The following is a 144,179-nucleotide window of genomic DNA, read 5'->3' as shown; positions in this document are numbered from 1 at the left end:
ATAAAAAATCCGTGTGATTTGAATACGAAACTTTCACTTTATTACTATAGCTAGCTCTGCTTGTTTTCCTACAGTAAACAAACCGCGTGCACGTGGTAGACCTTCGTTAAATATCTAAACAATAGACATGATTAAATAATTACACCACCATCTCGGGTACATTTACTGTGTACCTATAGCCTTCACATCTGTATACATGCCCCAGGACATGGCATGCGACAACTATGGTACAGGTACGTGTGTATTTCACGGTCGGTTGATCAGACCTCAATGCAATCTATCGGTTTCGCTCAGGTAAGACCGGTTTTCAGAAGTGTATTTAAGTTACATTTGACTATTCCGATCTCAAAATCGGTCCGGTATTCGGAATTGGGAGGGATCGGTTTTGGGAAGTTTTATATACTATTAATAAAGAGGAATTCATTCCGTACATGACATCCATGTTCGGTTTCTAGAGGTGATCGGTTTTGAGAAGGTTCGGTTTTTAGGAAGTTCCACTGTATTGTTAGTGAACAGACTCCAATATTACTGTGATAATATTGTTAGTGAACAGATTCTAATATTACTGTGATAATATTGTTAGTGAACTGACTCTAATATTACAGTGATAATATTGTTAGTGAACAGACTCCTTTATTATTGTGATAATATTGTTAGTGAACAGACTCTAATATTACTGTGATAATATTGTTAGTGAACAGACTCCTTTATTATTGTGATAATATTGTTAGTGAACAGACTCTTGTATTATTGTGATAATATTGTTAGTGAACAGACTCTTATATTATTGTGATAATATTGTTAGTGAACAGACTCTTATATTATTGTGATAATATTGTTAGTGAACAGATTCTAATATTACTGTGATAATATTGTTAGTGAACAGACTCTAATATTACTGTGATAATATTGTTAGTGAACAGACTCTAATATTACTGTGATAATATTGTTAGTGAACAGACTCTTATATTATTGTGATAATATTGTTAGTGAAAAGACTCTTATATTATTGTGATAATATTGTTAGTGAACAGACACTTATATTATTGTGATAATATTGTTCGTGAACAGACTCTTATATTATTGTGATAATATTGTTAGTGAACAGAACAGACTCCTTTATTATTGTGATAATATTGTTAGTGAACAGAACAGACTCCTTTATTATTGTGATAATATTGTTAGTGAACAGAACAGACTCCTTTATTATTGTGATAATATTGTTAGTGAACAGACTCCTTTATTACTGTGATAATATTGTTAGTGAACAGACTCTTGTATTATTGTGATAATATTGTTAGTGAACAGACTCTTGTATTATTGTGATAATATTGTTAGTGAATAGACTCTAATATTACTGTGATAATATTGTTAGTGAACAGACTCCTTTATTATTGTGATAATATTGTTAGTGAACAGACTCTTGTATTATTGTGATAATATTGTTAGTGAACAGACTCTAATATTACTGTGATAATATTGTTAGTGAACAGACTCTTATATTATTGTGATAATATTTTTCGTGAACAGACTCCTTTATTACTGTGATAATATTGTTCGTGAACAGACTCCTTTATTATTGTGATAATATTGTTAGTGAACAGACTCTTATATTATTGTGATAATATTGTTAGTGAACAGACTCTTATATTATTGTGATAATATTGTTAGTGAATAGACTCTAATATTACTGTGATAATATTGTTAGTGAACAGACTCTTGTATTATTGTTATAATATTGTTAGTGAACAGACTCTTGTATTATTGTGATAATATTGTTAGTGAACAGACTCCTTTATTATTGTGATAATATTGTTAGTGAACAGACTCTTGTATTATTGTGATAATATTGATAGTGAACAGACTCTTGTATTAATGTGATAATATTGTTAGTGAACAGACTCTTATATCATTTTGAAGGTTGTTAGTTCAAGGTCTTGCTATTTTTAGAAAATTCAGTGCCAGCCTAAACATACTTATGACAACCACATTTATTGCTAGGAATACAAGCAGAACAGTGATTCCATATCAGTATTGATGATGTTAGATAATGTTGTAGAGACAGATGATTAAATTGATGCTTTAGCTTGAGTTTGACATAGCTGACCTTGAGTGTGACACAGCTGACCTTGAGTGTGATATAGCTGACCTTGAGTGTGAAAAAGCTGACCTTGAGTGTGACATATCTGACCTTGAGTGTGACAAGCTGACCTTGAGTGTGACATAGCTGACCTTGAGTGTGACACAGCTGACCTTGAGTGTGACATAGCTGACCTTGAGTGTGACATAGCTGACCTTGAGTGTGGCATTTCTGACCTTGAGTGTGACATAGCTGACCTTGAGTGTGACACAGCTGACCTTGAGTGTGATATAGCTGACCTTGAGTGTGAAACAGCTGACCTTGAGTGTGACATATCTGACCTTGAGTGTGACACATCTGACCTTGAGTGTGACATAGCTGACCTTGAGTGTGACACAGCTGACCTTGAGTGTGACATACTGACCTTGAGTGTGACACAGCTGACCTTGAGTGTGACATAGCTGACCTTGAGTGTGAAACAGCTGACTTTGAGTGTGACACATCTGACCTTGAGTGTGACACAGCTGACCTTGAGTGTGACATAGCTGACCTTGAGTGTGACACAGCTGACCTTGAGTGTGACATAGCTGACCTTGAGTGTGACATAGCTGACCTTGAGTGTGACACAGCTGACCTTGAGTGTGACATAGCTGACCTTGAGTGTGACACAGCTGACCTTAGTGTGACACAGCTGACCTTGAGCGTGACACAGCTGACCTTGAGCGTGACAAAGCTGACCTTGAGAGTGACACAGCTGACCTTGAGTGTGACATAGCTGACCTTGAGTGTGACACAGCTGACCTTGAGTGTGACATAGCTGACCATGAGTGTGACACAGCTGACCTTGAGTGTGACACAGCTGATTTTGAGTGTAAAACAGCTGACCTTGAGAGTGACACAGCTGACCTTGAGTGTGACATAGCTGACCTTGAGTGTGACACAGCTGACCTTGAGTGTGACACAGCTGACCATGGACACAGCTGACGCCTGGGATTTAACACTATGTGATGGACATCAGTTTTCTAGTTGCCAAGTAGATATGGAAATATCACATACAATAATATTCAATTATATAAGAAGCTTTTTGTTTGATGATATTTTCCCTGGGTAACGAAGCCTGCCAACCAGCCCATGGCAAGGTCCCCTTTGTCAGTTGCTCAGGGCAAGGTTATGTAATGAGAAAACATAATCTGGTTGGGAAAGCTACATTGTATGTTCATGAAGTGGCATCTATTGGGAACCATTTGTAAGATGGATGACACATCAACACATGTGGATGGTATTGTGAGCCCAAATAATTTTACATCAACAAGTGAACTATCGGACAACCTTGAGTGGTCAGTCTCCGAAAAAACATTGGATAATTCGATTTTATCACCAGGGTCCAGTATTGGAGGAGATGAAACACCTGTCATATCATTTCAGATGGGAAACATTTCATCATTTGTGCTCTCAAGTCCTGATTTACCATTTCAGATGGAAGCTATTATAAAGAAAATGCAGGAAGATGAGAAAGGTTTCCCAAGTAAGAACAAGAAGAACACTGCCTCGCACTCTGGAGTGGATAAGAAAATGTTTACAGGTAAGTGTTCTAGTAGTAGAAAGTCTGATACCTTAACCACTCAGCCACTGTGACACAGAGGTGGAGGGCTATAATGATAGAATGTCTGATACCTAAACCACTCAGCCACTGTGACACAGAGGTGGAGGGCTAATGATAGAATGTCTGATACCTTAACCACTCAGCCACTGTGACACAGTGGTGGAGGGCTAGTGGTAGAAAGTCTGATACCTTAACCACTCAGCCACTGTGACACAGAGGTGGAGGGCTAGTGATAGAATGTCTGATACCTTAACCACTCAGCCACTGTGACACAGAGGTGGAGGGCTAGTGATAGAATGTCTGATACCTTAACCACTCAGCCACTGTGACACAGTGGTGGAGGGCTAGTGGTAGAAAGTCTGATACCTTAACCACTCAGCCACTGTGACACAGAGGTGGAGGGCTAGTGGTAAAATGTCTAATACCTTAACCACTCAGCCACTGTGGCACAGAGGTAGAGGGCTAGTGATAGAATGTCTGATACCTTAACCACCCAGCCATTTGACACAGAGGTGGAGGGCTAGTGATAGAATGTCTGATACCTTAACCACTCAGCCACTGTGACACAGAGGTGGAGGCCTAGTGATAGAATGTCTGATACCTTAACCACTCAGCCACTGTGACACAGAGGTGGAGGGCTAGTGGTAGAATGTCTGATACCTTAACCACTCAGCCACTGTGACACGGTGGTGGAGAGCTATTGTGATAGGATGTCTGATACATAAACCACACAGCCACTGTGACACAGTTGTGCAGGCCTAGTGGTAGAATGTCTGATACCTTAACCACTCAGCCACTGTGACACAGAGGTGGAGGGCTATAATGATAGAATGTCTGATACCTTAACCACTCAGCCACTGTGACACAGTGGTGGAGGGCTAGTGGTAGAATGTCTGATACCTTAACCACTCAGCCACTGTGACACAGAGGTGGAGGGCTAGTGATAGAATGTCTGATACCTTAACCACTCAGCCACTGTGACACAGAGGTGGAGGGCTAGTGATAGAATGTCTGATACCTTAACCACTCAGCCACTGTGACACAGTGGTGGAGGGCTAGTGGTAGAAAGTCTGATACCTTAACCACTCAGCCACTGTGACACAGAGGTGGAGGGCTAGTGGTAAAATGTCTAATACCTTAACCACTCAGCCACTGTGGCACAGAGGTAGAGGGCTAGTGATAGAATGTCTGATACCTTAACCACCCAGCCACTCTGACACAGAGGTGGAGGGCTAGTGATAGAATGTCTGATACCTTAACCACTCAGCCACTGTGACACAGAGGTGGAGGCCTAGTGGTAGAATGTCAGACACTTTAACCAACCAGCCAATGTGACCCAGAGGTGGAGGGCTAGTGGTAGAATGTCTGATACCTTAACCACTCAGCCACTGTGACACAGAGGTGGAGGGCTAGTGGTAGAATGTCTGATACCTTAACCACTCAGCCACTGTGGCACAGAGGTAGAGGGCTAGTGATAGAATGTCTGATACCTTAACCACCCAGCCACTGTGACACAGAGGTTGAGGGCTATAGTGATAGAATGTCTGATACCTTAACCACTTAGCCACTGTGACACAGAGGCTATTTTGATAGAATGTCTGATACCTTAACCACTCAGCCACTGTGACATAGAGGTTGAGGGCTATAGTGATAGAATGTCTGATACCTTAACCACTCAGCCACTGTGACACAGAGTTGAAGGGCTAGTGGTAGAATGTCAGAGACCTTAACCACTCAGCCACTGTAACCCAGAGGTGGAAAACTAGTGGTAGGATGTCAGACACCTTACCCACTCAGCCACTATAACCCCAGAGGTGGAGGGCTAGTGGTAGAATGTCTGATACCTTAACCACTCAGCCACTGTGATACAGAGGTGGAGGACTAGAGGAAGAATGTCTGATACCTTAACCACTCAGCCACTGTGACACAGAGGTGGAGGGCTATAATGATAGAATGTCTGATACCTTAACCACTCAGCCACTGTGACACAGTGGTGGAGGGCTAGTGGTAGAAAGTCTGATACCTTAACCACTCAGCCACTGTGACACAGAGGTGGAGGGCTAGTGATAGAATGTCTGATACCTTAACCACTCAGCCACTGTGACACAGAGGTGGAGGGCTAGTGATAGAATGTCTGATACCTTAACCACTCAGCCACTGTGACACAGTGGTGGAGGGCTAGTGGTAGAAAGTCTGATACCTTAACCACTCAGCCACTGTGACACAGAGGTGGAGGGCTAGTGGTAAAATGTCTAATACCTTAACCACTCAGCCACTGTGGCACAGAGGTAGAGGGCTAGTGATAGAATGTCTGATACCTTAACCACCCAGCCACTCTGACACAGAGGTGGAGGGCTAGTGATAGAATGTCTGATACCTTAACCACTCAGCCACTGTGACACAGAGGTGGAGGCCTAGTGGTAGAATGTCAGACACTTTAACCAACCAGCCAATGTGACCCAGAGGTGGAGGGCTAGTGGTAGAATGTCTGATACCTTAACCACTCTGCCACTGTGACACAGAGGTGGAGGGCTAGTGATAGAATGTCTGATACCTTAACCACTCAGCCACTGTGGCACAGAGGTAGAGGGCTAGTGATAGAATGTCTGATACCTTAACCACCCAGCCACTGTGACACAGAGGTTGAGGGCTATAGTGATAGAATGTCTGATACCTTAACCACTTAGCCACTGTGACACAGAGGCTATTTTGATAGAATGTCTGATACCTTAACCACTCAGCCACTGTGACATAGAGGTTGAGGGCTATAGTGATAGAATGTCTGATACCTTAACCACTCAGCCACTGTGACACAGAGTTGAAGGGCTAGTGGTAGAATGTCAGAGACCTTAACCACTCAGCCACTGTAACCCAGAGGTGGAAAACTAGTGGTAGGATGTCAGACACCTTACCCACTCAGCCACTATAACCCAGAGGTGGAGGGCTAGTGGTAGAATGTCTGATACCTTAACCACTCAGCCACTGTGATACAGAGGTGGAGGACTAGAGGAAGAATGTCAGAGACCTTAACCACTCAGCCACTGTAATATAGAGGTGGAGGACTATCGGTAGAATGTCAGACACCTTACCCACTCAGCCACTATAACCCAGAGGTAGAGGGCTAGGTGTAGAATGTCTGATACCTTAACCACTCAGCCACTGTGACACAGAGGTGGAGGGCTAGTGGTAGAATGTCTGATACCTTAACACTCAGTCACTCTGACACAGAGGTGGAGGGCTATAGTGACACTCAGCTACTGTGACACAGAGGTGGAGGGCTAGTGGTAGAATATCTGATACCTTAACCACTCAGTCACTGTGACACAGAGGTGGAGGACTAGTGGTAGAATGTCAGAGACCTTAACCACCCAGCCACTCCTGACACAGAGGTGGAGGGCAAGTGATAGAATGTCTGATACCTTAACCACTCAGCCACTGTGACACAGAGGTGGAGGCCTAGTGATAGAATGTCTGATACCTTAACCACTCAGCCACTGTGACACAGAGGTGGAGGGCTAGTGGTAGAATGTCTGATACCTTAACCACTCAGCCACTGTGACACGGTGGTGGAGAGCTATTGTGATAGGATGTCTGATACATAAACCACTCAGCCACTGTGACACAGTTGTGGAGGGCTAGTGGTAGAATGTCTGATACCTTAACCACTCAGCCACTGTGACACAGAGGTGGAGGGCTAGTGGTAGAATGTCTGATACCTTAACCAATCAGCCACTGTGACACACAGGTGGAGGGCTAGTGGTAGAATGTCTGATACCTTAACCACTCAGCCACTGTGGCACAGAGGTAGAGGGCTAGTGATAGAATGTCTGATACCTTAACCACCCAGCCACTGTGACACAGAGGTTGAGGGCTATAGTGATAGAATGTCTGATACCTTAACCACTTAGCCACTGTGACACAGAGGCTATTTTGATAGAATGTCTGATACCTTAACCACTCAGCCACTGTGACATAGAGGTTGAGGGCTATAGTGATAGAATGTCTGATACCTTAACCACTCAGCCACTGTGACACAGAGGTGAAGGGCTAGTGGTAGAATGTCAGAGACCTTAACCACTCAGCCACTGTAACCCAGAGGTGTAAAAAATAGTGGTAGGATGTCAGACACCTTACCCACTCAGCCACTATAACCCCAGAGGTGGAGGGCTAGTGGTAGAATGTCTGATACCTTAACCACTCAGCCACTGTGATACAGAGGTGGAGGACTAGAGGAAGAATGTCAGAGACCTTAACCACTCAGCCACTGTAACATAGAGGTGGAGGACTATCGGTAGAATGTCAGACACCTTACCCACTCAGCCACTATAACCCAGAGGTAGAGGGCTAGGTGTAGAATGTCTGATACCTTAACCACTCAGCCACTGTGACACAGAGGTGGAGGGCTAGTGGTAAAATGTCTGATACCTTAACACTCAGTCACTCTGACACAGAGGTGGAGGGCTATAGTGACACTCAGCTACTGTGACACAGAGGTGGAGGGCTAGTGGTAGAATATCTGATACCTTAACCACTCAGTCACTGTGACACAGAGGTGGATGACTAGTGGTAGAATATCAGAGACCTTAACCACTCAGCCACTGTAACCCAGAGGTGGAAGACTAGTGGTAAAATGTCTGATACCTTAACCACTCAGCCACTGTGACACGGTGGTGGAGAGCTATTGTGATAGGATGTCTGATACATAAACCACTCAGCCACTGTGACACAGTGGTGGAGGGCTAGTGGTAGAATGTCTGATACCTTAACCACTCAGCCACTGTGACACAGAGGTGGAGGGCTAGTGGTAGAATGTCTGATACCTTAACCAATCAGCCACTGTGACACACAGGTGGAGGGCTAGTGATAGAATGTCTGATACCTTAACCACTCAGCCACTGTGGCACAGAGGTAGAGGGCTAGTGATAGAATGTCTGATACCTTAACCACCCAGCCACTGTGACACAGAGGTTGAGGGCTATAGTGATAGAATGTCTGATACCTTAACCACTCAGCCACTGTGACACATAGGTGAAGGGCTAGTGGTAGAATATCAGAGACCTTAACCACTCAGCCACTGTAACCCAGAGGTGGAAAACTAGTGGTAGGATGTCAGACACCTTACCCACTCAGCCACTATAACCCAGAGGTGGAGGGCTAGTGGTAGAATGTCTGATACCTTAACCACTCAGCCACTGTGACACAGAGGTGGAGGGCTAGTGGTAGAATGTCAGACACCTTAACCACTCAGCCATTGTGATACAGAGGTGGAGGACTAGGGTAGAATGTCAGACCTAACCACTCAGCCATTGTGACCCAGAGGTGGAGGACTATTGGTAGAATGTCAGACACCTTACCCACTCAGCCACTATAACCCAGAGGTAGAGGGCTAGGTGTAGAATGTCTGATACCTTAACCACTCAGCCACTGTGACACAGAGGTGGAGGGCTAGTGGTAAAATGTCTGATACCTTAACACTCAGTCACTGTGACACAGAGGTGGAGGGCTATAGTGACACTCAGCTACTGTGACACAGAGGTGGAGGGCTAGTGGTAGAATATCTGATACCTTAACCACTCAGTCACTGTGACACAGAGGTGGAGGACTAGTGGTAGAATGTCAGAGACCTTAACCACTCAGCCACTGTAACCCAGAGATGGAAGACTAGTGGTAAAATGTCAGACACCTTACCCACTCAGCCACTATAATCCAGAGGTGGAGGGCTAGTGGTAGAATGTCTGATACCTTAACCACTCAGCCACTGTGACACAGAGGTGGAGGGCTAGTGGTAAAATGTCTGATACCTTAACCACTCAGTCACTGTGACACAGAGGTGGAGGGCTAGTGGTAGAATGTCAGAGACCTTAACCACTCAGTCACTGTGACACAGAGGTGGAGGGCTAGTGATAGAATGTCTGATACCTTAATCACTCTGCCACTGTTATACAGAGGTGGAGGGCTAGTGGTAGAATACCTGATACCTTAACCACTCAGTCACTGTGACACAGAGGTGGAAAACTAGTGGTAGAATGTCTGATACCTTAACCACTCAGCCACTGTGACACTGAGGCTATTGTGGTAGAATGTCTGATACCTAAACCACTCAGCCTCTGTGACACAGAGGTGGAGGGCTAGTAGTAGAATGTCTGATACCTAAACCACTCAGCCACTGTGACACAGAGGTGGAAGGCTAGTGATAGAATGTCTGACACCTTAATCACTCAGCAACTGTTACACACAGGTGGAGGATTAGTAATAGAATGTTTGATACCTTAACCACTCAGCCACTGTGACACAGAGGTGGAGGGCTAGTGGTAGAATGTCTGATACCTTAACCACTCAGCCACTGTGACACAGAGGTGGAGGGCTAGTGATAGCTAGTGATAGAATGTCTGATACCTTAACCACTCCGCCACTGTGACACAGAGGTGGAGGGCTATAGTGATAGAATGTCTGATACCTTAACCACTCAGCCACTGTGACACAGAGGTGGAGGGCTAGTGATAGAATGACTGATACCTTAACCACTCAGCCACTGTGACACAGAGGTGGAGGGCTATAGTGATAGAATGTCTGATACCTTAACCACTCAGCCACTGTGACACAGAGGTGGAGAGCTATAGTGATAGAATGTCTGATACCTTAACCACTCAGCCACTGTGACACAGAGGTGGAGGGCTAGTGATAGAATGACTGATACCTTAACCACTCAGCCACTGTGACACAGAGGTGGAGGGCTATTGTGATAGAATGTCAGAGACCTTAACCACTCAGCCACTATGACACAGAGGTGGAGGGCTTGTGATAGAATGGCTGATACCTAAACCATTCAGTTACTGTGACACAGAGGTGGAGGGCTAGTGATAGAATGTCAGAGACCTTAACCACTCAGCCACTGTAACCCAAAGGTGGAGGACAAGTGGTAGAATGTCTGATACCTTAACCACTCAGCCACTATGACACAGAGGTGTAGAGTTAGTGATAAAAGGTTGATATCCATTGGACGGCCGTAACGTATTTATGCCTAATTATTCATTTGCCCCATTTCATGCACCCTCCTGGAGCCTCACTGAGACCCTGGAAAACTAAATACTATTTTTTTTGAAAAGGAGATGTTCATCCCTATATAGCATGTCAATATCGATTTGGTCATTGCATTAGTGACATCACATGTTCACCTTTGAACATGCCCAAATAAGTCAAAAATTGAGGTCTGAAATCGGAATTTTAGTGTGTGCCCAGAAACCTGTCGTTGTGAGCTTAATTATCAAGATACAGACATGCAGATAGTCTTAAAAGATTGAAGAGATATCAAAGTAAGAGAAAATAGAGAGAAAGGGAAGGGGAAAATAGCACCGATTTAAAAAAAACACCACCAAGTCCCACGGGCAGGTTTCTGCCTCCCATGACCCGTGCGTGGTGACCTTTAGGAGACTGGTGACTATATTTGCTTGTTATCATTGTGAAAACGGCATCAAACTGAAATCTAGATTTGTTATAACCTACTATCAAAATTGAGTCAAGTTCAAATCCTGCTGGCCGTCAAAAGGATATACTATTGTTCAGTTTATATCCATTCCCTCATGGTTGTCATCTAAAAGCAGTGGATTACTGAAGGGTATTGTAAAAATTGTTAGTGAAATAATTTGAAATTAAGTTCTTACCTTAGTGATAGCCTAGATATATATAACTGGACCAGTATGCTATCCTGACCATGCAACCTCAAATCTCAGGCCATAATCTGTGTTGCCAAATGACTTTAATTATTGTTGTTGAACTTCCATACAGGTAAGAATGTAAATTAAGTTAGCTTATGCTATGGTGCAACATCCGTCGTCCGTTTGTCGTCCGGCTGTCCAGCGTCAACTTTTCAATTTAAGCAACTTCTTCTCCAAAACTTGGAGACCTACAGTCCTGAAATTTGACTTTTAGCATGCTGGGATGAAGGGCTACCAAGTTTGTTCAAATGAATGACCTTGACAATCATTCAAGGTCACAGGGGCCAAATAGGTGAAATTCTTTAACAGACTTCTTCTAAATAACCAAGAGGCCTAGAGACCTGAAATTGGACCTGTGACATGCTGGGATGAAGGCCTACCAAGTTTGTTCAAATGAATGACCTTGACTTTCATTCAAGGTCACAGGGGTCAAATAGGTTGAAATATCTTGTTAAGACTTCTGCTTCATAACCAAGAGACCTAGAGACCCGATACTTGGCATGTAACATGCTGGGATGAAGCACTACCAAGCTTGTCCAAATGAATGACCTTGACCTTCATTCAAGGTCACAGGGGTCAAAAAGGCTAAAATCTTTAAAGGACTTCTTCTTAATAACCAAGAGGCTTTGGGACCTGATATTTGGCCTGTGACATACTGGGATCAAGGGCGTCCGTCTGTCCTTCAACATTTCCTTTAAATCGTTACTTGTCCTAGAGTTCTGCATGGATTGTAACCAAATTTGGCCAGAAACATCCTTTGGGGAAGGGAACAGAACTTGTATAAATTTTGGCTCTGACCCCCCGGGGCAGGAGGGGCGGGGTCCAATAGGGGAAATAGAGGTAAATCCTATAAATGGCTACTTGTCCTAGAGTTCTGCATGGATTGTAACCAAATTTGGCCAGAAACATCCTTGGGGGAAGGGGAACAGAACTTGTATCAATTTTGGCTCTGACCCCCCGGGGGCAGGAGGGGCGGGGCCCAATAGGGGAAATAGAGGTAAATCCTATAAATCGCTACTTGTCCTAGAGTTCTGCATGGATTGTAACCAAATTTGGCCAGAAACATCCTTGGGGGAAGGGGAACAGAACTTGTATAAATTTTGGCTCTGACCCCCCGGGGGCAGGAGAGGCGGGGCCCAATAGGGGAAACAGAGGTAAATCCTATAAATCGCTACTTGTCCAAGAGTTCTGCATGGATCGTTACCAAATTTGGCCAGAAACATCCTTTGGGGATGGGGAACAGAATTTATATAAATTTTGGCTCAAACCCCTCGGGAGCAGGAGGGGCGGGGCCCAATAAGGGAAATAGAGGTAAATCCCATAAATCGCTACTTGTCCTAGAGATCTGCATAGATTGTACCACCCAAATTTGGCCAGAAACATCCTTGGGGTTAACAGAATTCGTATAAATTTTGGCTTTGACCCCCTGGAGCAGAAAAAGTGGGGCCCAATAGAGGAATTGGAGGTAAATATTCAAATTCTTTCAGAAATGAAACAATGAACTTGTTTTCAGAATATAACTTGGCATTACAAACCAGGTGAGCGATTCAGGCCCTCTGGGCCTCTCGTTTTCCAAATGAATGACCTTGACCTTCATTCAAGGTAACAGGGGTCAAATAGGCTAAAATCTTTAAACAACTTCTCCTTAATAACCAAGAGGGCTAGAGACCTGATATTTGACTTTTAGCATGCTGGGATGAAGGGCTACCAAGTTTGTTCAAATGAATGACCTTGACAATCATTCAAGGTCACAGGGGTCAAAAAGGCTAAAATCTTTAAAGGACTTCTTCTTCATAACCAAAAAGCCTAGGGACCTGATATTGGTCCTGTGGCATGCTGGGATATAGGGCTACCAACTTTGTTCAAATAAATGACCTTGAACTTCATTCAAGGTCACAGGGGTCAAAAAGGCTAAAATCTTTAAAGGACTTCTTCTTAATAACCAAGAGGGCTAGAGACCTGATATTGGGCATGGGGCATGCTTGGATCAAGGACTACCAAGTTTTTTCAAATGAATGACCTTGACCTTCATTGAAGGTCACAGGGGTAAAATAGGCAAAAATCTTTAAATGACTTCTTCTTAATAACCAAACAGCCTAGGGACCTGATATTGGACCTGTGTCATGCTTGGATAGAGGGCTACCAAGTTTGTTCAAATGAATGACCTTGACCTTCATTCAAGGTCAAACGGGTCAAATATGCAAAAATCTTTAAACGACTTCTTCTTAATAACCAAACAGCCTAGGGACCTGATAATGGGCCTGTGACATGCTGGGATAAAGGGCTACTCAGTTTGTTCAAATGAATGACCTTGACAATCATTCAAGGTCACAGGGGCCAAATAGGTGAAATTCTTTAACAGACTACTTCTAAATAACCAAGAGGCCTAGTGACCTGATATTGGGCCTGTGTCATGCTGGGACAGAGTGCCACCAAGTTTGTTCAAATGAATGACCTTGACCTTCATTCAAGGTCAAAGGGGTCAAATATGCAAAAATCTTTAAACGACTTCTTCTTAATAACCAAACAGCCTAGGGATCTGATATTGGGCCTGTGACATGCTGGGATCAAGGGCTACCCAGTTTGTTCAAATGAATGACATTGACTTTCATTCAAGGTCTCAGGGGTCAAATAGGCTGAAATCTTTAAATGACTTCTCCTTAATAACCGAGAGGGCTAGAGACCTGATATTAGGCCTGTGGCATGCTGGGATAGAGGGCTACCAAGTTTCTTCAAATAAATGACCTTGACCTTCATTCAAGGTTACAGGGGTCAAAAAGGCTAAAATCTTTAAACGACTTCTTCTTAATAACCAAGAGACCTAGGGACCTGATATTGGGCTGTGGCATGCTGGGTTCAAAGGCTACCAAGTTTGTTAAAATGAGTGACCTTGACCTTCATTCAAGGTCACATTGGTCAAATAGGTTAAAATCTTTAAATGACTTCTCCTTAATAACCAAAAGGGCTAGAGACCTGATTTTGGTCATGTGACATGCTGGAATAAAGGACTACCAAGTGTCTTCAAATAAATGACCTTGACCTTCATTCAAGGTGACAGGTGTCAAATAGGCTAAAATCTTTAGACGACTTCTTAATAACCAAGAGGCCTAAGGACCTGATATTGGAGCTGTGGCATATTGGGATGAAGTTTGTTCAAATGAATAACCTTGACTTTCATTCAAGGCCACAGGGGTCAAATAGGCCAACATTTTTAAAAGACTTCTTCTTAAAAACCAAAAGGCATAGGGACTTGATATTGGGCCTATGGCATGCTGGGATAGAGGGCTACCCAGTTTGTACGAAAGAATGAGCTTGACCTTCATTCAAGGTAACAGGGGTCTAATAGGCTAAAATCTTTAAACAACTTCTCCTTAATAACCAAGAGGGCTAGAGACCTGATATTTGACCTTTAGCATGCTGGGATGAAGGGCTACCAAGTTTGTTCAAATGAATGACCTTGACAATCATTCAAGGTCACAGGGGTCAAATAGGTTAAAATCTTTAAATGACTTCTCCTTAATAACCAAAAGGGCTAGAGACCTGATTTTGGTCATGTGACATGCTGGAATAAAGGACTACCAAGTGTCTTCAAATAAATGACCTTGACCTTCATTCAAGGTGACAGGTGTCAAATAGGCTAAAATCTTTAGACGACTTCTTAATAACCAAGAGGCCTAAGGACCTGATATTGGAGCTGTGGCACATTGGGATGAAGTTTGTTCAAATGAATAACCTTGACTTTCATTCAAGGCCACAGGGGTCAAATAGGCCAACATTTTTAAAAGACTTCTTCTTAAAAACCAAAAGGCATAGGGACTTGATATTGGCCTATGGCATGCTGGGATAGAGGGCTACCCAGTTTGTTCGAAAGAATGAGCTTGACTTCTTCAAGGTAAAGGGTCTAATAGGCTAAAATCTTTAAACAACTTCTTCTTAGGACCTAGGACCTGATATTGGGCTGTGGCATGCTGGGTTAGAGGGCTACCAAGTTTGTTCAAAATGAATGACCTTGACCTTCATTCAAGGTCACATTGGTCAAATAGGCAAAAATCTTTAAATGACTTCTCTTAATAACCAAAAGGGCTAGAGACCTAGGGACCTGATAAAGGACTACCAGTGTCTTCAAATGTGACATGCTGGGACAGGTGTCAAAGGGCTAAAACTTAGCGTTTATAACCAGAGTTGATATGGAGCTTGCAAATGAAGTTTGACCTTGACTTTCATTCAAGGTCACAGGGGTCAAATAGGCTAAAATCTTTAAAAGACTTCTTCTTAATAACCAAAAGGCCTAGAGACCTGATATTGGGCCTATGTGACCATTTGTTCGAAGAATGGCTTGACCTTCATTCAAGGTAACAGGGTCTAATAGGCTAAATCTTAAACAACTTTTTCTAATCCAAACCTGAACCTGACCTTTGGCCTTCATTCAAGGTTAAAATAGTGGACCTTCATTCAAGGTCACAAATAGGCTAAAATCTTTAAATGACTTCTCCTTAATAACCAAGAGGGCTAGAGACCTGATATTTGACTTTAAGCATGCTGGGATGAAGGGCTACCAAGTTTGTCCAAATGAATGACCTTGATCTTCATTCAAGGTCAATAGGGTTAAAAAAGGCTAAAATCTTTAAACAACTTCTTCATAACCAAACAGCCTAGGGACCTGATATTGGGCCTGTGTCATGCTGGGATAGAGGGCTACCAAGTTTGTTCAAATGAATGACCTTGAACTTTATTCAAGGTCACAGGGGTCAAAAAGGCTAAAATCTTTAAAGGACTTCTTCTTAATAACCAAGAGGCTTTGGGACCTGATATTGGGCCTGTAACATACTGGGATCAAAGGCTACCAAGTTTTTCCTAATGAATGACCTTGACCTTCATTCAAGGTAACGGGTCAAATAGGCTAAAATCTTTAAACAACTTCTCCTTAATATCCAAGAGGGCTAGAGACCTGATATTGGGCATGGGGCATGCTGGGATCAAGGGCTACCAAGTTTTTTCAAATGAATGACCTTGACCTTCATTGAAGGTCACAGGGGTCAAATAGGCAAAATCTTAAAATGACTTCTTCTTAATAACCAAACAGCCTAGAGACCTGATATTGGGCATGGGGCATGCTGGGATCAAGGGCTACCAAGTTTTTTCAAATGAATGACCTTGACCTTCATTGAAGGTCACAGGGGTCAAATAGGCAAAATCTTAAAATGACTTCTTCTTAATAACCAAACAGCCTAGTGACCTGATATTGAGCCTGTGTTATGCTGGGATAGATTGCCACCAAGTTTGTTCAAATGAATGACCTTGACCTTCATTCAAGGTCACAGGGGTCGAATAGGCTGAAATCTTTAAATGACTTCTCCTTAATAACCGAGAGGGCTAGGGACCTGATATTAGGCCTGTAGCATGCTGGGATGAAGGGCTACCAAGTTTGTTCAAATGAATGACCTTGACTTTCATTCAAGGTCACATAGGTCAAATAGGCTAAACATTTTTAACGACTCCTCCTTAATTACCAAGAGGGCAAGAGACCTGATATTGGGCATGTGGCATGCTGGAATAGAGGGCTACCAAGTTTGTTCAAATGAATGACCTTATTCTTCATTCAAGGTCACAGGGGTCAAAAAGGCTAAAATGTTAAAACCACTTCTTCTTAAAAACTAAACAGCCTAGGGACCTGATATTGGGCCTGTGGCATGCTGGGATATAGGGCTACCAAGTTTGTTCAAATGAATGACCTTGAACTTCATTCAAGGTCACAGGGGTCAAAAAGTCTAAAATCTTTAAAGGACATCTTCTTAATAACAAAGAGACTTTGGGATCTGATATTGGGCCTGTGACATACTGGGATAGAGGGCTACCAAGTTTGTTCAAATGAATGACCTTGAACTTTATTCAAGGCCACAGGGGTCAAGAAGGCTAAAATCTTTAAAGGACTTCTTCTTAATAACCAAGAGGGCTAGAGACCTGATATTTGACTTTTAGCATGCTGGGATGAAGGGCTACCAAGTTTGTCCAAATGAATGACCTTGACCTTCATTCAAGGTCACAGGGTTAAAAAAGGCTAAAATCTTTAAACGACTTCTTCATAACCAAACAGCCTAGGGACCTGATATTGGGCCTGTGTCATGCTGGGATAGAGGGCTACCAAGTTTGTTCAAATGAATGACCTTGAACTTTATTCAAGGTGACAGGGGTCAAAAAGGCTAAAATCTTTAAAGGACTTCTTCTTAAAAACCAAAAGGCATAGGGACTTGATATTGGGCCTGTGGCATGCTGGGATCAAGGGCTACCAAGTTTGTTCAAAAGAATGACCTTGACCTTCATTCAAGGTCACAGGGGTCTAATAGGCGAAATTCTTTAAATGACTTCTTTTTAATAACCAAAGAGGCCTCTAATGTGCTTAGGGATGATATAAATCCTTATTTACTCTTTTTGTTAAGTATGAACCATGTATGATTACCAGATTGCAGGTGAGCAATTCAGGCCCATTGGGATCTTGTTATAGAGAAGTAGACTAGTTTTCTGTGGGTTAGACATCATATACAGACTGGTTATAGAGAAGAAGACTAGTTTACTGAGTGGTTAGACACAATATACTGACTGGATATAGAGAAGTAGACTAGTTTACTGAGTGGTTAGACACAATATACTGACTGGATATAGAGAAGTAGACTAGTTTACTGAGTGGTTAGACACAATATACTGACTGGTTATAAAGAAGTAAACTAGTTCACTGAGTGGTTAGACATGATAAACTGATTGGTTATAAAGAAGTAGACTAGTTCACTGAGTGGTTAGACATAATATACTGACTGGTTATAGAGAAGTAGACTAGTTTATTGAGTGGTTAGACATGATAAACTGATTGGTTATAAAGAAGTAGACTAGTTCACTGAGTGGTTAGACATAATAAACTTACTGGTTATAGAGAAGTAGACTAGTTCACTGAGTGGTTAGACATAATAAACTGACTGGTTATAGAGAAGTAGACTAGTTAATTGAGTGGTTAGACATGATAAACTGACTGGTTATAAAGAAATAGACTAGTTCACTGAGTGGTTAGACATAACATACTGAGTGGTTATAAAGAAGAAGACTAGTTCACTGAGTGGTTAGACATAATATACTGACTGGTTATAGAGAAGTAGATTTGTTCACTGAGTGGTTAGACATGATAAACTGACTGGTTGTAGAGAAGTAGACTAGTTGACTGAGTGATTAGACATAATATACTGACTGGTTATAGAGAAGTAGACTAGTTAATTGAGTGGTTAGACATGATAAACTGACTGGTTATAGATAAATGAACTAGTTTACTGAGTGGTTGGACATGATAAACTGACTGGTTATAGAGAAGTAGACTAGTTTACTGAGTGGTTAGACATAATAAAGTGACTGGTTATAGAGAAGTAGATTTGTTCACTGAGTGGTTAGACATGATAAACTGACTGGTTATAGAGAAGTAGACTAGTTTACTGAGTGGTTAGACATTATAAACCGAAGGGCAAGTGAGCTTATGCTTTGGTGCAGCATCCGTCGTCCAGCGTCAACTTTTCCATTTAAACAACTTCTTCTCCAAAACTTGGAGACCTACAGTCCTGAAATTTGACTTTTAGCATGCTGGGATGAAGGGCTACCAAGTTTGTTCAAATGAATGACCTTGACAATCATTCAAGGTCACAGGGGCCAAATAGGTGAAATTATTTAACAGACTTCTTCTAAATAACCAAGAGGCCTAGAGACCTGAAATTAACCTTTGACATGCTGGGATGAAGGGCTACTAAGTTTGTTCAAATGAATGACCTTGCCTTCATTCCAGGTCACAGGAGTCAAATAGGTTGAAATATCTTGTTAAGACCTCTGCTTCATAACCAAGAGGCCTAGAGACCCGATACTTGGCATGTAACATGCTGAGATGAAGGACTACCAAGCTTGTTCAAATGAATGACCTTGACTTTGATTCAAGGTCACAGGGGTCAAATAGGCTAAAATCTTTAAACGACTTCTTTTTGATAACCAAGAGGCCTAGGAACCTGATATTAGGCCTGTGACATACTGGGATAGAAGGCTACCAAGTTTGTTCAAATGAATGCCCTTGACCTTCATTCAAGGGCACAGGGGTCAAAAAGGCTTAAATCTTTAAACGACTTCTTGTTAATAACCAAAGAGCCTAGGGACCTGATATTGGGCCTGTAGCATGCTGGGATCAATGGCTACCAAGTTTTTCCAAATGAATGACCTTGACCTTCATCCAAGATCACAGGGTTAAAAAGGCTAAAATCTTTAAATGACTTCTTCTTAATAACTAAGAGGCCTTGGGACCTGATATTGGGCCTGTGACATGCTGGGATAAAGGGGCTACCCAGTTTGTTCAAATGAATGACCTTGACTTTCATTCAAGGTCACATAGGTCAAATAGGCTAAACATTTTTAACGACTCCTCCTTAATAACCAAGAGGGCTAGAGACCTGATATTGGGCATGTGGCATACTGGAATAGAGGGCTACCAAGTTTTTTCAAATGAATGACCTTGTCAAAGGGGTCAAATATGCAAAAATCTTTAAACGACTTCTTCTTAATAACGAAGAGACCTAGGGACCTGATATTGGGCCTGTGACATGCTGGGATCAAGGACTACCAAGTTTGTTCAAATGAATGACATTGACTTTCATTCAAGGTCACAGGGGTCAAATAGGCTAAAATCTTTAGACGACTTCTTAATATTCAAGAGGCCTAGGGACCTGATATTGGGCCTGTGACATGTTGGGATGAAGTTTGTTCAAATGAATGACCTTGACTTTCATTCAAGGTCACAGGGGTCAAATAGGCCAAAATCTTTAAAGACTTCTTCTTAAAAACCAAAAGGCATAGGGACTTGATATTGGGCCTATGGTATGCTGGGATAAAGGGCTACCAAGTTTGTTCAAAAGAATGACCTTGACCTTCATTCAAGGACACACGGGTCAAATAGGCTAAGTTCTTTAAATGACTTCTTTTTAATAACCAAGAGGCAAAGAGGCCTCTAATGTGCTTAGGGATGATATAAGTTCTTATTTACTCTTTTTGTTAAGTATGAACCATGTATGATTTTCAGATTGCTGGTGAGCAATTCGGGCCCATTGGGCCCTTGTTGTAGAGAAGTAGACTAGTTTACTGAGTGATTAGACATCAAATACTGACTGGTTATAGAGAAGTAGACTAGTTTACTGAGTTGTTAGACACAATATACTGACTGGATATAGATAACTAGACTAGTTTACTGAGTGGTTAGACATAATATACTGACTGATTAATAAGAAGTAGACTAGTTCACTGAGTGGTTAGACATAATATACTGACTGGTTATAGAGAAGTAGACTAGTTTATTGAGTGGTTAGACATGATAAACTGACTGGTTATAAAGAATTAGACTAGTTCATTGAGTGGTTAGACATAATATACTGACTGGTTATAGAGAAATGGACTAGTTTACTGAGTGGTTAGACATGATAAACTGACTGGTTATAAAGAAGTAGACTAGTTCACTGAGTGGTTAGACATAATATACTGACTGGTTATAGAGAAGTAGACTAGTTTACTGAGTGGTTAGATATAATATACTGACTGGTTATAAAGAAGTAGACTAGTTCACTGAGTGGTTAGACATGATAAACTGACTGGTTATAGAGAAGTAGACTAGTTCACTGAGTGGTTAGACATGATAAACTGACTGGTTATAGAGAAGTAGACTAGTTCACTGAGTGATTAGACATGATAAACTGACTGGTTATAGAGAAATGGTTGTAAACTGAGTGGTTATACATACAAAACTTACTCACAGCGTTTAATAAGCCTCTATTGAACTATTGATTAATCTATTTTGATAACTTTGTTGAAAAAAAAACTGGTAAAGGAATATTATTGCACTAACATATTCAATGTATTTCTTAAGATTTGTTTTAAAGTGAATTAAGATATGGAAGTGTTAGTTATGAACCGTAAATCTACACATTTTTGTGGTTATAATATTTTAGCACCTTGACATTTTGCACTGAAACATGATTGCACTTATTCAGTTTCAATATGTTGTTAATATTCAGGCTCTGTTTTTATAATTATACTGATTCTTCAGTCTGCTAATCTGTCAAAATCAATTAGCTGTTACAATTTGGTTGATCTGAAATAAGTGTTGTTAGTGTAGTTCCTAAATTAATGAAATCTTACCAGAGTATATGTTAATACCTAAAGAAGCCTGAGTCTGGATGGGGAATTCTTGCTAAAAATATAACTATTATTTATTTATTGAAAATGTGTTTCTGCACCATAGTTTAATTGTGATAAGTGGATAATGACGTCAGAGATTCTATTGGTGAACGTGGTAACCGGGGACTACCTGCTGACAGAGTTCTGTCAACTAGCATGTATTGGTTGGTGGACAATAAAAGCATTGATCGGCATGTTGAGGGATAGTGGTACTGTAAATAAGAGGGTGTGGAGAGTTTGTAATTGATAACTGTACTCAACACTCCAGTTTACATTCATCAATAAAGCTAATTAATTCAATTGCTTACCACGTTACATCTGATGATTTGATACCTGGGAAGGAGAGGTTGGCCTACTCACACAATCTGTTTGGAGAATGTGGCTATGTGATAGCCCAATGTCATTTATTGAATATTCTCAGAATATACTCTTGGATTTCATCAGTAACTGAAAGTTGGAATGCTTTATATCAGTATGTAAACTGTCACTGCTGTAACCTTGTCACACAAAGGGCCTGAGGGGGATGTAAACTGTCACTGCTGTAACCTTGTCACACAAAGGGTCTGAGGGGGATGTAAACTGTACTGCTCTAACCTTGTCACACAAAGGGCCTGAGGGGGATGTAAACTGTCACTGCTGTAACCTTGTCACACAAAGGACCTGAATGGGATGTAAACTGTCACTGCTGTAACCTTGTCACACAAAGGGCCTGAGTGGGATGTAAACTGTCACTGCTGTAACCTTGTCACACAAAGGGCCTGAATGGGATGTAAACTGTCACTGCTGTAACCTTGTCACACAAAGGGCCTGAGTGTTATGTAAACTGTCACTGCTGTAACCTTGTCACACAAAGGACCTGAATGGGATGTAAACTGTCACTGCTCTAACCTTGTCACACAAAGGACCTGAATGGGATGTAAACTGTCACTGCTCTAACCTTGTCACACAAAGGGCCTGAGGGTTATGTAAACTGTTACTGCTGTAACCTTGTCACACAAAGGGCTTGAGTGTTATGTAAACTGTCACTGCTGTAACCTTGTCACACAAAGGACCTGAATGGGATGTAAACTGTCGCTGCTGTAACCTTGTCACACAAAGGGCCTGAATGGGATGTAAACTGTCACTGCTCTAACCTTGTCACACAAAGGGCTTGAGTGTTATGTAAACTGTCACTGCTGTAACCTTGTCACACAAAGGAACTGAATGGGATATAAACTGTCATTGCTCTAACCTTGTCACACAAAGGGCCTGAATGGGATGTAAACTGTCACTGCTGTAACCTTGTCACACAAAGGGCTTGAGTGTTATGTAAACTGTCACTGCTGTAACCTTGTCACACAAAGGGCCTGAATGGGATGTAAACTGTCACTGCTCTAACATTGTCACACAAAGGGCCTGAATGGGATGTAAACTGTCACTGCTCTAACCTTGTCACACAAAGGGCCTGAACAAAGCTGGGATGTAAACTGTCACTGCTGTAACCTTGTCACACAAAGGCCTGATGGGATGTAAACTGTCACTGCTGTAACCTTGTCACACAAAGGGCCTGATGGGATGTAAACTGTCACTGCTCTAACCTTGTCACACAAAGGGCCTGAGGGGATGTAAACTGTCACTGCTGTAACCTTGTCACACAAAGGCCTGAGTGGGATGTAAACTGTCACTGCTGTAACCTTGTCACACAAAGGGCCTGAGTGGGATGTAAACTGTCACTGCTGTAACCTTGTCACACAAAGGGCCTGAGTGGGATGTAAACTGTCACTGCTGTAACCTTGTCACACAAAGGGCCTGAGGGGGATGTAAACTGTCACTGCTGTAACCTTGTCACACAAAGGGCCTGAGTGGGATGTAAACTGTCACTGCTGTAACCTTGTCACACAAAGGGCCTGAGTGGGATGTAAACTGTCACTGCTGTAACCTTGTCACACAAAGGGCCTGAGTGGGATGTAAACTGTCACTGCTGTAACCTTGTCACACAAAGGGCCTGAGTGGGATGTAAACTGTCACTGCTCTAACCTTGTCACACAAAGGGCCTGAATGGGATGTAAACTGTCACTGCTCTAACCTTGTCACACAAAGGGCCTGAGTGGGATGTAAACTGTCACTGCTGTAACCTTGTCACACAAAGGGCCTGAGTGGGATGTAAACTGTCACTGCTGTAACCTTGTCACACAAAGGGCCTGAGTGGGATGTAAACTGTCACTGCTGTAACCTTGTCACACAAAGGGCCTGAGTGGGATGTAAACTGTCACTGCTCTAACCTTGTCACACAAAGGGCCTGAATGGGATGTAAACTGTCACTGCTGTAACCTTGTCACACAAAGGGCCTGAATGGGATGTAAACTGTCACTGCTGTAACCTTGTCACACAAAGGGCCTGAGTGGGATGTAAACTGTCACTGCTGTAACCTTGTCACACAAAGGGCCTGAATGGGATGTAAACTGTCACTGCTGTAACCTTGTCACACAAAGGGCCTGAGTGGGATGTAAACTGTCACTGCTCTAACCTTGTCACACAAAGGGCCTGAGTGGGATGTAAACTGTCACTGCTGTAACCTTGTCACACAAAGGGCCTGAATGGGATGTAAACTGTCACTGCTCTAACCTTGTCACACAAAGGGCCTGAGTGGGATGTAAACTGTCACTGCTGTAACCTTGTCACACAAAGGGCCTGAGTGGGATGTAAACTGTCACTGCTGTAACCTTGTCACACAAAGGGCCTGAATGGGATGTAAACTGTCACTGCTGTAACCTTGTCACACAAAGGGCCTGAGGGGGATGTAAACTGTCACTGCTGTAACCTTGTCACACAAAGGGCCTGAATGGGATGTAAACTGTCACTGCTGTAACCTTGTCACACAAAGGGCCTGAGTGGGATGTAAACTGTCACTGCTGTAACCTTGTCACACAAAGGGCCTGAGTGGGATGTAAACTGTCACTGCTGTAACCTTGTCACACAAAGGGCCTGAGTGGGATGTAAACTGTCACTGCTGTAACCTTGTCACACAAAGGGCCTGAGTGGGATGTAAACTGTCACTGCTCTAACCTTGTCACACAAAGGGCCTGAGGGGGATGTAAACTGTCACTGCTGTAACCTTGTCACACAAAGGGCCTGAATGGGATGTAAACTGTCACTGCTGTAACCTTGTCACACAAAGGGCCTGAGTGGGATGTAAACTGTCACTGCTGTAACCTTGTCACACAAAGGGCCTGAGTGGGATGTAAACTGTCACTGCTGTAACCTTGTCACACAAAGGGCCTGAGCGGGATGTAAACTGTCACTGCTGTAACCTTGTCACACAAAGGGCCTGAGTGGGATGTAAACTGTCACTGCTGTAACCTTGTCACACAAAGGGCCTGAGTGGGATGTAAACTGTCACTGCTGTAACCTTGTCACACAAAGGGCCTGAGTGGGATGTAAACTGTCACTGCTGTAACCTTGTCACACAAAGGGCCTGAGTGGGATGTAAACTGTCACTGCTGTAACCTTGTCACACAAAGGGCCTGAGTGGGATGTAAACTGTCACTGCTGTAACCTTGTCACACAAAGGGCCTGAGGGGGATGTAAACTGTCACTGCTCTAACCTTGTCACACAAAGGGCCTGAGGGGGATGTAAACTGTCACTGCTGTAACCTTGTCACACAAAGGGCCTGAGGGGGATGTAAACTGTCACTGCTGTAACCTTGTCACACAAAGGGCCTGAGGGGATGTAAACTGTCACTGCTGTAACCTTGTCACACAAAGGGCCTGAGTGGGATGTAAACTGTCACTGCTGTAACCTTGTCACACAAAGGGCCTGAGTGGGATGTAAACTGTCACTGCTGTAACCTTGTCACACAAAGGGCCTGAGTGGGATGTAAACTGTCACTGCTGTAACCTTGTCACACAAAGGGCCTGAGTGGGATGTAAACTGTCACTGCTGTAACCTTGTCACACAAAGGGGCTGATGGGATGTAAACTGTCACTGCTGTAACCTTGTTACACAAAGGGCCTGAGTGGGATGTAAACTGTCACTGCTGTAACCTTGTCACACAAAGGGCCTGAGTGGGATGTAAACTGTCACTGCTCTAACCTTGTCACACAAAGGGCCTGAGTGGGATGTAAACTGTCACTGCTGTAACCTTGTCACACAAAGGGCCTGAGTGGGATGTAAACTGTCACTGCTGTAACCTTGTCACACAAAGGGCCTGAGTGGGATGTAAACTGTCACTGCTGTAACCTTGTCACACAAAGGGCCTGAGTGGGATGTAAACTGTCACTGCTGTAACCTTGTCACACAAAGGGCCTGAATGGGATGTAAACTGTCACTGCTCTAACCTTGTCACACAAAGGGCCTGAGGGGATGTAAACTGTCACTGCTGTAACCTTGTCACACAAAGGGCCTGAATGGGATGTAAACTGTCACTGCTGTAACCTTGTCACACAAAGGGCCTGAGTGGGATGTAAACTGTCACTGCTGTAACCTTGTCACACAAAGGGCCTGAGTGGGATGTAAACTGTCACTGCTGTAACCTTGTCACACAAAGGGCCTGAGTGGGATGTAAACTGTCACTGCTGTAACCTTGTCACACAAAGGGCCTGAGTTGGATGTAAACTGTCACTGCTGTAACCTTGTCACACAAAGGGCCTGAGTGGGATGTAAACTGTCACTGCTGTAACCTTGTCACACAAAGGGCCTGAGTGGGATGTAAACTGTCACTGCTGTAACCTTGTCACACAAAGGGCCTGAGTGGGATGTAAACTGTCACTGCTCTAACCTTGTCACACAAAGGGCCTGAGTGGGATGTAAACTGTCACTGCTGTAACCTTGTCACACAAAGGGCCTGAGTGGGATGTAAACTGTCACTGCTGTAACCTTGTCACACAAAGGGCCTGAATGGGATGTAAACTGTCACTGCTGTAACCTTGTCACACAAAGGGCCTGAGTGGGATGTAAACTGTCACTGCTGTAACCTTGTCACACAAAGGGCCTGAATGGGATGTAAACTGTCACTGCTGTAACCTTGTCACACAAAGGGCCTGAATGGGATGTAAACTGTCACTGCTGTAACCTTGTCACACAAAGGGCCTGAGTGGGATGTAAACTGTCACTGCTGTAACCTTGTCACACAAAGGGCCTGAGTGGGATGTAAACTGTCACTGCTGTAACCTTGTCACACAAAGGGCCTGAGTGGGATGTAAACTGTCACTGCTGTAACCTTGTCACACAAAGGGCCTGAAGGGGATGTAAACTGTCACTGCTGTAACCTTGTCACACAAAGGGCCTGAGGGGGATGTAAACTGTCACTGCTGTAACCTTGTCACACAAAGGGCCTGAATGGGATGTAAACTGTCACTGCTCTAACCTTGTCACACAAAGGGCCTGAGGGGATGTAAACTGTCACTGCTGTAACCTTGTCACACAAAGGGCCTGAATGGGATGTAAACTGTCACTGCTGTAACCTTGTCACACAAAGGGCTTGAGTGTTATGTAAACTGTCACTGCTGTAACCTTGTCACACAAAGGACCTGAATGGGATGTAAACTGTCACTGCTCTAACCTTGTCACACAAAGGGCCTGAGTGGGATGTAAACTGTCACTGCTGTAACCTTGTCACACAAAGGGCCTGAATGGGATGTAAACTGTCACTGCTGTAACCTTGTCACACAAAGGGCCTGAATGGGATGTAAACTGTCACTGCTGTAACCTTGTCACACAAAGGGCCTGAATGGGATGTAAACTGTCACTGCTGTAACCTTGTCACACAAAGGGCCTGAGTGGGATGTAAACTGTCACTGCTGTAACCTTGTCACACAAAGGGCCTGAGTGGGATGTAAACTGTCACTGCTGTAACCTTGTCACACAAAGGGCCTGAATGGGATGTAAACTGTCACTGCTGTAACCTTGTCACACAAAGGGCCTGAGTGGGATGTAAACTGTCACTGCTGTAACCTTGTCACACAAAGGGCCTGAGTGGGATGTAAACTGTCACTGCTGTAACCTTGTCACACAAAGGGCCTGAGTGGGATGTAAACTGTCACTGCTGTAACCTTGTCACACAAAGGGCCTGAGTGGGATGTAAACTGTCACTGCTGTAACCTTGTCACACAAAGGGCCTGAGTGGGATGTAAACTGTCACTGCTGTAACCTTGTCACACAAAGGGCCTGAGTGGGATGTAAACTGTCACTGCTGTAACCTTGTCACACAAAGGGCCTGAGTGGGATGTAAACTGTCACTGCTGTAACCTTGTCACACAAAGGGCCTGAGTGGGATGTAAACTGTCACTGCTGTAACCTTGTCACACAAAGGGCCTGAATGGGATGTAAACTGTCACTGCTGTAACCTTGTCACACAAAGGGCCTGAGTGGGATGTAAACTGTCACTGCTGTAACCTTGTCACACAAAGGGCCTGAATGGGATGTAAACTGTCACTGCTGTAAACCTTGTCACACAAAGGGCCTGAGTGGGATGTAAACTGTCACTGCTGTAACCTTGTCACACAAAGGGCCTGAGTGGGATGTAAACTGTCACTGCTGTAACCTTGTCACACAAAGGGCCTGAGTGGGATGTAAACTGTCACTGCTGTAACCTTGTCACACAAAGGGCCTGAATGGGATGTAAACTGTCACTGCTGTAACCTTGTCACACAAAGGGCCTGAGTGGGATGTAAACTGTCACTGCTGTAACCTTGTCACACAAAGGGCCTGAGTGGGATGTAAACTGTCACTGCTGTAACCTTGTCACACAAAGGGCCTGAGTGGGATGTAAACTGTCACTGCTGTAACCTTGTCACACAAAGGGCCTGAGTGGGATGTAAACTGTCACTGCTGTAACCTTGTCACACAAAGGGCCTGAGTGGGATGTAAACTGTCACTGCTCTAACCTTGTCACACAAAGGGCCTGAATGGGATGTAAACTGTCACTGCTGTAACCTTATCACACAAAGGGCCTGAATGGGATGTAAACTGTCACTGCTGTAACCTTGTCACACAAAGGGCCTGAATGGGATGTAAACTGTCACTGCTGTAACCTTGTCACACAAAGGGCCTGAGTTGGATGTAAACTGTCACTGCTGTAACCTTGTCACACAAAGGGCCTGAGTGGGATGTAAACTGTCACTGCTGTAACCTTGTCACACAAAGGGCCTGAGTGGGATGTAAACTGTCACTGCTGTAACCTTGTCACACAAAGGGCCTGAGTGGGATGTAAACTGTCACTGCTGTAACCTTGTCACACAAAGGGCCTGAGTGGGATGTAAACTGTCACTGCTGTAACCTTGTCACACAAAGGGCCTGAGTGGGATGTAAACTGTCACTGCTGTAACCTTGTCACACAAAGGGCCTGAGTGGGATGTAAACTGTCACTGCTGTAACCTTGTCACACAAAGGGCCTGAATGGGATGTAAACTGTCACTGCTGTAACCTTGTCACACAAAGGGCCTGAGGGTTATGTAAACTGTCACTGCTGTAACCTTGTCACACAAAGGGCCTGAATGGGATGTAAACTGTCACTGCTGTAACCTTGTCACACAAAGGGCCTGAATGGGATGTAAACTGTCACTGCTGTAACCTTGTCACACAAAGGGCCTGAATGGGATGTAAACTGTCACTGCTGTAACCTTGTCACACAAAGGGCCTGATGGGATGTAAACTGTCACTGCTGTAACCTTGTCACACAAAGGGCCTGAGGGGGATGTAAACTGTCACTGCTGTAACCTTGTCACACAAAGGGCCTGAGTGGGATGTAAACTGTCACTGCTGTAACCTTGTCACACAAAGGGCCTGAGGGGGATGTAAACTGTCACTGCTGTAACCTTGTCACACAAAGGGCCTGAATGGGATGTAAACTGTCACTGCTGTAACCTTGTCACACAAAGGGCCTGAGTGGGATGTAAACTGTCACTGCTGTAACCTTGTCACACAAAGGGCCTGAGGGGGATGTAAACTGTCACTGCTGTAACCTTGTCACACAAAGGGCCTGAGTTGGATGTAAACTGTCACTGCTGTAACTTTGACAAACAAAGGGCCTGAGTGGGATGTAAACTGTCACTGCTGTAACCTTGTCACACAAAGGGCCTGAATGGGATGTAAACTGTCACTGCTGTAACCTTGTCACACAAAGGGCCTGAGTGGGATGTAAACTGTCACTGCTGTAACCTTGTCACACAAAGGGCCTGAATGGGATGTAAACTGTCACTGCTGTAACCTTGTCACACAAAGGGCCTGAGTGGGATGTAAACTGTCACTGCTGTAACCTTGTCACACAAAGGGCCTGAGTGGGATGTAAACTGTCACTGCTGTAACCTTGTCACACAAAGGGCCTGAGTGGGATGTAAACTGTCACTGCTGTAACCTTGTCACACAAAGGGCCTGAGTGGGATGTAAACTGTCACTGCTGTAACCTTGTCACACAAAGGGCCTGAGTGGGATGTAAACTGTCACTGCTGTAACCTTGTCACACAAAGGGCCTGAGTGGGATGTAAACTGTCACTGCTGTAACCTTGTCACACAAAGGGCCTGAGTGGGATGTAAACTGTCACTGCTGTAACCTTGTCACACAAAGGGCCTGAGTGGGATGTAAACTGTCACTGCTGTAACCTTGTCACACAAAGGGCCTGAGTGGGATGTAAACTGTCACTGCTGTAACCTTGTCACACAAAGGGCCTGAATGGGATGTAAACTGTCACTGCTGTAACCTTGTCACACAAAGGGCCTGAGCGGGATGTAAACTGTCACTGCTGTAACCTTGTCACACAAAGGGCCTGAGTGGGATGTAAACTGTCACTGCTGTAACCTTGTCACACAAAGGGCCTGAGTTGGATGTAAACTGTCACTGCTGTAACCTTGTCACACAAAGGGCCTGAATGGGATGTAAACTGTCACTGCTGTAACCTTGTCACACAAAGGGCCTGAATGGGATGTAAACTGTCACTGCTGTAACCTTGTCACACAAAGGGCCTGAGTGTTATGTAAACTGTCACTGCTGTAACCTTGTACACAAAGGGTCTGAGGGGGATGTAAACTGTCACTGCTGTAACCTTGTCACACAAAGGGCCTGAATTGGATGTAAACTGTCACTGCTGTAACCTTGTCACACAAAGGGCCTGAGGGTTATGTAAACTGTCACTGCTGTAACCTTGTCACACAAAGGGCCTGAAGTGGATGTAAACTGTCACTGCTGTAACCTTGTCACACAAAGGGCCTGAATGGGATGTAAACTGTCACTGCTGTAACCTTGTCACACAAAGGGCCTGAGTGGGATGTAAACTGTCACTGCTGTAACCTTGTCACACAAAGGGCCTGAGTGGGATGTAAACTGTCACTGCTGTAACCTTGTCACACAAAGGGCCTGAGTGGGATGTAAACTGTCACTGCTGTAACCTTGTCACACAAAGGGCCTGAGTGGGATGTAAACTGTCACTGCTGTAACCTTGTCACACAAAGGGCCTGAGTGGGATGTAAACTGTCACTGCTGTAACCTTGTCACACAAAGGGCCTGAGTGGGATGTAAACTGTCACTGCTGTAACCTTGTCACACAAAGGGCCTGAATGTAAACTGTCACTGCTGTAACCTTGTACACAAAGGGCCTGAGTGGGATGTAAACTGTCACTGCTGTAACCTTGTCACACAAAGGGCCTGAGTGGGATGTAAACTGTCACTGCTGTAACCTTGTCACACAAAGGGCCTGAGTGGGATGTAAACTGTCACTGCTGTAACCTTGTCACACAAAGGGCCTGAGTGGGATGTAAACTGTCACTGCTGACCTTGTCACACAAAGGGCCTGAGTGGGATGTAAACTGTCACTGCTGTAACCTTGTCACACAAAGGGCCTGAGTGGGATGTAAACTGTCACTGCTGTAACCTTGTCACACAAAGGGCCTGAGTGGGATGTAAACTGTCACTGCTGTAACCTTGTCACACAAAGGGCCTGAGTGGGATGTAAACTGTCACTGCTGTAACCTTGTCACACAAAGGGCCTGAGTGGGATGTAAACTGTCACTGCTGTAACCTTGTCACACAAAGGGCCTGAGTGGGATGTAAACTGTCACTGCTGTAACCTTGTCACACAAAGGGCCTGAATGGGATGTAAACTGTCACTGCTGTAACCTTGTCACACAAAGGGCCTGAGTGGGATGTAAACTGTCACTGCTGTAACCTTGTCACACAAAGGGCCTGAATGGGATGTAAACTGTCACTGCTGTAACCTTGTCACACAAAGGGCCTGAATGGGATGTAAACTGTCACTGCTCTAACCTTGTCACACAAAGGGCCTGAGTGTTATGTAAACTGTCACTGCTGTAACCTTGTCACACAAAGGACCTGAATGGGATGTAAACTGTCACTGCTCTAACCTTGTCACACAAAGGGCCTGAGGGTTATGTAAACTGTCACTGCTGTAACCTTGTCACACAAAGGGCCTGAGTGGGATGTAAACTGTCACTGCTGTAACCTTGTCACACAAAGGGCCTGAATGGGATGTAAACTGTCACTGCTGTAACCTTGTCACACAAAGGGCCTGAGTGGGATGTAAACTGTCACTGCTGTAACCTTGTCACACAAAGGGCCTGAGTGGGATGTAAACTGTCACTGCTGTAACCTTGTCACACAAAGGGCCTGAGTGGGATGTAAACTGTCACTGCTGTAACCTTGTCACACAAAGGGCCTGAATGGGATGTAAACTGTCACTGCTGTAACCTTGTCACACAAAGGGCCTGAATGGGATGTAAACTGTCACTGCTGTAACCTTGTCACACAAAGGGCCTGAGTGGGATGTAAACTGTCACTGCTGTAACCTTGTCACACAAAGGGCCTGAATGGGATGTAAACTGTCACTGCTGTAACCTTGTCACACAAAGGGCCTGAATGGGATGTAAACTGTCACTGCTGTAACCTTGTCACACAAAGGGCCTGAGTGGGATGTAAACTGTCACTGCTGTAACCTTGTCACACAAAGGGCCTGAGTGGGATGTAAACTGTCACTGCTGTAACCTTGTCACACAAAGGGCCTGAATGGGATGTAAACTGTCACTGCTCTAACCTTGTCACACAAAGGGCCTGAGGGGGATGTAAACTGTCACTGCTGTAACCTTGTCACACAAAGGGCCTGAGTGGGATGTAAACTGTCACTGCTGTAACCTTGTCACACAAAGGGCCTGAGTGGGATGTAAACTGTCACTGCTGTAACCTTGTCACACAAAGGGCCTGAGTGGGATGTAAACTGTCACTGCTGTAACCTTGTCACACAAAGGGCTGAGGGATGTAAACTGTCACTGCTGTAACCTTGTCACACAAAGGGCCTGAGTGGGATGTAAACTGTCACTGCTGTAACCTTGTCACACAAAGGGCCTGAGTGGGATGTAAACTGTCACTGCTGTAACCTTGTCACACAAAGGGCCTGAGTGGGATGTAAACTGTCACTGCTGTAACCTTGTCACACAAAGGGCCTGAGTGGGATGTAAACTGTCACTGCTGTAACCTTGTACACAAAGGGCCTGAATGGGATGTAAACTGTCACTGCTGTAACCTTGTCACACAAAGGGCCTGAGTGGGATGTAAACTGTCACTGCTGTAACCTTGTCACACAAAGGGCCTGAGTGGGATGTAAACTGTCACTTCTGTAACCTTGTCACACAAAGGGCCTGAATGGGATGTAAACTGTCACTGCTCTAACCTTGTCACACAAAGGGCCTGAGTGGGATGTAAACTGTCACTGCTGTAACCTTGTCACACAAAGGGCCTGAGTGGGATGTAAACTGTCACTGCTGTAACCTTGTCACACAAAGGGCCTGAATGGGATGTAAACTGTCACTGCTGTAACCTTGTCACACAAAGGGCCTGAGTGGGATGTAAACTGTCACTGCTGTAACCTTGTCACACAAAGGGCCTGAGTGGGATGTAAACTGTCACTGCTGTAACCTTGTCACACAAAGGGCCTGAATGGGATGTAAACTGTCACTGCTGTAACCTTGTCACACAAGGGCCTGAATGGGATGTAAACTGTCACTGCTGTAACCTTGTCACACAAAGGGCCTGAGTGGGATGTAAACTGTCACTGCTGTAACCTTGTCACACAAAGGGCCTGAATGGGATGTAAACTGTCACTGCTGTAACCTTGTCACACAAAGGGCCTGAGTGTTATGTAAACTGTCACTGCTGTAACCTTGTCACACAAAGGGCCTGAATGGGATGTAAACTGTCACTGCTGTAACCTTGTCACACAAAGGGCCTGAATGGGATGTAAACTGTCACTGCTGTAACCTTGTCACACAAAGGGCCTGAGTGGGATGTAAACTGTCACTGCTGTAACCTTGTCACACAAAGGGCCTGAATGGGATGTAAACTGTCACTGCTGTAACCTTGTCACACAAAGGGCCTGAGGGGATGTAAACTGTCACTGCTGTAACCTTGTCACACAAAGGGCCTGAGTGGGATGTAAACTGTCACTGCTGTAACCTTGTCACACAAAGGGCCTGAATGGGATGTAAACTGTCACTGCTGTAACCTTGTCACACAAAGGGCCTGAGTGGGATGTAAACTGTCACTGCTGTAACCTTGTCACACAAAGGGCCTGAGTGGGATGTAAACTGTCACTGCTGTAACCTTGTCACACAAAGGGCCTGAGTGGGATGTAAACTGTCACTGCTGTAACCTTGTCACACAAAGGGCCTGAATGGGATGTAAACTGTCACTGCTGTAACCTTGTCACACAAAGGGCCTGAGGGTTATGTAAACTGTCACTGCTGTAACCTTGTCACACAAAGGGCCTGAATGGGATGTAAACTGTCACTGCTGTAACCTTGTCACACAAAGGGCCTGAGTGGGATGTAAACTGTCACTGCTGTAACCTTGTCACACAAAGGGCCTGAATGGGATGTAAACTGTCACTGCTGTAACCTTGTCACACAAAGGGCCTGAGTGGGATGTAAACTGTCACTGCTGTAACCTTGTCACACAAAGGGCCTGAGTGGGATGTAAACTGTCACTGCTGTAACCTTGTCACACAAAGGGCCTGAGTGGGATGTAAACTGTCACTGCTGTAACCTTGTCACACAAAGGGCCTGAGTGGGATGTAAACTGTCACTGCTGTAACCTTGTCACACAAAGGGCCTGAGTGGGATGTAAACTGTCACTGCTGTAACCTTGTCACACAAAGGGCCTGAATGGGATGTAAACTGTCACTGCTGTAACCTTGTCACACAAAGGGCCTGAGTGGGATGTAAACTGTCACTGCTCTAACCTTGTCACACAAAGGGCCTGAGTGGGATGTAAACTGTCACTGCTGTAACCTTGTCACACAAAGGGCCTGAGTGGGATGTAAACTGTCACTGCTGTAACCTTGTCACACAAAGGGCCTGAGTGGGATGTAAACTGTCACTGCTGTAACCTTGTCACACAAAGGGCCTGAGTGGGATGTAAACTGTCACTGCTGTAACCTTGTCACACAAAGGGCCTGAATGGGATGTAAACTGTCACTGCTGTAACCTTGTCACACAAAGGGCCTGAATGGGATGTAAACTGTCACTGCTGTAACCTTGTCACACAAAGGGCCTGAGTGGGATGTAAACTGTCACTGCTGTAACCTTGTCACACAAAGGGCCTGAATGGGATGTAAACTGTCACTGCTGTAACCTTGTCACACAAAGGGCCTGAATGTAAACTGTCACTGCTGTACCTTGTCACACAAAGGGCTGAGGGATGTAAACTGTCACTGCTGTAACCTTGTCACACAAAGGGCCTGAATGGGATGTAAACTGTCACTGCTGTAACCTTGTCACACAAAGGGCCTGAGTGGGATGTAAACTGTCACTGCTGTAACCTTGTCACACAAAGGGCCTGAGTGGGATGTAAACTGTCACTGCTGTAACCTTGTCACACAAAGGGCCTGAATGGGATGTAAACTGTCACTGCTGTAACCTTGTCACACAAAGGGCCTGAGTGGGATGTAAACTGTCACTGCTGTAACCTTGTCACACAAAGGGCCTGAATGGGATGTAAACTGTCACTGCTGTAACCTTGTCACACAAAGGGCCTGAATGGGATGTAAACTGTCACTGCTGTAACCTTGTCACACAAAGGGCCTGAGTGGGATGTAAACTGTCACTGCTGTAACCTTTTCACACAAAGGGCCTGAGTGGGATGTAAACTGTCACTGCTGTAACCTTGTCACACAAAGGGCCTGAATGGGATGTAAACTGTCACTGCTGTAACCTTGTCACACAAAGGGCCTGAGTGGGATGTAAACTGTCACTGCTGTAACCTTGTCACACAAAGGGCCTGAGTGGGATGTAAACTGTCACTGCTGTAACCTTGTCACACAAAGGGCCTGAGTGGGATGTAAACTGTCACTGCTGTAACCTTGTCACACAAAGGGCCTGAGGGGGATGTAAACTGTCACTGCTGTAACCTTGTCACACAAAGGGCCTGAGTGGGATGTAAACTGTCACTGCTGTAACCTTGTCACACAAAGGGCCTGAGTGGGATGTAAACTGTCACTGCTGTAACCTTGTCACACAAAGGGCCTGAGTGGGATGTAAACTGTCACTGCTGTAACCTTGTCACACAAAGGGCCTGAGTGGGATGTAAACTGTCACTGCTGTAACCTTGTCACACAAAGGGCCTGAGTGGGATGTAAACTGTCACTGCTGTAACCTTGTCACACAAAGGGCCTGAATGGGATTTCATAACAACAAGCAACGGTCATAGCAACCAAATTAATCTCATAGTATCAACATATTTATGGAATTTTTCTACACAATTCAGATGAATTTGAGTTAACTCAAACAAAGTAAATATTGACTTATTTCAGGTGGTAAATTTTCAAAAACAATTTAAATGGACTCCAAATAATCGCATTATGGTTATTCGAAAATTTTGGTTATTTGCATAAAATTCTGCGATCCTGGTTTTTTCCTTCTTTATCTTTGTTTTTCAACTCTGTGTATTTGCATAAACTTTTTAAATGACCTCTGGTTATTCAAATAAAATATCTGGGGAATTGTAAAAATAAAATAATATGTTTCAATTTTGCAATGTATTTTCAGCGAATTTGCTGATATATATGTTTCAATGTACTTCGCTTTTACCAGAAATCAGCATGGCGACACATTTAATGTTATCGTATGGCTTGTTCTTTAAATTTATGCATAAATCGGCTAAGATATTCCACACTGATACGATTTGCATCAGTCGCCATAGATTATTACTGACTCAAACATCTGATTAAAGCATTTGCACTTTCAAATATGTTTATTTATTAACGTAATGTACCTTAGTTCGCGATCAGCTGGAAAAACCATGCTTCTTTACAACAACAACCAATCATGGGTAGTCTCATTCAACCAGACTCTTGTTGACTACGCCACGCATGTGCGTATCAATTAAGCATCTCATTGAACATGGAAAGTCGGTGTACATGACTAACTGCAAGTTTCGTATGTAATATGGATACAAAAAATACTTGCTACGTTGTTTAATTGCTGCTTGAACAATCTAATTCGCCGCATCGATCAACAATACCGGAGAATTCTCAAAACATATTTAGGCCCGGTCAATGCATGGCATCATCCCCCGCTGCCATTTTCGAATTCCTACACAAGTGTCAAAACAACACTGCAAGTCAATCCGCCCTTTGAAGTTTAATCACGATCGTAAGCACATTTTGCCAGGGCAAATGTATGGAAATTTGTTCATTATTTAGGTTCAAAATTGATATATAATTATTTGCAGACACAATCATGTTTAGTTATTGCATTAGCCTACTCTCGATCATCTCAGATTGTTGATTATAACCGAAACAAGAATCTCACATTGGAGCATTTTTTTTGTTACTACACAATTAAAATTAATTTAAAACATCGGAAAATACTACTTGTTGTTTGTTTCAAGTGTAAATCATTTATGTATTTATCAAGTGAAGGAAACAATGTCTATTTGCCTGTTCACATGTATGTAGGGGTCAAATGGAGGTGCAAAATGCCATCTCAACCTATTCGAATACTCCGGTTATGCGCATACTTTCTTCCAGATAAACTTTCACCTAATAACTAATCAGTGAATGGAAGTTTTCAGATAAAATAAAGGAATCCATATTGAATGATAAAAAGTCTAACCTTCGTGGACCGAACTTTTCCTTTAAATTCTTATGTACTTGTTCCATGGTTTTAGAATCAACATTAACCTCACAGTTAGCTCCCTTTTCTAGGAACTCTCTGAAAAAAGGAAATCATAACATGTTACTAAGTTCATCTCTATTGTTTCATACTAGAAAAAAAGAAAAAACAAGAGGCCCAGAGGGCCTGTATCGCTCACCTGGTTTGTAATGCCAAGTAATGTTCTGAATACAAGTTCATTGTTTATTTTCTGAAGGAATTTGAATATTAACCTCTAATTCCCCTATTGGGCCCCACTTTTTCTGCTCCAGGGGGTCAAAGCCAAAATTTATACGAATTCTGTTAACCCCAAGGATGTTTCTGGCCAAATTTGGGTGGTACAATCCATGCAGAACTCTAGGACAAGTAGCGATTTTTAGGATTTACCTCTATTTCCCTTATCGGGCCCCGCCCCTCCTGCCCCCCGGGGGTCAGAGCCAAAATTTATACAAGTTCTGTTCCCCTTCCCCCAAGGATGTTTCTGGCCAAATTTGGTTACAATCCATGCAGAACTCTAGGACAAGTAGCGATTTATAGGATTTACCTCTATTTCCCCTATTGGGCCCCGCCCCTCCTGCCCCCTTGGGGTCAGAGCCAAAATTTATACAAGTTCTGTTCCCCTTCCCCCAAGGATGTTTCTGGCCAAATTTGGTTACAATCCATGCAGAACTCTAGGATAAGTAGTGATTTATAGGATTTACCTCTATTTCCCCTATTGGGCCCCGTCCCTCCTGCCCCCGGTGGGGCAGAGCCAAAATTTATACAAGTTCTGTTCCCCTCCAAAGGATGTTTCTGGCCAAATTTGGTTACAATCCATGCAGAACTCTAGGACAAGTAGCGATTTATAGAATTTACCTCTATTTTCCCTATTGGGCCCCGCCCCTCCTGCCCCCGGACGAACGACGGATGACGGACGGACGGACGCCGCGCCATGACATAAGCTCACCGGCCCTTCAGGCCAGGTGAGCTAAAAAATCATACATGGATGCAAATGATTCAAATTGTTTGAAAAGAAAATTACCATTTTTCCTTTCTAAGACATATTACGGTTATTTCCATTTTTCCTTTCTAAAGCATACTACGATTATTTCCATTTTTCCTTTCTCAGACATATTACAATTATTTCCATCTTTCCTTTCTCAGACATATTACGGTTATTTCCACCTTTCTCAGACATAGATTATTTAATTTTTTTCCTTTTGAGACATAAGATAATTGACCTTTTGACATTTCTAAGACATTCATCATAAAGCTGCATACTTATAAATCTGGTCCATACGCTCTTTGAGTTCTTTATAAGGGCAGTCCTTGAGTTTCTCTACTTCATTCCAAAAGCGTATATTTTCCTGGCTGTACTCCTTCTCTAAATACCTCTCAAACTCTGATAATCCCGTCTGATCAGACACAAGTTCATAGAAGCTAAAGCTCCACTTCTTTACTCTCAATTCTGTTGGACTTGAAACCCTATACAACAGTAGATATCTCACCATTTGGCATCAATAAACTCATTCATCCCTGAAATTCCATAATGGACTGGTCTAGTCTTTGATTTAAAAGAGTCTAAGTGTGTCTTCAGGGGTGAATGAGTTAAAGATATGGCATTTATACAATAGAGGTTTAGGTATATATATTTATTTTGTTTATTCTAGAATTTGCTAGTTTATGCAGGTAGATAAAAGCATGAGTACCCCGTGTAAAACCACTGAGCTATTGTCCGTATCTGCTTTTTTACATAAGTTTTGAACTTGTAGTCTATATGTAGAGAGCTTGTGTTATGTTAAGACACCTTAACCACTTGGCCACCATGCATACCCCATAATTCAGTAGTATGGCTGACAGTATCACTGAAATGCAAACTTACAGGGTTTTATTTAGTTCCCACATGGTCTGATCATCGGTGATCCAAGGGTTACTGGGCTGGGCTGCGCTTGGCTCGATAAACGGGTCATATTCGTGGTACTGAGTCCATCGAGTACAGTAACTAGAAAACAAAATTACCCCATTAGTCCAATTCAAAAGAAACATTGAAGTAAACTTTTCCTCATAGTCTCATTTTTAACATAATCATCAAAACAGAAAGTCACCTTTCAACTCTATTAAATGTATTGTAAAACATGAGGCCCATATGGGCCTTAACGGTCATTCGACTATAGGCACAAAACAACACAGTCATAGTGTATCAGTAGTGACAAAAAACTACAAAACAATCAAACAGACTAAAATGCTCACCTTTTCATTGATTAATAATTAAACAAATAATAACAAACAAATTATATATTGACAGTAAGATTTTAGGTTATTTAACCCCTGTGACCTTGAACAAAGGTAAACTACTGACTTACTGTCAGCTGGAGCAGTTACTCTAGACAAGAGCAGCCAATTTGTACATAATTCAACAATGTACAGATTTAATATAGACCTACAATAAGTATCTTTTCCACAAATTTCTCCCACAATTCACTGATTTGTCACTGGTTTTAGCTGTGAGAGAATTCTTTGTCAACCCCTAGGTATGACTGATTGCGCGCAATAACCATTTGGTGTAGGTAAACTGTATGGTAATTAAAAGTCTGTGTAACCCTGACCAGCTATACTGGCCCTAGGTGATATCTGGTGTAGGTAAACTGTATGGTAATTAAAAGTCTGTGTAACCCTGACCAGCTATACTGGCCCTAGATGATATCTGGTGTAGGTAAACTGTATGGTAATTAAAGATCTGTGTAACCCTGACAAGCTATACTGGCCCTAGGTGATATCTGGTGTAGGTAAACTGTATGGTAATTAAAGGTCTGTGTAACCCTGACCAGCTATACTGGCCCTAGGTGATATCTGGTGTAGGTAAACTGTATGGTAATTAAAAGTCTGTGTAACCCTGACCAGCTATACTGGCCCTAGGTGATATCTGGTGTAGGTAAACTGTATGGTAATTAAAAGTCTGTGTAACCCTGACCAGCTATACTGGCCCTAGGTGATATCTGGTGTAGGTAAACTGTATGGTAATTAAAAGTCTGTGTAACCCTGACCAGCTATACTGGCCCTAGGTGATATCTGGTGTAGGTAAACTGTATGGTAATTAAAGGTCTGTGTAACCCTGACCAGCTATACTGGCCCTAGGTGATATCTGATGTAGGTAAACTGTATAGTACTTAAAAGTCTGTGTAACCCTGACCAGCTATACTGGCCCTAGGTGATATCTGAAGTAGGTAAACTGTATAGTTATTAAAAGTCTGTGTAACCCTGACCAGCTATACTGGCCCTAGGTGATATTTGGTGTTGGTAAACTGTATTTTAATTAAAGGTATGTGTAACCCTGATCAGCTATACTGGCCCTAGGTGATATTTGGTGTAGGTAAACTGTATGGTAATTAAAGGTCTGTGTAACCCTGACCAGCTATACTGGCCCTAGGTGATATCTGGTGTAGGTAAACTGTATGGTAATTAAAAGTCTGTGTAACCCTGACCAGCTATACTGGCCTAGGTGATATCTGGTGTAGGTAAACTGTATGGTAATTAAAGTCTGTGTAACCCTGACCAGCTATACTGGCCCTAGGTGATATCTGGTTTAGGTAAACTATATGGTAATTAAAGGTCTGTGTAACAATGACCAGCTATACTGGTCCTAGGTGATATCTGGTGTAGGTAAACTGTATAATGGTAATTAAAGGTCTGTGTAACCCTGACCAGCTATACTGGCCCTAGGTGATATCTGGTGTAGGTAAACTGTATAGTACTTAAAAGTCTGTGTAACCCTGACCAGCTATACTGGCCCTAGGTGATATATGAAGTAGGTAAACTGTATGGTAATTAAAAGGTCTGTGTAACCCTGACCAGCTATACTGGCCCTAGGTGATATCTGGTGTAGGTAAACTGTATGGTAATTAAAAGTCTGTGTAACCCTGACCAGCTATACTGGCCCTAGGTGATATCTGGTGTAGGTAAACTGTATGGTAATTAAAAGTCTGTGTAACCCTGACCAGCTATACTGGCCCTAGGTGATATCTGGTGTAGGTAAACTGTATGGTAATTAAAGGTCTGTGTAACCCTGACCAGCTATACTGGCCCTAGGTGATATCTGGTGTAGGTAAACTGTATGGTAATTAAAGGTCTGTGTAACCCTGACCAGCTATACTGGCCCTAGGTGATATCTGGTGTAGGTAAACTGTATGGTAATTAAAGGTCTGTGTAACCCTGACCAGCTATACTGGCCCTAGGTGATATCTGGTGTAGGTAAACTGTATGGTAATTAAAGGTCTGTGTAACCCTGACCAGCTATACTGGCCCTAGATGATATCTGGTGTAGGTAAACTGTATGGTAATTAAAAGTCTGTGTAACCCTGACCAGCTATACTGGCCCTAGGTGATATCTGGTGTAGGTAAACTGTATGGTAATTAAAAGTCTGTGTAACCCTGACCAGCTATACTGGCCCTAGGTGATATCTGGTGTAGGTAAACTGTATGGTAATTAAAAGTCTGTGTAACCCTGACCAGCTATACTGGCCCTAGGTGATATCTGGTGTAGGTAAACTGTATGGTAATTAAAAGTCTGTGTAACCCTGACCAGCTATACTGGCCCTAGGTGATATCTGGTGTAGGTAAACTGTATGGTAATTAAAAGTCTGTGTAACCCTGACCAGCTATACTGGCCCTAGGTGATATCTGGTGTAGGTAAACTGTATGGTAATTAAAGGTCTGTGTAACCCTGACCAGCTATACTGGCCCTAGGTGATATCTGGTGTAGGTAAACTGTATAGTAATTAAAAGTCTGTGTAACCCTGACCAGCTATACTGGCCCTAGGTGATATCTGGTGTAGGTAAACTGTATAGTTATTAAAAGTCTGTGTAACCCTGACCAGCTATACTGGCCCTAGGTGATATCTGGTGTAGGTAAACTGTATGGTAATTAAAGGTCTGTGTAACCCTGACCAGCTATACTGGCCCTAGGTGATATCTGGTGTAGGTAAACTGTATGGTAATTAAAAGTCTGTGTAACCCTGACCAGCTATACTGGCCCTAGGTGATATCTGGTGTAGGTAAACTGTATGGTAATTAAAAGTCTGTGTAACCCTGACCAGCTATACTGGCCCTAGGTGATATCTGGTGTAGGTAAACTGTATGGTAATTAAAGGTCTGTGTAACCCTGACCAGCTATACTGGCCCTAGGTGATATCTGGTGTAGGTAAACTGTATGGTAATTAAAGGTCTGTGTAACCCTGACCAGCTATACTGGCCCTAGGTGATATCTGGTGTAGGTAAACTGTATGGTAATTAAAGATCTGTGTAACCCTGACAAGCTATACTGGCCCTAGGTGATATCTGGTGTAGGTAAACTGTATGGTAATTAAAGGTCTGTGTAACCCTGACCAGCTATACTGGCCCTAGGTGATATCTGGTGTAGGTAAACTGTATGGTAATTAAAAGTCTGTGTAACCCTGACCAGCTATACTGGCCCTAGGTGATCTCTGAAGTAGGTAAATTGTATGGTATTTAAAAGTCTGTGTAACCCTGACCAGCTATACTGGCCCTAGGTGATATCTGGTGTAGGTAAACTGTATGGTAATTAAAAGTCTGTGTAACCCTGACCAGCTATACTGGCCCTAGGTGATATCTGGTGTAGGTAAACTGTATAGTAATTAAAAGTCTGTGTAACCCTGACCAGCTATACTGGCCCTAGGTGATATCTGGTGTAGGTAAACTGTATGGTAATTAAAAGTCTGTGTAACCCTGACCAGCTATACTGGCCCTAGGTGATATCTTGTAGGTAAATATGGTAATTAAAAAGTCTGTGTAACCCTGACCAGCTATACTGGCCCTAGGTGATATCTGGTGTAGGTAAACTGTATGGTAATTAAAAGTCTGTGTAACCCTGACCAGCTATACTGGCCCTAGGTGATATCTGGTGTAGGTAAACTATATGGTAATTAAAGGTCTGTGTAACAATGACCAGCTATACTGGTCCTAGGTGATATCTGGTGTAGGTAAACTGTATAATGGTAATTAAAGGTCTGTGTAACCCTGACCAGCTATACTGGCCCTAGATGATATCTGGTGTAGGTAAACTGTATGGTAATTAATGGTCTGTGTAACCCTGACAAGCTATACTGGCCCTAGGTGATATCTGGTGTAGGTAAACTGTATGGTTATTAAAAGTCTGTGTAACCCTGACCAGCTATACTGGCCCTAGATGATATCTGGTGTAGGTAAACTGTATAGGTAATTAAAGAGTCTGTGTAACCCTGACAAGCTATACTGGCCCTAGGTGATATCTGAAGTAGGTAAACTGTATGGTAATTAAAAGTCTGTGTAACCCTGACCAGCTATACTGGCCCTAGGTGATATCTGGTGTAGGTAAACTGTATGGTAATTAAAGTCTGTGTAACCCTGACCAGCTATACTGGCCCTAGGTGATATCTGGTGTAGGTAAACTGTATGGTAATTAAAGGTCTGTGTAACCCTGACCAGCTATACTGGCCCTAGGTGATATCTGGTGTAGGTAAACTGTATGGTAATTAAAAGTCTGTGTAACCCTGACCAGCTATACTGGCCCTAGGTGATATCTGGTGTAGGTAAACTGTATGGTAATTAAAAGTCTGTGTAACCCTGACCAGCTATACTGGCCCTAGGTGATATCTGAAGTAGTTAAACTGTATGGTAATTAAAGGTCTGTGTAACCCTGACCAGCTATACTGGCCCTAGGTGATATCTGGTGTAGGTAAACTGTATGGTAATTAAAAGTCTGTGTAACCCTGACCAGCTATACTGGCCCTAGGTGATATCTGGTGTAGGTAAACTGTATGGTAATTAAAAGTCTGTGTAACCCTGACCAGCTATACTGGCCCTAGGTGATATCTGGTGTAGGTAAACTGTATGGTAATTAAAGGTCTGTGTAACCCTGACCAGCTATACTGGCCCTAGGTGATATCTGGTGTAGGTAAACTGTATAGTAATTAAAAGTCTGTGTAACCCTGACCAGCTATACTGGCCCTAGGTGATATCTGGTGTAGGTAAACTGTATGGTAATTAAAGGTCTGTGTAACCCTGACCAGCTATACTGGCCCTAGGTGATATCTGGTGTAGGTAAACTGTATGGTAATTAAAGGTCTGTGTAACCCTGACCAGCTATACTGGCCCTAGGTGATATCTGGTGTAGGTAAACTGTATGGTAATTAAAAGTCTGTGTAACCCTGACCAGCTATACTGGCCCTAGGTGATATCTGGTGTAGGTAAACTGTATGGTAATTAAAGGTCTGTGTAACCCTGACCAGCTATACTGGCCCTAGGTGATATCTGGTGTAGGTAAACTGTATAATGGTAATTAAAGGTCTGTGTAACCCTGACCAGCTATACTGGCCCTAGGTGATATCTGGTGTAGGTAAACTGTATGGTAATTAAAAGTCTGTGTAACCCTGACCAGCTATACTGGCCCTAGGTGATATCTGGTGTAGGTAAAACTGTATATGGTAATTAAAGGTCTGTGTAACCCTGACCAGCTATACTGGCCCTAGGTGATATCTGGTGTAGGTAAACTGTATAGTAATTAAAAGTCTGTGTAACCCTGACCAGCTATACTGGCCCTAGGTGATATCTGGTGTAGGTAAACTGTATAGTAATTAAAAGTCTGTGTAACCCTGACCAGCTATACTGGCCCTAGGTGATATCTGGTGTAGGTAAACTGTATAGGTAATTAAAAGTCTGTGTAACCCTGACCAGCTATACTGGCCCTAGGTGATATCTGGTGTAGGTAAACTGTATGGTAATTAAAAGTCTGTGTAACCCTGACCAGCTATACTGGCCCTAGGTGATATCTGGTGTAGGTAAACTGTATGGTAATTAAAGGTCTGTGTAACCCTGACCAGCTATACTGGCCCTAGGTGATATCTGAAGTAGGTAAACTGTATGGTAATTAAAAGTCTGTGTAACCCTGACCAGCTATACTGGCCCTAGGTGATATCTGGTGTAGGTAAACTGTATGGTAATTAAAAGTCTGTGTAACCCTGACCAGCTATACTGGCCCTAGGTGATATCTGGTGTAGGTAAACTGTATGGTAATTAAAGGTCTGTGTAACCCTGACCAGCTATACTGGCCCTAGGTGATATCTGGTGTAGGTAAACTGTATGGTAATTAAAGGTCTGTGTAACAATGACCAGCTATACTGGCCCTAGGTGATATCTGGTGTAGGTAAACTGTATCATAATTAAAAGTCTGTGTAACCCTGACCACCTATACTGGTCCTAGGTGATATCTGGTGTAGGTAAACTGTATGGTAATTAAAGGTCTGTGTAACCCTGACCAGCTATACTGGCCCTAGATGATATCTGGTGTAGGTAAACTGTATGGTAATTAAAGATCTGTGTAACCCTGACAAGCTATACTGGCCCTAGATGATATCTGGTGTAGGTAAACTGTATGGTAATTAAAGATCTGTGTAACCCTGACAAGCTATACTGGCTCTAGGTGATATCTGGTGTAGGTAAACTGTATGGTAATTAAAGATCTGTGTAACCCTGACCAGCTATACTGGCCCTAGGTGATATCTGGTGTAGGTAAACTGTATGGTAATTAAAAGTCTGTGTAACCCTGACCAGCTATACTGGCCCTAGGTGATATCTGGTGTAGGTAAACTGTAGAGTACTTAAAGGTCTGTGTAATCCTGACCAGCTATACTGGCCCTAGGTGATATCTGATGTAGGTAAACTGTATAGTACTTAAAAGTCTGTGTAACCCTGACCAGCTATACTGGCCCTAGGGGATATCTGAAGTAGGTAAACTGTATGGTAATTAAAAGTCTGTGTAACCCTGACCAGCTATACTGGCCCTAGGTGATATCTGGTGTAAGGTAAACTGTATAGTAAGTAATTAAAGGTCTGTGTAACCCTGACCAGCTATACTGGCCCTCAGGTGATATCTGGTGTAGGTAAACTGTATGGTAATTAAAGGTCTGTGTAACCCTGACCAGCTATACTGGCCCTAGGTGATATCTGGTGTAGGTAAACTGTATGGTAATTAAAAGTCTGTGTAACCCTGACCAGCTATACTGGCCCTAGGTGATATCTGGTGTAGGTAAACTGTATGGTAATTAAAGTCTGTGTAACCCTGACCAGCTATACTGGCCCTAGGTGATATCTGGTGTAGGTAAACTGTATGGTAATTAAAAGGTCTGTGTAACCCTGACCAGCTATACTGGCCCTAGGTGATATCTGGTGTAGGTAAACTGTATGGTAATTAAAGGTCTGTGTAACCCTGACCAGCTATACTGGCCCTAGGTGATATCTGGTGTAGGTAAACTGTATGGTAATTAAAGGTCTGTGTAACCCTGAAGCTATACTGGCCCTAGGTGATATCTGGTGTAGGTAAACTGTATGGTAATTAAAGTCTGTGTAACCCTGACCAGCTATACTGGTCCTAGGTGATATCTGGTGTAGGTAAACTGTATAATGGTAAGTAAAGGTCTATGTTACCCTGACCAGCTATACTGGCCCTAGGTGATATCTGGTGTAGGTAAACTGTATGGTAATTAAAAGTCTGTGTAACCCTGACCAGCTATACTGGCCCTAGGTGATATCTGGTGTAGGTAAACTGTATGGTAATTAAAGGTCTGTGTAACCCTGACCAGCTATACTGGCCCTAGGTGATATCTGGTGTAGGTAAACTGTATGGTAATTAAAGTCTGTGTAACCCTGACCAGCTATACTGGCCTAGGTGATATCTGGTGTAGGTAAACTGTATGGTAATTAAAAGTCTGTGTAACCCTGACCAGCTATACTGGCCCTAGGTGATATCTGGTGTAGGTAAACTGTATGGTAATTAAAAGTCTGTGTAACCCTGACCAGCTATACTGGCCCTAGGTGATATCTGGTGTAGGTAAACTGTATGGTAATTAAAAGTCTGTGTAACCCTGACCAGCTATACTGGCCCTAGGTGATATCTGAAGTAGGTAAACTGTATGGTAATTAAAAGTCTGTGTAACCCTGACCAGCTATACTGGCCCTAGGTGATATCTGAAGTAGGTAAACTGTATGGTATTTAAAAGTCTGTGTAACCCTGACCAGCTATACTGGCCTTAGGTGATATCTGGTGAAGGTAAACTGTATCATAATTAAAAGTCTGTGTAACCCTGACAAGCTATACTGGCCCTAGGTGATCTCTGAAGTAGGTAAATTGTATGGTATTTAAAAGTCTGTGTAACCCTGACCAGCTATACTGGCCTTAGGTGATATCTGGTGAAGGTAAACTGTATCATAATTAAAAGTCTGTGTAACCCTGACCAGCTATACTGGCCCTAGGTGAAATCTGGTGTAGGTAAACTGTATAGTAATTAAAAGTCTGTGTAACCCTGACCAGCTATACTGGCCCTAGGTGATATCTGGTGTAGGTAAACTGTATGGTAATTAAAGGTCTGTGTAACCCTGACCAGCTATACTGGCCCTAGGTGATATCTGGTGTAGGTAAACTGTATCATAATTAAAAGTCTGTGTAACCCTGACCAGCTATACTGGTCCTAGGTGATATCTGGTGTAGGTAAACTGTATGGTAATTAAAGGTCTGTGTAACCCTGACCAGCTATACTGGCCCTAGGTGATATCTGGTGTAGGTAAACTGTATGGTAATTAAAAGTCTGTGTAACCCTGACCAGCTATACTGGCCCTAGGTGATATCTGGTGTAGGTAAACTGTATGGTAATTAAAGGTCTGTGTAACCCTGACCAGCTATACTGGCCCTAGGTGATATCTGGTGTAGGTAAACTGTATGGTAATTAAAAGTCTGTGTAAACTTGACCAGCTATACTGGCCCTAGGTGATATCTGGTGTAGGTAAACTGTATGGTAATTAAAAGTCTGTGTAACCCTGACCAGCTATACTGGCCCTAGGTGATATCTGGTGTAGGTAAACTGTATGGTAATTAAAAGTCTGTGTAACCCTGACCAGCTATACTGGCCCTAGGTGATATCTGGTGTAGGTAAACTGTATGGTAATTAAAAGGTCTGTGTAACCCTGACCAGCTATACTGGCCCTAGGTGATATCTGGTGTAGGTAAACTGTATGGTAATTAAAGTCTGTGTAACCCTGACAAGCTATACTGGCCCTAGGTGATATCTGGTGTAGGTAAACTGTATGGTAATTAAAAGTCTGTGTAACCCTGACCAGCTATACTGGCCCTAGGTGATATCTGGTAAGGTAAACTGTATGGTAATTAAAAGTCTGTGTAACCCTGACCAGCTATACTGGCCCTAGGTGATATCTGGTGTAGGTAAACTGTATGGTAATTAAAAAGTCTGTGTAACCCTGACCAGCTATACTGGCCCTAGGTGATATCTGGTGTAGGTAAACTGTATAGGTAATTTAAAAGTCTGTGTAACCCTGACCAGCTATACTGGCCCTAGGTGATATCTGGTGAAGGTAAACTGTATAGTATATTAAAAGTCTGTGTAACCCTGACTAGCTATACTGGCCCTAGGTGATATCTGGTGTTGGTAAACTGTATTTTAATTAAAGGTATGTGTAACCCTGACCAGCTATACTGGCCCTAGGTGATATCTGGTGTAGGTAAACTGTATAGTAATTAAAAGTCTGTGTAACCCTGACCAGCTATACTGGCCCTAGGTGATATCTGGTGTAGGTAAACTGTATAGTAATTAAAGGTCTGTGTAACCCTGACCAGCTATACTGGCCCTAGGTGATATCTGGTGTAGGTAAACTGTATGGTAATTAAAGGTCTGTGTAACCCTGACCAGCTATACTGGCCCTAGGTGATATCTGGTGTAGGTAAACTGTATCATAATTAAAAGTCTGTGTAACCCTGACCAGCTATACTGGCCCTAGGTGATATCTGGTGTAGGTAAACTGTATGGTAATTAAAGGTCTGTGTAACCCTGACCAGCTATACTGGCCCTAGGTGATATCTGGTGTAGGTAAACTGTATGGTAATTAAAGGTCTGTGTAACCCTGACCAGCTATACTGGCCCTAGGTGATATCTGGTGTAGGTAAACTGTATGGTAATTAAAGATCTGTGTAACCCTGACAAGCTATACTGGCCCTAGATGATATCTGGTGTAGGTAAACTGTATGGTAATTAAAGATCTGTGTAACCCTGACCAGCTATACTGGCCCTAGGTGATATCTGGTGTAGGTAAACTGTATGGTAATTAAAAGTCTGTGTAACCCTGACCAGCTATACTGGCCCTAGGTGATATCTGGTGTAGGTAAACTGTATGGTAATTAAAAGTCTGTGTAACCCTGACCAGCTATACTGGCCCTAGGTGATATCTGGTGTAGGTAAACTGTATGGTAATTAAAAGTCTGTGTAACCCTGACCAGCTATACTGGCCCTAGGTGATATCTGAAGTAGGTAAACTGTATGGTAATTAAAGTCTGTGTAACCCTGACCAGCTATACTGGCCCTAGGTGATATCTGGTGTAGGTAAACTGTATAGTAATTAAAAGTCTGTGTAACCCTGACCAGCTATACTGGCCCTAGGTGATATCTGAGTAGGTAAACTGTATGGTAATTAAAAGTCTGTGTAACCCTGACCAGCTATACTGGCCCTAGGTGATATCTGGTGTTGGTAAACTGTATGGTAATTAAAGGTCTGTGTAACCCTGACCAGCTATACTGGCCCTAGGTGATATCTGGTGTAGGTAAACTGTATAGTAATTAAAAGTCTGTGTAACCCTGACCAGCTATACTGGCCCTAGGTGATATCTGGTTGTAGGTAAACTGTATGGTAATTAAAGGTCTGTGTAACCCTGACCAGCTATACTGGCCCTAGGTGATATCTGGTGTAGGTAAACTGTATATGGTAATTAAAGGTCTGTGTAACCCTGACCAGCTATACTGGCCCTAGGTGATATCTGGTGTAGGTAAACTGTATGGTAATTAAAGGTCTGTGTAACCCTGACCAGCTATACTGGCCCTAGGTGATATCTGAAGTAGGTAAACTGTATTGTAATTAAAGGTCTGTGTAACCCTGACCAGCTATACTGGCCCTAGGTGATATCTGGTGTAGGTAAACTGTATGGTAATTAAAGGTCTGTGTAACCCTGACCAGCTATACTGGCCCTAGGTGATATCTGGTGTAGGTAAACTATATGGTAATTAAAGGTCTGTGTAACCCTGACCAGCTATACTGGCCCTAGGTGATATCTGAAGTAGTTAAACTGTATGGTAATTAAAGGTCTGTGTAACCCTGACCAGCTATACTGGCCCTAGGTGATATCTGGTGTAGGTAAACTGTATGGTAATTAAAAGTCTGTGTAACCCTGACCAGCTATACTGGCCCTAGGTGATATCTGGTGTAGGTAAACTGTATGGTAATTAAAGGTCTGTGTAACCCTGACCAGCTATACTGGCCCTAGGTGATATCTGAAGTAGTTAAACTGTATGGTAATTAAAGGTCTGTGTAACCCTGAGAAGCTATACTGGCCCTAGGTGATATCTGGTGTAGGTAAACTGTATCATAATTAAAAGTCTGTGTAACCCTGACCAGCTATACTGGCCTGGTGATATTGGTGTATAAACTGTATGGTAATTAAAGGTCTGTGTAACCCTGACCAGCTATACTGGCCCTAGGTGATATCTGATGTAGGTAAACTGTATGGTAATTAAATGTCTGTGTAACCCTGACCAGCTATACTGGCCCTAGGTGATATCTGAAGTAGGTAAACTGTATAGTACTTAAAAGTCTGTGTAACCCTGACCAGCTATACTGGCCCTAGGGGATATATGAAGTAGGTAAACTGTATCAGTAATTAAAGGTCTGTGTAACCCTGACCAGCTATACTGGCCCTAGGTGATATCTGGTGTAGGTAAAACTGTATGGTAATTAAAAGTCTGTGTAACCCTGACCAGCTATACTGGCCCTAGGTGATATCTGTTTATATTAACTGGTGCTGGGGGCGCGCCGAGCTATGACGCAAGGTAAGCCTAGTACTATACATGTATACAGCATATATACGTATACGTTAGATCTACAATCTGTGAGTTTTTCCTGAAATGGTTATTCTGGCTTTAGGTGATATAGTGTATTAAACAGTTTCATTAAAATTCCATTGTAACCCTGACCACTTCAAAAATTCAAACTGGCATTATATTTAACTTTAGATTAGATAATCAGTAAATTTGATAGCGATAATCAAAAGTCTGTGTAACCCTGATCAGTCTATACTGAGATTTAGATAGCATATAAATGTAAATTTCAGTGTAATAAAAAAAAAAAGTATAATGTAAACTATCTTTTTACGAGTAAAATCCCAAAATTTAGCATGAATATATCTAGAATCCGTGTTTTTATTTCATTCAAACTTCTGCTATAACGATGATGATGCAAACACGGCACCGTTTTTGAGTAAAAAAATAAAATGTGGACGGTATATCAGTTATGTGATATTGGAGTTACAGTACCGAACTTATACCGAAAATAATATTAATATGTATATCTATATTGTTGCCTTTGAAACTTTATCCATAACGTTTACTAAAAAGCAGAAATACATCAATGGTATTTCTGATATATGTTCCTATTTTACAGTTTAAGTGTAAATTTAAATTCATTATTTCAAAATTATACTAAATCCTTAATAGTAAATTCATTGTCGACCGTTTTGTATATCATACCGAGATTTAATAGTATGATATATGAACATTTATCGTATAATCCAAAAAGTAACCACATACAGTGTTCAAATGATAAATTGAAATTACTCGTATACAGGCATAAAAAAATATATATAATATCTTGTACCTTTTTAAAAATATACTGGCCCTAGGTATTTAAATAGTATATTTAGTGTGATAATGTTGTAACCCTTCTTGTATGACTATACATGTACATTAAGATTCGAAACGGTGAAAATACATGCTTAGAATTTTTACTAATACCTTAGAAATTACTGGAGATTGCTATATGCCACGATTCCGTAATTACAGTCTAGACTGGAATAATTTTTAAGGTTAAACCTTTAGTTGAACTAGTTCTTAGAACCATTTTTGTTTCTGAATAAGTCACCTTCCATTTTTGTTTTACCTGCGTACGACATATATATATATGTGTATGTAATATGTATTCCTAGGTATGATCAGGTATATTTTATTTCCATTTGCTTTTACATCTTCATTCTAAAAATGGAGGTGACAATAAAAAAACCTAGAGCATAGATGTACGGGGTTTCCATAATTCAAATCACAATCCAATTAACGGATGTCCTAACCTGATTGACAGTAAGACAATAGCAAATACCCGATATAGTCCACCGAATAGCAAATTGCCCGCGGTCAAGGTATTACAGGTGAATGAATGGCGTTGTGTACATAAATAACATCCTGGTCAACACATAACCATCAAACCAAAGGCATGGCTAATTATATATATAGGTATAATGTCGGTGTAATCTAAAAGTCTGTAATATCGATTAAAAATTGAAAAGCGACCGCACGCGTTGAAAAAAAATAGTTTGTTTTGCTTATATATCTACATATTTAGAATCTTTTATAATATCGAAAGTAATTTCTTTCTACCACATGTTGAAACGTTTTACGGTATTGTAATAAATGTATCTCGTTTTATTCGGTTAGCAACACACAACACAATGTTTGTAATGATGATAATATCATCGGTGTTTGTACGTATGTCAAGCATCATATCCTTGATGCTTTAATCAAGAATTTCTTCAATTGTTACGTAAAATTTCATTCTACAGTCACAAACTTTGCAATTCACAATGTATCAAAGATACAGACTACAGGAAAAATATTATTTAATTAAAGCGTATTCGTTGCTGAACTCCTCGACAAAAAATCGGAAACTTTTATTTCTGTGTGGATTTTCTTTCATAATTACACGAAGATACCTGCTATTAGAGCACAAATTAGAGTATTTGAAACATCGAATTTCACTCTTTTAGTTATTTATATTCGAGACAAAGTTATTGTACGATTAACTTCACTCAAAAGTAATCATAAAAAAAATCTTTGATCGGCTTTTCCTGTGACCGTCGATGTAAGTGATAACACATCAGTTAAAGTACAGCAATAAGCCCTGACGGACTATTGTGACGTCACACGGTTTAGGGCTAGAAAATATGCATAATCGGGCGGTCAGAAAATTTGACCTCGATATCGGCGGTTTACAGGTTATTCCGGTCGCGCGCGGCACGGAGAGGTTTCTACACGGTCTAATAAAGCCATTTCCAGCATAAACTGAAATTATGATTTTTGACTGCACAAATCCTTTAAATATATCATGGAATTATAAATAAATGCTTATAAATCCTTGTATATATGTAATCGTGTTCCGTATTTTATTAACACTTTTTGAAACTGATGATTTAGGCCTAATAGTTATCGGACTAACGCACCATTTTTATCATAATAAAAATGTAAATGTGTACAGATTACCGAGTACCCGGATGTACTGTTACGTGAATCTCCTAAAAAATTGCTGACTTGCAAGCTATATGGCGTGTGTGTCAATGATTATATATATATTAAAGTCAAGTGAATGTATTATATATGCCAATTCATAAATACTTGGTACTGAAACCACCCCCATTTTGTATCCCAACATCGTCAAAAGTATCATCAAGGATTTATAAGTGAGAACTGTCTGTCTCTTACCCTACTAAACACCACGCGTAACGCTAGACGAACCGGGAAATCGAGTCCAACGAAACACCAATGTAAAGTTAATAAAATTTCACAACGTTTAGTACAAATTTATTAAAGGTCTGTGCTTTGACCAGCTATACTGGCCCTAGGGAATCTTTAGGTAAACTTAGTAAAAGAAGATATGTCTTATAATTTTGTGAAAACTGTATGGTAATTAAAAGTCTGTGTAACCCTGACCAGCTATACTGGACTAGGTGATATCTCAAGTAGGTAAACTGTAAGTAAAATGTTAAAAGTCTGTGTAACCCTGACCAGCTATACTGGCCCTAGGTGATATCTGGTGTAGGTAAACTACAAGCTACAGTCTGTGTAAAAGTATACTGCCCTGCTGACCGGCGGTGTAGGGTAAACTGTATGGTAATTAAAGGTCTGTGTAACCCTCAGCTATACTGGCCCTAGGTGATACTGGTGTAGGTAAACGGTCTGTGTAACCCTGAACAGCTATACTGGCCCTAGGTGATAAAGTAGGTAAACTGTAAATTTTGTCGTGTAACCCTGAAATATACGCCCAAAACCCTGACAAGCTAACATCAAACTGGTCTAGGTATATCAAGGTAAAACTGTATGGTAATTTGTGTAACCCTGAACAAAAACTGGCCCTAGGTAGTATCAGGTAAACTTAGGTAATTAAAAGTCTGTAAACCTGACCACTATACTGGACCTAGGTGATGAAAAAGTGCTAAAAATGGTAATGAAAAAGTGTACTGTGAAATTAGACATACACTACATATGAAACTATATATACTATGGTCTCATTAAATTATTAGGTAGCTGTATGACTGTGTTTCTGGTGTTAAAAATCATGTACACATATGATCGCATTGAAAAAGTGTATACAACTATCGTCGGCCATTTTTCTTTTCTCACTTCGAGCTCCCCAAAATGCTGTATACGCATCCCCTTCGTAACCCCGCAGGGTACCGCTAGCTAGCTCCTACCCGTGGTGTCAGGATGGCCCCAATAGGGCAAGCAATATAGCTAAATTTGTCCATGTAACGGCGTCCGTTATCTGTGGAGTTAATTAGTCGGATGACACGTGTGCGGTACACAGTACACCTGAGAGGTGTATCTATGGACGACAACATAGTAAGTAAATGTACAGGTAATATAAAATTCACCTGACAGAGAGAGAAGAACATATACTGGCAATAAGATATTTGGTTTTTTGTTTTTTTGTAAAGTTCATTCTTTGTAAACCCCCATTAAAGTGTACTGGGTTAAAAAGGGTCTTCCCGAACTTCACTGACAATCTAGTCTCTGTCTTTCGTTGATTAGCATTTTGAGTATATAATTTTTAACAAATGTATAGCACAGTGATCGTTCATATGATATTTTATGTTTATCATAGTGACGTTGTGTATCGATTACTATCACGCACTAATGATAGCCTTGAAAAAATTGCTAGCCGTTGGTCGGTTTGTGTTGACACTAATATTCCATGTTAATGTGTATTTTATGGTGTAATAAATAACATGCCAGCTATGATAACTCCCAGTAACTGGGTTTCGAAAGGTGTGCTCTGTAAACTGTGAAAAAAATTGTATGAAAAGTCTGTTATTATGTGACCTTCTTATTAGTGCTTTATTCGATTCGTGCCATGACTGGTTCATCAGGATATTTATTCAAACCAATATTATTTTTTCACTTTTGTGTCTCTTTTTTTAGAAATAAAAGATATGATGATTAATAAGACACTGTGTAACCCCTGTCATTTCCTATAACGAGTTGTACATAGATCTAACAAATATCCCCAGCTAACCAGTTGCTTTTAAAGACGTTTGTAATATTGTCCAGTATACTGGCCCTAATATTAGGAAAAAAACTCTTTTAAAGATATTTTTAGTCTGTGTAACGACGTCACAGTATAAAAAATGCATACTGAATCTGAAACGTATAAAAAATTAATGTATGTCGTTAAGTTTCAGATTCAATAAGTTAATCGACAAAATAATAAACTAATAATTTTAAAAAAATTCGTGTGAAACCTGACCACTATACTACCATTATGTGTAAACTGGTATGAAGAAAAATATACACGTTTTATAATAAAACCAATGATGAATACCCTCCCTATACTACTCTCCTTATGGTCGATATCCAGAGTACCTCTCTTTGACGACACAAAAGAAATCATACATGACCAAGCTATAGTTCGCTTCGTTGATAATAACATAGGCCTGGGCATGGCCTCGTAATTAGGGTAGTAGTAAAAACCTTTACCATAACACTGACTAATTAGCAAAGACAGTATATCACCATTGTTTATTTAAGTCAAACATGTAATTATGTAATATCAAATAAAAAAAAAACAATTGTGAGAAAGAGTGATCTTTTTAATGACCAATTAAACTTCTTATATTGGGAATCTAAACTGTTTTGATTTTATAGTCTGTGTAACCCTGATCAGCTATACTGGCCCTAGGTGATATCTGGTGTAGCCAAACTGTATGGTAATAAAGTCTGTGTAATCCTTATAGTATCATACAACATGAATACCTTTCAAGAAGCAACCTACCGATACCTGTCCAGCGACACCAAGAAGACCTGCATCCTCGGTCACAGCTTATATCAGACGCCTCATCGCCCGTATAATGGAATTAAAAGTCTGAAATACCACTACCCAATTGGTATACTTCCATGCCTAGGTGAGGTGGTTTGAAGCTTCGACAGCTGAGAGACATCGTACTAGCCGAAGATTACCATCTCTATCACTCCGTCTTTGTACAGATAGGCGAAAAAATGACATCGCTGACCAGTCAACTGGCCCGTACAATTGTGATATCTTCTTAGGTAAACTGAAATCCATCAACTGTCTGTTATCGCCCAGGGTGTAGGCCCTGGTGATGTTCTCGGTGAGCTTTTTCCGAGACACGATCGTAAATGACCAGCTATACTGGCCCTAGGTGATATCACTTGTCAACAAAATGTATGTAAGAAACTGTGTAACACCCTGACATCTATTTGGCCCTACGACAGAGACTTGTTGTAAGAAACCTCAATCCGAGTTAAAGATGGTAACACCTGAAACTGAAAAGTACTGGCGGCGGAAGTTGCTTTCTCCAACAGCATTGACCGGGCCATCAGACACATGAGGGCTTGATCTGTATAATCAGCCAATCTTTATAAAAAAAAAAGCCATTTTCATGGCTACCCAAATATCACAAAAAAGTCCATGTAACACTCGAAAATACGCATTTATATATGGTGTAGGTAAATATATATATCTGTGTATGACCCTGAAAACTAACTGGCCCTAATTGATACACGTGTATAATTTGTAATGGTAATTAAAAGTCTGTGTAACCCTGACCAGCTATACTGGCCTTAACTATAACATGTTTAATCAGAAACTATATGTATTAAAGTCTGTGTTTCTGACAATATACTGGCCCTAGGTTATATTGGTGTAGGTAAACTGTATGGTAATTACCAAAAGTCTGTGTAACCCTGACCAGCTATACTGGCCTACGTGCAACAAAGTACATCAAATAATTACCAGAATATGATATATGGTCGTTTTAATGTAATAATTAAAAATCAATTGCAAACCTGAAAAGCATTAGATCATATACTGTATAACACTTATATCAGCATTTTACAATAAACTGCTAACAGCAAAATCGTCTGTAAATAACACAAATATTTATTTATATTTATTAGAAAACGATCTTATTTTAATATCTGTGTAACCCTGAACATTCAATATTTGTAGAAGAATATACATACATGTAATTGCACATAATAATTAAAAATATTTGTTTGTTAATCCCCCTGTACTATACTTTGTTAGGTGATATCTGGTATCGGTAAACTCTTCTAAATGGTGGTAAAAAAGTCTGTGTAACCCTGATGCATAGCTAACTGCCCGAGATATCTGGGAAAGAAAACTGTAACAAAATTAATGTCTGTGTAACCCTGACCAGGTATACTGGCCCTATTTTGAATCTGAAAAGAGAATTGTAAACATAATGGTAATTAAAGTCTGTACAAAACCCTGGCGGCTGTACGTACTGTAAGTCTGTTTCACAAGGTAAAGTTTACCGTGTAAGCCATGTGGGCGGTACGGCCTCACGGCTAGGTGATATCCGTAGGTAAAAATGTAAGGACGATTAAAGGTCTGTGTAACCCTGACCAGCTATACTGGCCCTAGATGAAATCTGAATAGGTAAACTGTAAGTAAATTAAAAGTCTGTGTAACCCTGACAGCTATACTGGCCCTAGGTGATAAACTGAATGTAGGTAAACTGTAATGGAAATTAAAGGTACTGTGTACCCTGACCAGCTAGTACATCAAATATTACCTAGGATGATATCTGGTGTAGGTAAACTGTAATGTATATCAAATCTGTGTCAGCAAACCTGAACCAGCTATACTGGCCCTATGTATAACTGGTGTACTTAACTGTATTACAATTAAAGGTCTGTGTAAACCAAAATATCTTTCTATACTGCCCTAGGTGATAACTGGTGTAGTTAAACTGTATTTATAATAAAAGATCTGTGTAACCCTTTAAGCTATACTGTCAACTAATTGAAATCTGGTGTAGGTAAAAATGTAATACATAATGTAAAATGTGTAATGATCAGCTATATATACTAGGTGATATTATAGTAGTGATATTGTGTAGGTCTGGTAAACCCTGTATGGTATATAAAGGTCTGTGTAACCCTGACCAGCTATACTTAGACAGTTATCTGGTGTTAGGTAAACTGTATAATATCGGTCTTCCTGACCAAAAAAAGGTTAAAATGTCTGAATCTGTCAAAGTATGGTAAACTCATGGCGGGAAAACTGACCTGTGTAACCCTGACCAGCTATACTGGCCCTAGGAGATATCTGTAAATAGGATATACTGTATAAGGGTATAATTAAAGGTCTGTGTAACCCTGACCATTAGCTATACTGGCCCTAGAATGATATCTGGTTTAGGTAAACTGTATGGTAATTAAAAAAGTCTGTGTAACCCTGAAAGCTTTACTGTGTAAGCCTAGTGTGATATCTGGCCGTAGGTAAACTGCTAGGTGATGTAAAGTCTGACTGTAAATATTAAACTGTATATGAAACCTATGAATATAAATGGCAGAAAAACTGTATGTAAACCCTGTGTAACCATTATACTGCCCTAGGTGATATCTGGTGAGTTAAACTGCACAAATCTCGTATGTATATCTTTAAATTAAAATGTTTCTGCGTAACCCAACCTCCGACAATGTAGCAATAAATAGCCGTGCACGTAAAAAGTTGGGTAATTGTGACTGATACCCTCTGATAATCCCGTACAGCCTAGATCACTGGTGATATCAGTAGGTAAACTGTAAAAATAGTCTGTAACCCTTTACAGCTATACTGGCCCTAGGTGATATTAATTTTATTAAACTGTATGGAATTAAAATAGTCTGTGTAAACCTGACCAGCTATACTGGCCCTAGGTGATATCTGTAAAGTAGGTAAAACTGTATGGTAATTAAAGTCTGTGTAACCGTTATTCTGACACTATACTGGTAAGATTACCCAGGGATACCTGGTGTAGGTAAACTGTACAGTAATTAAAGTCTGTGTAACCCTGACCAGCTATACTGGCCCTAGTGTATCTGGTCTATGTAGGTAAACTGTATGGTAATTAAAGGTCTGTGTAACCCTGACCAACCCTATATCTGTGTAAAGTATACTGGTGACAGCTATACTGGCCCTAGGTGATATTGGTGTAGGTAAACTGTATGTATGGTAAAAAAGTCTGTGTAACCCTGACCAGCTATACTGGCCCTAGGTGTGATATCTGGTGTAGGTAAAACTGTTGGTAATTAAAGTCTGTGTAACCCTGACCAGCTATACTGGTAATTAAATCTGACAACAGGTGATATCTGGTGTAGGTAAAATGTATGGTAATTTAAAGTGTCTAGTGTAACCCATGACAGCTAAAATATATACTGGCCCTAGGTAACCAATCTATGTGATAAATGGTAATTAAAAGGTGTAGGTATGACCAACTATACTGGTACTAGGTATTAATAGGTAAACTGTGTATTTAAATGACCATGTTAACCCTGACCAGCTATACTGGCCCTATAATGGTGTCAAAGGTAAACTGTGTGGTAAGGTTAAAAAAGTCTGTGTAAAACCCTGACCAGCTATATACTTGATATCTGATAAATAGGTAAAACTTAAAAACAATGAAACTCCAAGTATGGCAGCCGGTTGGCCAGTCTGTAACGATCTGGTCCCTAGGTGATAAAATGGCATATATAAAAGCTATACTGGCCCTAGGTGATACTGTAGGTAAATATGTAAAATGTAAAAAGTCTGTGTAACCCTGACTACATAATACTTACTCTAGGTGATATCTGGTGTAGGTAAAACTGTAGGGTAATTAAAGTCTGTGTAACCCTGACACAGCTATACTGGCCCTAGGTGATATCTGGTGTAGGTAAAATGTATGGTAAAGGTCTGTAACCTAAATAGCTTAACAAGGTAAACTTATAAATTAAAACGGACCAAAATAAAATGCCACTGGTGTGTTTAAACTGTATAGTGAAAAATATATCTGTATCACCGATCTGGGGTGTAAAAAAGGTCTGTGTAAATATACAACTAAAAGTCTGGTAACCCTAGCTAACTGGCCCTAGTAGTATATCTGAAATTTGTGAAACTGTGAACCCCAGCTGTACTTTTTAGAAATAGCTGTGTAAAACTGTATGGTAATTAACTATGTGTAACCCTGACCACTATACTGGCCCTAGGTGATCTGATCTGGTTCCCAAAATGCAATATGTAATTAAAAGTCTGGTAAACCCTAGGGAACCTGGCTATATGATATATTTGAGAAAGATGTATCCTGTGTAAAAGTCTGTGGTAACCTGTATACTGTAATATCTGAAGTATAGTTAAACTGTATCTTTAAAGGGCTGTGTAACCCTTACCAGCTATACTGGCCCTTAGGTGATATCTGGTGTAGGTAAACTGTATGGTAATTAAAAGTCTGTGTAACCCTGACCAGCTATACTGGCCCTAGCTGATATCTGGTTTAGGTAAACTGTATTTTAATTAAAGGTATGTGTAACCCTGATCAGCTATACTGGCCCTAGGTGATATTTGGTGTAGGTAAACTATATAGTGATTAAAAGTCTGTGTAACCCTGACCAGATATACTAGCCCTAGGTGATATCTGGTTTAGGTAAACTATATGGTAATTAAAGGTCTGTGTAACCCTGACCAGCTATACTGGCCCTAGGTGATATCTGGATGTAGGTAAACTGTATAGTAATTAAAAGTCTGTGTAACCCTGACCAGCTATACTGGCCCTAGGTGATATCTGGTGTAGGTAAACTGTATGGTAATTAAAGGTCTGTGTAACCCTGACCAGCTATACTGGCCCTAGGTGATATCTGGTGTAGGTAAACTGTAAGTAATTAAAAGTCTGTGTAACCCTGACCAGCTATACTGGCCCTAGGTGATATCTGGTGTAGGTAAACTGTATGTAATCAAAAGTCTGTGTAACCCTGACCAGCTATACTGGCCCTAGGTGATATCTGGTGTAGGTAAACTGTATAGTAATTAAAAGTCTGTGTAACCCTGACCAGCTATACTGGCCCTAGGTGATATCTGGTGTAGGTAAACTGTATGGTAATTAAAAGTCTGTGTAACCCTGACCAGCTATACTGGCCCTAGGTGATATCTGGTGTAGGTAAACTGTATGGTAATTAAAAGTCTGTGTAACCCTGACCAGCTATACTGGCCCTAGGTGATATCTGGTGTAGGTAAACTGTATGGTAATTAAAAGTCTGTGTAACCCTGACCAGCTATACTGGCCCTAGGTGATATCTGGTGTAGGTAAACTGTATAGTAATTAAAAGTCTGTGTAACCCTGACCAGCTATACTGGCCCTAGGTGATATCTGGTGTAGGTAAACTGTATGGTAATTAAAGGTCTGTGTAACCCTGACCAGCTATACTGGCCCTAGGTGATATCTGGTGTTGTAAACTGTATGGTATAAGTGATATCTGGTGTAGGTAACTGTAAAAAGGCTGTGTAACCCTGACCAGCTATACTGGCCCTAGGTGATATCTGGTGTAGGTAAACTGTATAGTAATTAAAAGTCTGTGTAACCCTGACCAGCTATACTGGCCCTAGGTGATATCTGGTGTTGGTAAACTGTATAGTAATTAAAAGTGATATCTGGTGTAGGTAAACTGTATAGTGATTAAAAGTCTGTGTAACCCTGACCAGCTATACTGGCCTTAGGTGATATCTGGTGTAGGTAAACTGTATCGTAATCAAAAGTCTGTGTAACCCTGACCAGCAATACTGGCCTTAGGTGATTTCTGGTGTAGGTAAACTGTATCGTAATCAAAAGTCTGTGTAACCCTGACCAGCTATACTGGCCCTAGGTGATATCTGGTGTAGGTAAACTGTATGGTAATTAAAAGTCTGTGTAACCCTGACCAGCTATACTGGCCTTAGGTGATATCTGGTGTAGGTAAACTGTATCGTAATCAAAAGTCTGTGTAACCCTGACCAGCTATACTGGCCCTAACTGATATCTGGTGTAGGTAAACTGTATGGTAATTAAAAGTCTGTGTAACCCTGACCAGCTATACTGGCCCTAGGTGATATCTGAAGTAGGTAAAATGTATAGTGATTAAAAGTCTGTGTAACCCTGACCAGCTATACTGGCCCTAGGTGATATCTGGTGTAGGTAAACTGTATAGTAATTAAAAGTCTGTGTAACCCTGACCAGCTATACTGGCCTTAGGTGATATCTGGTGTAGGTAAACTGTATGGTAATTAAAGGTCTGTGTAACCCTGACCAGCTATACTGGCCCTAGGTGATATCTGGTGTTGGTAAACTGTATGGTAATTAAAAGTCTGTGTAACCCTGACCAGCTATACTGTCCCTAGGTGATATCTGATGTAGGTAAACTATATGGTAATTAAAAGTCTGTGTAACCCTTACCAGCTATACTGGCCCTAGGTGATATCTGATTTAGGTAAACTGTATAGTATACATATGATAGAAAATGAGACCTGTCCATATTCTTCTTTAGGAATGCAACTTCACAGTTTTGTTTAGAAGACTTTTGTTAACATATATTTTCAATGACAGAATCACATCTGGCTTATCCACTAAAGGTCCTTACTTCTCCTCTGTACCAATCCTTGTTTTTCTTCTTACGAGCCATCATCTGGTTTGGTTGTATATTCCTCTTGGGCCCCTCCTCCAGACAGTTTACTTGGGTTTTCTGTAACAGATGATCACAGATCCTTACATTAGTCAGAAAGAGCCCTCTAAACAACCATGACATTTGATGACCTTGAACTTTGGACCTTACTTGCTTGACCTTGGTGCATTGTTTGATTTCAAAAAGTCAATATAAATACAGTGGAACCTCCCGAAACCGATCATGGTCGGTGCATATAATTTCGGCCGGTTTAGAGAGGGTTCGGTTTGGAGAAGTGAACAGAATACCGATCATCACGATCCGGATTTAATCGATCGGAAGTCGTTTTTTACATTAGTGCACCGCATGAATGCCTAGTGTTCGTTAAAACCGGACGATATTGATTGTTAATGTGAAAGTTATCACAAAAGAGAGAATCATACGTTTAAAAGGAATGGATTACAGCAAACTTGACTTTGTTACCGCTTATAAACGTAGTTTAGTTAGTTAGTTGCGTGAATGTTCTTTGGGATGTTCTCGTCTGCAACCTACATACGACCGATCGCTTCCGGTTACGTCAAGAATCAAATTATATGGTCTAATTACACGATGATCAGTCGATGCCGGTCATTATATGACATAGTCATTTTCTAAAACAATACATGGCTTCGGCTTCTTCATACAGATAATTTACGTTATCCGACAACTACATATGTAAATAAAAAAAATATGTGTGATTTGAATACGAAACTTTCTCTTTATTACTAGCTCTGCTTGTTTTCCTACAGTAAACAAACCGCGTGCACATGGTAGACCTTCGTTAGATATCTAAACAATAGACATGATTAAATGATTACACCACCATCTCGGGTATAATTACTGTGTACCTACAGCCTGCCCATCGGTATACATGCCCAAGGACATGGCATGCAACAACTATGGTACAGGTATGTGTGTATTTCACGGTCGGTTGATCAGACCTCAATGCAATCTATCGGTGTCGCTCAAGGTTTTCAGAAGTGTATTTTAGTTACATTCGACTATTCCGATCTCAAAATCAGTCCGGTATTCGGAATTGGGAGGGATCGGTTTTGGGAAGTTTTATATACTATTAATAAAGAGGAATTCATTCCGTACATGACATCCATGTTCGGTTTCTAGAGGTGATCGGTTTTGAGAAGGTTTGGTTTTGGGAGGTTCCACTGTAGCAATGTTATAACAAACTAGATACACAATACAGTAAACATGTATATAACAAACACACTTACAACAAATTCATAGTTATAACAAACACACCTCACCAAATTCATGGTTATAACAAACACACTTAAACTTGTTCTGCTATAATTAATGTATATTTAATTTATTTTCTTTCTCCTCTCTGTTTATCTCACTCATATGTTCTAACATATTTTGTCTCCTGGGCTTTGAAACAAAATTTGAAACAATATTTGTGTTTTTACTTATATTGTAATAGTATATAATGACAATAATTTATCCATCCCCCATCTCTCTCTCTTTTTCTCTATCTTTTTTTTTATCTTTATGTCTATCTATATCTCTGTGCCTGTCTCTATTGTAGGTCTTTCTGTCTGTATTTGTATCATATGTTTATATGTTCATGTGTGTATGTGGGTGTGCAAGTGTGTGATGGTGTGTGAAAAGGTGTATGTGTTGTGTCTATCTATATCTCTGTGCCTGTCTCTATTGTAGGTCTTTCTGTCTGTATTTGTATCATATGTTTATATGTTCATGTGTGTATGTGGGTGTGCAAGTGTGTGATGGTGTATGAAAAGGTGTATGTGTTGTGTCTATCTATATCTCTGTGCCTGTCTCTATTGTATGTCTTTCTGTCTGTATTTGTATCATATGTTTATATGTTCATGTGTGTATGTGGGTGTGCAAGTGTGTGATGGTGTGTTAAAAGGTGTATATGTTGTGTACCAAGTATGTATGTATATAAGGTATATATATATCTTCCTATAAAAATAATGACTAATGATAGTGATTGAGTGAGTTACATGTCAATATATGTCCATGTATTTATAAAATTGATTGAAAAAAAAGAAAAATTATAAAAAAAAGAAACACAGACAAAAAAAACAAAAAAACAAAAAACAAACACACTTACGAATTCATGTTTATAACAAACATACTTATAATGAATTCATAGTTATAACAAACACACCTCACTAATCCATGGTTATAACAAATATACACCTCACCAAATCCATGGTTATAACAAACACACCTCACCAAATTCATAGTTATAACAAACACACCTCGCCAAATCCATGGTTATAACAAACACACTTCACCAAATTCATGGTTATAACAAACACACCTCACCAAATCCATGGTTATAACAAACACACCTCACCAAATTCATAGTTATAACAAACACACCTCACCAAATTCATAGTTATAACAAACACACCTCACCAAATCCATGGTTATAACAAACACACCTCACCAAATCCATGGTTATAACAAACACACCTCACCAAATTCATAGTTATAACAAACACACTTACTACAAGTTCATGCCTATAACAAACACACCTCACCAAATCCATGGTTATAACAAACACACCTCACCAAATCCATGGTTATAACAAACACACCTCACCAAATTCATGGTTATAACAAACACACTTACTACGAATTCATGCCTATAACAAACACACCTCACCAAATCCATGGTTATAACAAACACACCTCACCAAATCCATGGTTATAACAAACACACCTCACCAAATTCATAGTTATAACAAACACACTTACTACGAATCCATGCCTATAAAAAACACACCTCACCAAATCCATGGTTATAACAAACACACCTCACCAAATCCATGGTTATAACAAACACACCTCACCAAATTCATGGTTATAACAAACACACTTACTACGAATTCATGCCTATAACAAACACACCTCACCAAATCCATGGTTATAACAAACACACCTCACCAAATTCATGGTTATAACAAACACACCTCACCAAATTCATGGTTATAACAAACACACTTAAAACGAATTCATAGTTATAACCATGTTGTACTGTATGGTCCCCAGAGGTTTGTTATAACCATGTTCAGTGTTTTTCCTGCCTATATATTTGGGTCCAAAATAAGGCCCCATTCCAGATTGTATTTCTTGTTATTTTTTCCCAAATTTATGTCTAAATTTCCCTAATCAGTGAGTTGACGTGTATTTTTGTGCGACAAAACTTAAAAATTCAGGAAATTCAAGTCTGAACGTCGTATTTTAGTAACCATTCTTACACTTGATTCTTAGAAAAGTATAATTGTATATTCTACCTTTTCCAAAATTTTCATAAACACCGTTCAAATTTTTCATTTCCTACTTATATCGCACAAAATTTCCCAATTTTCACCAGGTGGCAATTTCCCAAAATACCCAGGAAAAAAATTGATGTTGTACTGTATGGTCCCCAGAGGTTCGTTATAACAATGTTGTACTGTATGGTCCCCAGAGGTTCGTTATAACTGTGTTGTACTGTATGGTCCCCAGAGGTTCGTTATAACTGTGTTGTACTGTATGGTCCCCAGAGGTTCGTTATAACTGTGTTGTACTGTATGGTCCCCAGAGGTTCGTTATAACTGTGTTGTACTGTATGGTCCCCAGAGGTTCGTTATAAGTGTGTTGTACTGTATGGTCCCCCAGAGGTTCGTTATAACAGTGTTGTACTGTATGGTCCCCAAAGGTTTGTTATAACCATGTTGTACTGTATGGTCCCCACAGGTTTGTTATAACCATGTTGTACTGTATGGTCCCCAGAGGTTTATTATAAACATGTTGTACTGTATGATCCCAAGAGGTTCGTTATAACTGTGTTGTACTGTATGGTCCCCAGAGGTTCGTTATAACAGTGTTGTACTGTATGGTCCCCAAAGGTTTGTTATAACCATGTTGTACTGTATGGTCCCCAGAGGTTTATTATAAACATGTTGTACTGTATGATCCCCAGAGGTTCGTTATAACTGTGTTGTACTGTATGGTCCCCAGAGGTTCGTTATAACCATGTTGTACTGTATGGTCCCCAGAGGTTCGTTATAACCTTATTTTACTGAATTGTCCCTAGACAGATTAGACAGATTGTAACATGAAAGTTGAAAAGTGTCCATTTCTCAAATGACCATATTTACCAGGAATCAATTTCTACATTTACACCAGGATAGCAAACAGGAGCACAGCATCTAATAAATAAAGTGTAACATATATCTTCTCACTGTATCAGCATCAGTGTGCTCAAAACTCCATTTATAATACTGTATCATAGTGTTTCAAAATTGGACACCTATACAGTAAATAACTCATACTTACTGGAGGTCGATGAATCCTCCAGAACGCTCGCTCTTGTTGGTCCCCTAGCATCTTGTCAGCACGTTGTTTCTTCTTCAACTCTCTGTCACAAGTAAAAGATTTACAATGAGGTTCTCTCAGGGTCAACAGTCAAATCTGACAGGTTCTATCAGGGTCACCAGGCAAATCTGACAGGTTCTATCAGGGTCACCAGGCAAATCTGACAGGTTCTATCAGGGTCACAGTCAAATCTGACAGGTTCTATCAGGGTCACAAGGCAAATCTGACAGGTTCTACCAGGGTCACCAGGCAAATCTGACAGGTTCTATCAGGGTCATCAGGCAAATCTGACAGGTTCTATCAGGGTCACCAGGCAAATCTGACATGTTCTACCAGGGTCACCAGGCAAATCTGAAAGGTTCTATCAGGGTCACCAGGCAAAACTTACAGGTTCTATCAGGGTCACCAGGCAAATCTGACAGGTTCTGTCAGGGTTACCAGTCAAATCTGACAGGTTCTATCAGGGTCAACAGTCAAATCTGAAAGGTTCTATCAGGGTCACCAGGCAAATCTGACATGTTCTATCAGGTCACCAGTCAAAACTGACCAGGGTCACCAGTCAAATCTGACAGGTTCTATCAGGGTCACCAGGCAAATCTGACCATCAGGGTCACCAGTCAAATCTGACATGTTCTACAGGGTCACCAGGCAATTCTGAAAGGTTCTATCACGGTCACCAGGCAAATCTGACAGGTTCTATCCAGGGTCACACAGAATCTGACAGGTTCTATCAGGGTCACCAGGCAAATCTGACAGGTTCTATCAGGGTCACCAGGCAAATCTGACAGGTTCTATCAGGGTCACCAGGCAAATCTGAAAGGTTCTATCAGGGTCACCAGGCAAATCTGACATGTTCTATCAGGGTCACCAGGCAAATCTGACAGGTTCTATCAGGGTCACCAGGCAAATCTGACAGGTTCTATCAGGGTCACCAGGCAAATCTGACAGGTTCTATCAGGGTCACCAGGCAAATCTGACAGGTTCTATCAGGGTCACCAGGCAAATCTGACATGTTCTATCAGGGTCACCAGGCAAATCTGACAGGTTCTATCAGGGTCACCAGGCAAATCTGAACAGTTTTCATATCAGGGTCACCAGTCAAATCTGACAAGTTCTATCAGGGTCATCAGGCAAATCTGACAGTTTCTATCAGGGTCACTAGGCAAATCTGACAGGTTCTATCAGGGTCACCAGGCAAATCTGACAGGTTCTATCAGGGTCACCAGGCAAATCTGACAGGTTCTATCAGGAGATTTACACTAACAAGAGGCCCAGAGGGCCTGTATCGCTCACCTGGTTTTTTGTTAGTAATTATCACAAGAATCTGACAATTAGAAAATAAGCAAAATTGACTCCCAAAGTTTAATTTTGAATCACAACCATGCAATGATGCTATTGATACCATACAAATATGCTATCCAATACATAGGTTCAGAGACAAAGTAATTTATATGAAAATAGTAGCCTAATTGACCTTTTTGACCTCGCATCTATTGCCATTTAAGGCCCCGGGGGTAAGCCCTATCATTTGTACAATTTCAAATCCCAACCCTATAAGGATGCTACCATTGCATTATAAGTGCTCTTCCATTCTTAGTTGCAGAGAAGAAGTCGTTTATATGGAAATAGCTAAATTGACCCCTTTTGACCCCATCCTTCAGGCTCCTGGGGGGGGGGGGGTCAGCCCCATCATTTGCTCAATTTGGAATCCCCAGCCTACAAGGATGCTACCATTGCATTATGGGTGCTATACCATGCTTAGTTGCAGAGAAGAAGTCATTTATATGGAAATAGCCAAATTGACCCCTTTTGACCCCGCCCCTCAGGCCCCCGGGGGGGTCAGCCCTATCATTTGCACAATTTTGAATCCCCACCCTATAAGGATGCTACCATTGCATTATGGGTGCTATACCATACTTAGTTTCAGAGAAGAAGTCGTTTATATGGAAATAGCCAAATTGGCCCCTTTTGACCCCACCTCTCAGGCCCCCGGGGGGTCAGCCCCATTATTTGTACAATTTTGAATCCCCACCCTATGAGGATGATATCATTGCATTATGGGTGCTATCCCATGCTTGGTTTCAGAGAAGAAGTCGTTTATATGGAAATAGCCAAATTGAGCCCTTTTGACCCCGCCCCTCAGCCCCCCCGGGAGTCAGCCCCATCATTTGTACAATTTTGAATCTCCACCCTATAACGATACTACAATTGCATTATGAGTGCTATCTCATGCTTAGTTTCAGAGAAGAAGTCGTTTAAATGGAAATAGCCAAATTGACCCCATCTGACCCCGCCCCTCAGGCCCCCGGGGGGTCAGCCCCATCATTTGTACAATTTTGAATCCCCACCCTATAAGGATGCTACCATTGCATTATGGGTGCTATCCCATGCTTGGTTTCAGAGAAGAAGTCGTTTATATGGAAAAAGCCAAATTGACCCCTTTTGGCCCCGCCCCTCAGGCCCCCGGGGGGTCAGCCCCATTATTTGTACAATTTTCAGTTAGTAGCCCATAAGGATGCTACCAGTCAAATTTTATTGAAATCCGACCAGCGGTTATGGAGAAGAAGTCGATTGTTGACGGACGATGGATGACGGACGCAGGACGACGAACGCCGGACGCCGGACGCTGCGGTATCCCATAAGCTCACCTCGGTCCTTTGGACCAGGTGAGCTAATAATGCCAACCATTTTATACCATAGCAGAGGAGATTAACACTAATAATGCCAACCATTTTATACCATAGCAGAGGAGATTTACACTAATAATGCCAAGGCATTTTATACCATAGCAGAGGAGATTTACACTAATAATGCCAAGACATTTCATACCATAGCAGAGGAGATTAACACTAATAATGCCAACCATTTTATACCATAGCAGAGGAGATTTACAATAATATTGCCTAGGCATTTTATACCATAGCAGAGGAGATTTACACTAATAATGCCAAGGCATTTTATACCATAGCAGAGGAGATTTACACTAATAATGCCAAGGCATTTTATACCATAGCAGAGGAGATTTACACTAATAATGCCAAGGTATTTTATACCATAGCAGAGGAGATTTACACTAATAATGCCAACCATTTTATACCATAGAGCAGAGGAGATTTACACTAATAATGCCAAGGTATTTCATACCATAGCAGAGGAGATTTACACTAATAATGCCAACCATTTTATACCATAGCAGAAGAGATTTACACTAATAATGCCAACCATTTTATACCATAGCAAGCTATAATGCCAACCATTTTATAACATAGCAGAGGAGATTTTTACTTATAATGCCAACCATTTTATACCATAGCAGAGGAGATTTTACACTAATAATGCCAAGGCATTTTATACCATAGCAGAGGAGATTTACACTAATAATGCCAACCATTTTATACCATAGCAGAAGAGATTTACACTAATAATGCCAACCATTTTATACCATAGCAGAGAGGTAGATTTATACTAGGAGATATATATACACTATAATAATGCCAAGGTCATTTTAACTATATACAGGTGTAGGTAACTAACTATACAGGTTGTTGGTAACTAACTATACAGTGTAGGTAACTAACTATACAGATGTCAGTAACATAAATCTATACAGGTGAAGGTAACTAATTATACAGGTGTAGATAACAAACTACAACACCTGTCGATAACCAACTATACAGGTGTAGGTAACCTAACTATACAGGTGTCAGTAACTAACTATACAGGGTGTCAGTAACTAACTATACAGGTGTCAGTAACTAAAGCTATACAGGTTGTAGGTAACTAATTATACAGGTGTAGTAACTAACTATACAGGTGTAGGTAACTAACTATACAGGTGTCCAGTAACTAACTAAACAGGTGTAGGTAACTAACAATGACACGAGTTTAGTAACTAACTATACAGGTGTCAGTAACTACCGAATCGGATAAAGCTGTCTGTAACTAACTATACAGGTGTCGGTAACTACCTATACAGCTGTCAGGTAACTAACATGTACAGCTGTCGGTAACTAACTATACAGGTGTAGGTAACTAACTATACAGGTGTAGGTAACTAACTATACAGGTGTCAGTAACTAACTATACAGGTGTAGGTAACTCTACTAACTATACAGGTGTAGGTAACTAACATACAGGTGTAGGTAACTAACTATACAGGTGGTAGGTAACTAACTATACAGGTGTCAGTAACTAACTATACAGGTGTCAGTAACTAACTATACAGGTGTAGGTAACTAACTATACAGGTGTAGGTAACTAACTATACAGGTGTAGGTAACTAACTATACAGGTGTAGGTAACTAACTATACAGGTGTAGGTAACTAACTATACAGGTGTCAGTAACTAACTATACAGGTGTAGGTAACTAACTATACAGGTGTCAGTAACTAACTATACAGGTGTAGGTAACTTACTATACAGGTGTCAGTAACTAACTATACAGGTGTCAGTAACTAACTATACAGGTGTCAGTAACTAACTATACAGGTGTCGGTAACTAACTATACAGGTGTAGGTAACTAACTATACAGGTGTAGGTAACTAACTATACAGGTGTAGGTAACTAACTATACAGGTGTAGGTAACTAACTATACAGGTGTAGGTAACTAACTATACAGGTGTCAGTAACTAACTATACAGGTGTAGGTAACTAACTATACAGGTGTAGGTAACTAACTATACAGGTGTCAGTAACTAACTATACAGGTGTAGGTAACTAACTATACAGGTGTAGGTAACTAACTATACAGGTGTAGGTAACTAACTATACAGGTGTAGGTAACTAACTATACAGATGTCAGTAACTAACTATACAGGTGTCAGTAACTAACTATACAGGTGTAGGTAACTAACTATACAGGTGTAGGTAACTAACTATACAGGTGTAGGTAACTAACTATACAGGTGTAGGTAACTAACTATACAGGTGTAGGTAACTAACTATACAGGTGTCAGTAACTAACTATACAGGTGTAGGTAACTAACTATACAGGTGTCAGTAACTAACTATACAGGTGTCAGTAACTAACTATACAGGTGTAGGTAACTAACTATACAGGTGTCAGTAACTAACTATACAGGTGTCGGTAACTAACTATACAGGTGTCAGTAACTAACTATACAGGTGTAGGTAACTAACTATACAGGTGTAGGTAACTAACTATACAGGTGTAGGTAACTAACTATACAGGTGTAGGTAACTAACTATACAGGTGTCAGTAACTAACTATACAGGTGTAGGTAACTAAGTATACAGGTGTCAGTAACTAACTATACAGGTGTCAGTAACTAACTATACAGGTGTAGGTAACTAACTATACAGGTGTAGGTAACTAACTATACAGGTGTAGGTAACTAACTATACAGGTGTAGGTAACTAACTATACAGGTGTCAGTAACTAACTATACAGGTGTAGGTAACTAACTATACAGGTGTCAGTAACTAACTATACAGGTGTAGGTAACTAACTATACAGGTGTAGGTAACTAACTATACAGGTGTCAGTAACTAACTATACAGGTGTAGGTAACTAACTATACAGGTGTCAGTAACTAACTATACAGGTGTAGGTAACTAACTATACAGGTGTAGGTAACTAACTATACAGGTGTAGGTAACTAACTATACAGGTGTAGGTAACTAACTATACAGGTGTAGGTAAACTAACTATACAAGGTGTAGGTAACTAACTATACAGGTGTAGGTAACTAACTATACAGGTGTCAGTAACTAACTATACAGGTGTAGGTAACTAACTATACAGGTGTCAGTAACTAACTATACAGGTGTCAGTAACTAACTATACAGGTGTCAGTAACTAACTATACAGGTGTAGGTAACTAACTATACAGGTGTAGGTAACTAACTATACAGGTGTAGGTAACTAACTATACAGGTGTAAGTAACTAACTATACAGGTGTAGGTAACTAACTATACAGGTGTAGGTAACTAACTATACAGGTGTAGGTAACTAACTATACAGGTGTCAGTAACTAACTATACAGGTGTAGGTAACTAACTATACAGGTGTAGGTAACTAACTATACAGGTGTAGGTAACTAACTATACAGGTGTCGGTTAACTAACTATACAGGTGTAGGTAACTAACTATACAGGTGTCAGTTAACTAACTATACAGGTGTCAGTAACTAACTATACAGGTGTCAGTAACTAACTATACAGGTGTTGAGGTAAAAACTAAATTATACAGGTGTGTAGGTAACTAACTATACAGGTGTAGGTAACTAAACTATACAGGGTGTCAGTAACTAACTATACAGGTGTAAGGTAAACTAACTATACCAGGTGTCAGTAACTAAACTATACAGGGTGTCAGTAACTAACTATACAGGTGTCCGAGTAACTAAATCTATACAGGTGTAGGTAACTAACTATACAGGTGTCAGGGTAACTAACTATACAGGTGTAGGTAACTAACTATACAGGTGTAGGTAACTAACTATACAGGTGTCAGTAACTAACTATACAGGTGTAGGTAACTAAGTATACAGGTGTAGGTAACTAAGTATACAGGTGTGGGTAACTAACTATACAGGTGTGGGTAACTAACTATACAGGTGTAGGTAACTATACTATAAACAGGTGGTATGGTAACTAACTATACAGGTGTAGGTAACTAACTATACAGGTGTAACTACAGATACAGGTAACTAACTATACAGGTGTAGGTAACTAACTATTACAGGTGTAGGGTAACTAACTATACAGGTGTCAGGTAACTAACTATACAGGTGTAGGTAACTAACTAGTATAAAATACAGGTGTCAGTAACTAACTATACAGGTGTCGGGTAACAAACTATACAGGTGTAGGTAACTAACTATACAGGTGTCAGTAACTAACTATACAGGTGTAGGTAACTAACTATACAGGTGTAGGTAACTAACTATACACCTTCCGGTAACTAACTATACAGGTGTATGGTAACTAACTATACAGGTGTCAGTAACTAACAAACTATACAGGTGTAGGTAACTAACTATACAGGTGGTAGGTAACTAACTATACAGGTGTAGGTAACTAACTATACAGGTGTGTAACAAACTATACAGGTGTAGGTAACAACTATCGTGTCTCGTAACTAACTATACAGGTGTAGAGGTAACTAACTATACAGTGTCACTGTAACTAATATACAGGTGTGACAGGTAACTTAACTATACAGGTGTAGGTAACTAAACTATACAGGTGTCGGTAACTAACTATACAGGTGTCTGTAACTAACTATAAAGGTGTCAGTAACTAAACTATACAGGTGTAGGTAACTAACTATACAGGTGTAAGGTAAACTAACTATACAGGTGTAGGTAAACTACTATACAGGGTGGTCAGGTAACATAACTATACAGGTGTAAGGTACCTAACTATACAGGTGTAGGTAACTAACTATACATGTGTAGGTAACTAACTATACAGATGTAGGTAACTAACTATATAGGTGTAGGTAACTAACTATATAGGTGTAGGTAACTAACTAATACAGGTGTCGGTAACTAACTATACAAGCTGTAGGTAGTAACTATACTATACAGGTGTAGTGTAACTAACTATACAGTGTAGTAGGTGGAGGTAACTAACTATACAGGTGTCGGTAACTAACATACAGGGTGTTAGGTAACAGTAAAACTAATCGGATACAGGTGTAGGAAAGCTAACAATACAGGTGTAGGTAACTAACTATACAGGTCAGTAACAAACTATACAGGTGTCATGGTAACTAGGTATACAGGTGTAGGTAACTACACAGGTGTAGGTAACTTACAAAAACTATAAAGGTGTAGGTAAACTAACTATACAGGTGTAGGTAACTAAACTATACAGGTGTAGGGTAACTAACTATACAGGTGTAGGTAACTAACTATACAGGTGTCCAAGTAACTAAACTATACAGGTGTCAGTAACTAACTATACATGGTGTCAGGGCTAACTAACTATTACAGGTGTAGTAACTAACTATACAGCTGTTGGGTAACTAACTATACAGGTGTAGGTAACTAACTATAACAGGTGTCAGTAACTAAACTATACAGGTGTAGGTAACTAACACTATACAGGTGTAGGTAAATAACTATACAGGTGTCCAGTAACTAACATATACAGGTGTAGGTAACTAACTATACAGGTGTCAAGTAAACTAACTATACAGGATATACTAACAAACAGTGTCAGTAACTAACTATACAGGTGTAGGTAACTAAACTATACATGTGTAGGTAACTAACTATACAGGTGTAGGTAACTAACTATACAGGTGTAGGTAACTAACTATACAGGTGTAGGTAACTAACTATACAGGTGTCAGTAACTAACTATACAGGTGTCAGTAACTAACTATACAGGTGTAGGTAACTAACTATACAGGTGTAGGTAACTAACTATACAGGTGTAGGTAACTAACTATACAGGTGTAGGTAAACTAAACTATACAGGTGTGTAGGTAACTAACTATACACAGGTGTAGGTAACTAACTATACAGGTGTAATAAACTATACAAGTAGTAGTAACTAACTATACAGGTGTAGGTAACTAAGTATACAGGTGTGGGTAACTAAGTAATACGGATCATGTGTCGGTAACTAACTATACAGGTGTAGGGTAACTAACTATACAGCTGTCAGTAACTAACTATACAGTGTCAGTAAACTAACTATACAGGCTGTAGGTAACTAAGTATACAGGTGTAGGTAACGTCGGTAATACACAGGTTTAAGGTTAACTAACTATACAGGTGTAGGTAACTAACTATAACAGGTGTCAGTAACTAACTATACAGCGTGTTCAGTAACTAACTATACAGGTGTCAGTAACTAACTTATACAGGTGTAGGTAATCTAAACTATACATAAACTAACTAACTATACAGGTGTAGGATAATAACTATACAGGCATGTAGGTAACTTACTACTATACAGCGTCGTCAGTAACTAACTATAAAGTTGTCAGTAAACTTACTATACAGGTGTAAGGTAACTAAATATACAGGTGTCGGTAAACTGAACTATACATGTGTCGGAGTAACCAAACTAATACAGTGTAGTGTAACTAACTATACAGGTGTCAGTAATAACTATACAGGTGTAGGTACATACCTATACCGGGTGTCAGTAAACTAACTATACAGGTGTTCATTAATCCTAATATACAGGTGGTCAGTATAACTAAGTATTACAGGTGTCGGCTAACTAACTATACAGGTTATCTTTATAACTAACTAACTACAGGGTGGCTGTAACGAACTATACTAATGTCAGAGAAACTAAATTACAGGTGTATGGTAAGTACATACAGCGATGTGGGTAAGTAACTTACAGGCGTGTGGTAGTAACTAACTATACAGGTGTGGGTAAACTAACTATACAGGTGATAGGTAACTTAAGGTGTGGGGTACTAAGAATACAGGTGTAGGTAACTAACTATACAGGTGTAGGTACACTAACTATACAGGGTGTAGGTAACTTAACACTATATCACGGGTGTAGGTAACTCAGTATACAGGGTGTAGGTGGACTAAGTATACAGGGTGTCGGTAAACCTAACTATACAGATGTATAGGGTAACTAACTATACAAGTCGTCAGTAACTAAGTATATACAGTGTCAGGTAACTATCTATACAGGTGTAGGTAACGATCTATTACAGGTTTAGGTAAAATAACTATACAGGTGTAGGTAACTTACTTTACAGGTGTCAGTAACTAAGTATGAAAGGAGTCCTGTAAACTAACTATGCAGTGTGGGAAACAATTATACATGTGTAGGTTAACTATCTAGGACTTGTCCTATTTAGATAGAGTTACTGGACCTTGTCCTATTTAGATAGAGTTACTGGACCTTGTCCTATTTAGATAGAGTTACTGGACCATGTCCTATTTAGATAGAGTTACTGGACCCTGTCCTATTTAGATAGAGTTACTGGACCTTGTGTCCTATTTAGATAGAGTTACTGGACCGTGTCCTATTTAGATAGAGTTACTGGACCGTGTCCTATTTAGATAGAGTTACTGGACCTTGTCCTATTTAGATAGAGTTACTGGACCTTGTCCTATTTAGATAGAGTTACTGGACCGTGTCCTATTTAGATAGAGTTACTGGACTGTGTCCTATTTAGATAGAGTTACCGGACCGTGTCCTATTTAGATAGAGTTACTGGACCTTGTCCTATTTAGATAGAGTTACTGGACCGTGTCCTATTAGATAGAGTTACTGACTGTCCTATTAGGACGTGTCCTATTTAGATAGAGTTACTGGACCGTGTCCTATTTAGATAGAGTTACTGGACCTTGTCCTATTTAGATAGAGTTACTGGACCTTGTCCTATTTAGATAGATTAGAGTTACTGGACTGTCCTATTTAGATAGAGTTACTGGACCGTGTCCTATTTAGATAGAGTTACTGGACCGTGTCCTATTTAGATAGAGTTACTGGACCGTGAGTCCTCCTATTTAGATAGAGTTACTGGACCGTTGTCCTATTTAGATAGAGTTACTGGACCTGTGTCCTATTTAGATAGAGTTACTGGACCTTGTCCTATTTAGATAGAGTTACTGGACCTTGTCCTATTAGATAGAGTTACTGAGACGACTGTGTCCTATTTAGATAGAGTTACTGGACTTGTCTTAATTTAGAGTAGAGGTTACTGGACCTGTCCTATTTAGATAGAGTTACTGGACCTTGTCCTATTTAGATAGAGTTACTGGACCTTGTCCTATTTAGATAGAGTTACTGGACCTTGTCCTATTTAGATAGAGTTACTGGACCTTGTCCTATTTAGATAGAGTTACTGGACCTTGTCCTATTTAGATAGAGTTACTGGACCTTGTCCTATTTAGATAGAGTTACTGGACCTTGTCCTATTTAGATAGAGTTACCGGACCTTGTCCTATTTAGATAGAGTTACTGGACCATGTCCTATTTAGATAGAGTTACTGGACCTTGTCCTATTTAGATAGAGTTACTGGACCTTGTCCTATTTAGATAGAGTTACTGGACCTTGTCCTATTTAGATAGAGTTACTGGTGGACCTTGTCCTATTTAGATAGAGTTACTGGACCTTGTCCTATTTAGATAGAGTTACTGGACCTTGTCCTATTTAGATAGAGTTACTGGTCCTTGTCCTATTTAGATATAGGTACTGGACCATGTCCTATTTAGATAGAGTTACTGGTCCTTGTCCCATTTAGATAGAATTACCGGACCTTGACGATTTAGATAGAGTTACTGGACCATGTCCTATTTAGATAGAGTTACTGGACCTTGTCCTATTTAGATAGAGTTACTGGACCTTGTCCTATTTAGATAGAGTTACCGGACCTTGTCCTATTTAGATAGAGTTACCGGACCTTGTCCTATTTAGAGAGAGTTACTGGACCTTGTCCTATTTAATATAGAGTTACTGGACCATGTCCTATTTAGATAGAGTTACTGGACCTTGTCCTATTTAGATAGAGTTACTGGACCTTGTCCTATTTAGATAGAGTTACTGGACCTTGTCCTATTTAGATAGAGTTACTGGACCTTGTCCTATTTAGATAGAGTTACTGGACCTTGTCCTATTTAGATAGAGTTACTGGACCTTGTCCTATTTAGATAGAGGTACTGGACCATGTCCTATTTAGATAGAGTTACTGGACCTTGTTCTATTTAGATAGAGTTACCGGACCTTGTCCTATTTAGATAGAGTTACTGGACTGGACCTTGTCCTATTTAGATAGAGTTACTGGACCTTGTCCTATTTAGATAGAGTTACTGGACCTTGTCCTATTTAGATAGAGTTACTGGACCTTGTCCTATTTAGATAGAGTTACTGGACCTTGTCCTATTTAGATAGAGTTACTGGACCTTGTCCTATTTAGATAGAGTTACCGGACCTTGTCCTATTTAGATAGAGTTACTGGACCATGTCCTATTTAGATAGAGTTACCGGACCTTGTCCTATTTAGATAGAGTTACTGGACCTTGTCCTATTTAGATAGAGTTACTGGACCTTGTCCTATTTAGATAGAGTTACTGGACCTTGTCCTATTTAGATAGAGTTACTGGACCTTGTCCTATTTAGATAGAGTTACTGGACCTTGTCCTATTTAGATAGAGTTACTGGCTGTCCTGAGACCTTGTCCTATTTAGATAGAGTTACTGGACCTGTCCTATTTAGATAGAGTTACTGGACCTTGTCCTATTTAGATAGAGTTACTGGACCTTGTCCTATTTAGATAGAGTTACTGGACCTTGTCCTATTTAGATAGAGTTACTGGACCGTGTCCTATTTAGATGGTTATGACTGTCCTATTAGATAGAGTTACTGGACCTTGTCCTATTTAGATAGAGTTACCGGACCTTGTCCTATTTAGATAGAGTTACCGGACCTTGTCCTATTTAGATAGAGTTACTGGACCTTGTCCTATTTAGATAGAGTTACTGGACCTTGTCCTATTTAGATAGAGTTACTGGACCATGTCCTATTTAGATAGAGTTACTGGACCTTGTCCTATTTAGATAGAGTTACTGGACCTGTCCTATTTAGTAGAGTTACTGGACCTTGTCCTATTTAGATAGAGTTACCGGACCTTGTCCTATTTAGATAGAGTTACTGGGCCATGTCCTATTTAGATAGAGTTACTGGACCTTGTCCTATTTAGATAGAGTTACTGGACCTTGTCCTATTTAGATAGAGTTACTGGGACCTTGTCCTATTTAGATAGAGTTACTGGACCTTGTCCTATTTAGATAGAGTTACTGGGCCATGTCCTATTTAGATAGAGTTACTGGACCTTGTCCTATTTAGATAGAGTTACTGGACCTTGTCCTATTTAGATAGAGTTACTGGACCGTGTCCTATTTAGATAGAGTTACTGGACCTTGTCCTATTTAGATAGAGTTACTGGACCTTGTCCTATTTAGATAGAGTTACTGGGCCTTGTCCTTTTGTTATACATGTATGTCTAGGTCCATTAGTGTGATCTTGTCTTTTGTAAAAAGGCATAAAAGGCCTAAAATGAATCAAAGTATGAATTTGGAATAATTTTATCAACTTCTTAACATAAAGAGGTTTTGAATTTTGAAAACTATTTAATAGTGAAAATATGAAATGAAAGAGAAAAATGTTTGTTTGTTTGTAGTCGGTATGCATTTGACCCTGCCCAGGAACATATCTACAACTTAATGAAGAAGGACAGTTATGCACGTTACCTAAGATCGGAACACTACAAACAGTTACTGGTTCAGGCAAAACAACACCCATTTACCAAGAAGAAGTGAGTACCAGATTTCTGTAAGGCTTGTAATTAAAACTAGACAGAATATTTTTTTCATAACTTTTAATAAAAGTTAACTAATATCAATGATTGGAATTCAGCATGGTGTTCTGTTTTAACTGATAAACTCATAATTCCGATACATATTGGTTTGATTTAATAACACCCTAAAATCTCTCCAATCTCACAGCATCTTTTCAGTACCTCAACATCTAGCCTAGACTGGCCACAAGACCCTAAATTGTTGATAAGACTTTCTCAGCAGTTCTTTACCAGATTATATCCCCCTGGTTTGAAAACTAGAATCAGGCATGTAGTAGAGACAAAAATAATCAAGCCAAATTTTAGTGAATTTTTAGGTCTCCTGAGACGAAGTCAAGTGACCTATGCTAATCGCCTTTTGTCGTCGTGCGTCGTATGGTGATAAACAATTTACTTTTTCAACTTCTTCTCCAAAACTACTAAACCAAATTTTTTGAAATTTTGCAGAAACCTTCCATAGCCAAAGGTCAACCAAAATTGTAAATTGTATGGTCCCAGCCCCCCCCCAGGGGCCTGAGGGGTGGGGCCAAAAGGGGTCAAATAGGCTAAAACTTCTGAAATTCCAGAAATGATTGAATCAAATACTCTTCATAGATTAAAGGTCCTGAGGTCCTTTACAAAAATTGTGAATTATATGACTTTGGGGTCTCGCGTTCCCCCCTGGGGAGGGGGTCAAGTTAACTATAGTTTAAATAGAGAAAAGACATTTTTGAGAATTATTTGGTCATTTGTAATAGGAAATAAGTCAAATGTTGTCAGAATTATCAGTATGAGATGACCATTGAATCCTATTAATTTTTCCGCGACTTGACCCCCCCAGAGGCCTGAGGGGTGGGGCCAAAAGGGGTCAAATAGGCTAAAACTTCAAAAATCTTCTTCTGAAATTCCAGACATGGCAGAGTCAAATACCGTATTTTTGCGCATATAGTACGCACCCGCGTATAGTGCGCAGGTACGTTTTTGAGTTTCATTTTGGAAAAACAAAAATTACAAAAAAAATCTCAGTTTTTGTATCTAATCCTTCAAAACATTTTGCATTGCCTCCAAACACTCTTGAAGAACAAATTCAAACTGTTCTTATTGTTCATCAGTGCTTAAAACAACCTTCTGTTCATTAACATTAACTGGCAAGAGGAGTTTGACATGATGATTGACACTTTGTTTACACAACGGCATGCTTAGTTAGGTTTGGTAACATAATACACTATAACTATCAAAATGAAAAACAAAAAATAAAAATTCTGATACGAAGGTTCAACTTTAAAGTTTATTCTAATTTGTAAATACTTTTTACAGATTTGAGTGACCTTTGCAATGCTCTTTCTGTAGCAGCACTCAGGTGACTGTCAAGGCCTCTTGGGCCTCTTGTTTAATATTCTAGATACTTGTGGCCAGTCACGTCTAGCCCTATAATGTACAAACATTTTCAGAACCTTTTCAGTTTTTCCATGGTTGACTTTAAATGTCACATCTTTTCAATGCTTGTGGCTCCAATAGTTCACAAACACTGTCAATAGTAGGATATCTTTGTAACTGTTTTAGTCTGATCCATTACTAATATTACATCAATGAATTCATTGATTCACTGGCATGTTTCAAATTGATTGCCCAGAATGGACCCATTAATACATTATATATTACCCATAATGCTTCATACGGTTTTTTCAATACTCAGCACTCTTCTCCAATGAAGTAAGCCAATCATACAATTTATATAGAATTATACATACCAAAGGCTCTCACAGCATTGTGTCCTCACCAGTCTTTTCTGACTAAATACTAACTTATATTAAGTGAATACTATACTGATGATGCATAAGGCCAAAAAAATATCTGTTTAGGGTTACATTGGCAAATAAAATAGTCGGTAGGTCGGGATTTTTTTTCCTTTTTTTTTTAGTGTCTTTCACTCTAAAGTAATGGCCAGAACCGGAGTCTGAGATCGAAAACCCGACTTTTAATTTTTTTTCATAGAAAAGTAGAAGAAAAAAAATTAGGGTCGGTCGGGTAACCCTAAACAGACATTTTTTTTTTTTGCCTTATGTTACATTTACTACACCTGAGTGACACAAAATATATAACTCTTTATGGATAACTAGCATTTACTGCATGGAATGCTTAAGTCACATTGCTACAATTAGGTATAAAATTTATTCTAATATTTATTGTAGTGTTAAAGTGATAATGAGTTTGATTCTACTACTTGAAAGGGAAATAATTCTATTTGGTTTGAGAATCATGTTTTATATGGCTTACAAATACATTTCTATGTAGAATACAGTTATAAAGTGTAGTTATTGTATGTAATGTATGCTGACTTTTTACTTTTTAATTGTATAACTACTCATGAGATGTTAAAGAAGTTAACATTTTATGAATCAATTCTTGGCATGCAAAAAAATGTCAAATGAAATTGTTATTATGGGTTAGTCAATTTAAGATATTTTTGTCACATTTTGGAATATTTATAGTTATTTAAAGGTGCTCCACCGCTGACAAATGATATATTTTCTCTATCAAAAATACAAGCAGAGAAATATGTATTTTTCTTCAGTTACAAAAGTTACTTAATTTACACCATTACCACCATTGAAAAGTTTGAGCTTCTAATTTTGCTTCAAGATAGAAATATTAAAAATAATTAATTGCGTTCCTCAAAAATTCCCTGGCACTATGTCCTATATGGAATGAAGTACTGATTGTGCTTGCACTCAAAGTAAAGTAAATTATTTTATATTATGTTTTGTGTTAATTAGACATATATATGGGACAAGGAAGCAATTCCAACCGTTTGCACTAAACAAAAATGTCAAATTTTCGAGGCGATCTGGCCCTTTATCAAGACATACAAATCTTACACGATTACAAAATAGGATACGAACAGTAATGCGGGACAAAGTAGACAAATATTAAACTATACAGCACATTGGAGCGCAATTTACCCTCAGGCACGCCGGATCTATAAAAATGTATCCATGCTGTTCGGCACAACGCTAAAATATGAGCGATGACTGGAAAGCGTGCCACATGTGACGTCAAATGTTTGGCGAAATTTATATATAGTGCTCATTGGTAAACGATGCAAATTTATAGTCGCCTATCTTCTCGGTGTTTTGGCAAAGCAGCAAAGTCCCAAATTTAGTCGCCTTTTGCTGGGCAGCATATGTAAAGGATCAAAAACGCGTAGAACAGAACGGGAAAATGCTGGAAGTAGGGATAATCAATTGAAAAGCAAGTCATCAAATGATTTCAATAAGTATATTTAACGTTCCTTAATGCATTTGGGATAACGGGTCTGTAGATAGGTTATCCAGAATATCTCTCTTGATCGATGCTTGGTTTGTGTCCAGTAGGAACAGTGCTCAAATGCAATCACCTGCATGTCTTTCCGACTATGGCTGGGTAAGTTGAAATGTCTAGCAACCGGATAGTCAGGTTTGTTCTGTTTGAAAGACCAGCGGTGATTGTTGATTCTGACGTTGAGTGGACCACTGGTTTCCCAAACGTATTACATTGTGCATTTCCTACAGGAGAGGAGGTAGATGACATTGCTGGATTTGCACGTCAGGTTCTGTCTGATGTTGTATGCTCTGTTGTTGATATATGCCATTCAGATGTGTCTGTGGATGCTGTGAATGGACACATCATGCACCGTTTATTGTTGCATGTCTGGAATGAACCCCTTTGTGCAGCAGGAGCAAGAGGAGGAAGTTTGCTGCTCACTACAAGGACTTTTACATTTTAAGCTCACCTGGTCCGAAGGACCAAGGTGAGCTTATGCCATACCCCGGCGTCCGTCGTTCGTCCTTCGTCCATCAACAATCGACTTCTTCTCCATAACCACCGGTCGGAATTCAACAAAATTTGACTGGTAGCATCCTTATGGGTTACTGACTGAAAATTGTAGAAATAATGGGGCTGAGTCCCCAGGGGCCTGAGGGGTTGTATGCTCTGTTGTTAATTTGGCTGTTTCCATATAAACGACTTCTTCTCTGAAATTAAGCATGGGGTAGCATCCATACTGCAATGGTAGCATCCTTATAGGGTGGAGATTCGAAATTGTACAAATGATGTGGCTGACCCCCTGGGACCTGAGGGGCTGGGTCAAAAGGGGTCATTTTGGCTATTTGCATATAAACAACTTCTTCTCTGAAACTAAGCATGGGATAGCACTCATAATGCAATGGTAGCATCCTAGCTTATAGGGTGGGGATTCAAGATTGTACAAACGATGGGGCTGACCCCCCCAGGGGGTTGAAGGGCGGGGCCAAAAGGGGTCAAATTGGCTATTTGCATATAAACGACTTCTTCTCTGAAATTAAGCATGGGATAGCACTCATAATGCAATGGTAGCATCCTTATAGGGTGATGATTCAAAATTGTAAAAATGATGTGGCTGACACCCCCCTTCCCCCCATCCTCACCCCAAACGACTTCTTCTCTGCAACTATAATCATGGGAGAGCACTCATAATGCAATGGTAGCATTCTTATAGGGTGATGATTCAAAATTGTACAAATGATGGGTCTAACCCCCGGGGCCTTAGGCACGGGGCCAAAAAGGTTAATAAGGCTACTATTTTCATATAAATTACTTCCTCTCTGAAACTTTGTATTGGATAGCATATTTGTATGGTATCTATAGCATCATTATATGGTTGTGATTCAAAATTAAACAAGTCATGGAGTCAATTTTGCTATTTTTAGCCCACCATCATCAGATGGTGGGCTATTCAAATCGCCTTTCGTCCGTGGTCCGTTGTCCGTCCGTCCGTCCGTTAACAATTCTTGTTACCGCTATTTCTCAGAAAGTACAAAAGGGATCTTTTTCAAATTTCATATAAAGGTTCCCCTAGGGCCCTAGTTGTGCATATTGCAATTTTAGACTGATCGGTCAACAAGATGGCCGACCAGTGGCCATCTTGGTTTTGGTAGTTAAAGTTTGATATCACTATTTCTCAGAAAGTATTGAAGGGATCTCTCTCAACTTCCATACACAGGTTCCCTTAGGGCCCTAGTTGTGCATATTACAATTTGAGACTGATCGGTCAGCAAGATGGTCGACCGGCCGCCATCTTGGATTTTGATTGTTAAAAATTGTTACAGCTATTTCTCAGAAAGTACTGAAGGGATTTTTCTTAAATTTCATATGTAGGTTCCCCTAGGGTCCTTAGCTGTGCATATTGCAATTTGAGACTGATCGGTCAACAAGATGGCCAACCGGCAGTCATCTTGGATTTTGATAGTTAAAGTTTGTTACCGCTATTTCTCAGAAAGTACTGAAGGGATCTTTCTCAAACTTCATATGTAGCTTCCCCTAGGACCCTTGTTGTGCATATTGCAATTTGATACTGATCGGTCAACAGACCGCCATCTTGGAATTTTGTTAAGTTTCTAACCGCTATTTCTCAGAAAGTACTGGGGGGATCTTTCTCAAATTTCATATGTAGGTTCCCCTAGGGCCCTAGTTGTGCATATTGCAATTTGAGACTGATCGGTCAACAAGATGGCCGACCGGTGGCCATTTTGGTTTTGGTAGTTAAAGTTTGATATCACTATTTCTCAGAAAGTATTGAAGGGATCTCTCTCAACTTCCATACACAGGTTCCCTTAGGGCCCTAGTTGTGCATATTACAATTTGAGACTTATCGGTCAACAAGATCGACACCTAGCTGCCATCTTGGATTTTGATAGTTACTGCTATTTGTCAGAAATTACTGAAGGGATATCTCTCAAATTCCATGCATAGGTTCCCCTTGGGCCCTAGTTGTGCATAATACCTTTGGGACTAATCCTTCAACAAGATGGCCAAGCGGCCATCATCTTGGATTTCACCACTGTTTCTCAGAAAGTAATGAAGCCATCTGTCTTCATATGTAGTATGTTTGAAAAAGTTTGAAAAGCAGGGAAAAGATCCCTCTTTCCATTGTCAGACATAGTTCATTCTTTGGTGGGCGCCAAGATCCCTCTGGGATCTCTTGTTTCTAATTATAAGAGTCTTTGTGATTTTTTAATCACTAATTACTAAATTACACAATTACTCAAAAAAAAACCAGGTGAGCGATACAGGCCCTCTGGGCCTCTTGTTTGACTCAATGATTTTCCATTGGTTCCTAAGGATAGAAGGGAGATGTGGTAAGTTAGGATGGAATGTTACCACACAGGAAACATGTTGAGTGGCAGTTCTGGTTTGGTATATGAGGAGATTGGCTCCATCTCAGGGTGCAGACCTTGTCAATTTCTTGGTCGATAGATGTGATTTGTATCCTCATCTCTTTGCACTGACTTTCAAAGGTGGTATTGTCGGACAATATTTGACGGATTCGTAAAGCTTGTGAATAGGGAATGCTTCTGGTGGTATGCGAGGGATGACAACTGGTGGGACAGAGGTATAGATGAGAATCAGTAGGTTTGGAATACAGGTCAGTACTAATGGCCCCTTCAACTAAGGTGGATCTAGTGTCTAGAAATATATTAGTATCTGATGATATAACGGCAGTAAATTTGATGGTATTGGGAAATGTGTTGGCATATTCAATAAATTCATCGAGATACTGTTGGTTATATTTGTCTACTTTGTCCCGCATTACTGTTCGTATGCTATCATGTAATCATGTTCGTTTCGTATGTCTTGATAAAGGGCCAGATCGCCTTGAAAATTTGAAAATTTTGTTTTGTCCACACGGTTGGAATTACTTCTTTGTCCCATATTTACCATTTGAAGTAATTCGTATCCAACAGACTTTCGTTTGATTGGATCCAGTGTCATCTGGAAAATCCTTTTGATATTACTTCTTAGACATATATATACACACAAGTAAACACTGATTATTGTTAAAATGATGAGTATCGTTTATGCTCTGTCAGCGGTGGAGCATCTTTAATATATCAAAAATGTATCTATATGAACAAAAAGCTGCCAATTTTTAGTCCTGACACTCTTTGTCATGGCGACACAATCGGACCATGAACTAAGATTATTGTATCAATTTCATTGGATATTAGGTATATAAGGCTTGCATGCACTGCTTAGTCATCGGTATGTAATTTTCATGTGTATGACATGTTATCTTGGGGCATGTTGTAATATCTAGAAGGTAGGTAAGTATATTTTTAGATCACACCTTGAAATGGTGAGCTATTTAAATTGCCTTTTGTCGATGGTCCATCATCCGTTGTCTACCTGTCCATAACCAATCACTGTTCTCAGTAAGTGCAGAAAGGATCTTTATAACATTTCAGGATTATAGAGGTTCCCTTCGTCCCATACTGTGCTGACAATGATATAATTGACTGGTAGCCTGTTTTACAATGATGACATATACCATAGTTGACTGGTAGCCTGTTTGACAATAATGACATATACCATAGTTGACTGGTAGCCTGTATGACAATAATGACATATACCATAGTTGACTGGTAGCCTGTTTGACAATAATGACATATACCATAGTTGACTGATAGCCTGTTTGACAATGATTACATATATACCATAGTTGACTGGTAGCCTGTTTGACAATAATGACATATACCATAGTTGACTGATAGCCTGTTTGACAATAATGACATATACCATAGTTGACTGGTAGCCTGTATGACAATAATGACATATACCATAGTTGACTGGTAGCCTGTTTGACAATAATGACATATACCATAGTTGACTGATAGCCTGTTTGACAATGATTACATATATACCATAGTTGACTGGTAGCCTGTATGACAATGATGACATATACCATAGTTGACTGGTAGCCTGTTTGACAATGATTACATATATACCATAGTTGACTGGTAGCCTGTTTGACAATGATTACATATATACCATAATTGACTGGTAGCCTGTATGACAATGATGACATATACCATAGTTGACTGGTAGCCTGTATGACAATGATGACATATACCATAGTTGACGGTAGCCTGTTTATGACAAATGATGACATATACCATAGTTGACTGGTAGCCTGTTTGACAATGATGACATATACCATAGTTGACTGGTAGCCTGTGTGACATGACAATGATGACATGATACATATACATAGTTGACTGGTAGCCTGTATGACAATGATGACATATACCATAGTTGACTGGTAGCCTGTATGACAATGATGACATATACCATAGTTGACTGATAGCCTGTATGACAATGATGACATATACCATAGTTGACTGGTAGCCTGTTTGACAATGATGACATATACCATAGTTGACTGGTAGCCTGTTTGACAATGATGACATATATACCATAGTTGACTGGTAGCCTGTATGACAATGATGACATATACCATAGTTGACTGGTAGCCTGTATGACAATGATGACATATACCATAGTTGACTGGTAGCCTGTTTGACAATAATGACATATACCATAGTTGACTGGTAGCCTGTTTGACAATGATGACATATACCATAGTTGACTGGTAGCCTGTTTGACAATGATGACATATACCATAGTTGACTGATAGCCTGTATGACAATGATGACATATACCATAGTTGACTGATAGCCTGTTTGACAATGATGACATATATACCATAGTTGACTGGTAGCCTTTTTGGATTTTAAAGTAAAGATTGTCATCCCTATGTCTAAAAGTGTGCAGAAGGGAAATAACTCACAAGTAACAGAAGGGAGATAACCCACAATACGACAAATCATGTAGTCATCCCCCATTGTATTGTGATATTGTGGAGAGTTTAGGAGAGGGTTGATATATATAGTCTTTTGCTTAGTGCTTATGGATTGTCTTTTCCTAATTTTAATGTATGTTCAATTAAAAGTTGATTTTTTTAGTTGGCTTTTAGAGAATTATTTTCATTGTTACACATTATTATCAATTTCACCATGAATAATATATGACAGAATTTAACTCTCTTTGTTGACAATGTTTACAGTGGCGATTATGCAACGTTAAAAAGGATGTAAGCATTTTGGCCACACCCTGTGGGCCCATCACCTGTGTGGTTTCTGACTACCAGTCTGTCCTTTGTAGCCACCCCTCGGTGGACTTGTGTCAAAAACTCTATTTTAGTTACAATGGTCGTGTTTGTAATGTTTTCCTTCTCCATGTGTATTTTGTACGTTTTTTGCCTCGTTCAAAATTGTTCCATGATTTCGTACTTGACTGAAATGCGACGTGATCTGAACTTTTCCTCTTGATAGATTTAATTTGTGCCACCTTTGCAGTGTTACACATTTAAGATATGTATGAGATTTTGAATGAATCACTGATTTATTTTGAATTTTTTACTACATTATTTTTTTTTCGTTTTAATAACAATTCTTTTTTTTTTGTCTTTTGTGAAGCACTAGGATGCATTTTTCATTTGACATGTTTAGAAACACTTTTGATGTAGATTTGATTTTTTTTCCTGTGCTTATATATATATATTTTCTACATGGATTAACTTTTAATTGTATTTTGCATTCAGAGAAAGTGATTTATAATTAATCAATCAATGGTTAAATTGTTTGTGTGATATATCAAGTGTCTAACATATGCTGTAGGTTGTAGTTTTTCTTTTGTACAATGTATACCACATGGTGTAAATCAGGAAATTTAATCTATCATAACATCCTCGATAATCCAGGATTACTTTCACCATTGTTATATCTACCCCTGGACTATCTCCTTGTAAAACTGAAAGCAGTTCAGGAGAAAAAAAACTGACCATGCAATCACAGGCCTGCAGCGACTACTATGAGATAGTCCAGGGATGGATATAACAATGGTGAAAGTAACCCCTGAAGTATCGAGGATGCTATCATAATTGAATTACATTATGACAGTGTTGCCTATTTGCTGTTATATGATGCATCCCATTGAATCAAATGGAGGATTTTAAGTAGTCATTTGAAATTAAAAAAAAAAAAAATTGATGTTTTCTCAATAAGTTTAATGCATGTATCACAGCGATAATGGAAGTGTTTGAGGATTGAATCTAACTAAATGCATGCTGTTATTGAAATGTGGAGGACTATATTTAATCACATATTGGTGAAGATGATGTTGTAATTGTTTGTGTATTATATAAATACTATGAACCTCCCCTTTATATTTCTAACATGTGATCAACGTCATTGATATATTTCTATAAATGTCATTTCCACAGTGTTGTCAATATCTGTACCGCTAGTTAAAACAGCATTTACATGTTTGTTGTCATTACAGTCCTGTTTTCATTCTGTTATAGATTCTTTAGCTGGAGTAATAAAAGTAAACAGCAGGCCCAGTCAGCACCAAGGCCCACAACTCCAAGTCCCAAAGTGTCCAGGCGTCGCGATAGTAACTCAAGTGATCGGTCCCGAGAGATAAGCTCTGACGTGAGTGGCGGTGACTCACCAGTTCACATGTCAGGGCCTCACCACTCCTACAGCACCAGTGACCTGAAGGAACTCGGCAATACCCAGAAATCAGTCCTATCCCAGGGGTAAGTTACTACCAAAATCAATCCTATCTCAAGGGTACGTTACTACAGAAATTAGCCCTATCCCAGGGGTAAGTTACTACAAAAATTAGCCCTATGTCATGGGTAAGTTACTACAAAAATTAGCCCTATGTCATGGATAAGTTACTACAGAAATCAGTCCTATCCCAGGGGTAAGTTACTTCAAAAATTAGCCCTATGTCATGGGTAAGTTACTACAGAAATCAGTCCTATCCCAGGGGTAAGTTACTACAAAAATTAGCCCTATGTCATGGGTAAGTTACTACAGAAATCAGTCCTATCCCAGGGGTAAGTTACTACAGAAATCAGTCCTATCCCAGGGGTAAGTTACTACAAAAATTAGCCCTATGTCATGGGTAAGTTACTACAGAAATCAGTCCTATCCCAGGGGTAAGTTACTACAAAAATTAGCCCTATGTCATGGGTAAGTTACTACAGAAATCAGTCCTATCCCAGGGGTAAGTTACTACAGAAATTAGCCCTATCCCAGGAGTAAGTTACTACAGAAATCAGTCCTATCCCAGGGGTAAGTTACTACAAAAATTAGCCCTATGTCATGGGTAATTTACCTTCAGAAAATAGCTTACCTGGCCAATTACAATAGCTTCTTCAAATCTATTAGGCCTCTTTGACACACAAGTTCTAAAAATAGATTTTCCCACGGATTCCCCCACCAGGGGAACCACTTCCTGTATGTCACTTCCTGTTTGTCACATCCTTTCATATTTCTTTTGGCCTCCATCTTGTTTGGCAGCTGTTTTTCCAGCTTGGAATTATATCCACCTCCATCAAGTTCAGGGGCAGTCTTATACTGCTTATAAGCAACTAAAATTGTGTCTGGTGTTGTACACCACATTTTTATTTGCATTTCAGATGAAATCAACATCTGATTGGCAGCTCAGCGTTCATTTCAATTTTGAGCTGGTGGCTCCATCAGGGATTGTCAATTTCATAGAATGTTGATTTCCTATAGGGGCATATTGCTACCTGATATTGATTTTTATTTTTTATTTTACTAAATTTTGTTTTAAATGCTAAACAAAGCACTGTTTATGTTTTATAATAAACATCCCCCCTTACCATAGGCTAGGGGCATGTGGGAATTTAATGAGGTTGATCCTCACAGTGTTTGTGTTGTTGTTTTTTTGTCACTGCTGCTTGACAACCCAAACTTGTTTGCTGTGTAGTAATTGGAGTAAACATGAATGGACAGAGTATTTCCTTTGCTCTATAAACAAGTAAGGTCAAAAATAAGGGTAGTTGTTCTGTATTTGCCTTTTGGGCTTCATCAGAACCCCCTTCCAAGGTAAGTTCCTCCCAATTTGGGAGTATTACCCCCGTTTCCAACATTTTCCTTTCAGGATTTGTATTTTTGGGTTCAGAGAGTTCCTCTCTCCTCTCCTTTGTGGAGGAGAGTTTGGTTCCATCTGCTTCCAATGGCTCTATAGGGTATGGACCCTTGGGTTCCAATTTGGACCCTTCCTTCTCATGGGCCAGCTCTTATGAGTCTAACTTACCTCCTATCGGGCCCGGTCCTCCGGTTCCCGTTAGCGTGGAAAGTTGTACTGCCCCAGGTGTTTCAGCACCAGGTTGGCAGGGCGGCGCTCCCGTTTCGATCCCCTGCAGGGGGGAAGACGGCGATGCAGCCGGGCACCTGATTTCAGGTGCCACCAGGTTGTATGCCTTGTCTGATTCCATTATGTGTTGACGTCATGGCTACACCAGCAGTCACATATGTGACTTCCGGCGCTTCTGGTATTTCTGTGCTTGTGTCCTGTTACCCCCAGGGGTGCCTCCCATGCCCCTTTCAGGGTTAACTTTCAGTAGAAACCCTTTTGGTTTTTTTCTGGCCGATTGGTCTTAGTTCATGAACTAGCTCCTCTGGAGTTTACCAATCATTTGATGACTGTCTCGGCCACTGGCCTATCCAGTCTCAGTGGACACATGGTGGGGGGTCTGTTGAGGACCCTAGGTTCCCTAGACCACCCTACCCCCAGTCTTTGGCTTTGCCAGGAACTGGGTTAGCTCAGTTACATGGAGGTTTCTACTAGGTTTGCTCTTTAGTTATTCCTCCCTTATACTAGATAGGAGTTTTGCCTCACTGGACCATTATATGGCTCAGGTATTTGGCATGCCCCCTCTTTTTCTCGAAATAGGGCTACTCCATTATGAGATATGGGTTTCATCCAGCAGTACTACCCAATTCAGCTGGACTGCCTGGTTCCTTGCCAGACAGTACCCCCCTCCTTTAGCGGAAGTGATGGGTCTCCCACCCTCCTCCCCTTTAGAAGGCTGTTAGCACCGAGAACATTTGCCGGGACTTCTCTTGTGCCTGCACAGCTGTAGCTGATGCTGGTTCAGCCATCCAGGTTGTCCTTATGCAGGTTAATCTTCTTATGGAACTTCTAACTATGCAGGGTTTGTCCCTTGCAGGTTTTCCTGTTCCTTTGTTTGAGAAGATTACAGCTGTTTTGGGGTCTGTTAACTCAGGCCCCATATCAGCTACAGTCCTGCTCCCTCCTGTTGTGGTCTCTAGTGTAAGTACGACTCCGATCTATGGAGGTTTTTGGTCCTGGTGAGGGCTTATGTTGATGTGAAGAGAGATGTGCTCTCTTGATTGTTCAGAGATCCCATCACTGTGTGGTATAGTGATCAGGAATCTGATAGTTGGAGATGCTAGCCCTGAGGATGGTTATCATACCTCTCAATCCTCTGATGCTGGCTCCTCTATGAGGGGGTTGTTCTCTTCCATCTACCAACAATGTTGGATGTAGGGCTGAGTTATCAAGATTTGTGCTTCGTTCTCTGCTTGTACCTTATACACAGAGGCTATGAAACTCTTGGTCTAGAGGCTTGTCCTGCTCCCTCCTCATTTGGGATCCCTAAGAAGACTTAGGCTTTGCAGGGCTTTTTGTTTCCTTTGGCAGGAAACCCTTTTGCTCTCTGCCAAGTCTCTCCCGAGGTAAGTGTTGTCATCCTCCCTGACCCAATTACATGTGTAATTCAGGGTAAGGTGAGTACTTCTGACCACTCTAGCTTGTCTGCAATGCTGGTAGCAATCAGTAATTAGTGGACCTTGCACCTTATACGTATAAGGTTTGTGACCCAGGTTGTCCCCATCTGCTATCTCCCTAAGATGAGTTTTAGCATGTTGGGCAGGCATGTGTACTTATATGGTAAACTTGTCGAAAAGAAATTTACCAAGTCTGAGCATCATCACTTAGCTTTCCAAACACTGACCTTTATAGACTGGGTCACTCCTGCCTTGTTCACTCTGTCTGGTCGGACTGATCAGGATGAGGAGCTTGGTATTTAGCTAATCCTCTAGAGAGGTTTAGCAGGACTGTGTATAGGCTCACCTTTACGGAGTAGCCTAAATCTCTGCAGCAATTAAACAATTGTAGTCACATGCCTGCCTACCTTATGTTTTGGATCAGTTTTTAAGGATAATTAGTTTGTTCCGTTCACGTCTTTTATTGGCCCTTCTGATTCTGCTGTTCCCTCATGGAGGTGATCCGGCAAGATCCTATGGTGCTAGATAGGGTTTCTGCCCGTCTAATCTACGGAACATGCATAGTTCTGGGCTAGGCCCAGAAAGGCAAAACAAGAGTTCTCCCAAACTGGTCCTGTGCTGCCACCACAGTCCTTTACTTCAGGTTGAGGGCATTAGACCATACATGGTCCATCCTTGAAAACATTGACCGACAGAGCAGAGAAGATTTCTCTCTCCACGGTTGTGCCCTCTCAAGTGTCGCACAATGCATCGGTACTCTTGCAGGAATTGTCACATGATTCATGATCAGGACTACAATTGCCTTTTGGTCAGTGACTCTATTCTTATTTCCTCTCTTAGTGTAGGAAATAACAGAATCCTGAGTCCATTCGTGTACCTAGGGCCTTAGTATCCCTTTTCACAGGGATCCACCTGTCCCTTTGCATTATCGTTTTCCTAAAACTTAACCAGTTTGGAGATAGATACCCTCCTCACTAAGTGCAGGAGAGGGACGCTATCTGGAGGAAATCAATGCAGTTTTCTACTCCTTGTTCCCAAGAAGGCCGGCTCCTAAAGCTCCGTAATAGACTTGCATAGGTGTCCTCAATAATTGTGGGCCTTGTCTATCAACCTTATGGAAGCATATTTCATTCACCTATCAAACGGTCATCTTGGAATTTCCCCAATATACATTGTATCCACAATTGGTGGGTTTTCCAATTTCGAGCAATGCCCTTGATCTTATCTTGACCACTTCTCATTTGGGTTCCGCAATTACTTCTAGCAGTAATGGGTTACTTGCATAGTTGCACAGTGGATGTTCACATCTACTTCGACTACCCCTTGCCATTACATATGGTCATAATAACCCTTTCCAAGAGCAACATTAGGTAAAATCTCCCAAGTTTTACTTCCTTGGGTCTTTTTCCTTCCAAGGAGAAGTCAGATCTAGAGTGAGTCCCTTCAGGACTTTCTTTTTTTTTCTTCTGGGCAATTGTTTTTGGACTCTGATAAGTCCTTCAATTCGTGCTTCAGGCTATTCGAGAAGCCATGGCTAGCCTTGTTTGGTTTAAATGTATTTGGGTACATTGGTTCCTTCGTTTCCTCGGATACCTGAATTTCTTGGCAGATGTAGTGCCTCTTAGTAGTCCCTACACTCTACCTCCAACTATTGAGAAGGCGTGTCAGCTGGTGGTTAGCCTTGTTCTGTTGGAACATATTCAGGTATGTTGGTTCCTCCGTTTCCCTGGATACCTGAAATCTTTGGCAGATGTAGTGCCTCTTAGCAGTCCCTACACCCTGCTTCTCCAACTATTCCAGAAGGTGTGCCAGCTGGTGACTATCCTGGTATGTTTGGAAGGTATTCAGGTACTGTTGTTCCCCCGTTTCCTCGGATGCCTGAGTTCTTGATGCAGATGTACATGTAGTGCCTCTCAGCGGTCTCTACACTCAGCCTCTCCAACTGCATCTCTTATTGTTTAGACCCCCTCTATGTGTCATTGTGGGATACATACATCCCTCTGCCAAAGGCAATGATGGACTCTCTAATGGATACTGGAATCCAGTGTACTGACTGGAGTTCCTCTGTCCGTATAACTACCTCATATAGTCCAGCCACTCGGTATACTGATGCCTTATCAGCAGAGGGGGGGGGGTCATATATATCTGTCTGGGTGGACTTGGTTGGGGGAGTGGTCCTATACACAGAGGTCTCATCAATGTGCTAGAGCTGAGGAAAGTCCTGCCATCCCTGAGGGGCTTTCAATCCTCTAACCAGGGTCAGGACTTAGGTGATTTGCCTAGTTACAGACTTGCACAGTTGTGGGAAATTCCTTAACAACTGAGTGAGACAAGGTCCCTGCTCCTTTTGAGATCTATCAATGAAAGTCCTACTGTTGTTACAGTATCCTTTATTGATTTTGTCTGTTGGCCATCCTCCCAACAAAGTGAACTGCATTTGTAGCTAGCTGTGTATGTCATGTTTCTAGACAGGTCAGGAATTCTAGCTTATGGGTTCCCTCACTTCAATGTGGTGGGTCCAATTGTCTTTCAACATCGCAAGGAATCTTGTTCCCTGCTTCTATGACCCTCAGAGGTCTTGTTTAACATGGTTTCTACTCCAACTGCTGGTGTAGACACCTATTATAGGTTACCATGCGTCTCAGACCTTACCAATCTGCTAAAGTCTTGTCAGCTTCATCCTTCTCCTGATAGACTACACTACCTCACATCGAGGCTACCTCCTTGCAGCTCGCTCAGGAGATCCTTTCTGGAGAGATTGCCTGACGCATCACCAGGGCAATAAGATCTTTTGTCCTGCCGTGTTCTTCTCCCGAGAGGTTATCTTTAGTGATTGGTGTGTCAGTAAGGAAGCTGATCCTATTTCAGCCACATTCCTTGATTGCAGACTTCACACTGCATTTTTTCAAGGGTGAGGTCCTATCTCCAATTAACATTGAAGGTTATAGGTCGTTGTTGCCAATATTTTGGCTTTGATTGGCTTTAAGATATGAGCATTTGCTCTTCACTGTGCCTTGTTCCTCAGAGGAATCTCACCTTGGTTCTCCTGTCTGGAACTTTCCTTACCATACAAGCCTGCCTTGTGTGTTTAGTTACGAGTAAAAACTTACTATCATTCAACATTTGCTTCAGGCTGTTGAGGAGTGAGATTCAATGTTTTAACTAGAGTTAAGTGTCTGATTTTTCTCAGACACAGTACACATTCCTTTACATAGTCATTTAAGTATTTAAGAGTCAGAGTTTTGTTTTATATGTGTCCCTTGGTACTACCTAGACAAAACAGGAGATACAGAATTCTCTTTCCTGACTTTTTCTCAGTAAGGCATCACAGATATCTCAGCAGCGACCATTTCATGATGGATCTGTCTGTCTATCTAGACTGCCTTTGATGGCTCTGACTATGACGTAATGGGACAATGTAATGTGTACAGTCATGAAGGTTGTGTCCTATCATCTTCGAGGGCCATTTCATTTGTCCAAATCTTGGCCCTTGGTGGCAGTCCAGTTTGTGGTTTGCTCATTTTGGTGCCTTTTTGTCTGCATATAGCTAGATCTTGTGGATGTTGGTGATGTCTTAAAAGCCTCACTATTATCCCATGGATTTCCTGCTATGATCATTTTGGTTACTGTTTGCAGGAGACACCTCTACGGTAAGACGAATTCGCTATTGTAATTGGCCAGGTAAGCTATTTTCTGAAGGTAAATTGAGGTTTTTCTTTCAAAACCAATTTTACCTAGGAAAATACTTACCTGGCCAATGTGATTTCCCACCCTCCTCCCCGTTTGTCTCCCTTTTTTCTGGCTCGGCCATAGAAATATGAAAGGATGTGACAAACAGGAAGTGACATACAGGAAGAGGTTCCCCTGGTGGGGGAATCCGTGGGATAATCTATTTTTAGAACTTGTGTGTCAAAGAGGCCTAATAGATTTGAAGAAGCTATTGTAATTGGCCAGGTAAGTATTTTCCTAGGTAAAATTGGTTTTACAAGAAAAACCTCAAGTTACTACAGAAATCAGTCCTATCCCAGGGGTAAGTTACTACAAAAATTAGCCCTATGTCATGGGTAAGTTACTACAGAAATCAGTCCTATCCCAGGGGTAAGTTACTACAGAAATCAGTCCTATCCCAGGGGTAAGTTACTACAAAAATTAGCCCTATGTCATGGGTAAGTTACTACAGAAATCAGTCCTATCCCAGGGGTAAGTTACTACAGAAATCAGTCCTATCCCAGGGGTAAGTTACTACAGAAATTAGCCCTATCTCAGGGGTAAGTTACTACAGAAATCAGTCCTATCCCAGGGGTAAGTTACTACAGAAATCAGCCCTATCCCAGGGGTAAGTTACTACAGAAAATTGGTTTTACAAGAAAAACCTCAAGTTACTACAGAAATCAGTCCTATCCCAGGGGTAAGTTACTACAAAAATTAGCCCTATGTCATGGGTAAGTTACTACAGAAATCAGTCGTATCCCAGGGGTAAGTTACTACAGAAATCAGTCCTATCCCAGGGGTAAGTTACTACAAAAATTAGCCCTATGTCATGGGTAAGTTACTACAGAAATCAGTCCTATCCCAGGGGTAAATTACTACAGAAATCAGTCCTATCTCAGGGGTAAGTTACAACAGAAATTAGCCCTATCTCAGAGGTAAGTTACTACACAAATAAGCCCTATCCCAGGGGTACGTTACAACAGAAATTAGCCCTATCCCAGGGGTACATTACTACAGAAATCAGTCCTATCCCAGGGGTAAGTTACTACAGAAATCAGCCTGATCCCATCGGTAAGTTACTACAAAAATCAGTCCTATCCCAGGGGTAAGTTACTACAGAAATCAGCCCTATCTCAGGGGTAAGCTACTACAGAAATTAGCCCTATCCCAGGGGTAAATTACTACAGAAATCAGCCCTATCCCAGGGGTTAGTTACTACAGAAATCAATACTATCTCAGGGGTAAGTTACTACAGAAATGGGGAATTATGTAAAGTAGCTGGACTATACCATTCACTGACATGGGGAATTCTGTTGAGTAGCTACATGTAGACTATACATTTCACTGAAATGGGGAATTCAATGAATAGCTAGACTATTCCATTCACTGACTCGGGGAATTCCGTTGAGTAGCTAGACTATACCATTTACTGACATGGGAAATTTTGTAGTAGCTAGACTATACCATTTACTGACATGGGAAATTCTGTTGTAGCTAGACTATATCATTGACTGACACTGGGAATTCTGTAGTGTAGTTGGACTATACCATTTACGGACACAGGGAATTCTGTAGAGTAGCTAAACTATACCATTAACTGACATTGGGAATTATGTAGAGTAGCTAGACTATACCATTCACTGACATGGGGAATTCTGTAGTGTAGTTGGACTATACCATTCACTGACACGGGGAATTCTGTAGGGTAGCTAGACTATACCATTCACTGACATGGGGAATTCTGTAGAGTAGCTAGACTGTCCCATTCATTGACATGAGGAATTATGTAGAGTAGCTAGACTGTTCCATTCACTGACACTGGGAATTCTGAAGAGTAGCTAGACTATACCATTCACTTACATGGGGAATTTTGTAGAGTAGCTTGACAATACCATTCACTTACATGGGGAATTCTGTAGAGTAGCTAGACTATACCATTCACTTACATGGGGAATTCTGTAGAGTAGCTAGACTGTTCCATTCACTGAGACGGGGAATTGCGTTGAGTAGCTAGACTATACCATTCAGTGACACAGGGAATTCTGTAGAGTAGTTAGACTTTATCATTAACTGACATGTGGAATTCTGTTGAGTAGCTAGACTGTTCCATTCACTGAAACGGGGAATTCCGTTGAGTAGCTAAACTATACCATTCACTGACATGGGGAATTCTGTAGAGTAGCTAGACTATACCATTCACTGACATGTGGAATTCTGTAGAGTAGCTAGACTATACCATTCAGTTACACAGGGAATTCTGTAGAGTAGCTAGACTGTTCCATTCACTGACATGGGGAATTCTGTAGGGTAGCTAGACTATACCATTCACTGACATGGGGAATTCTGTAGAGTAGCTAGACTATACCATTTATTAAAATGGGGAATTCTGTAGAGTAGCTAGACTATACCATTCACTGACATGGGGAATTCTGTAGAGTAGCTAGACTGTTCCATTCATTGACATGGGGAATTCTGTAGAGTAGCTAGACTATACCATTCACTGACATGGGGAATTCTGTAGAGTAGCTAGACTATACCATTCATTGACATGGGGAATTCTGTAGAGTAGCTTGACTGTCCCATTCACTGACATGGGGAATTCTGTAGAGTAGCTAGACTGTTCCATTCACTGACATGGGGAATTCTGTAGAGTAGCTAGACTATACCATTCATCAACATGGGGAATTCTGTAGAGTAGCTAGACTATACCATTCACTGACATGGGGAATTCTGTAGAGTAGCTAGACTATACCATTTATTAAAATGGGGAACTCTGTAGAGTAGCTAGACTATACCATTCACTGACACGGGGAATGTTGTAGAGTAGCTAGACTATACCATTCACTGACATGGGGAATTCCGTTGAGTAGCTTGACTATACCATGCACTGACATGGGGAATTCTGCAGAGAAGCTAGACTGTTCCATTCACTGACATGGGGAATTCGGTAGTTTAGCTAAACTATACCATTCACTGACATGGGGAATTCTGTAGAGTAGCTAGACTATACCATTCACTGACATGGGGAATTCCGTTGAGTAGCTAGACTATACCATTCACTGACATGGGGAATTCTGTTGAGTAGCTAGACTATACCATTCACTGACATGGGGAATTCTGTAGAGTAGCTAGACTATACCATTTACTGACAAGGGGAATTCCTTTGAGTAGCTCGACTATACCATTTACTGATATGAGGAATTCCGTTGTAGCTAGACTATCATTCACTGACACTGAGATTTCTGTAGAGTAGCTAGATTATACCATTTACTGACATGGGAAATTCTGTTGTAGCTAGACTATACCATTCACTGACACTGGGAATTCTGTAGAGTAGCTAGACTATACCATTCACTGACATGGGGAATTCTGTTGAGTAGCTAGACTATACCATTCACTGACATGGGGAATTCTGTTGAGTAGCTAGACTATACCATTCACTGACATGGGGAATTCTGTAGAGTAGCTAGACTATACCATTCACTGACATGGGGAATTCTGTAGAGTAGCTAGACTAACAGGGGATTCCGTTATAGCTAGACTATTCACACTGAAATGGGGAATTCTGTTGCGTAGCTAGACTATACCATTTACTGACATGGGGAATTCTGTTGAGTAGCTAGACTATACCATTCACTGACATGGGGAATTCTGTAGAGTAGCTAGACTATACCATTTACTGACACAGGGAATTCTGTAGAGTAGCTAGACTGTTCCAATCACTGACACTGGGAATTCTGTAGTGTAGCTAAACTATACCATTCACTAACATGGGGAATTCTGTTGAGTAGCTAGACTGTTCCAATCACTGACACTGGGAATTCTGTAGAGTAGCTAGACTATCCCATTCACTGACATGGGAATTCTGTAGTGTAGCTGGACTATACCATTCACTGACACGGGAAATTCTGTAGAGTAGCTAGACTAACTATACCATTTACTGACATGGGGAATTCCGTTGTAGCTAGACTATCATTCACTGACACTGGGAATTCTGTAGAGTAGCTAGACTATACCATTTACTGACATGGGGAATTCTGTAGAGTAGCTAGACTATACCATTTACTGACATGGGGAATTCCGTTGCGTAGCTAGACTATACCATTTACTGACATGGGAATTTTTTTGTAGTTAGACTATACCATTCACTGACACTGGGAATTCCGTTGAGTAGCTAGACTATACCATTTACTGACATGGGGAATTCCGTTGAGTAGCTAGACTATTCCATTCACTGAAATGGGGAATTTTGTTGCGTAGCTAGACTATACCATTTACTGACATGGGGAACTCTGTAGAGTAGCTTGACTATACCATTCACTGACACTGGGAATTCTGTAGAGTATCTATACTATACCATTTACTGACATGGGAAATTCTGTTGTAGATAGACTATATCATACACTGACACTGGGAATTCTGTAGTGTAGTTGGACTATACCATTTACGGAAACAGAGAATTCTGAATAGTAGCTAGACGTTTCCAATCACTTACACTGGGAATTCTGTAGTGTAGCTAGACTATACCATTCACTGACATGGGGAATTGTGTAGAGTAGCTAGACTGTTCCAATCACTGACACTGGGAATTCTGTAGAGTAGCTAGACTGTCCCATTCATTGACATGGGGAATTATGTAGAGCAGCTAGACTGTTCCATTCACTGACATGGGGAATTCTAGAGCTAGCTAGACTGTTCCATTCACTGACACTGGGAATTCTGTAGAGTAGCTAGACTATACCATTCACTGACATGGGGAATTCTGTAGAGTAGCTAGACTATACCATTCACTGACATGGGGAATTCTGTAGAGTAGCTAGACTGTTCCATTCACTGACACTGGGAATTCTGTAGAGTAGCTAGACTATACCATTCACTGACACTGGGAATTCTGTAGAGTAGCTAGACTATACCATTCACTGACATGGGGAATTCTGTTGAGTAGCTAGACTGTTCCATTCACTGACACGGGGAATTCTGTAGAGTAGCTAAACTATACCATTCACTGACATGGGGAATTCTGTAGAGTAGCTAGACTATACCATTCACTGACATGTGGAATTCTGTTGAGTAGCTAGACTATACCATTCAGTGACACAGGAAATTCTGTAGAGTAGCTAGACTGTTCCATTCACTGACATGGAGAATTCTGTAGGGTAGCTAGACTATACCATTCACTGACATGGGGAATTCTGTAGAGTAGCTAGACTATACCATTCACTGACATGGGGAATTCTGTTGAGTAGCTAGACTATACCATTCACTGACATGGGGAATTCTGTAGAGTAGCTAGACTGTTCCATTCACTGACATGGGGAATTCCGTTGAGTAGCTAGACTATACCATTCACTGACATGGGGAATTCTGCGAAGTAGCTGGACTGTTCCATTCACTGACATCGGGAATTCTGTTGAGTAGCTAGACTATACCATTCATTAAAATGGGGAACTCTATAGAGTAGCTATACTATACCATTCACTGACATGGGGAATTCCGTTGAGTAGCTAAACTATACCATTCATTAAATGGGGAATTCTGTAGAGTAGCTAGACTATACCATTCACTGACATGGGGAATTCTGTTGAGTAGCTAGACTATACCATTCACTGACATGGGGAATTCTGTTGAGTAGCTAGACTATACCATTCACTGACATGGGGAATTCTGTAGAGTAGCTAGACTGTTCCATTCACTGACATGGGGAATTCCGTTGAGTAGCTAGACTATACCATTCACTGACATGGGGAATTCTGTAGAGTAGCTAGACTATACCATTCACTGACATGGGGAATTCTGTTGAGTAGCTAGACTATACCATTCACTGACATGGGGAATTCTGTAGAGTAGCTAGACTATACCATTCACTGACATGGGGAATTCCGTTGAGTAGCTAGACTATACCATTCACTGACATGGGGAATTCTGTAGTTTAGCTAGACTATACCATTCACTGACATGGGGAATTCTGTAGAGTAGCTAGACTATACCATTTCACTGACATGGGGAATTCTGTTGAGTAGCTAGACTATACCATTCACTGACATGGGGAATTCTGTAGAGTAGCTAGACTATACCATTCACTGACATGGGGAATTCTGTTGAGTAGCTAGACTATACCATTCACTGACATGGGGAATTCTGTAGTTAGCTAGACTATACCATTCACTGACATGGGGAATTCTGTAGTTTAGCTAGACTATACCATTCACTGACATGGGGAATTCTGTAGAGTAGCTAGACTATACCATTCACTGACATGGGGAATTCTGTAGAGTAGCTAGACTATACCATTCACTGACATGGGGAATTCTGTAGAGTAGCTAGACTATACCATTCACTGACATGGGAAATTATGTAGAGTAGCTAGACTATACCATTCACTGACATGGGGAATTCTGTTGAGTAGCTAGACTATACCATTCACTGACATGGGGAATTCTGTAGTTTAGCTAGACTATACCATTCACTGACATGGGGAATTCTGTAGAGTAGCTAGACTATACCATTCACTGACATGGGGAATTCTGTAGTTTAGCTAAACTATACCATTCACTGACATGGGGAATTATGTAGAGTAGCTAGACTATACCATTCACTGACATGGGGAATTCCGTTGAGTAGCTAGACTATACCATTCACTGATATGGGAAATTCTGTTGTAGCTAGACTATACCATTCACTGACATGGGGAATTCTGTTGAGTAGCTAGACTATTTACCATTCACTGACACATGGGGAATTCTGTAGAGTAGCTAGACTATACCATTCACTGACATGGGGAATTCTGTAGCGTAGCTAGACTATACCATTTACTGACATGGGGAATTCTGTTGTAGCTAGACTATACCATTCACTGACACTGGGAATTCTGTAGAGTAGCTAGACTATACCATTTACTGACATGGGAAATTCTGTTGTAGCTAGACTATACCATTCACTGACATGGGGAATTCTGTAGAGTAGCTAGACTATACCATTTACTGACATGGGAAATTCTGTTGTAGCTAGACTATACCATTCACTGACATGGGGAATTCTGTAGAGTAGCTAGACTATACCATTTACTGACATGGGAAATTTTGTTGTAGCTAGACTATACCATTCACTGACACTGGGAATTCTGTAGTGTAGCTAGACTATACCATTTACGGACATGGGGAATTCTGTAGAGTAGCTAGACTATTCCATTCACTGACACTGGGAATTCTGTAGTGTAGTAGCTAGACTATACCATTCACTGACATGGGAATTCTGTAGAGTAGCTAGACTATTCCATTCACTGACACTGGGGAATTCTGTAGGTAGCTAGCTAGACTATACCATTCACTGACATGGGGAATTTCTGTTGAGTAGCTAGACTGTTCCATTCACTGACACTGGGAATTCTGTAGAGTAGCTAGACAATATACCATTCACTGACATGGGAATTCTGTAGAGTAGCTAGACTATTCCATTCACTGACATGGGGAATTCTTTAGGGTAGCTAGGACTATTCCATTCACTGACATGGGGAATTCTTTAGAGTAGCTAGACTATACCATTCATTGTACATGGGGAATTCTGTAGAGTAGCTAGACTATTCCATTCACTGACATGGGGAATTCTGTAGAGTAGCTAGACTATACCATTCACTGACATGGGGAAATTTTGTTGAGTAGCTAGACTATACCATTCACTGACATGGGGAATTCTGTAGAGTAGCTAGACTATACCATTCACTGACACATGGGGAATTCTGTAGAGTAGCTAGACTATATCATTCACTGACATGGGAATTCTGTTGAGTAGCTAGACTATACCATTCACTTAACTGGGAGCTACCGAAGGGAAATTCTGTTGTAGCTAGACTATACCATTCACTGACATGGGAATTCTGTAGAGTAGCTAGACTATTTTCATTCACTGACACAGGGAATTCTGTAGAGTAGCTAGACTATACCATTCACTGACATGGGGAATTTTGTAGAGTAGCTAGACTATACCATTCACTGACATGGGGAATTCTGTAGAGTAGCTAGACTATACCATTCACTGACATGGGGAATTCTGTTGAGTAGCTAGACTATATCATTCACTGACATAGGGAATTCTGTAGTGTAGTAGGACTATACCATTTTACTGACACGGGGAATTCTGTTGAGTAGCTAGACTATACCATTCACTGACATGGGGAATTCTGTAGAGTAGCTAAACTATACCATTCACTGACATGGGAATTCTGTATGAGTAGCTAGGACTATACCATTCACTGACATGGGGGAATTCTGTTGTGTAGCTAGACTATTACCATTCACTGACATGGGAATTCTGTAGAGTAGCTAGACTATACCATTCACTGACATGGGGAATTCTGTAGAGTAGCTAGACTATAACATTCACTGACATGGGGAATTCTGTTGAGTAGCTAAACTATACCATTCACTGACATGGGGAATTTCTGTCAGAGTAGCTAGACTATACCATTCACTGACATGGGGAATTCTGTAGAGTAGCTAGACTATACCCATTCATTGACATGGGGAATTCTGTAGAGTAGCTAGACTATTCCATTCACTGACATGGGGAATTCTGTTGAGTAGCTAGACTATATCCATTCACTGACAATGGGAAATTCTATAGAGTAGCTAGACTATACCATTCACTGACATGGGGAATTCTGTTGAGTAGCTAGACTATACCATTCACTGACATGGGGAATTCTGTAGTAGCTAGACTAACTATCCATTCACTGACATGGGAATTCTGTAAGTAGCTAGACTATACCATTCACTGACATGGGGAATTCTGTAGAGTAGCTAGACTATACCATTCACTGACATGGGGAATTCCGTAGAGTAGCTAGACTATACCATTCACTGACATGGGGAATTCTGTAGAGTAGCTAGACTGTTCCATTCACTGACATGGGGAATTCTGTAGTTTAGCTAAACTATACCATTCACTGACATGGGGAATTCTGTAGAGTAGCTAGACTATACCATTCACTGACATGGGAATTCTGTTGAGTAGCTAGACTATACCATTCACTGACATGGGGAATTATGTAGAGTAGCTAGACTATACCATTTACTGACATGGGAAATTCTGTTTGAGTAGATAGACTATACCATTCACTGACATGGGGAATTCCGTTGAGTAGCTAGACTATACCATTCACTGACATGGGGAATTCTGTTGAGTAGCTAGACTATAACCATTCACTGACATGGGGAATTCTGTTGGTAGCTAGACTAGGACCAATACCTTTAGACTACCATTCACTGACATGGGGAATTCTGTAGAGTAGCTAGACTATACCATTCACTGACATAGGGAATTCTGTAGAGTAGCTAGACTATACCATTCACTGACATGGGGAATTCTGTAGAGTAGCTAGACTATACCATTCACTGACATGGGGAATTCTGTAGAGTAGCTAGACTATACCATTCACTGACATGGGGAATTCTGTTGAGTAGCTAGACTATACCATTCACTGACATGGGGAATTCTGTAGAGTAGCTAGACTATACCATTTACTGACATGGGGAATTCCTGTTGTTGTAGCTAGACTATTCCATTCACTGACACTGGGGAATTCTGTAGTGTAGCTAGAACTATACCATTCACTGAATTCTAGAGACTAGACTATTCCATTCACTGACATGGGAAATTCTGTTGTAGCTAGACTATATCATTCACTGACATGGGGAATTCTGTAGTGTAGCTGACTATACCATTTACTGACACAGGGGAATTCTGTAGAGTAGCTAGACTGTTCCATTCACTGACATGGGAATTCTGTAGTGTAGCTAGACTATACCATTCACTGAACATGGGAATTCTGTAGAGTAGCTAGACTGTTCCAATCACTGACATGGGGAAATTTTGTTGTAGCTAGACTATACCATTCACTGACATGGGGAATTCTGTAGAGTAGCTAGGACTATTTCCATTCACTGACACTGGGAATTCTGTAGGGTAGCTATACTTTACCATTCTCAGACATTGGTTCCATTTAGCTACTGACTGTATGACTATCTATCACCATTCATTGACACTGGGAATTTTGTAGAGTAGCTAGACTATACCATTTACTGACATGGGGAATTCTGTTGAGTAGCTAGACTGTACCATTCACTGACAATGGGGAAATTCTGTAGAGTAGCTAGACTATACCATTCACTGACATGGGGAATTCTGTAGAGTAGCTAGACTATACCATTCACTGACAAATGGGAATTCTGTTAGAGTAGCTAGACTATACCATTTACTGACATGGGAATTCCTGTTAGAGTAGCTAGACTGTTCCATTCACTGACATAGGGAATTCCGTTGAGTAGCTAGACTATACCATTCACTGACATGGGAAATTATGCGTAGAGTAAGCTAGACCGTATACCATAATGCACTGACATGGGGAATTCTGTAGAGGTTAGCTAGACTATACCATTCACTGACATGGGGAATTCGTTGAGTAGCTAGACTATGATTACCATTTACTGACATGGGAAATTCTGTTGAGGTAGCTAGACCTTATACCATTCACTGATTTTTCCTGGCAGTGAAAGCCTGAAAAAAGACAAAGACTTGTGCTGGAACAATAATGTTTGATGGATATATTAAAATGTCTTTTTTTTTTTGTTTGGCTCAAATAAATCTTTGCTTTAATTTTATACCATGCCATGTGTATGTATGTAACAACGTAAATTCCTCCATTTATTTTTCGAAGCACCGCCTATATGAACGTACAATGAAGCCAGATACACTCCACACAGGATTACTGAGTTTTAGTGTCTAAAATGGCATCCATATTTTTACATAATTGCTAGTAATAGCAATCTGCAATCAGGATAGATTGAAATAGTTTACCTGCAAAAGTGGCTTGATGACAGCTGTGGATTTTCAGTCTCTTTGATGAGGTGCATTCATTTTCAGTCATCAGCTATACATTTGTATTTGTTGACTGTTTCTTCTTCATAATTACTGTATTCTGAAAAGAAAAAAATAGGATGTGCAATATGGATACAGTGTGAATGCATATGGTACAATAGTATACTCATAACAAGTTCACACATGGCTAGATTAATTAATCAAAAATAAATTTATAGAACTAAATTATTTTAGTGTTTTTATGTACACATTGGCGCAGCGACGTGCCCTTTTTACCTGACGCCATGCCTCGATCTATAACCCAGCCCTGTTTGTCCCCAGTACAGTTTTACTAAACTACCAAAATACCAGGCAGTCGCTTGATAATTATGTAAACATAAGAGGTGTGACCACTCCCTGACCCCTGATCAACACCCCAGTGACCCTACTGCCATTCTGATAAATGACATTTTTCTCAGAGTGTTAATTCACTTAAATTGTAAGTCTCAATGAAATATTACTTAACAAAAAAGGAATGCAAAGGTTATGTTTAGATGGTAAAATAACTCTTTTTATAATGTTCATACATTGTGTATATCAGTCATCTTAAAATATTTAAATATTCACATGTTACCACCATCCTTTTATTAATATTTACCTGTTTAAATTAGGCATATTAATGTTATGTCTTTAACCAGTCTGAGTCTGCCCTCGATCATTATCACACACTGATCTGCAATTTGCCTGAAAGGAAAATTATGAGGTTATATATACATGACCTGATTGTATGGAAACACATGTATGAATGTGTATACACATTTAGTTTAATTGCAGGACTTAATTGACTGATGGACAGCAAAATGTAAATATGATAGGATTACATCATTGAAACATCATACCTGCTTGTCAAGAAAATGTCGTGAAAACAACGATATAATTGAATATGAGCATCCAAATCACACTCACATATATAAGTTAATAATGTTATTTCATTACCAATGTTTTCAAGAAAACAAATATTATTTCCCAATCTAATTAATCACGATGAATAAAGTAAAGTTTAAAAAAAACATAAATAAATTATGTACCACAAAACGAAATTGTGGGGGATAATGAAGTGAAAATTATATGGAAAGTTCCATAGTTTTTTTTAATAAAACTTGTGTCCAGATACAATTTGTTGGATGTTGAATTGATTTATACCATTTAAACCCCCCTGCCGTGTAAATTTTCTTGTGATTTGAAATTGGAAATGATGTTGAAATTTACAACAGAACGGCAATGAAATAATTGCAAAGCCCATTCAAAAAGAAAGCACAGCTATGTAAACAAAAAATGATGTCTAACTTATTTCATAAACTAAGTGTTTTAATTGCATCCAAATGCTTTCAGAACTTACCGTAGCTCCATCATCCATCGGTACTGTGTTCACTAGCTAGAGTTTGAGGAGATCGATGGTATTGTAACAATAAAAAAAAAATAATAACCTCGTGTCTCTGTGCAAACATCCTACCTTCTTTCGGAAAAAAAAAATACAAAAAAAGCACACGGTGTACTTTTTTGACCTTTTCTTTTGTCTAGAAAAAGTACAAAAAAAAGTACAGTACTTTTTTTAGTACTTTTCTATATAGACCAAAAAGTACTAAAACAGTACAAAAAAGTACAGTACTTTTTAACAAGCTCAAAACAAATTATAAACTGTATGAAAAATTTACTACTGATGTTGGTGGAAAAGTACCAAAATAATTAAAAATACAAAATGAAAACCCAGGTGTACTCTTTCACTAATTTCAAATACTATAATAGAAATCTTATTTATTGATGGTTATAGGTGCCTCAGCTCACCTAGATGGACCTATTAGTATCTCTTATAACACAGAAAAGGTTTAGCAATGTTTTTCTTAAATGAAGATGCAATTCAAGGTTGTTTTTTTTGTTCAATTAGACTTGTCTTAGTTAGTGCAGTGTTTTTTTATGTGACACACAATCCAACCAAGATGGACCCACACATCAAGTTTAAAGATAGTACCTGGACACGGTAATGCACAGAAGAAACAAATAAATTAAGGGCCACACTCTGTTCAATATTTACAACACAGCATTGTATTCAGAGATAAAACATGTGTAAATTGTTGAACATTGGCATCAGGTTTTGTCACAATGTTGTCTACAATATAAATTTCAATATGTCAATGCAATGTATTCAGAGATAAAACATGTGTAAATTTCCCCTTGATCACTGTCCAGTGCAAGTCCATTACATGCTGTTTTTCATTCCATTTTCCTGGCAGTGAAAGCCTGAAAAAAGACAAAGACTTGTGCTGGAACAATAATGTTTGATGGATATATTAAAATGTCTTATTTTTTTGTTTGGCTCAAATAAATCTTTGCTTTAATTTCATACCATGCCATGTGTATGTATGTAACAACGTAAATTCCTCCATTTATTTTTCGAAGCACCGCCTATATGAACGTACAATGAAGCCAGATACACTCCACACAGGATTACTGAGTTTTAGTGTCTAAAATGGCATCCATATTTTTACATAATTGCTAGTAATAGCAATCTGCAATCAGGATAGATTGAAATAGTTTACCTGCAAAAGTGGCTTGATGACAGCTGTGGATTTTCAGTCTCTTTGATGAGGTGCATTCATTTTCAGTCATCAGCTATACATTTGTATTTGTTGACTGTTTCTTCTTCATAATTACTGTATTCTGAAAAGAAAAAAATAGGATGTGCAATATGGATACAGTGTGAATGCATATGGTACAATAGTATACTCATAACAAGTTCACACATGGCTAGATTAATTAATCAAAAATAAATTTATAGAACTAAATTATTTTAGTGTTTTTATGTACACATTGGCGCAGCGACGTGCCCTTTTTACCTGACGCCATGCCTCGATCTATAACCCAGCCCTGTTTGTCCCCAGTACAGTTTTACTAAACTACCAAAATACCAGGCAGTCGCTTGATAATTATGTAAACATAAGAGGTGTGACCACTCCCTGACCCCTGATCAACACCCCAGTGACCCTACTGCCATTCTGATAAATGACATTTTTCTCAGAGTGTTAATTCACTTAAATTGTAAGTCTCAATGAAATATTACTTAACAAAAAAGGAATGCAAAGGTTATGTTTAGATGGTAAAATAACTCTTTTTATAATGTTCATACATTGTGTATATCAGTCATCTTAAAATATTTAAATATTCACATGTTACCACCATCCTTTTATTAATATTTACCTGTTAAAATTAGGCATATTAATGTTATGTCTTTAACCAGTCTGAGTCTGCCCTCGATCATTATCACACACTGATCTGCAATTTGCCTGAAAGGAAAATTATGAGGTTATATATACATGACCTGATTGTATGGAAACACATGTATGAATGTGTATACACATTTAGTTTAATTGCAGGACTTAATTGACTGATGGACAGCAAAATGTAAATATGATAGGATTACATCATTGAAACATCATACCTGCTTGTCAAGAAAATGTCGTGAAAACAACGATATAATTGAATATGAGCATCCAAATCACACTCACATATTTAAGTTAATAATGTTATTTCATTACCCATGTTTTCAAGAAAACAAATATTATTTCCCAATCTAATTAATCACGATGAATAAAGTAAAGTTTAAAAAAACATAAATAAATTATGTACCACAAAACGAAATTGTGGGGGATAATGAAGTGAAAATTATATGGAAAGTTCCATAGTTTTTTTTAATAAAACTTGTGTCCAGATACAATTTGTTGGATGTTGAATTGATTTATACCATTTAAACCCCCCTGCCGTGTAAATTTTCTTGTGATTTGAAATTGGAAATGATGTTGAAATTTACAACAGAACGGCAATGAAATAATTGCAAAGCCCATTCAAAAAGAAAGCACAGCTATGTAAACAAAAAATGATGTCTAACTTATTTCATAAACTAAGTGTTTTAATTGCATCCAAATGCTTTCAGAACTTACCGTAGCTCCATCATCCATCGGTACTGTGTTCACTAGCTAGAGTTTGAGGAGATCGATGGTATTGTAACAATAAAAAAAAAATAATAACCTCGTGTCTCTGTGCAAACATCCTACCTTCTTTCGATGTTGGCCCAGCAGCCAGTTATATTTGTTTGTTTACATTCTGCAATCAGCTGACAGACGTAAACAAATATGGCCGCCAGCCAGCAGTTTCACATTTTGTGTTTCCCGCTCAAATAATCACGTGACAAACACATGTGGGCCGCTTACGTCTTTCACAAAGGAATGCTGTACTATAATATTTCTAAACAAAATCTCTCAATTTCTCACGTTTTATTATTAATTTAGGACAATGAATAAAAAACGCAAACAAATGAACTGGTGTGCTGATAAATCCACATTTAGTTGCTGTATTACAAACAGACACCTGTGGGCCTCTTACGTGATTCAAAAGAATAGTGTACGATCTTATCGTCTAAACCAAAACTCATAACTCTTAAATTTTTGTTGAGAGTTTGTGATAATATATCAAAACAGAAAATATATGAACTATTATATTAATAAATCCACCTTTTGACGCGAGGTGTAAACCAATTTATAATCACGACAACAGAGTATTTGTAATAAGAACCATTTCCGGCATGTCGTGAAAAGATCGAGATTTTTATATAAAAAAAGATAAACAAAACCCCTGTTTTGGCATGGTTTGGAGGAACTTTTAAAAGTGTCAATTTCATCGTTGTGATGCTGGAAAGATTATATAGTCACAAGCTATTTATCATCGTATAAGACCATGTGTCTGACCAGAAACATCCAGACCTACGTAAACATGAGCCGTGAGTGTTTTGTTGGTTAGCCTACTATGATGTCCGAGTCGGTGTAAACAAATGAGTTGATAAAATTCCATTGACAAATTCATCTATGATAGCTTGTATTTCCTTTTACATATAAATCAGACCGATAGCATATTTACGTCAACAGTGTGTGCAACGGAGTATCCCCGGCATGTCTATTTGTTTTGGTTAGTTTGTTGAGATTTTATACTGAAACCATTTAATCATTATATGAGGATGGAAATACTTTCACAAACTATTTATTATCGTATGGGACCATGAGTCTGACCCAGGGGAGAGTTTTGTTAGGTCCGTGCAGAACGACTAATGTACATGTGTTGGCTTGTTTACCTGGTTGTAAATCGTTATTGTGTGTGACACTACTGGTCAGAGACAGGCGATTTGTGTGTCAGTGTGCACGTGACTGTCGATAATTAAGACTCTAATTTTAATGCATCTTATGCTGATCACATAGGCATTGGTTTTATGTAACATATATGTACATGGGCCTAGTGTATACTACTGCATTTTAACTCATTTAGAAAGAAAGGGAATTGGAAACACATTTCAATAATATTTTAAGGTGAACACTTATATAAACACATTTCAACAATATTTTAAGGTGAACACTTAAGTGATTAGAAATAATTTAAACATTTATGGTAAAGAAATGAAAATAAAAACTTAACATTAAGAATGTAAAATTATTCAAAACATCATCTGCAACATTCACTTATTAAATAAACATCTTAATTACCGGTAGTTGAATTATATTTCTTTCTAATGTTCAGTTGTAAACAATTTTTAATTAAATAATTGATTTTGTTAAAAAAAATCCCCCTAAAAAAATTGGAGTTGTAAAAAAATCAAAATAAAAGTACACTGAAATGGTGATGCCTTATGAAAAATTCTAAGTCCAAAAAAAGTACAAAAAAAGTACTCTGAACATTTTTCATTCATCCTGTGAAAAATTCTAAGTCCAAAAAAAGTCAAAAAAAAGTACTCTGAACATTTCTCATACCATGTGAATTATTCTAAGTCCAAGAAAAGTACAAAAAAAGTACTCTGCAAAATGACTAAGTCCCAGAAAAGTACAAAAAAGTACTCTGCAAAATGACTAAGTCCCAGAAAAGTACAAAAAAAGTACTCTGCAAAATTTCAGAGTCCAGAAAAGTACAAAAAAGTACTCTGCAAAATTTCAGAGTCCAGAAAAGTACAAAAAAAGTACTCTGCAAAATTTCAGAGTCCAAAAAAAGTACAAAAAAGTACTCTGCCCTGATGGTGTGTCCGGAAAAAGTACTAAAAGAGCATGCTTTTTTTGTACTTTTTAGAAAAAGTACTAAAATATGTCACTAAAAGCATCATAAAAGCATGCTTTATTTCGATATGGGATTTACTGATATGGGAAATTCTGTTGTAGCTAGACTATACCATTTACTGACAAGGGGAATTCCATTGAGTAGCTGTACACATGTGTCATAATCATCAATTAATTTTCATTACACCTCTGTACACATGTGTCATCATCATCAATTAATTATCATAACACCTATGTATACATGTGTCATCATCATCAATTAATTATCATTGCACCTCTTTACACATATGTCATCATCATTAATTAATTATCATTACACCTCTGTACACATGTGTCATAATCATCAATTAGTTATCATTACACCTCTGTACACTTGTGTCATAATCATCAATTAATTATCATTACACCTCTGTACACATGTGTCATCATCATCAATTAATTATCATTGCACCTCTGTACACATGTGTCATCGTCATCAATTAATTATCATAACACCTCTGAACACATGTGTCATCATCATCAATTAATTATCATTGCACCTATGTATACATGAGTCATCATCAGCAATTAATTATCATTGCTCCTCTGTACACATGTGTAATCATCATCAATTAATTAGCATTGCACCTCTGTACACATGTGTCATCATCATCAATTAATTATCATTACACCTCTATACACATGTGTCATAATCATCAATTAATTATCATTACATCTCTGTACACATGTGTCATAATCATCAATTAATTATCATTACATCTATGTACACATGTGTCATAATCATCAATTAATTATCATTACACCTATGTACACATGTGTCATCATCAATTAATTATCATTTCACTGTACACATGTGTCATCATCATCAATTAATTATCATAACACCTCTGTACACATGTGTCATCATCATCAATTAATTATCATTGCACCTATGTATACATGTGTCATCATCAGCAATTAATTATCATTGCACCTCTGTACACATGTGTCATCATCATCAATTAATTATCATTACACCTCTGTACACGTGTCATAATCATCAATTAATTTTCATTACACCTCTGTGCACGTGTGTCATCATCATCAATTAATTATCATTGCACCTATGTATACATGTGTCATCATCATCAATTAATTATCATTACATCCCTGTACACATGTGTCATCATCATCAATTTATTATCATTACACCTCTGTACACAAGTGTCATCATCATCAATTTATAATCATTACACCTCTGTACACATGTGTCATAATCATCAATTAATTTTCATTACACCTCTGTACACGTGTCATCATCATCAATTTATTATCATTACACCTCTGTAAAAATATGTCCTTATCAATTATCATTGGCCTTCAGCAGACCAAGGTTTCAGCGATCGTCTAGCCTCGATATGTGGAGGATTGAGTCAGTAAGAAATCAGGTGACCAGAACTGCCTGGCTTACAATCCAAACTCTTCATTTCCGTCATCAAATATTTTATTTAATCATTCCTTTAGCACAACCATTTCCTCAAATAAAATAAAATAGATAGTGTGTGAAACAATAATGCATACCAGTATATAGTCTGGAGGCTTGAGCCCATTTTTTGGCCGAATAGTGCACTTTGTGATACAAGTATGAAATTTGGTACTCCATTTCTATGACCTAATATAAGGTATTTGAGAGCAGAACCGCCAAAACAATATTTGAAGTCTAATATCTTGTAAACTAAGTGATGTAGAATCACCAATTTTGTTCTATACCTATATTTTCAGTGGGACTGGATGCAAATATAAATATTAGTAATTGGTAAAAGTCGTCAGCCATCTTAGTTTCCAAAATGGCTGACATAGAAATGTTTGGATTCTAATATCTTGAAACTAATTGATAAAGAATCATAATTTATGTTCTGTACCTATATTTTCAATGTTACTGAATGCAAAAACATTAGTAACTGATGAAAGCTGTAGGCCATCTTGTTTTTCAAAATGCCGACATAGAAATCTTTAAATTCTAATATCTTGAAAACTTTTTGATACAGAACATTATAAAAACTAATTGATATATAATCATAATGTTTGTTCAATATCTTTATTTTCAGGGTTACTGAAGGCATAGGTGAACGTTGGTAATTGGTAAAAGCTGTTGTCAGCCATCTTGGTTTTTAAAATGACTGATATAGAAATGTTTAAATTCTAATATCTTGAAAACTAATTGATATAGAATCCAAATTTTTGATCTATCTATATTTTCAGTGTTACTGAATGCAAATATAAACATTAGTAACTAATGAAAGCTGAAGGCCATCTTGTTTTTCAAAATTGCCGACATAGAAATCTTTAAATTCTAATATCTTGAAAACTTTTTGATAAAGAACGTTATAAAAACTAATATTTTCAGGGTTACTGAACGCACATATGTGAACGTTAGTAATTAATAAAAGCTGTTGTTAGCCATCTTGGTTTTCAAAATGACCGACAAAAAAATGTTAAAATTCTAATATTTTGAAAACTAATTGATATAGAATCCTAATTTTTGGGTCAGATCCTATTGTCATCATGCATCGTCCGACGTCATGCGCCATCTGCCGCCCGACATGCGTAAACTTTTTATTCAAACGACTTCTTCACAATAACCTAAAGGCCCAGGGTACTGATATTTGGCCTGTAGCAAGCTGGGATGAAGGGCTACCAAGTTTGTTCAAATGAATGACCTTGACCTTCATTCAAGGTCACAGAGGTCAAAAAGGCTAAAATCTTTAAACGACTTCTTCTCAAGAACCAGAAGGCCCAGGGTATTGATATTGGGCCTGAAGCTTGCTAGGATGAAGGGCTACCAAGTTTGTTCAAATGAATCACCTTGACCTTCATTTAAGGTCACGGGGGTCAAATAGGCTAAAATCTTTTAAACAACTTCTTGTGAAAAACTAAGAGGCCTAGAGACCTGATATTGGGCTCCTGACATGCTTGGATGAAGGGCTATCAAGTTTGTTCAAATCAATGACCTTGATCTTCATTTAAGGTCACAGGGGTCAAAAATGCTAAAATCTTAAAACGACTTCTCCTCAATAACCAGAAGGCCCAGGGTACTGATATTGGGCATGTAGCATGCTGGGATGAAGGGCTATCAAGTTGTTTAAATGAATGACCTTGATCTTAATTCAAGGTCAAAGGGGTCAAAAAAGCTAAAATCTTTAAATGACTTCTTTTCAAGAACCAGAATGCCCAGGGTACTAATATTGGGCATGTAGCATGCTGGGATGAAGGGCTATTAAGTTTGTTCTAATAAATGACCTTGACCTTTATTTAAGGTCACAGGGGTCAAATAGGCTAAAATCCTTTTAACAACTTCTTGTGAATAATTAAGAGGCCTAGAGACCTGATATTGGGCCCCTGACATGCTTGGATGAAGGGCTATCAAGTTTGTTCAAATCAATGACCTTGATCTTCATTTAAGGTCACAGGGGTCAAAAATGCTAAAATCTTTAAACGACTTCTCCTCAATAACCAGAAGGCCCAGGGTACTGATATTGGGCATGTAGCATGCTGGGATGAAGGGCTATCAAGTTGTTCAAATGAATGACCTTGACCTTCATTCAAGGTCACATGGGGTCAAATAGGCTAAAATCTTTTAAACGACATCTTGAGAATAACTAGGAGGCCTAGAGACCTGATATTGGGCCTGTGACCTGCTGGGATGAGAGCTACCAAGATTGTTCAAATCAATGACCTTGACCTTCATCCAAGGTCACAGGGGTCAAATAGGCTAAAATCTTAAAATAACTATTTTGTGGATAAGTAAGAGGCCTAGAGACCTGATATTGAACTTGTGACATGCTGGGATGAAGGGCTATTTTGTTTTTAAAAAATGACCTTGATCTTCATTCAAGATCACAGGGTTCAAAATGGCTAAAATCTTTAAATGACTATGTTGTATTGTGCCAATTAGAGTCAGATGACCGTTAAGGCCCATGGGCCTCTTGTTGTTTTATACCTCTATTCTCAGGGTTACTGAATGCAAATATGAACATTATTAATTGGTAAAAGCTATTGTAATAATTAAAATGTAATTCCCTCAAAGTTAATTCCTTGTATTTGTGTCTAATAGACTATACCATTTTTTTATGGATTACTGCAAATATCAATAATTGATAAAAGCTGTCGGACATATTTTTTATTCTCAATAATGGAAACTCCTGAGAGAAGAAGTTAAAAGTTAGCAGCACAAGAAACTACCACGTGTCTCACCAGAAGACAGAACCCAGAGCCTTCCTTAAAGAGGCGAATGCTCATCTCAAAGCAAATGGTTAGATGGTGACATGGGTGATGTTATGAAAAAAGATAAGATCCCAAATTAAGTCTTCTTTTAAGATCATGCAATACTGGGACAGCAGGTCCACTTCTAATGCTCTACCCACAGTGCAGGCATTAATTAATGATATATTGTATTGATTGATACAATTTTTAACGCACTTGTAGTGAGATATTAAACATACTTTTGTTTTGATTAACTTTTCTCTTATGCTAACTCGCGATTGGAATAACAATTTTATACAGACCACCATAATCTAGATCTAGTGTAGCAGCTGGTTCCTTCTTTCTGTTATTATCATGTAATAATATTATATTTGAGATCAAAGTTAGTTTACACATGCTATCTCTTTGCTTGAAAATGAATTTATAGGATAGTAACATTAATTTGACGAACTAAAGGGCCCTGCCATAAATGCCAAAAGGTTGCAATCCCCTTGCCTAAAGGACTAATGTGCAACGTAAGATATTCCAGCGCCTTATACTAATCAGTAGAGAGATCAGACACACTTTGTTTTCTTTCTGAAGCTGAGGTAAATCTTTGTGATCTGATTCTACTATACGGCTTAGTGGCTCACCTGGATGGACCAATATACAACTATACAGCAAGTAGGGTGTTGTTATGGTACTTGTTGCAATCATTGCATTATCGTCAAATGCAAATAAATTTGGGATCTTACGTTGTTTCTTCTTCCTAAAGTCTCTCTTGACATGGCCACACTCTTGGCCTTGAGCTAAGGTTATGAGGAAGGCTCTGGTTCTGTCCCCTGGCCAAGACACATTATAGTCTGTAAAAGTGGTAGTCTCTGTTCTTGTGTAGCGCTTTACATAAATGAAGCGAAACGACTGGCTTGGCTGTTGTCAGTAGGCTTTTGGGTTAGATGTGTTTTCTGTGTCTTTTGGCCATATGCTTATAAATCTCAGTCTCCAAAATCATACAGATGTTCACACATAGACAACAGATTGCAAACATTGCAAACAGAGGTGCCCATTTTTCAACAACATTAATTTAGCTGTTATAATACTAATAGATTTATATCAAATTATTAAGATCTAGAAGATATCATTGGAACATGTTTTTTTTTTCAATCAATGGCAAGGGATGAAATATATGCCAGTTTCTTGGTTTTGGTTTGCGGTCTACCGACTCCTTAAATCCATACACCAGGTATGAAATTCCAATGCTATATTAAAAAGGAAACATACCTGTACGAAATAATCTGGTCGGACTGGAATCGGAATCTGATCGGATTTCAATGTTCAAAAATCTACACGGATTAATATCTTCTCTTTACAGTATATCAAAATCTGATCATAATTTCCTGAATCCGATCGGGAAAACTATTTTGTGATCGGAAAACAGGGGCGTGATATTTAAATAAATAGAGTAAGATTTTCCATATATGGAAAATATGGAAAATCCGTGCAGAAAAAAATCCAGTTGTATTAAAATCTCAGCAGATAAAATCCGACTCAAAATTCCGACCAGAATTCAGAAAAAAAATCTGATCAGATTTTTCTAAAAACCCAATCGTATTTTGAATGTTATTCCGATTGGATTTCTGGAAAAAAAACTGATAAGATTTTCTGCAAACCAGATAGTTTACTGTAGCCACATATCTGATCGGATTTATTAGTACACCAGGGAAGTCAACAAAATGAAACAAAAAACTAACAAGAAAGTTTGTAAGCAGGATTTTTTTATTAAATAATTATCTTATATAGAGGTTAAAAAAGTCAATTTAGTCCTTTAACCATATTATGGCTTTTAGCTAATATATTTATAATATTTCAATGCCTCTTTAGTCCTTTAGATAATAAGACAATGGTTTTTTTTATTTGTCCATGATATTCTTGCTTCTTTTCGCATTGAAGATTTTTTCCTGGTACAACTGATCCTTCCTTTCATTGATAGTTTAATTTGTTGAAGTTACAAGGTGTAACTATTCACTTTACATTATCTGAAATACAGGAAAAAAAACATTCAATTTTGTTAAAAAAAATTAATTGATCTTCTCTTATCAACATCCTAATCTTAATTTTACTTTTATATTAACATTATAGTTAAACCTGCATCAGTATTATATATTCACTGAAATCCAATAAAATTACAGCTAGCTTTTAAGAAAACAAGCTGGACAAAAAGCATGCATTATTGTATATATGTATTGATTGACCTGTCTGACTAAGGTTTCAAACTATTTCTGCTCTGGACATGTATTTGACATATTTCAATAGTTCAAGTGGATGCAAGCTGTAAATTATAGCATAGTGATACAATTTATGTTACAAACAATATACTGATGCTTCATAAATGCTAATTTTTGTGCTTTGTACTGATATGATCCAACAATATTGATCTCAAGAAGGATTTTACTGGCAATAATATTCAATATGACAATAGCTTTCTCATCATTTAACTAAATATATGTCCCACAAGTCTCACAATAATTACATAGTATATATACTCTCCAAATATTTCTATGAATTTAGAACTCACCAGTATGAATTAATTTTGCTCTCATGGCTGAAATCTTCATCTCCTTCTCATTAATACATCCATAAATACTCTTCTGTTAATGTAGTTGCATATTACCTTTTACTGAACCATAGAATCCAAAATAGCACAAGATAGTTCCATTCCTAGAACACTTTTATAGTGATATATTCACACAAAATCACAGAGAAGAAAATAGTCTCCCTCCATCAACAGCATTCACTTTCAAAAGTGCTAGAATGTAGATTCCGGTTGGAAAAATTGGGGCACAAGAAAGGATTTTCATTCTAACTGCCATATAGTAATTAAAAAGGGAATTTTGTTTTTCATTTGACATATTTGATTGAAAACAACTACATTACAGACATGTTTATATTATTCTGTAAACATAATTATCATATACATGTATTCCAGTAAATAGATTTAATAGATAAATCATATACATGTACTTGCTTAGATATAAACCTATGCCCTTTGGTTGGCCCCATGAATTTTTATGACTCAGAAACATTTTATGACTCAGAAACATATCCCTTGACCCATCTACATGATAAGAGATGTAGATCTCAGCAACATATTGGTTATTCACACTGGCCTGGGATCTGGATATATACATATAATATCAAGACATTTCAAGACTACATTTCACCATACCAAATAGACTAGTTGCTATATGATGATATTACACGTGTTTTATTTCAAAATCTGCTAATAAAAAAAATCTTAAATGAAACTAAAATTAAAAGAAGATAATTGTTTTTTATGAATATGTTAATTAAAGTGTTCAGTGAATTTGTGGGATTATATATACTCAAAGCTTGAAAATCTTTGTCTGTTTAAAGGTATTAGTTTGGAATCTGTATGTCAGTGAAAACACTAAGTCAGAAAATCTGTGTCAGTGAAAACTCTAAGTCAGAAAATCTGACTCTGTCAATATTACAAAGTTCACAAAAATCTGTGTCACAGTAGGAATATTTTTCCAATTCTCTAAAATCCAACTGGATATAGAATAGGATTTTACAGACTGGGATTTTTGCTTCTTAGTATCCGATCAGATATTGCACACAGAATCCGTGTCCGATCAGATTTTTGGTAAATTTTGAAGAATCCGATTGGATTCCAATCGGAATTTCTGTTTTTCCGATCAGAATCCGATTCTGAATTTCGTACAGGCAGCCAAAACAAGTTTTATTTTTGTTAAATTGAGGTCAAAAATAGGTTTCAGTGATTTGGTTTTGGTACATCACAAACAACCGTACAAATGTGAAACCATACATCACATAATAAGTACTAATGCTTTATAGTACAGAGGACTATTTTATGCATGAATCTGCAAAGGTATTCGACGCTGTTATGATTTACATCAGCAGCGGTTGATCATAACTTTAGTATAATCACTGATTCAAACATCTAATTAAAGCATTTGCACTTTCAAATATGTTTATTTATTAACGTAATGTACCTTAGTTCGCGATCGGTTGGAGAAACCATGCTTCCATACAACAATCTCCATTCATGAGTAGTTTCGTTCAACCAGAGTCTTGTTGACTACGACAGACATGTGCGAATCAAGCGTCTCGTTGAACGAGACATAAAAGCATGCAAAGTCAGCGTGCAATGACTACCTTAAGTTTTGTACAGTATGTAGGATACAAAAGTTACTTGCTACGTTGTTTCATTGCTGCTTGAATATGCATTAATTGCTGAAATATTATCAAGCTATTCGCCGTATAGATCAACAATACAGAGAGAATTCTCAAAACACATTAAGGTCCAGTGAACACATGGCTTCATCACCTGCCGCCATTTTTGAATTCATACACATGTGTAAAAACACTACTACTAGTTGATCGGCACTTTGAAGTTTAATCACGATCGTAAGTTCATTTTGCCAGGCAAATGTACGTAAATTTGTTTATTATTTAGGTTCAGAATTGTAGACACAAATTCAATCCTGTTTAGTTATTGCATTTGATATCAATCGTTTAGCTGTTTCTCAAATATTCACGTGTCGATCTAACGTAAACAAGAATCTAATATTGGAATATTTTTTGTTATTAAACAATTAAAATCGATTTACAACTTCGAAAATACTTGTTGTTCATTTTAAGTGTAAATAATTTACGTATTTATCAAGTAAACAAAACGATATCTATTTGCCTGTTCACATACATATGTGTGAGGTCAAACGAAGGTGCATATTGTCATCTCCGCCTAATCGAATACTCCGGTTATTTGCATATTTTCTTCTGGAAAATGACTTATTCAAATAAGCGGAATCCTCTGTATTAGGAATAAAGTCCAGACAATACTATGTATGGAGTAGTGGAAGGTCGAATGTACTGACAGAAGGAGGGTCAGACTCATGGAACAACACAAAACTATACCTTTGCCCCTTGTTCGAGGTTGAGGACTATAAACAGTAAATAGGTTTTATACATGAATAATTCAAGATAGAAATTATTTATGTAATAAAATGATGGTCATATTGAAAACCAATGTGTCTGAAAGCCTTTGATAGTTTTTCTATTTACTTCTTAAAATTATGAACATTCATTTTTGCATTCATTAACCTTGAAAATAAAAATAGGATTTTACATCAATTTATTTTTAAGATATTAGAATAATATATATACGGTGGCCATTTTGAAAAACAAGATGGCTGACAACAGCTTTTACCAATTTCTAACATTCATATTTTCATTCACAAACCCATAAATATAGGTTAAGAAGAAAAATTAGGATTCTAAATCAATTATTATCAGATATTAGAATTTAAACATTTCTATGTCAGCCATTTTGAAAACAAAGATGGCTGACAACAGTTTTACCCATTACTAATGTTCTTATTTTTATTCAAAAACCCTGAAAATTCTTTATCGAAAAGTTTTCAAGAAATTAGAATATAAACATTTCTATGGCTGCCAATTTGAAATACAAGATGGCCGACAGATTTTACCAATTACTTATGTTTATATTTGGATTCAGCAACCCTGAAAATATAGGTAAAGAAAAAAATTAGGACTCTTCATCATTAAGTTTTCAAGATATTCAGTTTTTGATATTTTTATGGTGGCCATTTCGATAAGCCATCAGCAGAAGATCTGCTTGGGGTCCCGTTCTCAAATACCTTGTATGAGGTCATAGTAATGGTGTACCAAATTTAATATTTGTATCACAAAGCGTACGATTTTATGCTTAAGCCTCGGGACTAGTAGAATCTTGTTAAATTTGTGAATTTAACACCTGAAGAGTTTTGATTGGGAGCAAAAACTGCTCTTATCATATGATTGCTTTGTATGAACTATTTCTTAGTATATATAGCTCTGTCAATCATAAGGTTAGCTTTAGGTACAGTGTATATCACCTATAAAGTCTGTCTATTTCTGTATCAGACGGCCTACCTTAAGTCTTCTTCATTTGTACGCATTATGATAATAATTGATGTTTATACAATTGTAATTAAAAACATTATTTTATTTCTACCAACTAGGCTTTTATCAGGTGACCTACTGTGACCTTCAGTCCAGTGTCAGTTGTTATATATCATATTTCGATATGTTCATACAACCCTTTACCAATATAATCTAGCTTGAAAGTTATAATTATCAACTCTTCACATGAAAGATGAAATTTCATGTATTTGTCAAAGGATGTAATTACTTTTTATTGTTAATTATTCTCCTAATACTTGATCAGAATATATAGTCTATCATTCTACTAAAACATAAGTTCAAATTAGTTACATCAAAGTCTGATAATATTAACTTCAGTTTTTATGATAAAAACATGGAGAAAGTGACATACCCTGCACTAAGGTCTCTAAAATGGTATGAGCTGGCCTATAGATAACGGTACATTGTATCATATGGTGAGCGTGCATTAAGGCCCTTGGGCCTCTTGTTTGTAAATGGTGTGAGGTGACCTGTTTGGCGAGCATTGAGCCTAATGAGCCTCATGTTTGTAAATGGTGTGAGGTGACCTATTTGGTGAGCTTGAGCCTCATGGGCCTCTTGTTTGTAAATGGTGTGAGGTGACCTATTTGGTGAGCTTGAGCCTCATGGGCCTCTTGTTTGTAAATGGTGTGAGGTGACCTATTTGGTGAGCTTGAGCTCCATGGGCCTCTTGTTTGTAAATGGTGTGAGATGACCTGTTTGGTGAGCATTGAGCCCAATGGGCTTCTTGTTTGTAAATGGTGTGAGATGACCTGTTTGGTGAGCATTTAGCCCCATGGGCCTCTTGTTTCTGAATGGTGTGAGGTGACCTGTTTGGTGAGCATTTAGCCCCATGGGCTTCTTGTTTGTCAATGGTGTGAGGTGACCTGTTTGGTGAGCATTGAGCCCAATGAGCGTCTTGTTTGTAAATGGTATGAGCTGGCCTGTTTGGTGAGCATTGAGCCCATGGTGAGCATTTAGCCTAATGGGCTTCTTGTTTGTAAATGGTGTGAGGTGACCTGTTTGGTGAGCGTTGAGGCCCATGGGCCTCTTGTTTGTAAATGGGATAAGCTGATCTGTTTGGTGAGCATTGAGCCCCATGGGCCTCTTGTTTGTAAATGGTATAAGCTGATCTGTTTGGTGAGCATTGAGCCCCATGGGCCTCTTGTTTGTAAATGGTATGAGCTGACCTTTTGGTGAGCTTGAGCCTATGCTGTTTGTAGGCTTGAGCCCATGGGCCTCTTGTTTGTAAATGGTGAGTGACTGGGGCTTGGCCGCCTGTTGTAATGTGTGGATACCTGTTTGGTGAGCATTGAGCCCCATGGGCCTCTTGTTTCTGTTGATGACTGTGTGACATGGTATGATGAGTGGTGACCTGTTTTGGTGAGCATTGAGCCCCATGGGCTCTTGTTTGTAAATGGTATGAGCTGACCTGTTTGGTGAGCTGTTTGGTGAGCATTGAGCCCCATGGGCCTCTTGTTTGTAAATGGTATAAGCTGATCTGTTTGGTGAGCATTGAGCCCCATGGGCCTCTTGTTTGTAAATGGTATGAGCTGACCTGTTTGGTGAGCATTGAGCCCCATGGGCCTCTTGTTTGTAAATGGTATGAGCTGACCTGTTTGGTGAGCATTGAGCCCCATGGGCCTCTTGTTTGTAAATGGTATGAGCTGACCTGTTTGGTGAGCATTGAGCACCATGGGCCTCTTGTTTGTAAATGGTATGAGCTGACCTGTTTGGTGAGCATTGAGCCCCATGGGCCTCTTGTTTGTAAATGGTAAAGCTGATCTGTTTGGTGAGCATTGAGCCCCATGGGCCTCTGTTTGTAAATGGTATGAGCTGACCTGTTTGGTGAGCATTGAGCCCCATGGGCCTCTTGTTTGTAAATGGTGTGAGCTGACCTGTTTGGTGAGCATTTAGCACCATGGGCTTCTTGTTTGTAAATGGTGTGAAGTGACTTGTTTGGTGAGCATTGAGCCCAATGGGCTTCTTGTTTGTAAATGGTATGAGCTGACCTGTTTGGTGAGCATTGAGCCCCATGGGCCTCTTGTTTGTAAATGGTGTGAGGTGACCTGTTTGGTGAGCATTTAGCACCATGGGCTTCTTGCTTGTAAATGGTGTGAAGTGACTTGTTTGGTGAGCATTGAGCCCAATGGGCTTCTTGTTTGTAAATGGTGTGAGGTGACCTGTTTGGTGAGCTTTGAGCCCCATGGGCCTCTTGTTTGTAAATGGTGTGAGGTGACCTGTTTGGTGAGCTTTGAGCCCCATGGGCCTCTTGTTTGTAAATGGTGTGAATCCTTACTTCTTGCATATGGTATGTAGTACTTAATAAATGTAACTTCGGTCTCTTTCAAAGCTATATACTCTACCCCGGTATGTTAATATAATATGTTTTAATCTTTTCCAAGGACTAGATATGGTAATGGCTCTTTTTGGCCCCTAAATCTACCAAATTTCAAATTAAGTATTTAGAAATTACGTTGCAGCGTTTGAAATATTGAATATGCCCCTGATAAAAACTTAATGATATTTTTGTTGACAGAAAGTTTGTTTTTGCTATATAACCATGGTAACTTTGCATAAATTATGCAAATTTGAAAATTTGATCAATTTCGGCATATTTTTTTTTATAGTTTTTCTTTTAAAAGCAATATAGCGCAACCTAGAACAAACTTTATATTTTAAGGGAATTAGCAGACACAAAGAATACATCATTTTGAGAAATATAAAGTTTGTTCTAGAATGCGCTCTATGTTAACTAGATGAAAAACTGCATAAAAAAGGCCAATTTTAATGAAATTTTCACATTTTGCATAATGTATGTATAAAAAAATGGTTTCCATGGCAACTAGAACTGCTATATTACCTAATAGCACTATCAAATATGTCAGGTACGTAGTTAATATTTGAAATGCAAGATTAACATCTTAAAATAACAGACTTTAAAAAATAGCGGATTTGGGGGCCATAAAAGACCCTTACCATACCTAGTCCTTTAATATGAATGTTTTAGTGGTTCCAAATATAAGATATATATTTTAATCTTTTTCAATCTAATAGGAATGCTTTAATCTTTCCCAATTTAATACAAATGTTTTAATATATCCCAATTAAATAAATGTTTTGATTTTTGGTTTAATTTAAAAACAATTCCAAATATAATATAAATGTTTCAATCTTTCTGAATTTGAAATCAATGTTTTAATATTTCTCAATTTAATATAAATGTTTTAGTATTTCTCAATTTAATATAAATGTTTTAATAGTTCTTAATTTGATATCAATGTTATAATATATCCCAATTTCATTATTTATTAAACACATCGACTATAAATATGTTTGTACATTAATTACAAATTTGAATATATATACATGTATAGGAATGATATGTTTTACTTACCCTTCATTTGAATGGGCTATTCAAATCGCCATTCATCCGTGGTCCTTCCACCCGTCCGTCCATTAACAATTCTTGTTACGGCTATTTCTCAGAAAGTACTTAAGGGATATTTTTCAAATTTGATATGCAGGTTCCCTTAGTGACCTAGTTGTGCATATTGCATTTGGGGACCAATCGGTCAACAAGATAGCTAACTGGCCACCATTTTGGATATTGAAAGTTAAAGATTGTTACCGCTATTTCTCAGAAAGTATTAAAGGGATCTGTCTTAAATTTCATATGTAGGTTCCCCTAGTACCCGAGTTGGGCATTTTGGAACGATTGGTCAACAAGATGGCTGATAGACCGCCATCTTGGATTTTGATAGTTGAAGCTTGAAAAGCAGAGAAAAGATCCCTTTTTCAATTGTCATACATAGATCATTCTTTGGTGAGTGCCAAGATCCCTCTGGGATCTCTTGTTAAAACATTTCATTCCTTAAAAATTGGATTGGTTTTGATTTACAAGACATGGACACGATAAAATTGTCATGTAGAAAAGTTGAGGTACCTGCAGGTAGTTCCCTGTTTAAATATCACAGAAAGCACTAGGTTTAAGCAATAAAACTAGATATAGCTTTTGTAAAAATAAATCTGGACTCAATTTTAGTGAAAAAGTGCATCCAAATAGTCATGTTTTCTTTTTTCTGAAAAAAATGATCTGAAGAAAAAACAATTTTTAGCTCACCTGGCCCGAAGGGCTGGTGAGCTTATGCCATGGCGCAGCGTCCATTGTCCGTCCGTCCGTCAACATTTACTTTAAAACGCTGCTAGTCATAGGTAGAGTTCGGCATGGATTGTACCCAAATTTGGCAAGTAACAACATGGGGTGAAGAGGAACAGAGTTTGTATAAATTATGGCTCTGACCCCCGGGGGCAGGAGGGGCGGGGCCCAATAGGGGAAATAGAGGTAAATACTTTAAAACGCTACTAGTCATAGGGTTCTACATGGATTGTAAGATATATTAATACGAGTTGGTGTTTGACCTTAAATGGTGTTTGACCTTTAATGATGACCTTAAATGGTGTTTGAACTTTAATGTTATGTTTCAGCACCATTTCCCCTAATGTGAGACGCAGATCAGACGACCCTGGCCGCGGCAGTGTACTGGCAAATAAACGACGTAGTAACCTAGAAGTACCACGACCATACCCTCTCACCAACACCAATTTGGCAGATAAACGCAAATCGGAGAGCGTGCCATGTAAGGCAAACAGCATTGCTCCTTTGGTGGAAAAGTAGTTAACTCATGATATATGTTGATTTTGGAGAATCTCTTTGACACATATATGTCAGTTTTAGGAGAGGTAGTTTATCATATATTGTATGTAAATTGTATTTTTCCACAATCACAATACTAAAACTTTCATTTGATTAAATATCTTTCATATTTTGCACAAATTTTAGAACTGTTTGTCCTTCAACATGTACTTAATGGTAACTTTGGAAATTCAGATCCTTGCACTTTTTTAGATGACACACCAGTATATTGTATTTTATATAAAGGGTTAGATTTGAAATACTGCACTTTACACAATTATATCCTGTTGGATGATCTAGTACACTTTTGAGTTGTGTAGAATTCATCTGCCTACTCCACGACACATTGCAGTGTGTAGAATTCATCAGCCTACTCCACGACACATTGCAGTGTGTAGAATTCATCTGCCTACTCCACGACACATTGCAGTGTGTAGAATTCATCAGCCTACTCCACGACACATTGTAGTGTGTAGAATTCATCAGCCTACTCCACGACACATTGCAGTGTGTAGAATTCATCTGCCTACTCCACGACACATTGTAGTGTGTAGAATTCATCAGCCTACTCCACGACACATTGCAGTGTGTAGAATTCATCTGCCTATTGTAGTGTGTATTACCAAACCTGAATGAGTAGTTCCAGAACTTTAACGCCGTGTATCACTGAAGGTTACCACAATGTTGATAGTATAACATTCAGAAATGCATTAAGTGTTAAGATTTTATACTTCGATGATCAACAAATAAAACATGACTTTTAGTTGTAACCAACTACTTTAAGATGTAATGATTATGCCTTTGATGGATAATTCTCATATTTGTGTTAAATATTTTAAAATCAAAACCAAACTGTACATGTACACATGATTTGGATACTATTTTATGAGGATGTAACCAGGAATACTTCATAAACATTTTATTTCTTTCTAAGACTTGGGATAGTTATTTATATATCAGAAATATTATATCATGAACTGAATTCCTCCAAATGATTTGTCGCCAGCCATAGTTATAGGAGCTGTTAACATTAAGGCCATTTTTAGCTCACCTGGCCCAAAATTGCTACTAGTCACTAGTTCTGCATGGATTTAACCAAAATTGGCCAGAAATATTGTATGGGGATATGAAACAGAGTTTGTATAAATTTTGGGGCTGACCCTCTGGAGTAGAAAAAATGGGGCCCAATAGGGAAATTAAGAGGTAAATCCCTTCATAAAATAAATAATGAATCTGTATTCAGAACATTTCTTGCCATCACAAACCAGTTGAGCGATACAGGCCCTCTTGGCCTCTTTTTAACAGAACAAGTTATGTCTAAATGTGCCTATAGTCCACTTGAAATATTTTTGTGAACCAAGATATTACAATAATGCCCTTTACAAAATCAAATTCAGACACCATTGTAAAAATATCAAATGCTATTTACATATCTACTCAAATTATATCAATTGTCTTATTGTTAATTACCACTCTTTTTAATTGTTCATTACATTTTCATTGTGATGAAAGTTTTCACTTTTACTTGGACAGTATTTCAAAGAAAACAAATAAGTTTATGTTTACAGTAATGTAGGGTTTGCAATTTTCTGAATGTACAGACAAAAATGTTAACATGTCTTTTCAAAGTATCAATAACAATAAAGTTTTAAAATGACTTAACAGAAAAAAAACACAGATAACTGGTACAATTAAATATGACCTGCAATCAAAAACATGGACAGTTGTGTCTCATCCATAAGATAATTGATGTAAAAGTTTATATATATTCAAAAGCCACTGTTTCAATCAATCCTGGCGTGGTAGGCACATTTATCTGAGTCCGTTATGTTACCCATGCCATCTACATATTGTATTATGAATCTCTCACTACCACACATTTATCCAACTGCTGTGCAATATCCCCTATCTTATGTAAATCAGTATATGCGTGTGGAGAAGCAAGAGATGTTTTTATGGAAATATTTCAGACATAATCATTCCGTACTGGTGTTTCCGTTGATCGGGACCAGTTATCATGACTTTTGATAGGTATGTTTTATATTTGTTAAGTTTATTACGATCATTATTTTATTTAGTTGGAGGACGTTCTGAGCTGTTTTTATATATAATTTTGATATGTTAATGTTTATATAATACAAAATTACCATATTGTTGCTATGTTTATGTATATTTTGAACATGATGGTTATTTACAAAATATTGAATTATCTTTGTTATTATAGTCAAGAACATCTTTTAATTTTTATCTTCTATAACGTGCAATGTTTTATAGACATATAATTTGTAGATTAGATTTGAAATAATAAATTTCTTTTCACTTGACTCTTTACGCATACAACTTTTAGAAACATTGACGGGAGTCACTTATAGAAACATTGAAGGGGAGTCACCTATAGAAACATTGACGGAGAGTCAGACGTATAGAAACATTGACAGGGAGTCGTGTTATGATGGGGAGTCGCGTTATGACGGAGGGCTGCATTATGATGAGGAGATGCGTTATGACAAGGAGTTGCGTTATGAAAGGGAGTCGCATTATGACAGGGAGTTATGTTATGACGGGGAGTCGTTATGATAGAGAGTCAGGTTATGACGGGGAGTCTCATTAGGAATGGGGGGTTGCGTTATGACGAGAAGTCGCGTTATGACGGGATGACAGGATGTATGACAGGGAGTTATGTTATGACAAGGAATTGCTTTACGACAGGGAGTCACATTATGACGGGGAGGCGTTATGACGGGTTGTCTCATTATGATGGGGAGTCGTTATGATGGAGAGTCATGTTATGACGGGGAGTCATGTTATGATGGGGAAATGTTATGACAGGGAGTCTTATAACGGGGAGTCATGTTATAACGGGGAGTCGTGTTATAATGGGGAGTCGTGTTATAATGGGGAGTCACGTTATATTGGGGAAATGTTATAACGGGGAGTCACGTTATGATGGGGAGATATTATGACCGTGAGTTGTGTTATAATGGGGAGTCGCTTTATGATGGAGAGTCGCGTTATGACGGTGAGTCGTGTTATGACGGGGAGTCGTGTTATGACGGAGAGTCGTGTTATGACGGAGAGTTGTGTTATAACGGGGAGTCGCATTATGATGGGGAGATGTTATGATGGGGAGTTGCTTTATAACGGTGAGTCGTGTTATAACAGGGAGTCGTGTTATAACGGGGAGTCACGTTATGATGGGGAGATGTTATGACAAGGAGTCGCATTATGACAAGGAGTTATGTTATGACGGGAGGGCATGATATGACGGGGAGTGCCATTATGACAGGGAGTCATGTTATGAGGTGGAGTTGTAATGATGGAGAGTTGCGTTATGACAGTGAGTCGTGTTATAACGGGAGGTCATGTTATAAAGGGGAGTCACGTTATGATGGGGAGTCGTGTTATAACGGGGAGTCGTGTTATAACGGAGAGTTGTGTTATAACGGGGAGTCGCGTTATGATGGGGAGATGTTATGACAGTGAGTCGTGTTATAACGGTGAGTCATGTTATAAAAGGGGAGTCACGTTATGATGGGGAGTCGTGTTATAACGGGGAGTCGTGTTATAACGGGGAATCGTGTTATGACGGGGAGTCATGTTATAACGTGGAGTCGCATTATGACGGGGAGTCAGGTTATGACGGGGAGTTGTGTTATAACGAGAAGTCATGTTATGACTGGGAGACATGTTATGGCGGGGATTCGTGTTATGATAGGGAGTCGCGTTATGATGGGAAATGTTATGATAGGGTGTTGCGTTATAATGGGGAGTCATGTTATGACAAGGAGTTGCGTTTTGAAAAGGAGTAATGTTATGATAGAAAGGCATGTTATGACCGGGAGTGGCGTTATGATGGGGAGTCGTTATAATGGAGAGTCGCTTTATTACGGAGAGTCGCATTATGCCGGGGAGTCGCTTTATGACGGGGATTCGTTATGACGGTGAGTCGTGTTATAACAGTGAGTCGTGTTATGACGGGGAGTTGTGTTATAACGGGGAGTCGCGTTATGATGGGGAGATGTTATAATGGGGAGTCACGTTATGATGGGGAGATGTTATGACCGTGAGTTGTGTTATAATGGTGAGTCACTTTATGATGGAGAGTCGCGTTATGACAGTGAGTCGTGTTATAACGGGGAGTCGTGTTATGACGGAGAGTTGTGTTATAACGGGGAGTCGCTTTATGATGTGGAGATGTTATGATGGGGAGTTGCGTTATAACGGTGAGTCGTGTTATAACGGGGAGTCACGTTATGATGGGGAGATGTTATGAGTCGCATTATAACAAGGGGTTAGGTTATGACGGGAAGGCATGATATGACGGGGAGTGCCGTTATGACGGGGAGTCATGTTATGAGGTGGAGTTGTAATGATGGAGAGTTGCGTCATGACAGTGAGTCGTGTTAGAACGGGGAGTCATGTTATAAAGGGGAGTCACGTTATGATGGGGAGTCGTGTTATAACGGAGAGTTGTGTTATAACGGAGAGTTGTGTTATAACGGGGAGCCACGTTATGATGGGGAGTTGCGTTATAACGGTGAGTCGTGTTACAACAGGGAGTCGTGTTATAACAGGGAGTCATGTTATGATGGGGAGATGTTATGACAAGGAGTCGCATTATGACAAGGAGTTATGTTATGACGGGAAGGCATGATATGACGGGGAGTGCCGTTATGACGGGGAGTCATGTTATGAGGTGGAGTTGTAATGATGGAGAGTCGCGTTATGACAGTGAGTCGTGTTATAACGGGGAGTCATGTTATAACAGGGAGTCGTGTTAAAACGGGGAGTCACGTTATGATGGGGAGATGTTATGACAAGGAGTCGCATTATGACAAGGAGTTATGTTATGACTGGAAGGCATGATTTGACAGGGAGTGCCGTTATGACGGGGAGTCATGTAATGAGGTGGAGTTGTAATGATGGAGAGTTGCGTTATGACAGTGAGTCGTGTTATAACAGGGAGTCATGTTATAAAGGGGAGTCACGTTATGACGGGGAGTCGTGTTATAACGGGGAGTCGTGTTATAACGGGGAGTCGTGTTATGACGGGGAGTCGTGTTATAACGTAGAGTCGCATTATGACAGGGAGTCAGGTTATGACGGGGAGTTGTGTTATAATGGGAAGTCATGTTATGACAGGGAGACATGTTATGGCGAGGATTCTTGTTATGATGGGGAGTCACGTTATTATGGGAAATGTTATGATAGGGTGTTGTGTTATAATGGGGAGTCATGTTATGACAAGGAGTTCCGTTTTGAAAAGGAGTAATGTTATGATAGAAAGGCATGTTATGACAGTGAGTCATGTTATAACAGTGAGTCGTGTTATGACGGGGAGTCGTGTTATGACGGAGAGTCGTGTTATGACGGAGAGTTGTGTTATAACGGGGAGTCACGTTATGATGGGGAGATGTTATGACCGTGAGTTGTGTTATAATGGTGAGTCGCTTTATGATGGAGAGTCGCGTTATGACAGTGAGTCGTGTTATAACGGGGAGTCGTGTTATGACGAAGAGTCGTGTTATGACGGAGAGTCGTGTTATGACGGAGAGTCGTGTTATGACGGGAAATGCCGTTATGACGGGGAGTCATGTTATGAGGTGGAGTTGTAATGATGGAGAGTTGCGTTATGACAGTGAGTCGTGTTATAACGGGGAGTCATGTTATAAAGGGGAGTCACGTTATGATGGGGAGTCTTGTTATAACGGGGAGTCGTGTTATAACGGAGAGTTGTGTTATAACGGGGAGCCGCGTTATGATTGGGAGATGTTATGATGGGGAGTTGCGTTATAACGGTCAGTCGAGTTATAACAGGGAGTCGTGTTATAACAAGGAGTTAGGTTATGACGGGAAGGCTTGATATGACGGGGAGATGTTATGACAAGGAGTTAGGTTATGACGGGAAGGCATGTTAGACGGGGAGTGCCGTTATGACGGGGAGTCATGTTATGAGGTGGAATTGTAATGATGGAGAGTCGCGTTATGTCAGTGAGTCGTGTTATAACGGGGAGTCATGTTATAACAGGGAGTCGTGTTAAAAAGGGGAGTCACGTTATGACAAGGAGTCGCATTATGACCAGGAGTTATGTTATGACTGGAAGGCATGATATGACGGGGAGTGCTGTTATGACGGGGAGTCATGTTATGAGGTGGAGTTGTAATGATGGAGACTCGCGTTATGACAGTGAGTCGTGTTATAACAGGGAGTCACGATATGATGGGGAGTCGTGTTATAACGGGGAGTCGTGTTATGGCGGGGAGTTGTGTTATGACGGGGAGTCGTGTTATATCATGGAGTCGCATTATGACGAGGAGTCAGGTTATTACGGGGAATTGTGTTATAACGGGAAGTCGTGTTATAACAGGGAGTCATGTTATAACAGGGAGTCGTGTTAAAAAGGGGAGTCACGTTATGATGGGGAGATGTTATGACAAGGAGTCGCATTATGACCAGGAGTTATGTTATGACTGGAAGGCATGATACGACGGGGAGTGCCGTTATGAAGGGGAGTCATGTTATGAGGTGGAGTTGTAATGATGGAGACTCGCGTTATGACAGTGAGTCGTGTTATAACAGGGAGTCACGATATGATGGGGAGTCGTGTTATAACGGGGAGTCGTGTTATGGCGGGGAGTCGTGTTATGACGGGGAGTCGTGTTATAACATGGAGTCGCATTATGACGGGGAGTCAGGTTATGACGGGGAATTGTGTTATAACGGGAAGTCGTGTTATAACAGGGAGTCGTGTTATAACAGGGAGTCGTGTTATGATGGGGAGATGTTATGACAGGGAGTCTAATAACGGGGAGTCATGTTATGACAAGGAGTTGAGTCATGACGGGGAGTTGTGTTATGACGGGGGGGGGGGGGTCCGTTATAACAGGGAGATTTTATGACGAGGAGTGAGTCGAGTTAGGACAAGCAGTCGAGTTATGATGGGGAGTCGCGTTCTGATGGGGAGTCGTATTATAATTTTTTTGTAAGCAATTTTTACAGTATTATTAATTCTTTATTATACCTTACTCCAGCTATGTTATCACTGAGTGATTTTTTAACACTGAAGTGCGATTCAGTCACAGATGAGTGACTTTGATGTTACGTGATGGACTTCATGTTCTAGATTAGAAATGTTAGAATGGCTATCTCTCTCTTTCATTATTTCCTTTAGTTATTTTCTAGTTGTAATCAAAGTAAGTAAAGAAACCGATGAACAGCTGATGTGGCTGTGTTATTGATACAGTTTTTCTTGAGGAGAAATTTTGACAGAATTCATCTAGTGTGTAATTACCATGCTGTATAACTAGTTATTTTTAGCTCACCATCATCAAATAGTGGGCTATTCAAATCGCCTTTCGTCGGTAGACCGTCCAACCTTCTGTTAACAATTCTTGTTATCACTATTTCTCAGAAAGTACCGAAGGGATCGGTATCAAATTTCCCATATAGGTTCCCCTAGGACCCTAGTAATGCATTTTGCATTTTGGGACCGATCGTTTTGGATTTTGATAATTGCAGTTTGTTACCACTATTTCTCAGAAAGTACTGAAGGGATCTGTCTTAAATTTCATGTGCAGGTCCCCATATGGCCCAAGTTGTGAATATTGCATTTTGGAACCATTTGGTGAATAGGATGGCCGACAAGTCGCCATCTTGGATTTTGATAAATGAAGTTTGTTTCCACTATTTCTCAGAAAGTACTGAAGCGATCTTTTTTTTATTCATGTAGGATGTAGTCAAAGTTTGAAAAGCAGAGAAAAGATCCCTTTTTCCATTGTCAGACATAGATCATTCTTTGGTGGGGTGCCAAGATCCCTCTGGGATCTCTTGGTTCATTTTTAGGATTCTGACAAATAGCGGAAAATTTCGATTTTAGTGTTTTTAGATCACCTGAGATGAAGTCGCAAGTGACCTATTCTTTTTGTCTGTCGTGCGACAATAAACAATTTACATTTTTAACTTCTTCTCCAAAACAGCTGAAGCTATTTCAGTGTTTTGCACAAACCTAAGTCATAAGAACAATCAAAATTGTGAATTATATGACCCCCAAGCCCAAGGGGACTGTGGGAGGGGCCAAAAGGGGTAAAATTGACTAAAATTTCAAAAATCTTCTTCTCGACTCACAGATGTGGTAGAATCAAATACTCTTCATAGATAGAAAGGTCTCAAGGCCCTCTACAAAAATTGTGAATTATATGACCCTGGAATCTCAGGTTTACTCCTAGGGAGGGGGTTAAGTTAACTATAGTTTATATAGGAAAAACACATTTTTGAGCATTATTTGGTCATTTGTAATAGGAAATTAATCAAATGTTGTCAGAATTATCCCTATGAGATGGCCATTGAATCCTATTAACAAAGTTTCCATGACTGATCCCCAGGGACCTTAGGGGCAAGGCCAATAGGGGTCAAATAAGCTAAAACTTCAAAAACCTTCTTCTGAAATGCTGGAACTGGTAGAATCAAATACTTTCATAGATAGAAAGGTCTTAAGGTCTTTACAATAATTGTTAATTATATGACCCTGGGGTCTTAACTTACCCACCCACCCCCTGGGAAGGGGGTCAAGTTTACTATAGGTTATAGAGGAATAACACATTTATGAACATTATTAGCTTATTTTTCATAGGAAATTAATTAAAGTGAACAGTCGGGCAAGGACGGCTAAAGTCGGTAAATATGATGTGAGTGTATCCATTAGAATTTCTTATGAAATAGAAAAATAAAATATCTCGTCAAAATCTGTCTGCGTACAAAGAAATTAATTTAAAGTACAGGAATCCTAAAACGTCCTCCTGGCTGACTAGGTCTGTGGTTACATTTCCACGCAGCCTCGCTTTCAATGCTTTCAATTTTTCTTTATTTTAATGGTTAGAACTGGGAAATGTAAGCGGAACTTGACCGTCGTTTTAATATGTGAGAACTTTTGGAAGGCCAATGAACACATTTAGACTGAATTTCTTTGCCCGACTATTCACTTTAAACTGGGTTGAATTATTTGCCTGAAATAACATTTTAACGTCATATTCATATTGGTCCTGGCCGACCCCCAGGGGCCAGAGGGGCGGGGTCAAAATGGCTAAAATTTCAAAAATCTTCTTTTGAATTCACAGATTTGATGGAACCAGATACTCTTCATAGATTGGAAGGTCTTTTGCCCTTTACAAAAATTGTGAATTTCATGGCCCTGGGATCTCATATTTTCCCCTGGGGAGGGAGTCCAATTTACTCCATATTTTTCATTTGAAATTAGTCAAACTGGGTTAGAATTATTAGCTGGAGATAGCATTTTAACACCATATCCATATTGGTCCTGGCTGACCCCCAGGGACCAGAGGGCGGGGCCAAAAGGGGTCAAAATGGCTAACATTTAAAAAAATCTTTCTCCTGAATTCACAGATTTGATGGAACAGATACTCTTTATAGATTGGAAGGTATTAAGGCCCTTTACAAAAATTGTGATTTTCATGGCCCTGGGATCTCAGCTTTTCCCCTGGAGAGGAAGTCAAATTTACTATAGTTTTTATAGGAAAAACACATTTATGAAGAATATTTGCGTATAGTTTTGATAGGAAATGAGTCATACTGGTTTAGATTTATTAGTCTGAAAAAGCATTTTAACACCATATCCATATTGGTCCTGGCTGACCCCCAGGGGCCAGAGGGGCAGGGCCAAAAGGGGTCAAAATGGCTAAAATTTCAAAAAATTTCTTTTGAATTCACAGAGTTGATGGAACCAAATAATCTTCATAGATTAAAATGTCAAATTTATAAAATCACTGACTGGCTTCAAGGGTATGATGGGCCAATATGTAGCGTTTATATGTCTTTGTTTCATTCTGTATCCAAACTCAGGTGACTGGTAAGGCCCATGGGCCTCTTGTTTAAATTTCACGATTATGCTGTAGCTATACAATATGCATGTTGATACAAGAAAGGTAAGCTGTTTACAAACTGTGTGGTCTGAGATCTTGTATTAATGACTAACAAAAAACTATATTAACAAATGTCTACAAAAAGCATTAGGTATCCAACACAGGTTGTTTACATCAATAACTAGGCTAGAATGCCCTAAACCCATACTTACTTATGTCCATTTTATGATTCTTGTGGAAAATATTTGTAAGCAGACATTCAGTACCATTTGATTTTAAAGTTTATAAGATAATTAGATACAAGAATGCATTATATGTTAGTATAAAAAAAAATAAGCTTGTGAATTTTCACTTCATTCAAATCTCGCGTATGCTTTAGAACACATTTTGTTTTTGTCTTACATTCAAGGACAGCATTTCGTTATTGATATTATTGTTAAGAGGTTATTATGTATATGAAAAACTTGTACTAACAGTCATTTGTTTCTAATCCGACCTGCTGTACAGGTGTGCTATGCACTGTTTACAGATTGTAATAATTTTACATATAGATCGCACAAAGTACCATAAGAGTAATGTAGATATCACTTTCTACTTTCACATTTCTAGTATAAAATGGTGATTTCAGGAATAACTTGGAGTTAGACGGTTGTTTCAAAATAGCTCTGGACCACTGACCTCTCATTGGCATGCTGGTGAACCAGTTTCAGCATGGACGAGGCAGTGGTGAACCACTCACACTACTGATGGGTCTAGTTTAGTACAAGTACAGGGATAGAAGGGTTTGATTGTGAACCACTCACACTGTACAGGGACACAAGGGTTTGATTGTGAACCACTCACACTGTACAGGGATACAAAGGTTTGATTGTAAACCACTCACACTGTACAGGGATACAAAGGTTTGATTGTGAACCACTCACACTGTACAGGGATAGAAGTGTTTGATTGTGAACTACTCACACTGTACAGGGAAACAAGTGTTTGATTGTGAACCACTCACACTGTACAGGGATAGAAGTGTTTGTTTGTGAACCCCTCACACTGTACAGGGATAGAAGTGTTTGATTGTGAACCACTCACACTGTACAGGGATAGAAGTGTTTGATTGTGAACCACTCACACTGTACAGGGGTAGAAGGGTTTGATTGTGAATCACTCACACTGTACAGGGATAGAAGTGTTTGATTGTGAACCCCTCACACTGTACAGGGGTAGAAAGGTTTGATTGTGAACCACTCACACTACTGATGGGTCTAGTTTGTTACAAGTACAGGTATACAAGGGTTTGATTGTGAACCACTCACAAAGGTTTGATTGTGAACCACTCACACTGTACAGGGATACAAAGGTTTAATTGTGAACCACTCACACTGTACAGGGATACAAAGGTTTAATTGTGAACCACTCACACTGTACAGGGATAGAAGGGTTTGATTGTGAACCACTCACAAAGGTTTGATTGTGAACCACTCACACTGTACAGGGATACAAGGGTTTGATTGTGAACCACTCACACTGTACAGGGATAGAAGGGTTTGATTGTGAACCGCTCACACTGTACAGGGATAGAAGTGTTTGATTGTGAACCACTCACACTGTACAAGGATTGAAGTGTTTGATTGTGAACCACTCACACTGTACAGGGATAGAAGTGTTTGATTGTGAACCACTCACACTGTACAGGGATAGAAGTGTTTGATTGTGAACCACTCACATTGTACAGAGATAGAAGAGTTTGATTGTGAACCACTCACACTGTACAGGGATAGAAGTGTTTGATTGTGAACCAACACTGTACAGGGATAGAAGTGTTTGATTGTGAACCACTCACACTGTACAGGGATAGAAAGGTTTGATTGTGAACCACTCACACTGTACAGGGACACAAGGGTTTGATTGTGAACCACTCACACTGTACAGGGATTCAAGGGTTTGATTATGAACCACGCACACTGTACAGGGTAGAAGGGTTTGATTGTGAACCACTCACACTGTACAGGGATAGAAGTGTTTGATTGTGAACCACTCACACTGTACAGGGATAGAAGGGTTTGATTGTGAACCACTCACACTGTACAGGGATAGAAGGGTTTGATTGTGAACCATGTAGACCGCTCAGGAGCATGGGAACCAATTTAGCTAGTGAAGTAATACATGTAATTGTAACCTACCCAAGTCATGATGAACCAGTCTGGCTACTCTTGAAGATTGATGAACTGGTATGGGCATGGTTATGTTATGTATGGGAAAGGTATGACAGGAAAAGTGAGGAACTAGCAAGTCTCACTGGCAGCTTCCTTTGGTTACCCGGTAAATAATCACCAACTATTCACTTTCAGTTTGGTAACTTGCTCTTATTATTGGTCATGTGTGATCACTGATAACCTTGGATTACATAAGTTATAAGTGTAGTGGTGAGGTAGAATGTCACAATTGGTAGGACGATCATTTAAACATGGTAGAGCACGATACTGCTAGAGAGACATTAATATAAACACTTTATGTGTAAACAATCTCAACTTTATTTTTAACCTAAGGTATTATATTTTATCCAACTATTGAACATCATTTTATACTCATTGTGAAATTTGCTCCTTAAAAGTTATTTGATTCTTTGCAATCAAATTTATTTTTTGTACCCTGTACAGGACACTGACTATATTTTTCATGACCTCTTGCACATATGGGAAATCCTTTAAATTGCAAAACCCATTGAACTGTAGCGATATTACTTATATCGGTGCTGATATTGTCATGTCTTTCAAACATTACAAAAAATTGATTTTCTAAACAGTATTTACCCTACCTTTTTTTTGCTCACCTGGCCTGAAGGGCTGGTAAGCTTATGTCATGGCATGGTGTCTGTCGTCCATCCTCCAGTCCGTCCATTAACTTTTCCTTTAATCGCTACTACATGGATTGTAACCAAATTTGGCCAGAAACATCCTTGGGGAAAGGGAACAGAGTTTGTATAACTTTGGCTCTGACCCCACCAGGGGCAGGAGGGGTGGGGCCAAATAGGGGAAATAGAGGTAAATCCTTAAATCACTTCTAGTCATAGATATCTGCATGGATTGTAACCAAATTTGGCCAGAAACATCCTCAGGAGAATTAATGGGAACAGAATTTATATAAAGTCTCTGACCCCCTGGGTCCAAGTAGGGAAATAAGAGGTAAATATTTAAATTCCTTCAGAAACGAAACAATTAACCTGTATTAAGAACATACCTTAGCATTAAAAACTAGGTGAGCGATACAGGCCATCTGGGCCTCTTATTTATATATAAACAATAAAGTACCATATGGTTTCAATTCCTGAAGCAGGAATTTTTAAAACGAGCATGAGAGCCACTGATGGATTATATGTTCACAGTAATCAGTATATACAATAATTAGTGTTAGTGTATAGTATACTATAATATAATCATCTTATACTTTCTAATTTTCTTGTGAATCTTTTTTCTTTGTTAAGATATTTGGTAAAATAAAATCTAGTCAGTTACATGATATCACCCGTAGTTTGTTATTATTTAAACACGATTCCACCAGGGGATTGTCAATATAGCTAGTTACATGTGATTTCACCTGGAGTGTGTACATGATTCATAAACAGAACTGCTACTGGAAACTGTACAAAATTCATAAACAGAACTGCTAGTGGAAACTATACAAAAATCAAAAATAGGAATGCTGGCAGAAACTGTACAAAATTCATAAACGGGAATGCTAGTGAAAACTGTACAAAATTCAAAAACGAGACTGCTGACAGAAACTGTACAAAATTCCTAAATGGTACTGTAGCAGAAACTATACAAAATTCATAAACGGTACTGCTAGTGGAAACTGTACAAGTTCAAAAACGGGACTGCTGGCAGAAACTGTACAAAATTCAAAAACGGGACTGTTAGCGGAAACTG

General features: G+C 39.8%; 2 protein-coding genes and 3 long non-coding RNA genes across 10 annotated transcripts; 1 reads left to right on the top strand and 4 right to left on the bottom strand.

Annotated features, from left to right (window-relative positions):
- Positions 1–37,165: 37,165 nt before the first annotated feature.
- LOC138324479 (regulator of G-protein signaling 6-like) lies at positions 37,166–40,003 on the bottom strand. The gene is made up of 5 exons (XM_069269543.1): positions 39,996–40,003; positions 39,628–39,747; positions 39,027–39,230; positions 37,728–37,826; positions 37,166–37,205 (listed from the first exon to the last, which is right to left on the bottom strand). The coding sequence occupies exons 1-5, from the start codon at positions 40,001–40,003 to the stop codon at positions 37,166–37,168; spliced, it is 471 nt and encodes a 156-aa protein (XP_069125644.1).
- A 41,110-nt stretch (positions 40,004–81,113) lies between these two features.
- Positions 81,114–143,769, top strand: LOC138324142 (uncharacterized). Of its 4 annotated transcripts, XR_011208622.1 has the most exons (5): positions 81,114–81,244; positions 82,955–82,978; positions 91,485–91,721; positions 130,176–141,650; positions 141,716–143,769. XR_011208622.1 is itself a non-coding variant. In XM_069269227.1 (4 exons), the coding sequence occupies exons 1-4, from the start codon at positions 81,153–81,155 to the stop codon at positions 130,363–130,365; spliced, it is 543 nt and encodes a 180-aa protein (XP_069125328.1). In that variant the 5' UTR covers positions 81,114–81,152; the 3' UTR covers positions 130,366–143,769. The 4 variants fall into 4 exon arrangements, 3 of the variants coding, with proteins under 3 accessions (XP_069125328.1, XP_069125330.1, XP_069125329.1); XM_069269227.1 differs by having other exon boundaries at positions 130,176–143,769; XM_069269229.1 differs by lacking the exons at positions 130,176–141,650; positions 141,716–143,769 and adding an exon at positions 92,613–92,834.
- LOC138324146 (uncharacterized) lies at positions 108,987–111,507 on the bottom strand. Of its 2 annotated transcripts, XR_011208627.1 has the most exons (4): positions 110,714–111,507; positions 109,973–110,058; positions 109,315–109,435; positions 108,987–109,014 (listed from the first exon to the last, which is right to left on the bottom strand). It is a non-coding gene; the product is annotated as an uncharacterized lncRNA (long non-coding RNA). The 2 variants fall into 2 exon arrangements; XR_011208626.1 differs by having other exon boundaries at positions 109,973–111,507.
- LOC138324143 (uncharacterized) lies at positions 111,519–113,547 on the bottom strand. Of its 2 annotated transcripts, none has more exons than XR_011208624.1 (4): positions 113,424–113,547; positions 112,570–112,655; positions 111,912–112,032; positions 111,519–111,612 (listed from the first exon to the last, which is right to left on the bottom strand). It is a non-coding gene; the product is annotated as an uncharacterized lncRNA (long non-coding RNA). The 2 variants fall into 2 exon arrangements; XR_011208623.1 differs by having other exon boundaries at positions 113,310–113,539.
- Positions 121,440–122,532, bottom strand: LOC138324145 (uncharacterized). Its single transcript, XR_011208625.1, has 2 exons — positions 122,257–122,532; positions 121,440–121,717 (listed from the first exon to the last, which is right to left on the bottom strand). It is a non-coding gene; the product is annotated as an uncharacterized lncRNA (long non-coding RNA).
- Positions 143,770–144,179: the final 410 nt, after the last annotated feature.

This window comes from Argopecten irradians, chromosome 5 (genome assembly GCF_041381155.1).
Source record: "Argopecten irradians isolate NY chromosome 5, Ai_NY, whole genome shotgun sequence".
NCBI lineage: Eukaryota > Metazoa > Mollusca > Bivalvia > Pectinida > Pectinidae > Argopecten > Argopecten irradians.
Note: the sequence above shows the minus strand (reverse complement) of the source record. Positions and strands in the feature narration are given on the sequence as shown.

Coding starts and splice junctions, on each gene's coding strand:
- LOC138324479 (XM_069269543.1), bottom strand. Junction 39,231..39,627: donor TGGGAACTAAATAAAACCCT/GTAAGTTTGCAT, acceptor ACTGTTGTATAG/GGTTTCAAGTCCAACAGAAT. Junction 37,827..39,026: donor CGTATGGACCAGATTTATAA/GTATGCAGCTTT, acceptor TCCTTTTTTCAG/AGAGTTCCTAGAAAAGGGAG.
- LOC138324142 (XM_069269227.1), top strand. CDS start 81,153: ATGAAGAAGGACAGTTATGCACGTTACCTAAGATCGGAACACTACAAA. Junction 81,245..82,954: donor CACCCATTTACCAAGAAGAA/GTGAGTACCAGA, acceptor CGGTTTTTTCAA/TACTCAGCACTCTTCTCCAA. Junction 91,722..130,175: donor AAATCAGTCCTATCCCAGGG/GTAAGTTACTAC, acceptor GTTATGTTTCAG/CACCATTTCCCCTAATGTGA.